At 40.7% G+C, this 144179-nt stretch overlaps 2 protein-coding genes and 2 long non-coding RNA genes across 4 annotated transcripts; 1 reads left to right on the top strand and 3 right to left on the bottom strand.

Annotated features, from left to right (window-relative positions):
* Positions 1–36426: 36426 nt before the first annotated feature.
* Positions 36427–72289, bottom strand: LOC124268714 (fucolectin-like). Its single transcript, XM_046703719.1, has 4 exons — positions 72119–72289; positions 71186–71401; positions 37843–38085; positions 36427–37012 (listed from the first exon to the last, which is right to left on the bottom strand). The coding sequence occupies exons 1-4, from the start codon at positions 72168–72170 to the stop codon at positions 36786–36788; spliced, it is 738 nt and encodes a 245-aa protein (XP_046559675.1). The 5' UTR covers positions 72171–72289; the 3' UTR covers positions 36427–36785.
* Positions 72290–72954: 665 nt separating this feature from the next.
* LOC124268712 lies at positions 72955–84977 on the bottom strand. The gene is made up of 3 exons (XR_006896335.1): positions 84546–84977; positions 83842–83847; positions 72955–72964 (listed from the first exon to the last, which is right to left on the bottom strand). It is a non-coding gene; the product is annotated as an uncharacterized LOC124268712 (long non-coding RNA).
* A 5150-nt stretch (positions 84978–90127) lies between these two features.
* Positions 90128–143778, bottom strand: LOC124268695 (NADPH--cytochrome P450 reductase-like). The gene is given in 16 exon segments (XM_046703690.1): positions 90128–90933; positions 92273–92501; positions 93079–93343; positions 94769–94918; positions 95458–95639; positions 97254–97372; positions 98629–98745; positions 99514–99612; positions 101848–101937; positions 102861–102877; positions 102879–102986; positions 104208–104357; positions 107417–107545; positions 113267–113321; positions 116691–116859; positions 143629–143778. Coding segments are annotated over 15 exon segments (1986 nt in total). The 5' UTR covers positions 116822–116859; positions 143629–143778; the 3' UTR covers positions 90128–90788.
* On the top strand, positions 92602–116243 carry LOC124268707. Its single transcript, XR_006896334.1, has 3 exons — positions 92602–92612; positions 105958–105963; positions 116160–116243. It is a non-coding gene; the product is annotated as an uncharacterized LOC124268707 (long non-coding RNA).
* Positions 143779–144179: the final 401 nt, after the last annotated feature.

Below are 144179 nucleotides of genomic sequence, written 5' to 3'. Positions count from 1 at the left end.
TTTTGAATGAGACAAATAACTGCATGCGTCACTATAGCTTTGTTATCATATTTTTATGTATACCTGTAAACTGTTTGTTTCTGTATGGTGCAATTTCCAACCCGTTGACAGAACCCGAATTGATATACTTGTGTATTGGAGTAACGATTGTGCTTGCCGTTGTTCATGGAAAGGTGTTCTTTGAAGCGTTGGTGAGTTCAAAGGTAACGTTAGACTAATCAATTATATCCAAAACAATAGTAACTGATCATATTCTTCTTTGTCACAAACAAATGCTTAAACTTTCACTTTTGCTTTGAAGATGTAGTGTACAGTGGCGTTCAGTTCGAAGAGGTACTTTCAAAGATTTGTTGTGCTTTTATAGAGTATACAATATATACCAATTATGAGCATCTATTACTTTTATTTTTTGTTGGTGTCACTGCAAAAGCATACAGTTCGATGGCAAAACATTATCGTGCATCACGTTTGTTTCAGTCACATGTGCCCATGAGTATATAGGAAATGATATGTGTACCGAAAATGATTGAATATGTCTGAAAACCGTTCCGATAGGGATTAGAATTTGTCCAACCATTCATGCTTGTCTCAAGAGGCGACGCTAACCTCAGGCCTGAGTATCCAGAGTACGTATATCGATGCTCAGGCTGAGAGTCCCATGAGTGTCCTGTACAGACTCTCTTGTTTAAAGACCTGCGCAATATTCCAGTTATACACATTTCCAATGCCATAATAGTTCGCCAAGAATTGGATTGCTGCTCCAAAACTTCAGTAATACATTTTTTTTATTTAGTATACTAGTATTCAGTCTGTTTATTTTTTAATAAATATGAAAAATAATTTATATTAAAAATATTAAAAACGTGAAATCATAATCTTTAAATTGATTGGGACCATGCTGAGGTTGTTTGTCTATCGATACACTGACACAGCAGCTGGTCCTGAAGTGAGGATGATGAAAACGACGTGATACTGTGTCCATGAGGACGATACCTTCAAAGGGGTGTGAAGTAGCATAAAATCATTGTCCCCCCCTGAGAGGGTATGTAAGTCCCATCTCTTTCAAGTTATTTTGCATGCTACATGTTCATTTATTGCTTGGCTAAATTGGAGCATAATCGCCATTGGCTGAAGGGATGGTGTAAATCCAGCCAGGGTCCATGCAGGTAGCAAAAGTAATGTAAGTCCCCATGGTCCCTAGCGTGGTGATCTTCCTTCAATTGCTGATGATCATTAGCCCGTTTTTATTTCGTATTGGTCTCCATAATGATATGTTTCATGATAGCACTCTAGGTTTATCTTTATATCTGTGATTCTCTAGTAGTTTTACTGTCAATCATTGACAGATTTTAAACTTGAAAATGTATTCATCTTTAATATGTTCTCGTCACAATATGGCTGAGATATTGCCGACGTGACGCCAAATATTAACTCACTCACTCACTCCATGAGGACGAAATTTGGGGTCATAATACCCCGTCGCTTCTGACACCCGTTCCTACAATCAGATTGACACACGCACTGATGTAACAAGATCTCCCTCAGTGATTCACTTTTACTTTTCCAGGCTCATGAACCCCTGAGATACATATGGAAAGTGAGGAAGGGGACTGTTTCTGACAGAGGACGGCAAACTGTAAGCATACAATTAAACATGCCATTGTTTATTGCGTTACACCCTTCTGTGTTATTCAGTATTGTATCAATAACTGGGCATACATGCGATCATTGGTGGGTTCCCTTTCCGTACCAGGAACCGCTGCGGTAAGATTCTTTCCGATGATGTTCATACGACTATCACAACATAGACATGCATATAAGGATCATCAAGCGCTACGGCCTGTGCATCTTGTCAAATGTATCATGTCTCATTTCCATAAAGATATATATACTACCCATTAAAAGTTTAGACTCACTTAAAACATTCACTATATGTTATGTATGTATATATGGTTGCAACGAAGGTGAATTTCTCCACTAACTTGGGGAAAACAACTACAAACCTTAAGCAGATTAATTGGACGAGGATCATGCATCAAACTGCTGAGGTGAGGTGAAATTGGGTTTTACGTCGTGCTCGAGAATATTTCGCTCATATGACGACGTGCATGCGTGTGTATGTGTATGTGCGGCTGCTTGTACTAGCCCAGACTGAAGCTGGTTTTATAGTGCTAGCCCACTGAGATACCATGCCGCAGTGAAGCATGAAACCCCACTCAGATACATTATACTGACTCCGAGCCGACCAGTCCTTGTTGTACCCATTAATGCCGAGCGCCAGGCAGGGACCAACAAGTACCATATTTTAACGTCTTTTGGTATGACGCGGTCGGGGATCGAACCTGCGACCTTCCGCTCTCCGGGCGGGCGCTCTAACCACTACACCACGGAGGCGGTCTTGCAAGTGCCTGAACATTGCTTGAACATCTTACATGTAATCAGCTAAACGTACATCCAGCACTCATAAAACTGTCATGATATATGCAAGTTATGTTATGTATTAAGTCTAGACGTCGTGGATTTCGATGCAGAAAACAACCGCTCATTTTATAGTCGTTTTATAGCCGTTGTGGAGCTTTAAAAGCAGATAAAATTGTTCACCTATGAAATCTAAAAGGAAATATGCGGGTTGAGTGGATATTTGGTTTCACGGAGGCGGTCATCAAACTGCTGAAAAGAATATGCAAAAGTCAAGGATGTGATCAGCTGCGTTGTGGTGTAAAGTTTTTATAAGAATTCGCCATTTTTAACCGAGTTTCATCATTTATTGAACGCATGACAATAATCTTTTCAACATTATGAATTTGTTTTACAATAAATCAGTTCATGTATAAACAGCACCTATAAACAGTATGGAATATTTTGCAAAATTTAGTTTAGAACAGTTGCCTGAAGTAAGTGGCTACATGTACACTAGTGAGTCTAAACTTTTGATGGGGAGTATACGTGTTCGATTCGCAGAGCCAATGAAAACACTCTCTTGAGCGAGAGAAAGTGTTATGTTAGAGATGGAGGCAGTGAAGGCACTTCAGGAAGGATGATGCATCTGACAACTACGGATTCCACCAGAGCGTATCCAGTTCTCTGGTTCAAAACTCCACAACGTCTTCACTTGATATTCAGTGTCCATTGCATGCGTTTCTGCACTCCACTATTTTACACCATATTAAACTATACATATTCTTGACGTGATTAATCAGTGAAAATATCTGTGTTTCAACATTAGATCATTACACAACACATCTCTGATACATCAGTGCTCAATAGTTCCATTTTCCCTCCGTTCTCTATGTACAGCTTGATCTGTTCGTGGCCAGACTTACTGGGGAAACTATCTGCTACGACGTCTATGGCCTTCTCACCATCACTATGCCAACACTTCTTGGGGTGAGCATATTTCAATCTTATAATATGATTCATGAAGCATATGGTCTTATCAATTGGTCATTTAATGTTTGTATGGGCACCATTTTTTCCTTTTTTAGTATTTGTTATATTCTTATTTATTGTAATTCTTATTACAATTTCTCGAGTTCTCTGGACTTCAAACATTTGGCAGCGACTGAGAAACAATTGTTTTTAATGATACACTCACCCTAAATATCTTAGATAACACCTGTTAATTAGAAAATACACAATGCCATTTAGGAAATGGTCAAATGTAACCTATGTTATATTTGGGATTACACTTTCTCAGTAAAGTACAGATTCTAGTACTTTTTGGGTTGAGTCCCATCCGGGATTCGAACCCACACACTCAGAGTCAGGCACCTAATCGCCAGCACACAAAGTCAGACGCCTAGACCGCTCAGCCACCGCAGCTTCAACCCAAAAAGTACTAGAATCTGTACTTTACTGAGAAAGTGTAATCCCAAATATAACATAGGTTACCTGTTAATAAGGTATTGAACAATGAAATCTGTGTAGATCAATCGATATCAATAGAGTTTTGCAATGAAATTCAAGATACATTGTTTTCAATTTCTTTCAATAAAGTGAGAGTTTGACAGTTAGACACCAACTGGACAGCTAGGGCTCACATACATAGGAAGCAGGCACAGTCTTAATGACTTCGTTTACTACAGGAAGGGGGGCACCGGTTCTTTATACAAGTACTACAACATTTAAGCAACACATATAAAGAGTGCCATGCATATTCTTCTTTACAATTGTAACTCATTATCTCGTTTTTCAGGCAAGAAATACATACTTTGCTAGACAATGAATAACATCTGGGATTTTGGATGATAATAGCTGATAAAATTTAGGTTATGTTTTGTCAAACCTGACAAAAAAGGACATATTTAATTAAGCAGAAATGGCACTTTGTTTCAATTCAGGAAACAATGTATAGAGGACAAAACCGTTGATCTTTATCAGTATGAAGTTTTCAACCTTCCTCTATCATTAATCTGTGATTTGAACACCTAAAGTTGGTAAGGTCTATTCCATGTGACGTAACATTCACAACTGACAAATATTCTTCACAACATTTTTCCTTTTTACAGATTGATATACATTAGGTTTGGGAAATTGACATATTAATTCAAACCATGTTCGTTGATCTATTGATATAAATCAAAAAAGAACTTATTTATACAACATACATCTTGATTGTGCCAAACATAACTAAAACCATATGTATTTAACAATTGTTTCGCATTATGGGCCCAGCATTGTCTACCAACTGTGCTAATTTATGTTGATAACGGTATGATTGGTATAATATTCCACAACCGTTTTGTATAATAACCGTGTCCAATATTTTACAATTCATATATATACATGGTACTAAATTAAGCACCCCTAACTGACTTACCTAATGATAAATCTTGAATTGTAACGATGACTATTATTTCAAGTGTATTCCCTTTCAATATTGTTTAAGGCTTTTGCTAAATCAATCGTCAAAACACATCCCAATATGCAGTTGAAGCACACTACCCACGATTGTCTCAAATAGCAGTATTAACTCAATGCGTCTAACTGTATAAAACGCGAAAACGTTTTAAGGATTTTACCAGTATCTGTTACAATGGCACGAAGGTGACTACCAGAAGCAAGAAGATGGCAAATTATTAGAATGCACGACATCGGGATGTCATGTTGGGCTATTGGGCGACAGATTGACATTAACCACATCGTCATAAATCGACTTGTTAAAAAATAGGTTAAGGGCTGACTAAGGCCGAAAGACGTCTCAAGTTGAGGATCGGGATTTAGCAAGCCTTGTGAGACGTGAGCCTTTCGCGACAAATGGCGTCCTGAAGCACCGATGGCTCCCCAACAGACATCTGTGCAATAGGACTGAAAGAAACCGCATAAAGGCACATGGGATGAGACTAGATGGGTGATCAAGCATACAGCCTTGATCAATCTTGACAAGAGAGCTCATTTAAAGTGGTTTTTACCCCGACGTCATTGGAATTTGACGTCATGGAGGAAGGTGCATTGGTCGGATGAGAGTCACTTTTTATTGCACGTCACAGACGGGCGCCAGCGAGTCTGGAGGACAAAGAACAGTGCCCATGAGCCTAAGATCATCAGAGCATCAGTTCCTTACAGTGGTGGATCTGTCAAGGTCTGGGGTTGTCTCTCCCATGATTGTAAACTGGACTTGGTCACTGTTCGTGGAAATCTCAAGGGCGACCACGACATCCGGAACATTCTGAAACCTGTTCTTGTGCTACATTTTGATAACCACCCATTAGCAACTCGCCCTGTATTTATGGATGACAACGCCCGACCACATCGCTCCCAACTTGTAAAAGGTTTTCTCCAACTACGCTGTAACCAAACTTACATGGCCACTTATGAGCTCGGATCTGAACCCATTGGAGCATTATTGGACGCCGAGCGCAAGCACTGGATCCGACTTACAAGATCTGACATGTTTGGAAACAGCTTTGCGCCGGGAGTGGCAGCAGCTGCCTCTTGAGCGAATCCGGAGACTTACGACTAGCATGAGGAGGAGGGTCAAAACAGTCATCCGTGCACAAGGTGGATATGCACGTTATTAACATTTGTCATGTGATTTGTTGTCTGAAGATGACAGAAAACATTTTCAGACTGAGAGACACTCGCTTTGGAACTCTGCAGCCCAATAGTTGTACAGGGCTACATTTAGTTGACAACCATCGTTGACGTTTTCATGTCATTTTGTAAATTAAAATATTGCAAATTTTAATGCTTTTGTTCTTTATGTTAAGTCCAAAATGTCAACTTTCAGGAAACAATGGAAACTTTCAGGAAACTTTCCAGTATAAATACGAATGGTAATGATTGCTCAGTTTCATGGCAATATGAAAAAATAGGGGGTGGCTTGATTAAGTTCCATGTGTATATATTGTCTAGTTTTGAAAGATACAAATCATAGTTCACCCCTATAGTTTGGCATGAAATGCATGTGGACCGGTTTTTTGTAAATATCCCTTCATCCAATGATCCAATCGATCTCAAACTGTGCAAGTGGATGTTTTGTCAGACAACCTAATCACATTGTAGATCACCGATTTTATGCATTTGTATTAAAGAATCTGTCTATGTAACTGTCAACAAAATAAACAGCAGAACGCAGACTGCTTGCAGAGGGGAGCCAATGACCTGTAACAGCGGCAGTGTTGGGTCAGAAAGGTAAATGCACGTGCAGTTCATGATAGTTACCTGTGCACTGCACAGTGATAGACCGTTTGGATCATTCACATTGACTACTGCTAGCTGTCATCATGAAAGCCTATTCAGATGATGCTAAACGTTTAATTAGAAATGTGTTTAATTTTTTTTTTAAAGAGAGCAAACGTAGCACACCGATTTATAAGGTGTCGGATTACATGAAACGTACAACTTTTGCTCTTGGCATGAAAAAGAACATCGTGCTAAAAATTGTGAAAAATAAACCAACAACCAAGAAACAAAACCTTGTACAAAAAGGTAGGCATCCAAAGTAAGATTATTTTGTCATCAGGGTCATCAGAGATGTCATTCGCCGGCTATTTGCTAGAAATGAACACCTGTCCACAAGAAAGTTAAAACACATCCTTGCAGAGGATCACGACATTAATGTTTCTAGGTTTATGCTAAGCAAACTACTGCTCAAATTTGGATACAAGTACAAGAAGGTCGCAAACCAGAAACTTGTGAGAGATCTGATATTGTGAAAATAAGGTGTAACTATCTGAGAGAAATTAAGCAGGCAAGAGAGGATGGGTTCGAACCTATATATCTGGATGAGACCTGGGTCAATGCAAACCATACTGCTGCCAGACAGTGGCTACCCACTGATCCTAGTGATGGTAGGAAAATACCAACAGGCAAAGGTGAACGTTTAATCGTTCTTCATGCTGGTTCCCACCGTGGATTCCTACCTGGGTGTGATCTGGTATTTCGGTCAAAGAGCACAGATGGTAGGGACTATCATACAGAAATGAACTCAACGGTTTTCACACAGTATGTTGAGGAACAAATGTTGCCAGCTCTGCCTTACAAAAGTCTTGTTGTCATGGATATTGCTCCCTCCCTATCACAGTGTCCGAGATCCAAACAATAGGTGCCCAACTTCCAATACAAAGAAGTCAGATATGCAGCAATGGCTAACAAATAACAATATACAATTTTCAATGAAGGCCACTAAACCACAGTTGTACTCTTTGATTAAACCTAACAAACCTCCACCCACATATAACATTGACAACATGCTACGCCAACACGGCCATAAGGTCTTGAGATTACCACCGTACCACTGTGATCTCAACCCAATCGAACTTATCTGGGGAGACCTTAAAAGTACAGTGGCCCGGAAAAATCAATCATTCAAGTTGAATGATGTCAAGCACATTGTCAACACTGCTATATGTGACATTGACATTGCACGCTGGCATGCATGTGTTGAACATGTCAAGAAGGTGGAGAAAGAGTACTGGCTCAAAGATGGCTTGAAGGAGCAAACAGTTAATCCAGTTGTCATTCGTCTGGACACTGATGACTCCTCTGTGGAAGAATGGAGTGAACTTGATGAAGTTTAATTCTGTTATTATATTTACAGATAATAATAGTATCCAGCCAGATATGCTCAAAGAAATATAACTGCTTTTAACAATGACAGCACTGACTAATTCCAACGACTTATAGTGTAACATGAAACACTCATTTCACATAAAATTATCATGAAAATATAAATTATAACTATCTATATGCTTAAAGCTATTAGAAATGCATTGCTTAATTTGGAATGTGAACGACATCAAAACATAACACTTTTGTCTTCATTCTATCTTTTCTTCAATGAGTGTGCATGATTGTGTGTGCTTGTGTCCGAGGGAACGGGGCTTTAACGGTTGCTGAGTTCTAACCATAGGTGGTCCGATTAATGATTTAGTGTAAATATACTTTCTGTGATCTTTAAATGCATTTCCACTTAGGTACTGCATAAACAAAATATGACATAACCATTACAAATTGAAAGATTTGAACCTACAGAATAATTCTCACTAATGGGTTTTGTGGTTAATGTTGAACAACTCAGAGAAACAAACTCCGTATGATGGTTAACAGTTGGCACCCACCTTACCCTATTCACGACATGTGACACCTCTTCATACTTGTCATGTGCATAGCTGACCTACATTGACGAACGTTGACCTTTATTACCCAACACTGCCGCTGTTACAGGTCATTGGCTCCCTCCCTCTGCAAGCAGTCTGCTTCTGCTGTTTATTTTGTTGACAGTTACATAGACAGATTCTTTAATAAAAATGCATAAAATCCATAAAATCGGTGATTTACAATGTGATTAGGTTGTCTGACAAAACATCCACTTGCACAGTTTGAGATCGATTGGATCATTGGATGAAGAGATATTTACAAAAAAACGGGCCCACATGCATTTCATGCCAAACTATAGGTACTAAGTTCGGTGCATTTCTACCAAGAAAAAGAATTTGCTTTAAGAAATTATTGTATACCCTGTCAGCATCCTATGAGAGAATAAAACCCATATTTCTGAGCCATAAGCTAAAGTTGGGAATAATTTGTAGTCAAAAGTGTTGAGAAGAACAGATAATGTTAATTTTCTTAAATTTGATAGCTAGGAACGTAAAATATTTATCACTATCTGGGCTTTTTTGTGTTATATGCCACGATCCACTGCCTGAGAAATAAACACCCAAAATGTTTGTATGAAGGCACAATTTCTATTTGGGTATCTTTAAAATAAAACTTTTTGTATTCCTGTTATCTACCACCTTTCCTGAAAACCTGGATTTAGTTTTACTCGTTTTGACGGTTATATTGATAGATTATTCTTTCTTGTAAACCTCGGACAGTACTATCAAACAGTAACATATCGTCAGCGAATAGTAACACGAAAAGTCGACGGACACCATTGTAAATTCAATTCATCTATTTTCATCAACATCAATAAAGTCAGCATTATCATTAACATACAATGAAGATAGCAGTGGTGGTAGTTGGCAACCCTGTTTTACGCCGCTCACACAGTCATGTTACAATGATATACATGATTCAACATATTTGTAATTAATCTAACCATTTTACCTTTGCAATTGCCAGTCCAAAGTCCAACTCGTTCTATTGATGGAATCAACTGCAGCTTTAAGATCAACAAAACAACAGTATAGTCTGCCCTTATATAAAAACAAATATTAGTGACCACTGTATCTAACACAAATATTTTGTGCTTGAATGAGTTAATTGAGTTCATACATTTTATAAGGTTATCAAATCAAGATGACACTACTCCCACTTTACAAGGGTTATGAAGGTGATACTTCGGACATCATGGTCTGTTGTCAAGGGACATAATTCTGATAACATTTTATATGACGAGTCGGTACGTTCTAGGTTCGAGTCGGCGGTGTTGGAATGGAAAAAAAGTGTTTTAATGTGTGTTTGTTTTTGGGGGTTTTTTGTGTGTTTTTTCTCTTGGTTTTTTTTTTAGCTTTTGTTTTGTTAGGGTCGGTCGGGCGATGAGAAACACAGAAAATAAAAAAGATGCCCAATATGGTGATTTAATGTACTGTTTGTACATGACGTTGCAGTCAACAATAATCAAGCTCTTTGATGGCTTCTGTAGATAGACGGGTCTTCGCAAATACTATGATGCTTGAAGAGCAACAATATACGTCATCGGGTAAAGTGCTATGTAATTAGTCAAACCGAGCCTGACCATTCGATCCATTAGGCCGCCTCAAATGAAAAACATACGATGCGTAGGGTCTTTTCTAACCCGGAATCCACCGTGTTCTGCCTCCTAACGACAGAGCAATTCACAGAGCCATAGGATGCGATGAGGCACAAATCACACATGTGACTGTGCCTGACCCCACTATCCATTTGATTGTTTTTAACTGCCAGCATGTTTCGCTGAGTATCGAGTCTAGCCTGGACAACAGATGACTTACATGTTGTCACATGTACTTTGGGTATTGCTGTGTTTGATTTGAACAAAACATGTGTTTTCCAGATCATAGGGACTCTGGCGACGTATATCATCGTGGTTGTTCAGTTCAAGCCGACAAATGCTCCTCTATGTAATCCAACCCTGGTGTGGAACGTCACTTGCGGTGGTACACCATGAGTTCCATCAAGTGGATGTGCAGTTAAGATCGACAGCTACTCATCTGTATACTCCCAGCCTGGTGGGGAACGTCACGAACTGTGGTACACATTTGTACCATGATTGAATAAAAAGTAGCCATTATGATTCAGTTGAACTGATTCATTTGACTTAAAGCTCTGCTGCTGACTTGACTTAATTATCTATTTAACAAAACAGTCAAAATATTGCCATGACTGATGTTTGGTAAAAATGAATAAAGGAAATGCATTTTGTGGTTATGTTGTTATAAGCAAGAAAATATTTTATTGACGTAAACATTGCTATGTGTACATATGTTTCCTACCTGTTTCCCAATGCAGTGAGTGAGTGTAGTTTTACGCCGCACTTAGCAATATTCCAGCTATATGGCGGCGGTCACAATCCAGTCACAATCCAGTGATCAACAGCATGAACATCGTTCTACTACGCAATTGGGAACCGATGACATGTGTCAGCAAACCTGACCACCCGATCCCGTTAGTCGCCTCTTACGACAAGCATGGGTTACTGAAAGTTCATTCTAACCAGGACCTTCACGGGTTGTTTCCCAATGCAACATATACAAAGCAGAGGTTAAGCAGATGTTGGGAGATTTTGTTTAACGTCACAGTCACAGACATATCTGCACAATCACCATACTCCTGAACAATATACGGATTGTTACAACTAATGCTAAATTGAATTTTAAGCACACATTAAGTTATGGAGAAGGTTTTAATCTGCACATCGCGCATGCCTTCCATACCCTTATACGTTGTGTCTTTTTGATGTTGAAAGAACGTCGATCCCTCAATTATCCAGAAAATCATAAGTTGTTTTTAACTGCATCTAATCATAGACGAAGCATAAGTATTGAACCATCTGAAAACAAATTTACACATTTGTTTCGAATTCAGAAATAGAGTTGATAACATCTGCCGAGGCAACGACCATATATAAATAACACCAGTGGTTTTTAGCTTATTGCAATTGTTTACCTTCAGTTCAGAAAGATATTATGCTTATTTTATGTTTATAAAATCCCAAATCATCACAAGGCACCATGTCACTAATCTGTACAAAAGTTCATGTCACTAATCTGTACAAAAGTTGTATAAAAGAATATTCTACAGTTTTTAGGCCTCCTCCTGAAATGGAAAATTGACGGAGGAGAAACAGGCGGTAAAACATATTGGTTGCTATATTTCTCAGTATTGTTTGTTTTGTTTGTTTATTGGCGGTCTGTAAATAATCGAGTCTGGATAAGACAATCCAGTGATCAACATCATGAGCATCGATGTTTGTAATTTGGATACCATGATATATGTCAGCCAAGTCAGCAAACCTGACCACCCAATCCCGTTAGTCTCCTGGGTTGCTGAATACCAATCCTAACCCTAATTCTGATTTCTAGATAAATTAGCTGAGTGTACCGGTAGGTAAGTTAAAATATTCAATGCAGTCATAGGTATTCCAGTTACTTTTTTTCGTGTAAAGAGAATCAGTCGAACAGTAGACTGATCCCTACGGTCAGATTCTTAACAAATATTATACTTTTACGCTTAAGAGTTGCAAAGTCGTTAGTTTAGGGTTATCTTTTAATTCACTTGCTAATACGGCCCCATTTGCATTCATGATTTATCGATTCTTGGATGTAGTAATCTACAAGACTCACTTTATCAGTCTCCATTTTTCTTTCAACAACAACAACAAAAATGTCAAATATATAAATATCGACAAGGAATACAGTACACGTTTTTATAACTTACCATTTCAATCTGCATACATACCAAGACATCACATTTAGTTAAATTACAGCCCTACCGCTCAGGTATTCCTGGTTATTTTTTTAGTTGCCATTGCCATAACTTTTCACCAACGCCATGTTGTCGTGTTACTATCACAAATCCATGCGTTAAAATTTAGTGGTTTGGTTTGGTTGTCAGCAATGTTTAAGCTATTTGGTGACGGTCTGTAAATAGTCGAGTCTGGACCAGACAATCCAGTGATCAACAGCAAGAGCATCGATCTGCGCAATTTGGATACGATGACATGTGGCAACCAAGTCAGCGAGCCTGACCACCTGATCCCGTTAGTCACCTCTTACAACAAACATTTGGTTGCTGAAGACCAAGCCCAACCCGGATATTCACGGGTCCTTCACAATAATGAAAGGTCCTCATTAAGTTAATGCCATTGTTGCATCTCTCATAAAGTACCTAATGCTATTAAAGGTTCACCATTATATTGTTTCTTTCAATATACTTTACTGGATTGACGCCAAGGATGCAAAAGCACGGCATACATCCATTTACTACACAAACTATCGTTCCTAACTGCCTCTGGTATGAACATATGTGTAATCAATGAGGATGTTAACGATCTGACGACAGTATTATAGGAATAACTGAAACTTATTCTGCTTTTTCAGAGGTTTCATAATACATTTTGAAAAGATGGAATTATGTTTTAGGACATTTTGTCCAATACAATGAATATTTCAGCAAATGCTTTTGATGTGACAAAAGGGGTTAAGTGAAAAATAAGCTGTTTAAGGTTCGTCATTCTATATTTTACTTCGTATAATAGAATGGAAATAAATATTTAAAACATACTATCGTTTTAACTGACTCAATTTGAATCTTATGTACAATCAATCACTGTTTGCTGAAGAGTGTTAGATGGCACCGTTTAGACCATCATGTTATAGGAACTACTTGAACTATATCGATGATACGCAGCTAGTGACGATGTTCTTCTTTTACTGATTCTTTTTATTGGCTGTTATAGCTAAAATGGATAGAATTATCATTAAAACACACGCCTGTAATCAGAAATGAGCGGGCCACTGTAACTTGATAATACCCCTAATTTGGTTGACGACGGGGCGATTATCATGCCTGTTGTTAGGTGACGTCATACGGAGCTCAGCTCTTGATGTTCCAGCACCTACGGCTCGTTTGAACTTGGGTTCAATATTGAAGAGCATTGAAAAAAATGGCGGCTGGTAGTATGGGCAAAGGTTAAGGTCGAATGTCGTCACACTCAATAGTGACGTCATCTGTTTTGTTCAATGACGTTTCCATATTTGTGAAAAGTGTGTCAGTGACCTCCGTCGTTTATTGTTAGCAGTAAATGTTTCAAAACCGATACCGTTGTGTGTTTTTATTTTATTAAAAATTCTATCGATGTTAGCTTTAACAACGGTAACGCTATTTTTCAGGGCATTATCATTTGCAGAAGCCCTCGGTCTTTTCGACGAAAGACCTCGGGCTTCTGCAAATGATAATGCCCTGAAAAATAGCGTTACCCTTATAATAATGACCAATGCCTGTTTCATGTGTTTCATCAAAAGATAGGTGGCTAGTACAGACCTGACACTATTGTTACATGAACTACTCAAATATATTTCGAAGATGAAGCTAGTGATGATGTTTTTCATGTACATATGCTCTTGTGGCCAAATGAGAAAATTGGGAAATACATATGTTTTTGTGGGAAACATTGAATGCTCAAGAGAATGCATTTGAAGTGACAAATCGATTCAGTGGTTCCACACATTCCATTATGTACTACCCATCAAAAGTTTAGACTCGCTTAAATCAATCACTATAAGTTATGTATGTACATATGGTTACAACGAAGACGAAGATGAATTTCTCCACTAACTTGAGTGAAACAACTGCAAATCTTATGCAGATTAATTGCACGAGGATCGTGTATCAAATTGCTGAAAAGCATGTGCAAATATCGTGCATGTGAACAGCTGCGTTTTGGTGTAAAGTTTTGTTAAAAAATTGCCATTTTTCACCGAGTTTCATCATTTATTGAACACATGACAATAAACTTTTCAACGTCACGAATTTGTGTACAATACATCAGCTCATGTATAAACAGTACCTTTAAACTGTATGGATTATTTTACAAAATCTAGTTCAGAACAGTTGACTGGAGTAAGTGGCTACATTTACACTAGTGAGTCTAAACTTTTGATGGGGAGTATAGAAGTTCTGTCATATTATCGCTAAAACAAGTACAGATTCCTAATATATAAAGTCACATTATAAAAACTTGTCTACAAAGGAAAATAAAAGCAAAATTAAAACACCCACTTCAGCACAAAAGAGTAGATAATAGGTGTATTAAACAATACTTCAATGACTATATGGCTGAAATGAAGCTGAAGGCTATTTGGCGACGATAGATTTTAACTCCCCCACTTTGGGGCAGTTACTTTCATTTACTGTGGACAGATCACAAACCAGATCCAGTTAATCAACGTTGATCGCGAAGAGAATCACAGATATTAAGATAAAACTAGAATCATAAAAACATATCACTGTAGAGAACAATACAATATAATAACGGGATAATGATCAACAGCAATTGAATGAAGATCAAAACGCTAGGGACCATGGGGACTTACAGTACTTTGGCTACCTGCATGGACCGTAGCTGGATTTAGATCACGCCTTCATAGATTTAGGATCCATAATCATACTGAAAATAATCAGACTGAAGGTATACAACGGCCGAAAGGTGGACTGACGTAGAAAACACATTTACCAAAGTGCACCAGGCCCACGGAGGCTCCGTGATCTGTTGACGTTTGCTTAAATATTGTAAAAGCAACGTGTTTTTGATTACAGATAATCAACACTTTCACCGGCTGCATAAATAAATCAAACAACGACAAAGCTTCCTCAAATGCACTCGCCGGTTACGAAATCGTTCTGGTTCTAATTCGTTGATAGCATTCATGATAAATTAAACAAGCAGTAACTCTGTCGGGAACAGTGTAAAAGGATGTCTATTGAAATGTTGATGAGGTTGCACCATACCATTTCAATGATGAATCACTACAAATCCCGAATCCACGAACATACGCAAATACAGTAAATGTTTAAAGCACCTACCTTTCTACTTGATTCCTGCTCATTGGCGCTACACAGTATCATCCCCGTCAATTGGTCGGTGTGATCACGGGTTTCATTCTCTTCACCATAAAAAGTACACAACCCATGGGGGACTAGAAGGTTAATAGTCACACTATTAACGCCCCGCACCATTTACAAATTCATCTCTGGGTGAACGGATGCATAAATCGAACAGAGCGGCTTGCTAATAAGGAGATACATGTAACCTGCTTACAGTGTGGGATAAGGCAGGTTAAAGGAGCTTTCAGGAGTCAATAAGGAAACAAACGACATACACGGATTTCGTCGACCTTGAAGCGCTGGACAAACAATTCTACACAGTAAACGCGTGGTATACTATATGGTTATTTTCACCTGGAACATGTTTATAAGAATTGAACCAAGTGATGCTTCTCAGGACAATACCAATCAGAACACCAAACTGACAACCTCTCTCTTCCAGTGTGTCCGAACAGTGCTCTGCTTTGGAGGAATGTACTGTGGAGAAGGTAACACCACAAAAAGATGGAAGAAGAAAGCTGCCCTTCTCGTTTTCCTTATATATCTAATACATCTTCCATTGTATTCCATGGTAATGTACAATCGCTTCAAAGAATCGGGTCGCACGGCAAGAGTCATTAGCTTCCTAGTGATATGCACTGCGAACGTCTTCCTCAGCTTTGTCTGTTTAGTCAAAATGCCAAAAGATCTGACGGAGCTGGAACAGGTGTTCAATATGTATGTGGAAAAGTACCAGTTGAATTTTGTTTCCTCTAACAGATTAAGATATCTGAGGATAATGATTTCATTCACGGTGGTAAACTGTGTGGTGTTAGGTCCAGTTCAGATGTTCCTTTACAGACACAGTCAGGTTATTTTATGTGACGCGTATCCTTCGTGTCTTCTCCCTGGCGATTGGAAATACTTTGGATTCGCATTAAATGCTCTTTTTAACTTAACGTCACACATACAGTGGCAAGGGCACTTTCTTGTTTGCATGATCTTTACCAACTTTATGCTGCAGGAATTCCAGACACTTGCTCAGAAATTCAAGGATCTATCCATGTCCAGTGCCTCGAATGTAGAAATGGAATGTTTAGCTCTGGTTGAGCATCACGAATGCTTGGTGGATGTGTTGAATGAAACGAATAACTGCATGCGTCACTACAACTTTGTTACTGTGTTTGTATCTATACCAGTGGACTGTTTGTTTCTGTATGCTGCCATTTCCAAACCGCAGACAAAACCAGAATTGATTTTCTTCTGTCTTGGACTAACGCTGGCACTTTCTTTTGTCCTTATAAAAGTGGTCATGGAAGGGTTAGTCAGTTCAAAGGTAATGTGAGACTATACACAAATATACTCAAAACAAAAGTACAATGTTCTTTCTTGTCATACATATATACTCAAAAGATAAATTTAACTTTGTTGATTGTATATGTAGACTGCACTGCTGTTTCATTTCAAGATGGCTGGAGGCATTCTTGTGCGCTTAAATAGCATAGTTTGTAGCTTGACTATCAGTTAGTATATATTTTAGTCACTGTCAATGAGAATTCAAAAAATTAACTTTTATAACTTTTGTGTCAGCTATCTTTGCCCTTGAATACATACTTAGAATACTTCTTCAGCAACCCATACTTTTCCTAAGACGCGACTGGCGGTTTCAGATGTTCTTCTGTGGTGTTTTGTAAAATGGCAGAAAGCTCCATAACTGGGGACTGAGTTTCATAACTAAGTCAGACATCGCAGAATTATACAGAGACTGATTAAGAAGATCCTCACTGGATTGCATAGATCGATGCTCATGACGACAGTCACTCAATTTTCTTGTCCAGTCTCTCTTGTTTTCAGACCCCCGTATACTATAAGTAATTATATTTAGAGTAATTATTGTTTGACTACATTCAAGGATGTGAAATCATTAACATTGAATTGATGAAATTATGCGGTATGTAATGATGTCATGGCATCGGGTGCCATGCTGCGGCTCCCTGTCACTCAATTCAGTGAAGAAGAACAACTCCTTCCAGTGGTTAATCCTGAAGTGAGGATGATGAAAATGTTGTAATACTTCTTCTGTATCATCTGAATATAGGTGTAAATCCAACTAGGGTCCATGCAGGTAGCAAAGGCACTGTAAGTCCCCATGGTCCCTAGTATGGTGATCTACCTTCAGTTGTTGGCGATCTATGGCCTATTTTTATACTGCCTTGTCCTAATTTGAAATCCAGTTTTAAAGAGAGATGCTAGTTTTAATTCTTGATACTGTGATATTTTAGTTGGTTTTACTGTCCTTCGTTGGCGGGTTTTTATAATTTACATGTATTTATGGTCAACTTGAAATTTGATTTAGTCACGATATATCTGAAATTTTGCAGATGTGACTGTAAATTTTAACTCATCACTCATCACTCATCTGAATATACTAAATTTGGGTAATTACTTGGGAACCACCTTTCTGGCATCATTTTCTAGAAATCAGAGTGACACAATCACAGTTCTAGCACGATATAAAAACATCTCTTAATGATCAACTTATTTCAGGCTCATGAACCCCTGAGATATATATGGAAGGTTAGGAAGAGGGTTATTTCTGAAAGAAGACAGCAAACTGTAAGTATTCTGTTGAAAACCTAAGCATACCACTACACACTAGTTTAAGGTATAGCAATACATGTACGTTTTCCATGTGCTACCAATAACTGGGTGTACGTGTCATCTAAGCCATTGTTGCATTCTATCATCACAATTGCCTCAATTGATATATCATCACAAACACGTGCCTGTAGAGTTCACCAAAACGGCCAGTGCCATGACATGTATCAGCTACTACCATGGTATATGTGCCGGATCTTCTCGTCACAATATATTTGTTTTCTGCCCGATTCGAACAGCCATCCAATCAAATAGCTCTCTAAGACGAGAGTAAGTAAGTGCGATGTTAGAGATGGTGGTGGTGAAGTCAGTTTGAAAAGGTTAGTTGCATAATGCATCTGAGAATAGAGGATACTACATGACCTTTTCCGGGTCTCTGATGCAAAACTGGTCAACGTCTTCACTTCACTAGCATGGTGATCTTCCTTCACTTGCTGGTGATCTCCAGCCCGTTTTTATATTGTAGTTTCCACGATAGTGGTTTCATTTCAAAGTTACATGATGGTTTTAATTCTCTCTCTGTGATAATCTAGTTATTTTACTGCCCCTTCGTCGACACGGTTTCTATATTTCAACTGTAACTACCATGAATGTATAACTTGTTTTAGTCACGATATGGCTAAAATACTGCCGATGTGACCATATCTCACTCACTAATTGTCTGGATCTTTACAATCCATCACTTTTCTGTTGCTCTTTGGTGAACCTCAGCACAACGTTGTTGTTTTATTTCTATGTTGCGATTTTACATCTGTTCTCTATGCACAGCTTGATCTGTTCCTGACGAGACTCACTGGGGAAACGATCGGCTTCAACATCTACGGCCTTCTTTCGATCACTATGCCAACACTACTTGGGGTGAGTATACTTCAGTCTTATAACAGCACTGTCATATGGAGCAGATGGTCATATAAAGAGACGATTGAGTGTATGTAGGCATTTGGTGTTTTCACTGTTTGTATATAACGCCACACTCAAGAATACTGTAGATAATCGATGCTCAAATGCTTGAAGAGGACTGATCTACGCCGTTGGGGGTGAGGTGAGGTGAAATTGGGTTTAACGTCGTGCTTGAGAATATTTCGCTCATATGACGACGTGCATGCATGTGTATGTGTATGTACGGCTGTTTGTACTAGCCCAGACTTAAGCTGGTTTTATAGTGCTAGCCCACTGAGATACCATGCCGCAGTGAAGCATGAATACCCCACTCAGACACATTATACTGACTCCGAGACGACCAGTCCTTGTTGTACTCATTAATGCCGAGCGCCAGACAGGGACCAACAAGTACCATATTTTAACGTCTTTTGGTATGACGCGTTCGGGGATCGAACCCGCGACCTTCCGCTTTCCGGGCGGACGCTCTAACCACTACACCACGGAGGCGGTCCGTTGGGTGAAATATGGCATGCAATCAGTCACGTCTGCAAGCCTGGCAATCCGATTCATTTGCTCACCCCTAACGACCAGCATACTATGATTGGGGTCATCTTTTACCCAGAACAACCATCAAGTTTACATTCCAACGATTTAAAAAGACTTATCAAGACCATAGGGTGACACGTGCCTCAATCCACGTCACTGAGTCTCACCCCGCTACCCCTTTGATGGCTTGGTTGCTAAGGAGCAGTTCAAGCGATTATTAACAGGCCGTCGTCATGCAAACGCAACTTGTGTTTCAGATTATTGGCTCTCTGGCAACGTATATCATCGTAGTTGTCCAGTTCAAACCGACAGACACTCCTCTGTGTGATCCAACCTTGATGGGAAACGTCTCTGGTACACTATGATGTGCAGTTCAGAAACTCTTCTGCGTAATCCAGTACTTGTCAGGAACGTCACTGACGGTGGTCCATCACCAGCCGAGTGTGGCACACCATCAGCCCCGTGACGATCCGGTAGATGCGATCGCTCCTAGTGATGTGTATTTATGCCTGTACTGTTAGTAGTTTGAAGATTCTTGCTAAGTAACTCTCTGCATCTTAGTGTCTTTTCTTAGTAAACTGTTCATTAGGACAGGTATATACACTAACGATGGCAATGTTTGCTCATCACATGTTATTGAGGCAAAAAAACTGGGTTTTTAAAAAATTAAATCCATTCAGTGGAAGAGTTGTTCGAAGGTTTTATTTATACATTATACAACAGGATTGATAGTTTGATGGTGTAAACATCGATATGTGTTCATAGAAGGTATCTACATGCAGTCGAGCACCGTTGTCTCGATATTCATGGGACCAAGAAAAAATATCGAGTTATTCAAACTTCGAGACATCCAACCAGGGTATATCATCACATATCCCTGTGAAAGAAAACAAAACGTTTTTCATTATGTTTTGATTCGAAACTATAATCCGTTATCAGTAGTGTTTAGTCACAACAGTGAGTACTTCCTAATTAATTCCTTCTAAATTAATCTTAATCAGATAACAAACAAGTGACATGCCGTATCGAGTTAAAAGGTGCTGAATAATGACAAATTATGAAGGATTTTGCCGGGACAGAGATGTTATATTGAGACAACCGAGATATCGAGTTATCAGAGTTAGACACAACGGTACTCGACTGTATTCCCAAATGCAACATATATCACGCAGTACTTTATTTAAGGTTGAGACATTATATATTGTTCAAATTGTATTGTAGACTTCACAGCCATAGACATACTTTTACAATCCCAGGCTTCAGAACCATGTATGTTAACACCAAATGCATCAAACAAATCACATAGACAGTTAATGGACAAATTGTTAATCCGCTCCAAATAGTGCAAAGCTTCCATGCCCTTTTCGTTGTGACTATCTTGTGTTCATGAGTGAGTGAATGGGTTCAGTTTTATGCCGCTTTTAGCAATATTCCAACATTATCACGGCGGGGACACCAGAAATGGGCTTCACGCACCCATGTAGGGAATCAAACACGGGTCATCTGCGTACCGAGCGAACGCTTTAACCACTACGCTACCCCACCACCCACACTTTAGTGGATTGTCTCCAGTGAATGCATCTTTTTATGACAGAAACTATCATTGTCCATTTCATCCTGGGCATGTGTATTATCAATGACTGTTTTAGCAAGAGCGTGTTAGCGTTCTGACTACCATGTTGTATAAACTACTGAAACATATAAAAATGTTTTTGGCTATTTCAGATGTTTCTTTGCCTATTGAGAAAAGATGGAAAAATATGTTCTGGGATATTTTTTTACCAATAAATTGAATACTTCAGCTGATGGAATTTTATGCGATATTAGGGATCCAGTGATAATAAACTTTTAAATGATCGTCATTCTATGCTTACTTTAAATACTGCAACACTGTACTGGATTGCTTTGAGGAACGAGGAAATATCAATGGGAATGTCTTTCTAATCCAAACTTACTCTGGTTTCCAATTGTGGTGAACGTATGTAAATCAATGACAAACAGCATGTCAGCGTGTAGTGTTCTTACTTTCATGTTTTATCAATTACATGTATTTGAATGTTTTTCGATGAAAAAGCTAATGATGATGTTTTTTGTACAGTATTTTTCGTTATAGCCTAGTGGGAAAATATGGAAACATATATGTTCTGTGCTATCTTTGGAATAAATATGTAACTATGGTGGTCATTCTTGACATTTCATTATGACGGTTTAATGTTTTCAGCAATAGGGTATAATATCCTGGAAGATATTGACAAAATGTTTTTCCTTATTGTGTTTGTTGTTTGACGCCACACTCAGCAATATTCCAGCTATATAGCGCCGACCTGTACATAATCGAGTCTGGACCAGACAATCCAGTGATCAACAGCATGCGCAGTTGGCATACGATGACATATGTCTGACCACCCGATCCCGTTAGTCGCCTCTTACGACAAGCATGGGTTCCTGAAGACCAATTATAACCCGGCTCTTTTCGGGTCTTGATTGTATGAGGCTGATATTAACACATGGCTGCCGATGAGCTGGGTAAGCTGACCAATAGAACAGAGGGCTTATCCTTCTCCGTCCCTAGTATGGTGACCTACCTTCAATTGCTGGTGATCTCTAGCCCGTATTTATTTATTGTATTCTTCATTAAATTTGTTTAATTTTATAGTAACATACTAGTATTAATTCTCTATCTCACGATATGGCTAAAATATTGCCCGTGTTACTATAAATCTTAACTCACTCACTCACTTATCCTTCTCCCTTGGACAATCAAATACAACACAAATGTTTGAGTAACTAACTAGCCACATAGACCAAAAATGTCATTTCGAAACGAATATAGACAGACAGACAGAAGATTTTATTTGTATGAATGGCCATGAGGCCAACAGTACATCGGAGCGCCTGGACATTGATTTACACATGACATTTATGTGAAAGCATTACTTTTGTACAATACACAACTAAACATAGTCATATATTAGCTGATTTTGAATTCAAAAGAATTAAAAGCGTATGCGTATTAGGGTTGGTGCAATTATACCATGGTATATATTTGTTTCGTACATCTTTATACAATGTATATACGAATATATAATAAAAGCGATGACGAAAATCACTAAACCTCAGTCCATTATCAAAACAATACTCAAAATGTGGCTCTAAACAAGAGGAAACCCAAATATCAACTGTAAATCAAACGTAGAAAATGTAAATCTATAAAGCATTGAGCACAAGCTATGTGACGATACCATTCGATAACAAGATTTACATTCAGATATGTACACATACATGTATTTTGAAGTAAAAATGACCATATATATATACGTGAAACATCTGCTAGTGCCAGAAAATTCTTCCAAGATAATTTTTTACGGAAAAATGAAACATTTTCAATCTATGAATAAGGTAGCGTATATCCATGTACATCAAGTACATACATGATAAACACACGCAATAGCTCGCTAGTGCATACGGTAAAAGACTTTAATTCTGATAAATCAAGTACGCCCCTGAGTTTCCTGAGTTACCATGACTGGTTCCTGGTAACGAATCAGCTATGCTTTCTGCATAAGAAGTTTGAAGATTTTTCCAGGACTGGTTCCTTGTAATGATTTATAAAAATTAGTTACGCTTTCTGCATAAGTAGTTTGAAGATGTTACCAGGACCGGTTCCTTTTGACGAATCAGTTAGGCTTTCTACAAAAGTAGTTTGAAGATGTTGCCATGACTGGTTCCTTGTAACGAATTAGTTACTCTCTCTGCATAAGTAGTTTGAAGGTGTTACCATGACCGGTTCCTTGTGATGAATCAGTAACAATATTCCAATAAGTAGTAAGACCATCCAGAGACAGTTGATGTCGTTGCTTCGTAGGGTGTCAGCTCACACAAGAGGCTGTCGTGGTTGAAGTTGAAGCCAGTGCAGGTGTTGTTGTAGGTGCAGGCTTTGGCACACTCTGCGGTAGATGTCACGTCAACTGGGTAGGCACCTCCAACAAACCTGGTATCCACAAGCCGACGGAGTGTAGACTTGAAGCCTGTGAAGATGCAAACGGATGCAGTATTGTGTTAGTCCTGACAAGAGTCAAGAGATGATGTTATAGTATAATTATATACTGAAATCATGGATGGCCAATATCTTCGATTTGTTTGTTTGTTGTTTTGAATGATATCTATACATTAAAGTAAAATATTAAATAACTCTATTCCATGTTTGATTGTATCAATAGCAACTTTTTTATACTGTTAAAGAAAAGCAAATTTATCTTCAACGTACTGAGCAGTCCAAACAAATCCAAATCTGTTTGTAAGTTGGTTGGTTGGTTTGTTGTTTAACGCCGCACTCATCAATATTCCAGCTATATGACGGCGGTCTGAAAATAATCGAGTCTGGACCAGGCAATCCGGTGATCAACAGCATGAGCATCTCTACGCCATTGGGATACAATGACATGTCTCAACCAAGTCACTGAGCCTGACTACCTGATCCCGTTAGTCACCTCTTACGACAATCGTGGGTTGCTGAAGACCAGTTCTAACCACGATCTTCACAGGTCTCAAAGCTAAATTAAACCAAACCCAAAAGTGGCAAGAATTCGTCCTTATGCTACTTACAGTGGCTGTAGGTCTCTACTTCACACAGGGTGAGGCGGTCGTCAACATTCTGTCGATTCAGGCCTTCTATCCTCAAATATCTTCCTCTGGTCTGACATGAACAAAATATGTTTTCGGTGGCTCCCAGAGGCATAGGTCCCTCATACAATGGACACAGAGAAGATGCAGTGTTTGGAAACACACTTGGGTCGTCCGCAAAAACACCAATCTGTAAGTCATGAAGATGCTCTCCTGAAAACAAATGAATGTGAATGGTGAATGAGTGAGTGAGTATAAGTGGCTAGACTGACTAGGAAACCAGGAACTGAATCTTTAAAAAATATACGAAGATTCATCGATCCATTCTGAAGGAATCAATAAGGTGTATGTTAAGTCATTATTAGGTAAACCGGTTACACAGGCTACATCTATCAGCAGTTTGCAATGGGTCGCTTACTTTAAAAATATTCTGAACATTAAAGCTGTTAACATAGACGAAGATTTTATAACCTTTGCCAAACAGTATATGTTGCAAAATGAATTAACATTGATTGATTATGACTCTAATAATATTTTAAATAAAGAGATAAAACCATAAATAAAATAACAAATGCATTATCAGCTGTAAAACTTTGCAAAGCGTGTGGTCCTGATGGACTGCCCCCTGAAATGTGGTAACACGGAGGTCATATTTTACTACCTTTTTTGCATGTACTTTTTAATTGTATTTTTAACTCGGGAGACTTTCCTTCTGCTTGGTCACAAAGTATTATCTTCCCACTTCACAAGAAGGGGAACAGAAATTATGTTAATAACTATAGAGGTATTTCCTTGATGGACATATGCGGAAAATTATTCACTTATATTTTAAATCTTTTGTTGATGTGTTTAATTTAAATCCAGAATGTTGATTTTCATAAAGCATTTGATTGAGTAAATAGAGATCTATTATGGTATGTTCTTTCTCAAAAACAATATTCGTGGTAAAATGCTTTCAATAGTGCGTGATATGTACATTAAATCAATTTCAGCTGTAAAACTATCAAATTCTAGCATTCCTTGAGTGGTGTACGACAAGGATGTATACTCAGTCCATTATTATTCAGTATGTTTGTAAAACAGCTTGAAGAGGATCTTACATCGTCTGACGAAAGAGGTATTTTTGTTGGAGCAGAATTTTTAGAGTTCATTTTATTATTCTATGCTGATGATTTATGTTTATTTTCTGACACAGTTATAGGTTTACAAGGAAAGATTAATATTTTATCCAAATTTTGCACAAAATGGGGCTTAAGGGTTAATTTTACAAAAACAGAGGTAACTGTCTTTCGTAACGGAGGTATATTGAAGAAGACCGAAAAGTGGATGTTTTACCATGTGAAGTTGAATACTACAAGCTATTACAGGTATTTGGGTATTTTATTTTCGAGCAGACTATCTTGGTCAAAAGCAGTCCAAACTCTCGTTCAGAAAGCCAATAAAGCCCTTTTCCCAATTAAACAGCTTCATCATAAAATGAAAAATCTTTCCCCTACTGTCCTTTTTCAAATGTTTGATACACAAATTAATCCTATTTTATTATATTGCTAAAAAATATGGGGTTTTCAAGAGTGGCTAATTCTAGAAACCTTTCATGTAAATTACTGTAATTATGTTCTTGGTGTTGGTATTACCACAACAAATGCAGCTGTTTTATCTCAATGCGGTCGTCATCATATATGTTGTATAATAAGTGTTAAGTACTGGTTTAAATTATTACTTATTGAAGAGACTAGATATCCAAAACAGACCTATATTATGTTAAAAAGAATGGACGATATTAGCCGCAAGTCATGGGTAACTGAAGTGAGGAAATTAATTTATTTTCATGGTTTCAGCTATGCCTGGGAATTTCAAAATATTGTTAACACTGACTTATTTGTTAAACAGTTTTCTCAACGAGTTAAAGATTGTAACATCCAGTGTATATTTTCTATGTTAAATGAACATTCCAATTTAGAGTTCTATTCAAAAATACGTTTAATATGGAATCATACTTGTCAACATTATATAACAAAGGTTTAAGAAGATTTTTATCACTTTTAAAATTCGATGAATTAAATATTATGAAGAATACAGGTAGAAGAAATAATATCCCAAGAGAATTAAGATTTTGTCTATTTTGTAAGAACATTTTAGATGATGAGGTTCATTTTATGTTTATTTGCCCACAATATAATGATTTAAGAACAGGATATATGTTAAATATTGACTGTAAAGATAGAAACTCTCTCATTCGCCTTCTTCAAGATGAAAATAGCAATTATTTATATATGTATGCAAAATATATTAAGGAAGCGTTTATGCGACGTAGCGCATTGTTATTGTGAATATATAAAAATATGTTCTAGTTATTGTGCACATCATTCCTTTGCTATTGCAATATATATTTTACATGGGCCTGTGGCCTTTCTACTGAATAAAGGTATATAATATGTGCCAATCCATCCGGTATGTTTACTTGAATGTTGGACTGAATGTTTCGTTTTCCATTGGAAAAGTAGTTTTTTAATGCCTGTTTCTGTCTTTATACAGATTTTAGCTCCATGTATGCAAACTTCAGCACTCAACTACGATATCTCCGCTAAAATCAATACATAGGATATTCTTTCACCGATAGTCATGTAAGTGAGTCAGAATATGTTCCATTCCGACAACTGAAAAGCCTGATACCCCGATAACACTGCGGGACTGTAGTGAGTGAGTGAATTTAGTTTTACGCCGCTTTTCGCAATATTCCAGCAGCCCCACCGCCCCCATAAAAGTGCAGAGTGCATGTTAATTGATATTTTATGCAAATGACTCCAATCGAACTAAATGGTCAAACAGTACTTTTACGAACACCACTCTAAATGTCTGTGATCAAATTATGCGATTTTAAGTTCCATGGTTATCTGCTGTTTCCATGTGCTCCATGGTTTACAAGACATTTGCTGGTCTTATCTGCGATAGTTTGCTGCAATTTCTATAACAATTTATCCTGCCTTCCTTTCGGTATGGACGCCGAACATGCTTTCTTTTTCTGTCATATTTTTTCAGTTTTGGAAATTCTAATTTCCTTTAAATTTAATGCCGCCATATAGCTAGAATATTACTGAGTGCGGCGTAAAACTAAACTCACTCACTTAAATTTATTGATGAGATGATTTAGAGATTTAACGTGCACTTTCTGACATAATGCGTATTTCGCACCAGGACCCGGTTGTATCAAACTTTAATGAAGCATTAACGTGACATTAAACGTTTATTAAGTAATGTGTCATTAAATTTTGTTGTACTAACGTTTTAATGATGTTGTTTTGTCATTAGCGCGTCATTAACTTAATGAAGGTCCAGGGGTATCATTAGAGCGTCATTAAACTTCCTGGAAAAGTGAACATTGCGCCAGAATTTCGTTTGCGCAGCACTGGATCTACCTACAGCTAAAAACTTCCACAGAAATGTAGAGTATTAAATGTCCTATCTCATGGTATAAACTCAGTTTGAATAGTAGACACTGTTAAATGTTACCCCTAATTTTGGTATGCGTTAAAAACAGTAAATTTCTATGCTTTTTATCCTGCACTGATAAAAGTGCTGTGCTACTATATTTTCAATTTGGCATCTTTACGGAAAGTGTGAGCGAACAAAATTCTGCCTGATGCCTGAACGACACAGGTATGTATTAAATTAGTTTGTGTGCTTATATGTATAACGTTTTACACTCAATCTTAAAAATGACTCGCAATATGTGTTGAAAATGGATTTCCCCCTAGATAAAGATACGCTAATAAGTGTTTGATACAACCGTTTTTAACGTTGCCATTAACTAATGATGCATTAAGGATTTAATGTATCATTAGGGTTTAATGTTGACATTGGTTAATGAAGCAATGATACAACCGGATCCTGGCCATTTAGTGTTTGATCGAATGATAAGGCAAACTGAAGGGGGCGTTATGGTTGGATAATGATATTTGTATGAAATTTAAATTTGAAGAAATGGGAGATTCTGTTACAACTGGCCGCAGTTAATTACAACTGGGCCCCAGTTTATAACAAAATCACTCGTTGTTCTGGTAGTGATTAGAATTGACCATAGTGGTGTCAAACTGACGTGTGAATTCAAAGTTCCTTTGAACTGAGAGAATGAGGGAAATTACTACAGTGTACCCGAGCGCTGTTATTACAATTTGCCGCACATGTCTCTCATTATGAATAATGAACACTGTCCTTAACTTGGTTCGGTTCGGTTCGGCTGTTGTTTAACGCCGCATTCAGCAATATTCCAGCTATATGCCGGCGGTCTGTAAATAAGTCTGGACCAGACAATCCAGTGATCAACAACATGAGCATCTGTCTCCGCATTTGGTACACTATGACATGTGTCAACCAAGTCAGCGAGCCTGACCACCCGATCCCGTTAGTCGCCTCTTACGACAAACATGGGTTCTTGAAGACAATTCACGGGCCCTTTTAACTTGGCGGTGATTGGAATTGACTATTGGGATGTCAAACAAACACGGGAGTTAAAATTTCCTTGAATTTGAAGGAGTGAGAGAAGTTGGGGTAATTTACCGCAGCTGTTATTACAATTTCCGCAGTTATTATTACAATTATAAGTATGATAATGATGGAATAGAAAGAATAAACATATTTCGTTTTTGCTTTATTTACATAATTGTGGTTTGAATTGACCTTGGTCAAAATGAACAAAGACGGAAGTTTCATTGGAAGTTAATGAAAGAAAGATGACATTACAATTTGTCGTAGCTTTCATTTCAATTTATCGCAGTTTATGACAGTTTACGTCGTTGGGCGGTGGGGTGGCCTAGTGGTTAAAGCGTTCGCTCGTCACGCCGCAAACCCGGGTTTGATTCACCACACGGGTACAATGTGTGAAGCCCATTTCCGGTGTCCCCCGTCGTGATATTGATGGAATATTGCTAAAAGCTACGGCTTAAAACTAAACTTACTCACAATTGACGTCGTAACAACGTCTGTGCCGAATATGAGCCTGTAATTTTCAGTTTCCTTATCGTAGCGGTCAAAGATTCTTTATCGGTTTAAAATATGTGATCATGTTCAATATAATGACCAGGATTTCCAACAACATCATTACGTTTTAGTGAACTAATAATTTCTCCTTTGACAGACAGGAGTGAGTGAGTGAGTGAGTGAGTGAGTGAGTGAGTGAGTGAGTGAGTGAGTGAGTGAGTGAGTGAGTGAGTGAGTGAGTGAGTGAGTGAGTGAGTGAGTGAGTGAGTGAGTGAGTGAGTGAGTGAGTGAGTGAGTGAGTTTATATTTATAGTCACCTTGACAATATTTTTCAGCCATAACATGACTAAAGAGGGTGATATATTTAAATAATTTATAATGTTATATCGTAAAATTTGTCTGCGAAGGAAAGTAAAAGAACTAGAATATCACAGTTAAAGATTTAAAACTTGCATGTGACTTAAAAGTGTATACTATTTTGGACATCACAACATAAAAATGGGCTATCGATCACCAGCAACTGAAGGTAGATCACCATATAGGGACCATGGTGACAGACAGGTAATGTGAATTTTCCTCACCGCAACAGTCACCTCTGTTGGTAAGCGTCACATGCCCAAGAAAGTAGTTTGCTTGAAGGTCTACGATCCAGTACGGATCTGCGTCGCCAACGTAACTCGCCCAGCAAGAGTTTCCGGCAAAGTCTGTGTTACTGTTACCGTCAACAGCCCTTCCAGTTTCTCCAGGGTTTGTTGAAGATGTCGTAGGTTTGCCAATAGCAAGATTCGAGTCTATGCCTGGACCCGAAAAAAGAAAAGTGAATGAATGATATTTGTGAGCATGAAAGAAGTGTTATGTTTTGTTTATTGATTAACGTATTTTCCTCAATACCGTAGATCGATACTCATGAGTGAGTGGGTGAGTTTAGTATTACGCCGCACTCAGCAATATTCCAGCTATATAGCGGCGGTCTGTAAATAATCGAGTCTGGACCAGAGAATCCAGTGATCAACATCATCAGCATCGATCTGGGCAATTGGGAACCGATGACATGTGTCAACCAAGTCAGCGAGCCTGACCACCCGATCCCATTTGTCGCCTCTTACGACAAGCATGGGTTACTGAAGATCAATTCTAACCCGGATCTTCACGGGTCCGACACTCATGATGTGGAGTAATGGATTGTCTTGTTAAGGCTATAATTGTCAGGCCGCCGCCACAACCAAACAGTAATTTTCAGATACATGACGGCGGTCTGTTAATAATCGAGTCTGGATCAGACAATCCAGTGATTGACATCATGAGCATCGATCTACGCAGTTACTATATAATGATATGTATCAACCAAGTTAGCGAGGGGAATGAGGAGACTATAAATAGAAATGATGTCGCCACATCTTGTTTCAAGGATATTCTGCCCTCAACTTTTCTTTTCGATCATCAATTTGATCCAAGCATAATTGGAGCATTCGTTCTCGCCCAACTGTTTGACAAACAGTCGGTTTTACGTTCAAATTAATTTTCAATTTGCGAAATTAGATAGATAAACTGAACGTATAGTATAATATTGGTGTACTCACTGTTTATAACCGTTGCAAGAAGTAAAACAATATGTAGAAGAAACATCCTTTTGCAGAGACTTCGTAATTCTTACCAGCGAAGTCAAAGGCGTATACACTAATGGTCACGTTGTTACTTTCACAACAGCAGAGCGGGAAATGTTAAAGGACAGTCTGGCTTTCAGAAAAATAACTCAAGCCATTAGCATTCTCCAGAAGCACACAGAATACACCGTCAACATCTAAGTGCTTCCCGAATTTCATGAGGCATTAAGTGCTCGAGTGAATGAATGAGGACAAATACTGACGCGCCCTGTGTCATTGCCCAAGTTTCATCTTTGGGATTCAGTGATCCGTTCATGTAATTGTCTCCTCTATTTTGTTGTTTACGTTGAACTGAATCTGTTTTGACGAATAATCGAGACGTTTCCTATTTGTTTCAGGAATCTGGCGTATGCATTATTGCCATCAAGAATTTTCCTGAAAGACACTGCTGTTTTGTTCACGGATGACACGTATCCTTTCATTGTGAAGACTATGTACACGATTATGTGTTTGGAATACATTAGGTACAGTATTTCCTAGAGAGAACGTTCAAGGGGTTGAGAGGCACTTACTCGTAAGGTCATTGTGGTTTTGTGTATTGTAAGATCATACGGTACATGTACCTTGTTTATCTTGACATTTGTCATTTAACCTGTAACTCTTCCTTCGAGATGAGTTTAAACATCAAATTCTTGGAATATCAAAGCAAATAAAGAAATAACAAAATTTATTGTTATTAGTGACATCAACACAAAAAGATATGCAAAGTCACTACATCCAAAACGCATCACATAAAGAGGACGAAACATAAATCATTTATTAAGGACTCGTTTAAGTTTTGGAAAGAAGTGAGAAGTTTGTTACGTTCCTGTGGTCAGAGTAAGGGGAATGACAAGTAGAGTTTGTTTGAGCATTTTAAGAACGTTTTAATAGGTTCTCTAGAGTTTATTGATAAATGCATTATGGAGTCGCCCAACACGGATCAAGAGATTGAAACAACAATTAATTGTTTACAGAATGGCAAGTGCCCTTGACTTGACGATATTATCATTGAAAAGCTAAAATGGTTTCAACATGTCATATTTCCGTTCTTAAGATCTCTATTAAACATGCTAATTGATTTAGGTGTGTTTCCTGAGTCCTGGATAAAGGGAACCATAGTCCCATTACATAAGAAAATCAAAATCCAGACAATTACAGAGGAATATTTTTGCTTGTAGTAAGTAAAATATATAACCACTTATTAATACAAGACTGTGCAAACGTTTTTAAGTGGCATATATAACTTGATATGGCGAAGAGAAACAAGTTTTATGGATTGACAACGTCTTTATTGAAATTTCAGTGCAGAGGCTAACACTGTTACCAAGCAAGTGATAGAAACATTATGCAAAAAGAGAATACATGCATGAAGGATATTTAAGTGCAAACGTTAACGATAAAGTGACAGAAATTCAACGCGTTCGGCAGGGAAATTCCACAATGGGTCACAGTTTCACATTTAATGCATTTGTACCAAAATGTCAAGCAGGAAGAGAATTCCTTTGTTGCTTTTGATGATTTTAGAAGGGCATTTCTACGCATCTGGTTAAAGCAGGGACATGTGAAGAGTCCTTATGACCACCTATACTTCGGTGAAAGTATACGTACGATGGAGCGATGGTGTGTTTAATGAACATTGTGCTGTCCTATAGGTTTAAAACAAGGCTGTACATTAAGCCCTCTTTTATTCTCATTCTGCCTTCTGTTATTCTCATTCTCTGAAAGATCTCTGGAAACAATGAGATAACTGTAAACACTGAATACAACTCTTTCCAGAAGTTGTGTGTCTTGTTGTGGAGGTTTTAGATGATATTATACTTGTACATAAAAATGTTTTTATAAAGGTGAAAAGGTCTTACAACTGATTCATACATATTTAGAAACTATTTCTCCTGTACAGGTAAACTAAATACATGTACTCAACATCTGCTAATGGACGCCATCCATCATTTGTTTAAACTTGGTTTGGTTTACCCCTCCGTGTGTTTTTCAAAGATATGCTACACCCAAATACAGTCCATTCTATTTTATGGCTATGAGTATAAACATATTTGACAAGCTTGAAATGTTGTTGTGGGTGATGGTGCTTGTTGAAAAATATAATCTACACTTTTGTATATTGATGATTATACTTGGTGCAGTTAGACTTAGCTTGAGGTGAGGAGCATTCACTTGAGGGAGTTGTTTTTGTAAGTTGATTAGGAGGTCTCTGGCTCATAGACCAAGCATTATATACTCGAATGACTGTCACAGAACTTTAGTGTTATTTAGGTCTTGTGGGGAAATAGTCCTGGCCTTTGTCAGTGTTTTTCATCCATGACGTTGCTGTTCCAAGACATACACAAATCTTGTACCCACGTCGGGGCTGAATGGCTGTGGCAATAAAGGAGAATCATAAACTATGTCTCAGGGTGAAATCATGATGTCCACAGACTTGGAAATGATGTGACTCTGTCTCAAAGCTACTAATGCCATATTGCTTTGTCTAGGGTTATTGTTGATAGGATGCCCTGTACATTGTGTCCACTTGTAGGTCAGTACTTTGGAACAAATTTTTATTAGGATAATATAAATACATTTACCTTAACTGTCAAATTGTTGTGTAATCCACATAATTGTGTGAGTTGATTTGTGGCGTACCCCTTTACTACACCTTCACTCGTAATCCTGTTCACTTAACTTTCACAAGAAAGTTCTCAGCGTCGGTCCTCAGATACCGAATGTAAATGTACACGGTGAATGTGGCTGATACCCTTTATACATACGTATGAGCACTAATTAAGCACCATCGGAATCCAAGGGCATTTTTAACAAATATTCTCATGTGCTTCACACAATATCTCCAAAGCTATAGGTTGCACGTTCTGAAAAGTGCTGAAAAGGCGCAAAGCACAGAGGGGTATAAATTTTATAATTGCAGTGTGTGCACTACAGTTTTCATTACTAGTTTAAAAAACATCACCAAACATTTAGCTTCCTTGACATGGTGGCAAAACGTAAATGTACACATTTTTAGTATGCATTACACAGGGGTATACTGTCTCAACAACGTTGTTTACATTGAACCCCGCTCACACGGTTATACGTCGACTTGTTAAGAAGCACGTGACCGCCGGTAAGGATCCTTGACGAGGTTTGGAAGACCGAGAAAGACCAATAACTGTGATGACGGACACAGGGGCTTGTAATGCTAAAAACTGCCATCAAGGCATGTACTGTCACTAACAGGGTCTTATCACTATATTAAAGGAAAGGGATGTAACGAGGTGAACACACCAAGTTCGTTTCAGGGCGAATTCAACAATGCTCACTGTATTTATCCCATTTAAATTATGCACACATTTCAAGCCAATACATTTTCCTATACAATAAGACACACAGCACAAAAGTCGAAGCAGTACTTTGGTAGCTAGGTTCTTCGGAAGCTCGAAAAATCGTGATTTCTCGATTCCGAGCCAAAATCCCTGCTCAGAATTTGCAGCGGTAACTCACCCATTTTCTTGTGTATTTCACAGTATACACAAAAAAGACATGCACCAAAACATGTTGAACTGATGGCACCTGTCATCGCGCTAGTCGCCATTCTTTGGGAGACACTAACATCTTACTGTCATAATGAGTTTGTGTCGTGCCGTTAGCCATTGACGACCTTGGCCTTATAGTGCTAAAACCCCGTTAGTGATGGTACATACCTTGATGGAAGGTTTTAGAGTTACAAGCCCCTGTGATGACGGAGTCCTAATTCGTCTGTCCACAGGCAATCACATGACACATACCAATGAATGGAAAGTGGGAGTCCGACTCACCACCAGAAAAATCAGAAGGAGGCTACTGGCTTGACACAACATCGTCCGACAAAGTGCAGGCTCTGCGAAAGATGCAACTTGAGTACATGGATTATTATCTTGCCTCACATATAAATGTCGTTTTCTGATTGGCTCAGCGCTCTTCTATTATTTTCAATGTTCCCCGCTTACAAGCGAGTAACATTTTCTATGTACCCCGCTGGGAATGCCGAGCTCATTTGGTACTTCGTAGTAGTAATCTTTATCTCGAATAACATTGAATCACGTATGATGTACGGAAATTGCCGGTGTTTTACGAATACAAATCGATGGAAGGGAGATAACTCTAAATTTGTTTTTCTTGTCGTCTGGTACTCCATACTCTGATCCGATATCCATGCTCTAACAGTTCATAATTACCATATGGCGAGAAAATAATCCATGCAGCTGAACCTTTTTTTTGGTGGCTCAGAGACAGTGTGGAGTAGTATAACTGCAAATGAGATCTGGGACACTCAATTGCCAACGGTATCGAAAGGAAGTACTGGATACAGGCCGCCATGCCAAAATTTAATAATCATGGATGACAGCGCTGGACTACAATGTTTCCGAGCAGTCATCCCCCATTTGCAGCACAGCACTATCAAAACATTACCATGACCCACAAGAAGCCCTGATATGAACCCGGACGATCTTGGACGTCAAGTGCAAGCTAGACACCCTCCTGTTGAAAATCTGCAGGAATTGACGCAGACATTCAATGAAGAATGGCAGAGGATTCCCATGCTGAGAATTCTGCGCTTGATTGCTAGTATGATGGGACAATTGGCTTGTGCTTGCATGCGTGGAGTCGCTTCACAAGATATTGATACGGTCTCCAATGGTGGTTCATAGTCACAAAAGTCATTCTTTGAGAACAGTGTGGCAATCAGATTGCTTGCCTACTTATGGTGACCGTGCATTCCAGCATTATTGACATTCATGTTTGTTCTGTATTCGTCTCACATTGCCAAGTTTTACCCAATTTCAATTTCAGTTGTTGTGTTATATTTTTTTTTTATCAGAGTGAATTATGTTAGTTATCATTTTGATACCCAGGTTTTGGTTTTCCGATGAGTGAGTTTAGTTCTACGCCGTTTTTACCAATATTCCAGCAATATCACGGCGGGGGACACCAGAAATGGGCTTCACATATTGTACCCATGTAGGGAATCAAACCCTGGTCTTCGGCGTGACGAGCGAACGCTTTAACCTCTTGGCTACCCCCACCGCCCCACCAGTTAATGAAATATAAGCAACATCAGATACCAAATATATGTTAATTACGATTGTTAATCATTATAACAGTTGCATCCCTAAAGATCCAACTGAGAATTAGGTAAGCAAAATGAACAGATTAATTTTTTTTAATGTCAGAATAGCCAAAAGTAAAAATAGGATCGTGGTACGCCTTCCCTTGACTTGACATCAAGCATATCTAGTTTAAAGGGCTATAAACATCCTATTTCCAAGTTCAATAGGTTTGGTGTGTTTGTGAGTACGGAAGTGTCTTCACAACAGAACATGAGCCATTTACCAAAGAAATAAGACCGAGAACGATCACTTGTCAATGTTCCATAATGGCTAGTACCGGATTTTTACAATGGAATGGTCGGGGTCTCAATGCTAATTTTGATGAATTGAAACTTTTATCACAGGAATATAATCATGTCGTTTTCAGCCTTCAGGAAACGTATCTCAGAGAACATCCATCAGTAAAAAATGTTTCATTCATATGAAGAATGTACGAATGGTAACAGTTGCATCCCTGAAGAGCCAACCTAGCGTTTGGTAAGCAAAATGAAAAGATTAATAGCCCAACGTTAAAAAAGGACCGTGGTACGCCTTCCCTTGACATCAAGCATATCCAATTACAGGCATATTGATTCAGTCTTTGAATCTATATCTGCTCACGGTGACATGAATATTCAAAGGAAAGTCAGCTGTTCACCCGAAATTGATTTGATACAAGTCACAGCATGGAATTGGATTGGACATCATCCTTGTCTCTGATGGGTTAAATATGGAAATGTCATGAACAGGTATACATATTTTTTTTTAAAAACCCGAACAAATCCAATGTCTGTGCATGATGCCACGGTCGGTTCTTTAGAGCAAATCAAATACATCTTTCCCACACAAAGTAAGACCAGCCTGATACAGCTAATGCTTGTGCACTGCCAACTCTTAGCTCACATAAAAGGCTGTCGTGGTTGAAGTTGAAACCAAAGCAGGTGCTGTTGTGGAAACAGACGTTGGCACACTCCACGGTAGATGTGACGTCGACTGGGTAAAGATCTCCATCAAACCTTGTACCCTCAATACGGCGCATCGTAGAGGTGAAGCCTGTGAACATAGTGAACTGATTTCGGGAAAAGAGTGAGTGAGTTGGGTTTTACGCCGCTTTAAACAATATTCCAGCAATATTACGGCGGGGGACACCATAAATGGGCTTCACACATTGTGCCAATATGGGGATTCGAACCCGGGTCTTCGGCGTGACGAGCCGACGCTTTAACCATTAGGCTACCCCACCGCCCCGATTTCTGGAAGAGCAGCCACTGGAGGACTTACTGGCAGCTACTTACACTACTCTTTTACGTAAATCAGCTCTTGTGTTACTGTTAGTCCTAACAAGAGTTTGATGCCATTCTATAAACTCATTTGTTCTACGATGTGTTGGACTAGAATCATACAAATGCCAAACATTTAAGGGAACGATGGGGTGATCTAGTGGTAATAGCGTTGGCTTTCTGGTCCAGGTTCATGTCCCCACTTGGGTAAAGTGTGTAAGGCTCTTGTCTTCGCTTTGATATTACTGGACTATTGGGCATTACATTTGGCTGTTAACATTTAAATGCACCCAATTTATTCGTAGGTTACTAGAAAATATATTCCGAATAATAAAGAGTAAAAGGAAAGCATGTCTTTCCTTGGACGTCTCATAACGGACGCTACGTTTAGGCCCTCAAAGTATACAAGTTAATATTTCAGCTAGCTGTATTTGGTGAGAAAATTCAACAAATCACATTTGTATTTCTATCATTTGGGAACTTCGTCCTTTTAGCCTTTGACGACCTGGTTCCCTATCTTACAAGCCGTAATAATCTTACCGAACTTACTTTTGAAAACAATTGCCCTCTAAATAAGCATGTGAGTGTCCTTAGCCTACTCACAGTGATTGGCGTTTGTTCCAAAGGTCTCCACTTCACACATGGTATGTCGATCCTGATCATTTACTCGATTCAGACCTTCTATCCTCAAATATCGCCCCCTGGTCAAACAGGAGCAGGAGATGTTTTCTGTGGCTCCTGTAGGCATAGGTCCTTCATACATTGCGCAGAGAAAGGAAAGGGTGGTCGGAAACTGTACTGGGTCCTCGACAAATACTTCAATCTTCAAGTCATGAAGTCGCTCAGCTGAAAAATGTAAATGTATACGAGCAAGTTGGGGGTAACTACTCTTGTAATGGTGTTTTAGTTGTGTCACAGCATGAAAGAAGAAAGCCAGAAGGGGTTCAAGACTTAGACGTGTAAGACGTTGATACAGGACCAAAGGTTTCAGAGGAACAATTCTGACAGCTCCTTGTCAACTGTGTCATCTGTGGACCAAAATGGAATGTCCCACAACGAAGCACATGAGACATGTGGTCTCACCTTAAGCAAGTCAGTTTGTTCAAAATTGCCTCTGTTCATCCAGCAGCAAATGGGTGCCCGGTTGGATAAGTCACGTAACCATTAGCCTTCTAGCGCCTCACAGGTAGCTTGGGTTATTCGGGGAAATAATCAGATTGTTTGGGCGCTTCGAGCATGCACTGTGCATGGAGATGCGCATGATACATTGATTATATTATATTATATTATATTATATTAGGCCTTCAGGCTTCACGAAACATATCTAAAGGAAGATGAGCATCTTAACTTCCGTCAGGATAACATGTTTTATTCATATGCAAAACATACCAATGGTAACAGCACAGGTGGTGTCAGCATACCTGTTCAGGAAGGGACAATACACAGTGTCACCATTCTAAAAAGCAATCCCAGTACATCTAACTCTACATCACATTGTGTTCTCTAATGGTCACAACTCGCTATAGGATTCAATTGATCACAGTCAGAAAGGTAAGGATCTGGGTGAGGTGCTACAGAGAAATGATCTGTGCCTATTTAATGATAATAATAATAATGACTTCGGAGTCTATTCCAATCAGAAGGGGAATTTTCCAGGGGGACTCCTTCAGTCCTTTACTTTTTTGTTTGTCTTTAAATCCTTTGAGCTTTCTGCTCAACAGAGAGGAGGGTTACCATCCCGGACCTCCTCAGTGCATATCCCCAACACCGCTTACTCATCTCCTTTACATGGATGACATAGAGCTCCTTGCCAAAGGAGATACCAATTTGAAAAAAACAGGTTCTCCTTGTCGAGTCCTTTTCTAATGATATTGGCATGACATTTGGGCTCGACAAATGTAATACTCTTCATTTGAAACGTGGCGCGGTAACTAATTATTGATCGGTCAAGTTACAAGGGGGAGGAATTATTGAGCATCTTGTGGAAGATCAGGCCTACACCTATCTTGGAATGCAAGTTCGAGACAAGCTCCAAAATGCCCAGATTCAAGAAATACTTCGGGCCGAGTATAAATCTCGCTTAAAGAAAGTCTGGAGCTTAGAGCTAAATGCTCGAAACAAGGTCAAGGCCACCAATACTTTTGCTGTGCCAGTCCTCTCCTATTCCTTTGGAGTAGTTGATTGGACAAAACAAGACATCCAGAGTCTTGACCATCTGACCAGAAGGATCATGTCTGATAACAGAGCCCACCATCCTCGTTCCTCTCTCAATCGTTTATACATGCCAATCAATTCTGGAGGTCGAGGTTTGATTAATGTGGAGGCTCTTCATTATAGAATTTTATTGTGTACTTTTGCACATATTTATTTATCGGGTGATCCTCTGGTGATGCATGTGAAGACTTATGATGAAAGTAAGGAATTCCACAGCTATTAAAAGCGTGCCAAGGTTGTTGGACAGAATCTGAAACTTGAGGTTGATTTTACTGATAGCGATGTACTGCTGGGCGGTACAGCGATGGGAGTCCCACCGACTCCTTCGCCTGGATGAAGTCTGCTGGTCTTAAATGTGAAACTGAGGGCTTTCCTTTTGCTGCTCAGGACCAGTCACTTCCCACTCGCAATCGTCAAAATATGATTCTTAAAGAAAATATTAACATGAAATGCCGACTGTGTAATGAATTTCCAGAGACTGTCCAACACCTTGTCAGTGGATGCCCTTCTTTGGCACAAACAGCATATCTTAAACGACATGATGGCATGGCTCGTTGCTTTTACTACCGTCTCCGCCATGTCTGTGGCTTTGACTCTGAGGTCCACCCATGGTACGACCCTGAGCATGTCCAGGGCATCATGGAAAATGATGCTTTCAAACCTCTGTGGAATAGGCCCATATACAGCCTCAGAAGAATTCCTGCCAACAAACCTGATCTTGTCTTTTTTGATAAAGCCAGTGAATTTAATTATATCATTGAATTTTCTGAACCTTTTGACAGTAACGTGATTGGCAAGACTCAGGAAAAGCATGATAAATATGTGGACCTCGCCTTTGAAATGTCTCGCTTGCATCCCAAGTACACTGTCGTCAGGCTCCCCATTGTTTTCGGTGCCCTTGGTGTGGTACCTCCTGATCTCTTTGCGCAGATCAGGAGAGTGCCCGGGTTCTCCACCGGGAGCACAGCCCTTCTGACACTCTGGGTAATGCAGAAGGCTGCAGTGTTGGGGAGCCTTCAAATTCTCCGGAAAGTTCTTGGTGGGTTCGACTAGGCAGTGTTTCCTGGGAGAAGTCCCATTCGCTGTCTGGGCTGCGTGTAGAGGGGCAAGGGCCCTGAGGTGATGATGAGCCTTACCAGCCTGACTGTGCCAGGATCACCCGAACCCTCTCTGCTGCATTTTCATCTTTAATCTGTAAAACATAATACCAGGATTGCCTCCTGGGCAATACTGACGGTCTTCAGACTTCCCCATACACTCCCAGTGGCTGCCTTCACTTGTACTTTTTCTGTGGACGCCAGCTGGAGCGTCCATTTTAACTCTCGGAGTTACGGGTGTTTGAAGTGTATTTAAGGGCTAGAAACCATCCAAAACGCAGGCAGAACACGTTTTTGACACGAGAGCGGATCTTTCAAACACGGCAACCGGGGTGAAATAGTTCCGGAGAAGAAATAGTTCTCTCTTTGACAGGCTGTAGCTCCGTTGTCCTTGGGCCTACAGTAAAAACGATTAGTATTCTTGAATTGCCTTGATCCTAGCTATCCGACGCATAGATTTATGTGTCTATAGTGCATTTGCGAAACACCAATTCAAAACTTTCTGTGGCGCAGTTAAGATGTTTTGAAAGTACGACTGCCATGGCCGCAGTTTTGTGGCCGATTAGTTTTCTTGACTGCGTGGACTTTTCGACTGCAAGAGACTCACATTATGGAGCGATAAATCTGAAAGTTCTGTTTTCCCTCGTGAGCGGGCATCTGATTGTTAACTACCTGGGGGAAGTTGACCTGTACCATAAATTATAACTGTGTAATGTGAGTCACAGATTGCTTGTTTTTGAGTTTGATGCTGTAATTTTTCACGTGTAAATAGTAATGTAATGAATATATATGCAACTCTTTTTGGGACTTTGTATTTAAAATGTGTAAAACTCATTATGGCTCACTATATGGCTTGAATTACGCCGATGTGACGTAAAACCGATCTCAACAACAACTTGGGCAGTGGAAAACCAGGAAGTGGAGTTTTTGCTAGACTTTACCAAACAGGAACGCACAGTCGAACAAAGCAAAGGAATTGAGCAATATATACAGGCATATACAAAAACAGAGATAACTGGTTAATGTTGGAGACTTTGTTGTGCTAAAAAAGCCAAGCGCATTGCCCTTTGGGCATTGGAAAACCAGGAAGTGGGGATTGTTGCTAGATTTTACTGACGCTTCTTTCAGCTATTTCGCTCATCAGCTATCTGAACAGCAAGCAAATGTTTGTGTTAGTGTCGTAATTGTGACGTAATTATTGATTATTACATAATAATCCCTAAACCTCGACAAATTGACATGTAAAAACTCGATGGTAAAATGACGATTGTAGAAAAACTAGGAAATAAAGGAAAACGTCTGAAAGAGTGTTTAAGGAACACCCCACACCAGACAACATAACCTATTTACGAATGTCAAAAGCAAAAGCTTGAAGAACATTTAACCAGAAAAAACGTACAAGTTGGAAAAAAGTGAGGTTTGTTCTAAATAAAAATACGCATACCCTCCTTAATAAAGTGAGTGAGTGACTGTGGTTTTACGCCGCTTTTAGCAATATTCCAGCAATACCACGGCGGGGGACACCAGAAATGGGCTTCACACATTGTACCCATGTCGGGAATCGAACCCGGGTCTTTGGCACGACAAGGCAAACGCTTTAACTACTAGGCTACCCTGGAAAATAGGTTTGTGTTCTGCAAAAAAAGTAAAAGGGAATTACATAAGAATCCAGACTTAACTCTAAATAATAAACCAATAATAAGACCTAGTCTTTAAGGCATTACTCTGGACAAACGTATCTTTTATACCACATATCAAAAGTCTTCCAGTTCGATGTTTATATAGTATAGAAAACGGGTGCTAGAGACCACTGCCCATAGGTAAGGCCTTTCACCCCAACCCTGCCCCCAACCACACACACGCACGTGCACACGCGCACGCACGTATGCACGCACGCACACACCAAGGAGATGAGAACATGGTGACCTGTGTCTTGGATGCGGGAGGAGGGTACACAAGATATTGAATGACCGAGTGCTTCGTCTTTGTCATTTTCATTTTGAAAGGTTGGTCTATACAACTGATGTTTGCTTGTGCTGTTTGCAATTTTGTCTGTATGTCGCGATGTGTCACGTTTGTCAACACATTAAACATTATGATGGCACCTTTAGTTCTATTTTTTTCTTTGCATGTGCTATATATCATTTGGCCCTTTATTAATGACGAGTAGTATATTTAACACGTTTGTTACGCTCCCAGGGATAACAAAAGGGCAGTCTATTCAACTACTTTTCATAACACAAATGGGCAACTCGAAGTTAAAGTGAATGCACGCTTAATGATGGAATGGAATACTTATATTAAGCACTGGATCACATTATATAAACCTTAGTAAGGTCCTAGCCTCATGTCATCCAAAAATCAAATAGTCACAAAGTAGCAATGTATGTATACCATGCAATGAATATCAGATCCTCTGCATTACAGACGTGATATTATTTGTGATATTTGTTTCTATTGAACCCTTTGCTACTTGGGGCGGTGGCGTAGCCTAATGGTTAAAGCGTTGGCTCGTCACGCCGAAGACCCGGGTTCGAATCCCCACACGGGTACAATGTGTGAAGCCCGTTTCTGGTGTCCCCCGCCGTGATGTTGCTGGAATATTGCTAAAAGCGGCGTAAAACCAAACTCAGTCAGTCAGTCAGTCCTAGCGAGCACACTGGTGTTTTCAGGAAGAGAATAATCGGGTTTAGTTAATGAGACGATCCCTTTCCTTATTACAACATCACTAATCCTAATCCTCTACAGGCTGCCTGCACAGTGAGTATAAACCGAATAATCATCCAACAAAAAAATGTCGATATCGATATCTTATATTAGGTACAGAGCAAAACCGACCAAGGAAGGATTGCTTTATCTGCGAACACGGGCCGATGACAATTGCTGCGCCAGGACCAAGGGGCCGAAGTGATGTAGACCTTCCACGTCTGTAACCGATAGGTCCCTCAGGTAGTGTGAAGCAAACACCGTATCGGATCTCCAAAAACAGCCCTCCATGATGGACTGCAGGGAATAATTTCTGTGAAAAGCCATGGTGGAGGCAAGAGCTCGAGTCTCATGAGGCTTCGCCATCGACGGTGGAGGTAGGTCAGCAATGGCATAAGCACACAGGATCGTAGTTCGCTTCCAAAACGCCAAGGTAGTACGGGGAGACTTCCGAGCTGGAGACAGTAGACAATGGAATGAACAATCTCTTATGCAGTCTGCGGCGATCCCGTGAGGCAGCTAGGTAAATCCTTAATACATGCACTGGGCATAAGGACAGATCCTCAGTGTCATCTGGGCCCAAGATAGTGGACAACGGTGGAATCGTGAATGTGCGATCCAGCTGTCCTGGTAACTGATTCTTGGCGAGAAAATCCCACCGCAAACCAAGGAAAACTCTCGCATGTCTAGACCTTTCAAGCCGCACCCGAGAAACATCAAGAGCATGCAACTCGGAAAAACGGGCAGCTGTAGCCAAGGCCAAGAGAAGGAAGGTCTTAAAGGAGACATGTTCGAAATATTTCTCCTCCAAAGGAAAGATCCCAAGCTGGAGGCTGGAACTTCCAAGATTGGTCAGCCAGTTTGTAAGACCGCAGGAGAGACTGGAGTTCAAGGACAGTGGACACCTTCACACCCGAGGCTGCTGCAATAACGGTGTTAAGAGCAGCCAGCTAGGTAGACAGTGTAGAGCCTTTAAGTTTTCTGGAGGTTCGTAGATGCTGATGGTACTCTGCCACCATCTGCGGGGAGGCCGTAGTGGGGGATGACACGCCCTTCTTCCTGCAATACGCTTCAACATTCTTCCATTTGTCATTGTAGAGTGACCTCGTAGAAGTACGATGCGCTGTAGTAATGGCAGTAGCCACAAGCTTAGAATAGCCCTTAGCCGTTAACGACCTATGTAGATGCGCCAAACGTGCAGATGGAGCGTCATCGGGGACCAATGTAGCTGGTCGGAGTGCGGATGTACCAGTAGATCAGGCCGAACGGGAAGTGGCACGGGATCTGTTTCGGCTAGGTTTGAAGGTTTACGAACCGGCTTCCGGCCGGCCAATAGGGCGCGACCAAAAGCAGAGTCATCCTCTGAGTTGCGCGCAGCTTCACTAATACGCGAGGAAGAAGGGCCACTGGTGGAAACGCGTAAACGTTCAGGTCCTCCCACAGAATGGCTAGAGCATCGAGGTACCAAGCCAGAGGATCCGGAATCGGTGACACAAACCGAGGCAGCTGATGGTTTAAACGAGTGGCGAAGAGATCCACTGTCGGAGTCGTCAATGGAAGGCAAAAGGTCTGGAACACCTGAGGATGCAATTTCTGCTCCGTTGGAGAGGGACGACTCGGTCGGGACAGAGAATCTGCGATGACATTCTGCGCCCCCGGAATGTGGCTGGCTCGTACCAAGATGTGGCGAGAGTCCACCAGATCGAAGAACCGTTGGGTACACTGCAGCAGTTGAGTAGACCCCGTGGACCCCATCCTGTTGATATGCCAAACCACCGCTGTGTTGTCCGACCGGATCATGAGGGAAGTTGCTCGTAGGACATCCTGCTAGTGACTGATTGCAAGCATCACCGCCCTGAACTCCAGAACGTTGATGTGACAGGCGCGATCGATGGGAGACCACCGCCCTGCCACTAGTTGATTGAGAAGATGAGCTCCCCACCCATGTAGAGATGCGTCCACATACAGGGGGTGAGGTGGAACAAACGGCCCTAAACAAACTCTGTCGCAAACATTCAATGCTTCCATCCACCACAGGAGATTGATCAAGGCAACGGATCTCCCACTCTGATGTAAGGTGCTAGAAAGAACTGCAAGGGACGAAGTTGTAGTTGACCCCAGAGGGTCAACACCTGAACCGACGTCAAGAGGCCCAGAAGCTCCTGCCACTGATGAAGCGTCCTGGATTGCACCAGTGCCAGAGAAACCAATTGCTGAATCTTGCAGAAACGATCTCTCGGGACAAAGAGTTTGTTGGCCTCTGTGTCGAACACTGCTCCAATGAATTGAAGACGGCACGTAGGGGCTAGTTCCGATTTCTGCAGATTGATTAACCAGCCTAATTGGCGAAGAAGCTGTATGGCAAACTGAATGTGACGAAGAAGAAGGGCATGATCGGTCTGAGCCTGAATGCAGTCGTCAATGTAAGCTTCGAACACTATCCCCTTACGGTGAAGGAAACAGGTGATAGGCTTCGATACCCGTGTGAACAGCCATGGGGCCGAAGAAATTCCAAACGGGAGGACACGCCACTGATAGTGGGTGCCCCCGAAGACAAACTGAAGGAACTTGCTAAGAGCCGGAAAAATCGGGATGTCTAGGTACTCATCCTGGAGATCGAGACTGACATGTAGTCTCCCGGCTTGTTGATTGTTGAGAAGAGCCACCGACACCATACGTTTTATGAAAAACCTTCATATTGAAAATTAGTCTCAACTTGTCCGAATCTTTCTTTGGCACCAGAAAGATTGGCAAATAGAACCCCGGGTCGGTCAGAGCCAGGCCCAGGGCTTGATCGCAAGTTTCTGAAGGAGAGTGTCGATTGTGGAGCGTAGAACAGCCGTCTGAGATAGGATACATTCGAGTAGCCAAGCTACCATGACAGCACTGAAGAAGTACTGAATGTAGGAGGTTCGTGGCATGCAGATGTCAGGAACGTACACGTTGTACACAGAGTGATGAAGGCCATATAAACAGTGATTGTAGGAACGTATAGTTCGCAAAATGAAGTGTTGGTCTGCCAGATGGAGTGAGAAAGTTATTAGATACGATGCATGAGATCGTCAGTCTACCGGAACATTGGTAAAGTTGATGGAATGGCAGAGGTAAAAAAGACCAATGACTCCAGACACGTTCGATAAAGAGGCGAAGGTAGTAACATCGATGCCTACGGACAGTCTGGACATAGCTGCAGTGACCTCTGAACTGAGGCCTTCAGCTAAAAAAACGAGTAAACCCAGCCAAAGTGAAAGCGTCTCAGCGATTCCGTCTGGCACCCTCAGTAGACTGTATCTCCCGACTGACTGACAAACTCGACATAATCACTCCTACTGGGAATGGCACCCTTCATCATCACTGGCAATTAAAGGCTGGGATAGGTATCCGCTTCGTGGGACCAAGACAAGTCTATCAGGTACTTCCTAAGCGATGTATCATCAAAAGTCTCCGGTAAACAAACAGTAGTCCGCCATTGCAAATGCTACCGACAATGCAATAACGACAAAAACCCGGACAACACGGATGTCAATCAACCAGGCGAGTCCCAACCCATAAAATCTAGGTAAAGTGACGCTAGCTAATTGACCAAACATCACTGCTGGTACTACACGCAGAAACTGTGCATAAATAGACCAGCTTGATATGCAGGAATATACAGACTACTCGTAGCAGCTGTGTGGTGTATCACTGGGTGTAATCATGGTCTGTTCCGCAAGCCTCAGCACCCTTCCTTTCACATCATCGTCAAGTTACTGGACAAATATGTCAAACCGGGTGGTTGTAGAGCTGATATCTACGTCGAAGGGTAGATAGATTCGGTGAATCGAATCATTCATGAAAGGTGAAGATCGGATGGTAGATGACGGAGGAATCTTAAGAATCCGAGATCATCAATCACCGCCGTAATGCAGAGGCCTGCGCTACTGACAATAACTACTACCTCTGTGCAACCAACTGAAACGATGCACTAACTGGAAGCGCCGTACTGGATGAAAGCGTTGATACAGAAAAGAGCGGCGATTGGAGAGAAGCGGCGCTCTGGATGGAAGCGTTGATACCTAAGAAAGTGTCGCATTGCAGAAGCGTTGATACATAGGAGAGAGTGATTTTGGTTTTACAGCGCTTTTAGCAACATCCCAGCAACACCACGGCGGGCGACACCAGAAATGGGCCAACGAGCCAACGCCTCAACCACTAGGCTACCCCACCGCCCCTTGATACATAAGAAAGTGTCGCAATGGATGGAAGCGCTGACACATAAGAGAGCGGCTTACTGGTGTGAACGCTCCGTCTGTTCACAAACACTGTAGAAGCAGGAAGCGCAACCCCAAAGCCAAGCCGAGCACCGGCAAAAAACTGTAGAAATGAGGTATCAACGCCAAAGTCGGAAAAAAAGTGCTGAAGCAGAACCGCAGTAGACAAAGTCACTGAAGGCACCGTAGTGTGTGAACTAGTAAACAAACCACGATGACAGTATGCGCATAGAGGGAACCAGATGATTCGGCGAAAGCTGACAGTCCAGCGAACACTGCCGGATTGGCGAATACTGTTGGAGCGGCGATCTGGTATGGTGCAGCGATCAGGATCGATTAAGTGATCTGGTTCGGTACTGTGATCCAGTTGTGTCAAGTGATCAGGTTCTAGAGGGCTGAGTCAATCAGGACCGGTGCATTCGTCTTAAACGTCGTACCATACAGTAAAGGTGTACTGGACTGAAAGGTGTTCCAACCAAACAACAGTTCACTAAGTTGAATCGTTGTTCTAATCGAAAACGAAACACTGGTCTGAAGTGTTGATCCAATCAAACTCGCCTGCAAGGTACGGGAAAGGTGTTGAGAGCGCTGCACTGGATGCTACCGTCATGGCTGATGTCACCACAGAAAGATATGAGAGCGCCGAACTGGAACAAAACGCCGCATTGGAAGCAAGCGGCGCATAGGTTGAAGCGCCGAACTGATCCCTGTGGTTGAAAGCGCCGAACTGACTGCACTCGCCACATGAGAGTGAACGCTTTCACCAATCGAACCCACCATAGTGGAGCACTCAACCAAAGCGGCGCACTGGAAACAATGACCTGCAAAGGTAAAGGCCGAGACTGTGCTACAGAGGTTGTTAGCACTAGGTACCACTCTCGGAGCAGATAAAACTTGTCTGGAGACGGAACTAGACGTTTGATGACGAAAGAGACGACGGAGATACTCGCTCAAGTAGGAGTCTTGAGGCCACCTCTAAAAAATCTACGTCTAGATGCAACCCGTCGATATTCAGAAAAAACATCATCATTGAAGCGTGAACAAACAGAACACCGATGTGACCAACTACAACAGCCTATACAATCCACACACAAAGCGTGTGGATCAGCAGCGGAAATGTTGCTGTTGCACTGATCACAGTGTCTGCGTTTCTTAGAAGAACTTTGATTCCATTTATTTCCCATCTTGACAATCAAATAATGTCTAACTGAGAGAACAACACACGTCCACTCGGTGTAGCGACAAGAAAGAGAATGACAGGCACAGGTAGTCACATGATCATCTGAGCGAGCTCCACGCTTACAGAGATGATTGACAGGTGCTGATGTCGGAGTGGGGGCAGAGGTCAGGGCGGGTCAGAGGCCAGTAGAAAGATTTGATTCAACTTAGCCTACAGCACGTTTCCACTCATGGTCGTAGAAGAAGAGGAGAGGTCGTGCGCTATGTCACGCTGGCCTCGATGAAACAGTTTAATGTGAATCGCCTATGATCTCTTTGGTGTTCAAGTTATAAAGCTTTGCCGGCTTTTGTATCCCCTGTTCTATATACTTTTTTTTTTTTCTCGTCCTCGCTGATAGCAGACTTAATGAGACTTGGATCGAATCTCTTGTTTCATTTTGTCATATTTTGTGAGTTCAGAGAGGATTGAACGAAACTCCTCCTCTGAGATCTTACTGTCAGTGAGTGCGCGGAAATACGCTCACTCACCGTGTTCAGCTTTGCTTCGCCAGAACCCTGATCTCGCCATGTTTCAATGCTTTACGATGCAGTCTGCATTGATACAAATTTAAGAACCAAGCCTAACACCCCTGTCACCCCAGCTGTTATTTCAATACCTAGCACTATAGGTGCAGCCACGATGGTGGCTAACAACCCAACACCGGCCGCTCCTAGTCCCATGCTGGTTGCCATAAGGGTAGTATCAGTCCCGTCTACGGCATTGAAAGCTCTATGGTACTTCTTATATAGTGCTTTCCGCGTGTCGCGGTCTTGTTCTAGTTGAAGTTTTACATCACATAACTGTCTCAAGCGGAACCCGTCTACGGTTTCCAGGGTCTTCGCTACTTCCTCTACGACTGGGTACAGTCCCATCCTATAATATATATTACAAAAGATATTTTAATTGGGTTTCAGTTAACAGTCGATCAACGTACTTGAGGCTTATAAGGTGTAGATTCGGGTGTATAAAGATACGGGAAACGCTAATAGGCCAATGTGAGGTTATACTAATGCCAGGCAGGTCCGTAGAGGGGGGCAGTGATACCCCTTGGTTCCCACGTTGTAGGACTATACGGCAACGTATGGGGGATAATTCACCAGCCCAATGTACTATCAGCCCAGGTAAAAGACGCAGGCCTGACTCATTAACAGTGCCACTTAACATGACTTCTATGATGATTGTGTAGGCTATTTCTATAAGTAAATCGGTATCAGACCTCAACTCTATCTCCTTGGGTGAAAGTAACAGGTTGCCTGAGTATGTGTGATGTTGAGGTAATTAGCATATCTCCATGTGGAATGAAAGATGTGAGGGTGAAGTCGGCGTTCCTAATCTCGGCGATGCACGCTTAAATTTATTTAATGAGATATAAGGTCGCGTGAGGGTTAAGTTGAGTAAACCATTCAGGCTCTTTAAAATCTGATAACCACACCCCGCCTATACACGTTGTCTTTGAAGGTGTAGGATGTATAAGGTGTCTTCCTCACCAGTCTGATCAAATCCCTCCGTGTCCCCTAGGTCGTTAAGAGTAGTGTTGGGGTGAAGCCAAGACATTGCTATAATACTATTACGATATAATTTCCAACTGGTTTTCTGATAATAGTTCAGGGGTGCACTTCACCCCCATGAAGTGTATGTTGTCGGGTAGGAAGATCTTGGTTAGTGATATAGTGTCTTCCACGACCACGGTGACACCCTGCAGACTGGTTTTGGAGTCGACACCCACCTGCACGTAAACGGTGCAAACGTTATACTGGTGTTGTTTCCCCCACCGCAGTTTGACCCCTTCACGATCTCGACATCATCCCGCCGATGGTTCCCCTAGGTAGACTTGGATGACCAGTGTTGAGTTCGCCGGTAGACTCTCCAGGATCCTGACCACGCCTTCGAATTCAGACACCAACTGCAATACCACGTTTTGCATGCCCGCTTTACTCCGATAGCATGTGGGCTGCCATACTGGCGAGTGGGCTGATGACCACGCTACGCCTCTGAGTCGGAACGTAAAGCCACGAGCAGGATTCCGTTGTTCACGATTTTGTTTAGGTGGTTGTCTTTGTTATCCGTGAACACGAGGGGAGCCGAGTTTAATATTAAGAAACCAGTCGGCTTTTATCGGGTAATAACACCCACTATCATCATCATCGGTGAAGAAAGAAAGTGTCGCATTGCAGAAGCGTTGATACATAGGAGAGAGTGATTTTGGTTTTACAGCGCTTTTAGCAACATCCCAGCAACACCACGGCGGGCGACACCAGAAATGGGCCAACGAGCCAACGCCTCAACCACTAGGCTACCCCACCGCCCCTTGATACATAAGAAAGTGTCGCAATGGATGGAAGCGCTGACACATAAGAGAGCGGCTTACTGGTGTGAACGCTCCGTCTGTTCACAAACACTGTAGAAGCAGGAAGCGCAACCCCAAAGCCAAGCCGAGCACCGGCAAAAAACTGTAGAAATGAGGTATCAACGCCAAAGTCGGAAAAAAGTGCTGAAGCAGAACCGCAGTAGACAAAGTCACTGAAGGCACCGTAGTGTGTGAACTAGTAAACAAACCACGATGACAGTATGCGCATAGAGGGAACCAGATGATTCGGTAAAGCTGACAGTCCAGCGAACACTGCGGATTGGCGAATACTGTTGGAGCGGCGATCTGGTATGGTGCAGCGATCAGGATCGATTAAGTGATCTGGTTCGGTACTGTGATCCAGTTGTGTCAAGTGATCAGGTTCTAGAGGGCTGAGTCAATCAGGACCGGTGCATTCGTCTTAAACGTCGTACCATACAGTAAAGGTGTACTGGACTGAAAGGTGTTCCAACCAAACATCAGTTCACTAAGTTGAATCGTTGTTCTAATCGAAAACGAAACACTGGTCTGAAGTGTTGATCCAATCAAACTCGCCTGCAAGGTACGGGAAAGGTGTTGAGAGCGCTGCACTGGATGCTACCGTCATGGCTGATGTCACCACAGAAAGATATGAGAGTGCCGGACTAGAACAAAACGCCGCATTGGAAGCAAGCGGCGCATAGGTTGAAGTGCCGAACTGATCCCAGTGGTTGAAAGCGCCGAACTGACTGCACTCGCCACATGAGAGTGAACGCTTTCACCAATCGAACCCACCATAGTGGAGCACTCAACCAAAGCGGCGCACTGGAAACAATGACCTGCCAAGGTAAAGGGCCGAGACTGTGCTACAGAGGTTGTTAACACTAGGTACCACTCTCGGAGCAGAGAACACTTGTCTGGAGACGGAACTAGACGTTTGATGACGAAAGAGACGACGGAGATACTCGCTCAAGTAAGAGTCTTGAGGCCACCTCTAAAAACTCTACGTCTAGATGCAACCCGTCGATATTCAGAAAAAAACATCATCATTGAAGCGGGAACAAACACCGATGTGACCAACTACAACAGCCTATACAATGCACACACAAAGCGTGTGGATCAGCAGCGGAAATGTTGCTGTTGCACTGATCACAGTGTCTGCGTTTCTTAGAAGAACTTTGATTCCATTTATTTCCCATCTTGACAATCAAATAATGTCTAACTGAGAGAACAACACACGTCCACACGACGTAGCGACAAGAAAGAGAATGACAGGCACAGGTAGTCACATGATCATCTGAGCGAGCTCCACGCTTACAGAGATGATTGACAGGTGCTGATGTCGGAGTGGGGGCAGAGGTCAGGGCGGGTCAGAGGCCAGCAAGATTTGATTCAACTTAGCCTACAGCACGTTTCCACACATGGTCGTAGAAGAAGAGGAGAGGTAGTAGTATAGGGAATGGGGGTTTTGGACCAGTTCCAACAAAAGCCTCTGCAAAGCCTTATTCCCCAAATAAGGCTTTGGTCGGACCCTTAGCTCTTGCTACCATTACCCCTACTGCTTTCCCAACCTATAAAAATTTCAAGCGAAAAAGTAGTAAAATGTCCCCGGCAGCCACAATTCCCAAAGGGAGAAATAGAAATGTATTGCGCTTCCTCCCTTGGGAATTGTGCCGGCTGCCTTTCTCTCACATCACACAAAGTTGCAGAGACAACGGCGGGATACGAACCCACATACACAGCTTGCGCAGACTATACATAATGGGCCGCACCACTTAACCGACTGAGCTACCGCGGACTTAGCTGAAGTAGGTCAGTTTAACGGGTAGATCATGCGCACCCACACATCACGTGACACGTCTGGAATCAATAATTCCTGTCTGCCTGGCCCATCCCTCAAGTAGTACAAGGTAGGTTCGTCTGATTTCATTTTATCTATGTCCACGTGCCGCTATGTCACGTTGGCCTCGATGAAACAGTTTAATGTGAATCGCCTATGATCTCTTTGGTGTTCGTTATAAAAGCTTGCCGGGCTTTTTGTATCCCCTGTTCTATATACTTTTTTTTCTCGTCCTCGCTGATAGCAGACTTACGAGACTTGGATCGAATCTCTTGTTTCATTTTGTCATATTTTGTGAGTTCAGAGAGGATTGAACGAAACTCCTCCTCTGAGATCTTACTGTCAGTGAGTGCCGTGGAAATACGCTCGCTCACCGTGTTCAGCTTTGCTTCGGCCAGAACCCTGATCTCGTCATGTTTCAATGCTTTACGATGCAGTCTGCGTGATACAAATTTAAGAACCAAGCCTAACACCCCTGTCACCCCAGCTGTTATTTCAATACCTAGCACTATAGGTGCAGCCACGATGGTGGCTAACAACCCAACACCGGCCGCTCCTAGTCCCATGCTGGTTGCCATAAGGGTAGTATCAGTCCCGTCTACGGCATTGAAAGCTCTATGGTACTTCTTATATAGTGCTTTCCGCGTGTCGCGGTCTTGTTCTAGTTGAAGTTTTACATCACATAACTGTCTCAAGCGGAACCCGTCTACGGTTTCCAGGGTCTTCGCTACTTCCTCTACGACTGGGTACAGTCCCATCCTATAATATATATTACAAAGATATTTTAATTGGGTTTCAGTTAACAGTCGATCAACGTACTTGAGGCTTATAAGGTGTAGATTCGGGTGTATAAAGATACGGGAAACGCTAATAGGCCAATGTGAGGTTATACTAATGCCAGGCAGGTCCGTAGAGGGGGGCAGTGATACCCCTTGGTTCCCACGTTGTAGGACTATACGGCAACGTATGGGGGATAATTCACCAGCCCAATGTACTATCAGCCCAGGTAAAAGACGCAGGCCTGACTCATTAACAGTGCCACTTAACATGACTTCTATGATGATTGTGTAGGCTATTTCTATAAGTAAATCGGTATCAGACCTCAACTCTATCTCCTTGGGTGAAAGTAACAGGTTGCCTGAGTATTGTGATGTTGAGGTAATTAGCATATCTCCATGTGGAATGAAAGATGTGAGGGTGAAGCCGGCGTTCCTAATCTCGGCGATACGCTTAAATTTATTTAATGAGATATAAGGTGCGGTGAGGGTTAAGTTGAGTAACCATTCAGGCTCTTTAAAATCTGATAACGACACCCGCCTATACACGTTGTCTTTGAAGTGTAGGATGTATAAGGTGTCTTCCTCACCAGTCTGATCAAATCCCTCCGTGTCCCCTAGGTCGTTAAGAGTAGTGTTGGGGTGAAGCCAAGACATTGCTATAATACTATTACGATATAATTTCCAACTGGTTTTCTGATAATAGTTCAGGGGTGCACTTCACCCCCATGAAGTGTATGTTGTCGGGTAGGAAGATCTTGGTTAGTGATATAGTGTCTTCCACGACCACGGTGACACCCTGCAGACTGGTTTTGGAGTCGACACCCACCTGCACGTAAACGGTGCAAACGTTATACTGGTGTTGTTTCCCCCACCGCAGTTTGACCCCCTTCACGATCTCGACATCATCCCGCGATGGTTCCCCTAGGTAGACTTGGATGACCAGTGTTGAGTTCGCCGGTAGACTCTCCAGGATCCTGACCACGCCTTCGAATTCAGACACCAACTGCAATACCACGTTTTGCATGCCCGCTTTACTCGATAGCATGTGGGCTGCCATACTGGCGAGTGGGCTGATGACTACGCTACGTCTCTGAGTCGGAACGTAAGCCACGAGCAGGATTCCGTTGTTCACGATTTTGTTTAGGTGGTTGTCTTTGTTATCCGTGAACACGTAGGGGGAGCCGAGTTTAATATTAAGAAACCAGTCGGCTTTATCGGGTAATAACACCCACTTATCATCATCGGTGAAGACTAGCGTATATGGTTTGTTTCGGGCGACGGTAGTGCTCTCAACATCGGTTTAGTCGAACAGTTTGCCCCCGAACGATGGGTATATTATCCAGTTATCATCACCGGTGTTGACAAGGGTGTACTTAGTGTTGACTGCCGCTCTTGAGGTATCTACTATATCACTTAGGTTGCTAGTACCATTGGAGAGGACTTCAACGCGTTTGTAAATGCTGTTTTCAGTTGCAAAGGCGTACAATTTACCATCCACTCCGGGTCGTCCGAATCCGCGTGTGTCCCCGAGGTCGGAGATCCCCACATTGATGCATTTTTTCAACTTCATTCCGGGACCTTGTGCGCTGGTCATTTTATGTGCAGCGTTACGCTGAGGTATCCTATATTCACGAGATTATGATTTATATCTAACACCCGATATTATCAGCTCAGGGATGTTGCCCTGGGTTAACCTCTTATACTGCCGCGGTGAAAACGACTCGGTTCTGCCGTCGTTGTATTTCTCTGTTTTCACCGATGCGGCTCTCAGTATAGTGGAAGGGTGACCCCCTTGAATGTTGTCCGTTGTGCTAACCTGGCTGAGATGAATGCACAGCTCTCGATGCGGTACTAGGTCGGGTAACCGTGCCTGTGGCGGTAGTCGTTGGTTTTATCTCGTCAGGCTGTATACCGAGTGTCCTCGCCAATGGTCGACCGAGCCTCAAGGAGTTTCTTCCGTTGTTGATTAACACCACTGTACCGTTTGAGTCGTTCATCTTGAGTTCGGCTCCAAGGGGTTTGAAGACCTAAATTAAGCAGAGAGCAGCCTGCACGCTGTAGTAACCATCAATTATCTTGTTGCTAAGCGCCACCTACGAACAGTTTATTGTTGCTAGCGTTGATGTTAGTCCATCGTGGTAGGTAGGTGATATCGCACAGTGCGACGACCGAGTTGACCCGACGTGTTATCGATCAGCGTCGTCAGCTGAGCGGCCTCGCCGCTTCGTTATTCCTGGAAGTGTTATGTACATGTTAGAGTATATATGCTCATTATATAATAGTTTTAAAATGTACTCCCCGGAGTGTTTTACCCTAAACTGGGCGTAGATTTCCCCACATTAAGATCGTGGTCGCTGATGGTTGTATTTCGACTACCAGTTCATAGATGTGTTCCACAAGTATAAATTTTCGGTGACTAAGCGGCCAAGGCAGTTCACGCTTGGTTCAACAGACCGATGCAGTTCTGGCAGAATCAACTCAACTTCGCCCGTGTGGTGCTACAGCGGGGTGTGGTGTGACATTGACCGACACTCGGCGTGGCCCACTGAGTCAGTCTGTGTTCACGTTCCACGATACTACCAGGTCAGGCGTATCCTCAAAGAGATCAGCGCCCCGCTCCCACAGGAAAAGGCGTGGAATGCAGTAAACAACCAGTACGATAGAGCGGGCCTACTAACGTATTTGCAGCAATCGAACTAAACACGAAGACGGATTGGCGTTTGCGGGACCGAACCGCGGGTTGGGTATCCCCATCGTTCACAACATGCACCTCGTGGATGCCAGCGAGAAGTTGAAAGAATGGGGATACAAGTCATATCATATCACAACCAACGAGTGGGATGACCGTTACATGGCTTTCGACGACAGTAAGGATTACAGAGTCTGGAGGTTTGAGCAGGGGGCAGCGGATGACTGGAAAAAGTTCATGCTGGACACATCGAAAGGGTTCACTTTCGTGCGGGGTAATCAGGTTAAACGACTCAATTCGAACGTACGTGTGGGCGCTGTTGGGTGCGCAGACGCAAAACGTTCCAATATCCTAGGGCAAGGGGACTGCTTACGACGCTCAGAAACAGTTCGTTGTCAACGTTGAGGATGCTATCAATGCTCCAGTTGATCTCCCGAGTGCAATCAAACGCTACCAAGACGTGTTGGAATATGCCAGGTCGAAAGTCGACTACGTGTTCGACGTGGGACTGTACATGGCTCCGGCGATATGCAACTGAGAGTAAAAGTGGTGGGCTACAACAACGAAATAGTCATAGCCACGGCGGGTCAAAAGTTGGGCGTCAACCTCGATGTCAACGTCCCCCACGTCCCCCACCCACGACCGGTGAAACGGGTATAGTGGCGCCACCCCCGGAGCCTAGGGCTCAACCAACACCCCCTGTGGGGTCACCCCCACAATCCAATCAACAGCACATCGATGGTAAAACAGCTATGGTGGTTGGTGGGGTAGCTTTGGGACTTATTTGGTTAAAATTCCTTAGCATTCATTACACCAAACCCACCACGGCTACGATGGCTGCCCACAGGTTTTGACTAAGCCACGTGGCAGTTTTAGCCAGAGCGCTCAGCAACCACGAGACGATGCTACCCAGGATGCCAGGCAGGGCTTCGGCGGCCTTACCAGCCAGTTTAGCCAGGGCTTCCCCGAGTTTTTTTATCCAGGATTTAACACCCCCACTTGGTTTGTCACCACTTGGAGGTGTGGGGGTACCGCCGGCAGGCGTTAATGACACCACCAGGGTTGATATGATGAAGCCCAATGCAGTCAGAATGCTGGCGATGGTGATCCCTTGCTCCCGGAACAGGATTCGGATCCTGTCAGCTAACGTGGTGTCTTGGTGGAGGACTCGATCAACGGTTTCCTGCACACGGCTGACCTGGGATCGAAGCTGGTCTCGGAAGGAGGATGCCGTTTCCAGCCAGGTCTTCCTTTCCTCTTCCAAATTACGTATTCGTTCCTCGATGGTGGCTTTCAGAGACTCGTCCTCCGTTTCACCGAGTTTGGCCTTTTCATGGGCGATATGGTCGTCTATCGCGTCCAGTTTGGCCGTGTTGTTCACGAGATGGCGCGAATGGTTTGCATGGCCATGTCCAGCCCCGCAGTTCAGCGGTAAATTCGAATCGGGTAAGGGTTTGTCATGGTAGGTGGCCAACAGCTTTTCAATGTTATCAGTCATGTCTTGATCCGATGTGGCGCCCTGATGTCTTGCAGATCTTGAAGGGGAAGGGCTTTAGGCCGTGCGCCCGTAATCTATGAAACCTAGTTCATCGCGGATAAAGTCACCCCATGGCGACTGCCCGAGTGTTGATAAAGCAAGCGGTTCTCTAGTGCGCTTATTCATGAGATCGATCTCTGGGTGAGCCCTCAATCGCATGCGCGTGCCCTTGCCATCGACAAAAACTTGGAATATTCTCGCCCACGGCTCTCGTAATTTCTATCCTCTTTTAAACCATCGTAAAACCCGTTGACGGCCTGCTTCACGAGTTTGTTGCCTTGCGAGAATGAGGTTTCATCATCCTCGAATGTTAGGGCACTATCATCCCACATATCATCCATAGGTATTTCTTCATGACCGCCTTCAGCCATTATTTAGTATTAAAACTTATATATTTCATTTATATAACAATGTATGGTAGAAAACTAGATCCTTTCAGAAGATCGAGAGAGCCACTAGGTGTCAAAGCCGTGCGTCAGTCGGTGACCATCACCAACAACCCCAGCAAGATAGACCAGAATCAAACGCTGCTGGTTAGATTTCCAAACCTTGGCGCGAATGACCTCATTGTACCAGGCACTGTTCGACTGGCGTTCAACCTCACGTTGACCTCCGACAACGACAAACGTGAGCTAGTGCGGAACGTAGGTCGAGCTATCATCAAGAAAACCACCATCAAGATCACCGGTAACGAGGTGCTGAGTATCGACGACAGCGATGTGTTTCACTGCTACAGGGACCTCTGGAAGCGAGAGGAGAACTGGCGTCAATGGCGTGTACCAGGGCATCAGCAAATCGACCAGGTCGCGCATTGGGTATGCCTTCACGGCAGACCAGTTATCTAAGATCACGGACGGTGAAAAGGCCATCGCTCAAGCGTGTCGGGAACAGGTTCTGCGTGCGCTCGACTTCGACTTCGAGTTGCTCTCACGGAACAGCGCCGTTTTACCAGGCAGCGCTGGGTGATAGGCTTGAATACGAGCTCACGTTTAACGACTACAGCAAAGTAGTGCGTACACCCGAACGGCGATGAGGCTAGTTATACCATAGACAACATCTCTCTGGAGTTCGACATGGTCACTAACCGGAGCTGGCCAGGCAGGTTCGAAATCAGTACTCGGGGAACGTGGCCATCCAATACGATCGCATACTGAGGCATAGATCCATCGTCGGGATAAGGCGGCACTGTGTGGAATATCAACCTGAGCGTGCGGTAGCGATCGATGAAAGGCATCCTGATCGTCCCGTGGAGGATTACGAGCCGTTCTGGAGGGACAGCGAAGTTTTCAACCCGAGATTGAAAAGGTGGAAGTGACCATCGAGGGCGTGCCCAACCAGCTGTTCAGTCATGGTATGAGGGGTACCAGCAGTGGGATGAGATAAAAAGCTGCCGAGCAAACATCCATACATAGCCAAAGACCTGGACCTATCATCCGTGCAAATCGGTGAATACTTAACCAACAAGTACGCAGCTGTGGTTGGACATGCGATCCACGGATGACGATAAACTACACGGTAGCGGACGCCATATAGACAACGGTAGTGAGGGGATTACTATCCAGATTACCAAGAAGGCTCAACCCGCTGGCAAGTTGAAATTATATCTGTACGTAATTATGGACGCGCAACTTAATATAGACAATGGGAGATTCGTGCCAGCCATCTACTGATTTGCCTGCCGGCGGCATTGGTTTACCACGCGACCCACACTGCGCCATAGTGTGCGGGCAGACTGGCTGTGGGAAGACCGTTTTCGTGTTGGATATGTTGGAGGGTACTACAGGGATGTGTTCGACCACATCGTTATCATGTGCCCTACTCTGGGTATGAATAAAACGTACACGGAAAGACCTTGGGTGATGACGGACCCGGACGTACACAGAGTCGATCCGGGACCACGTCTACAGGACTGGTTGAAAGCTTACCATATGAAATTTAAAGGGGAGTCGACGCTGTTCATACTGGACGACTGCAGCGCTAATCGCGAGATAACAAAAAAGACAGACATGCTATCGTACCTGGCCTTCTCCGGCCGACACGCAAATCACAGCGTCTGGGTGCTAACGCAGAAGTTCAACTCGGTGTTGAAAGACCTCAGGGAGCAGACGCGATGGGTGGCCTTATTTCACTGCAAGGACAGGGATTCGTTCGAGGAGTGTTTGAGAGAGAACGATGTGATGAGCAAATTAGAACGGGAACGGGTGAAGAAACAGCTCGCTGAAACTAAACACGCTAAGCTCGTGCTCAAGACCGATCAACCAGTAGCCTATAGGGTGTTTTAGCTAAGCAATGCTAAGCAAATGCTAAGCAAAGCTAAGCAAATGCTAAGCATTTAGTTATAGCTATGGTATTTGAAGTGTTCGTCGTGTGCGACTTAACCTTCATTTCTCTGTGTTTTGCCTGCATAGGGTATTATATTATTAAAACTAAAACTTACTTATCACATTATAAGATGGAGTGTGAGGAATTGCTCGAACAATTGTTGGTACCCCAATCACCACAGGTGGACGATGATAAGCGAGAGAAACTGGTGGCGTTGGCTGTTGGTGGCAAAGCCAAACATTACTTTGGGGAGTACACTCCGGATAAAATTCACAAAATGTCAGCCAAAGAAATAGATAAACTGTACGCTAAATACGAGGCTAGACTAGGTTCAGAAATGACAAAGACAATAGGATCGGCTATGACTCAGATATACACTGGTATTGCGTCGTACTTCCTTCCCATCCCCCCGGAGCGCCGACTTTACTTGTGGGAAGACCTCGAGAAAGACCCTTTTATCGAACAGGCCTTGAGCTCTATTAGCTGCGATCTGTACCACAAATACGGTATGTTGTTAGCCCCGGTGACGGCGGCGATTATCACGGCAAAGCATTGTCAATTTGAGAGGAAAAATAATAATAATAGTATAGATGGATGCTGCACAGACCCAGACCCCTTCAGAGGAGACGGTGAACCCTCCCGAGCAGACCCCACCCCAACAACTGGAGGAAACCCCAACCCCCTACAGTCACCAGGCAGAAGAATCCTAAGAGAGTAGCTGCCGGTAAAAAACGGTGGTGTAACCAACATAAAATTATTAAGGTGACCCACCCGTCTCGATTATTGTTGGTTGTATGCGCAACTGCTGCCGTGACTATCTCGTGGTTATATACACGGCACAGGAATCCCAGGGAGGATTCCCCGGAATTAAAGGTCAACCCGCATATCATGCAATAAAATATATATTTTTATATCATATACATAATGTCTGAGGGGAAAACGTTCGTCAACGACGCATACCACGCCACAGTGGTCGCCAGTCTAGCCGTAGGATACGCTCGGTTGACCAAAATGGTGCTTAAACAACCAACTATCAAGCTAGATTTCAACCTGCAGGATATGGGTATGCTCATAATGAACCTTGGTATGGCGATGGCCACAAAAGACATCCTAGTAAAACAAGGGATAATACCTGAAGATATTATGAAATAAATATAGGATGGCCACGATAGCTATGATGGTCGGTGGTGCGTTAGTGAATGCCCTGGCATTTTCCGGGAGTAATTTCCTCTTTTCGAAACTACGAGAGTCACACGCGGCTGAAATACAGGCAGAGAGAAAGCGGCACAACCTCGCTATTGAAAAATTACAGGCTGCACAATCCGAGTACGCTAAAAAACGCCTCCAGAGGATCGATTACATTAACGAACAACTCAGGCGTGAAAACCATGCCGTTCAAACATTCCACGATGTCGACGACGCAGCGAGAGAATACTTCTTATTAACTGGTAAACGATTGGAGCCACTCAATAAACCCACACTCACTCAGTACTACACACCATCCAAGGGACAAATGGACCGTGAACTGACCTTCATAGCGCTGGGTATAGCGGCGACTGCGTTGGTTGCGAAACAATTAGACTAAGTACTCATATAAGTATGCTAAACATGAGACCTGCTCCATACCGATGTGAATACATACTTATGGGGAAGAACGAACCCTGTGGTAAGAAATGTAGGACAGAGGGGTACTGTTGGTTCCACATGGGAAGCCCTAACTACTCGTGTTCTGTGTGTGGCATAGGTGTGAAAGGACACTACTGCTTATGTAAAGCTCACGGAGCGAACGTAGTCAGACATCACCTCATCTACGAGAACAAAAAGGCCTACATAAAAGAACGTAGGCGGCTTCTCAAGATAGAGCCCAATTAGAGATTATACACACCTACGTATAGCTATGTTTGTGGAAATTGAGCCCAGGGAAGGTTGCCTGAGAAGCTGGCAGATGGATGTGGGGGAAAGTATAGATATCAGTGTCCTCAAACCCATGATTGTTAGTGAACTATATAAGGGGTGCTCGTTTACAATCATGGTAAAAGTAGGGTTTGATGTGCCATGGGCTGGGCACACTTGGAATTACTTTGATGGGGGGCGAGTAGATGTGCATGGGGATATAGATATACTTGTTGACGACTCGTTGCAAGTAATACAAAACACCCTACTATGCTGCGCATGTTCCGGTGGGTGGGTCGAGGGAATAATCGATAAAGTGTATCTAGATTTTTTACCTTTACGGCTGGCCCAATTAGACATTGATCTTCATAGGTGTGTACGCAACTATGACTACTGTTGGTGAACTTAAGCGGTCGCCAGGCAGAGGGTGTAATTGGGTATTCTCGAATGCCCAAACCAGCATTGTTGAAATTACTAGGTTTAGAAGCCCCTCTCACGGTAAAACAATTAAAAGCTCAAGCAAAACAGCTTGGGCTCAAGGGTTATTCAAACCTGGGAGAGCGGGTTAAACGCATTGTTATCACATGCCCCCGTACCTACTGTAAAACAATTGAAAGCTGAAGTTCGTGATTTGGGGTTAGGTGGGTATTCCCGTATGAATAAACCACAGCTTGTAGAACTGTTACGGCAGAATAGAGCTATCGACCTACAGTTCGTGCGCACTGAGCGCTGCTGTAGGTAACTATTTGAGAGGTTGGCGCATGCATGTTAATAGGAACATAGACATTACAGATATTAAGCCACTGATAGCTGATAAAATAAATCAGGAACTAGACAGTCTGGGAAGTATCAAGTTTCAGATCACATTTAAAATGTCGCCGATAAGCAGGTAGGGAATGGGGCCACTGAATACGTTCAGCCTTACTTCAGAGGTAGGCAAGAGGTTGTCATGCATACAGAGACCATTAACGCATCGATCGATACCAGTTTTCAGCAGATACGAGAATACCTAGAACGCTACACACTTGGGGTCCGGGTGGGCTGTAGATAAAATCGATAATGTCTATCTAGACATAGCTAACTACGATGCCGTTCAGAGGCGGGTCATACCTAGACTTGCCTCCCTACTATAGGAAAAACATGCCATGGTCAACGTCAAGAATAGAGGAGACGATTGCCTGAGGGTAGCTATCAGGTCAGCCTTGTTTCCAGCTGACACTCATTCAGACAGGCTTTCTAGCTATCCCCAAGATGATGGGCTCAACTGGGATGGTATAGATGAACCCACCCCCATATCCCAGATAACTAAAATAGAAAAACAGAATAATCTAGCTATAAATGTCTTTGGGCACGAAGGTAACACAACAATAGTGCACAGAGTCAGCCCGTTGGGGGAGCCCCAAGGGGGAAACCCCCCTCGTGTTATCAATATATTCATGATCCAGCGAGGTGACAAGTACCACTACACATGGATAAAACACTTTAGCAGGCTGTTGTATGACCAATCGGCACACAGAGAAAAGACCCACTTCTGCGAACGGTGCCTACATGGCTTCACACGAGCTGATTTATTAGAATCCCACCGGGAGGATTGCCAAGGTGTGGGGCAGACGGCTATACGGGTCGACATGCCTAAGGAAGGTGACAATATCCTAAAATTCGGTAACCACAAGAACCAAATGCCTGTGCCTTATATCATATACGCCGACTTTGAAGCCTTGGTCAAACCAGTTGAGGCTGTTGGGGGTATCCCCACAGGTGAGAGCATCACACTCAAAACACAAGAGCATGAAGCCTGTGGGTTTGGATACATTGTCGTCCGTTGTGACGGGGAAACGAAAGATCCGGTAGTGTACAGGGGTCCCGACGCTGTTGAAAGATTTCTTAAGTGTTTGCAGGAGGAAGAAAAAATTATTAGGAATGCGTTGTATAGAGTCGCTCCCATGCGTATGACCCAAGACGACAGGCTAGCTCACACCTGCAGCACTAACTGTCACGTGTGTGACTTACCACTTAACGGTGATTCGGTGAGAGATCACTGCCACATAACCGGTAAGTATAGAGGCGCCGCTCACAGCGCGTGTAACCTTAAGCTTAGAATCAACCCTAAGACAATAAACATTCCCGTTGTCTTTCACAACTTGAGAGGGTACGACTCACACTTGATCATGCAGGCCATCGCGAAAATCGATGGTAATATAACGTGCATCCCCAACAACATGGAGAGATACATCTCCTTCAGCTTAAACGGCCTTAGGTTCATAGACTCGTTTCAATTTCTCCAGTCGTCACTAGACAGTCTGGTCAAGGCCAACGATACCTTCCCTATTACCGATCTATACACAGACCCCGAGACTAGACCCCTGCTTATGAGGAAGGGTGTGTATCCCTATGAGTACATGGATAGTTGGGCCAAGTTCGCCGAGACCAGATTACCCCCCATCAAAGAATTTTACAGCAATCTGACAGACTCGGCAATATCCCAAGACAATTACTCGCACGCTATTAACGTATGGAATAAACTGGGTTGTAAGAACCTGGGTGACTATCACGATCTGTACTTGAGGACAGATGTACTGCTGTTAGCCGGCGTGTTTGAGGCGTTTAGGCAGACATGTTTCAAGCAGTATAAACTCGACCCGCGATGGTATTACACCAGCCCAGGTCTGTCGTGGGATGCCTTGCTTAAAAAGACCGGAGTTAAGTTGGAATTGCTTACAGATTACGACATGCACCTATTCATTGAGAAAGGCTTGCGAGGCGGGATCTGCATGGCAACCAAACAATACGGGAAAGCAAATAATCAATACGTGAAGGGCTACGACCCTAGCAAGCCAACCAATCATATTCTCTACCTCGACGCCAACAACCTGTACGGCTGGGCCATGAGCCAGTATCTACCCACAGGGGGATTCGAATGGGCGTCACATGTTGATGTTATGAGCATCGCGCCAGATTCGAACAAAGGTTATATCCTTGAGGTTGACTTGGAATACCCCAAGGCATTACACACATCACACAACAGCTACCCCCTGGCCCCCGAACGTATGAGAGTTAACCCAGACTGGATGTCTGAGTACCAACATAACTTGTTAGGTGGGCGAGTGGTAGACGTTGAAAAACTCGTGCCTAACTTGATGAATAAGACCAAGTACATCGTTCACTATCGCAACCTACAGCTGTACCTGTCGTTGGGTATGAGGCTTACCAAAATCCACAGGGTGCTCGTGTTCGACCAGAGCCCATGGATGGAGCCCTACATCAGAATGAACACAGACCTCCGAAAGCTTGCCACCAGTGACTTTGAGAAAAATCTCTACAAGCTCATGAACAACTCGGTGTTTGGTAAGACTATGGAGAACCTGAGGAAACGCGTGACCGTGAAGCTGGTTCGGTCGAATGAGGAAGACAAGCTCAGGAGACTGATAGCCAGTCCGGCATTCAACCGTAGCAAAATATTCACCAATGACCTAGTTGCCCTACACATGAAGAAAAGCCACATAAAATTCAACCGGCCTGTTTACGTGGGGATGAGCATCCTCGACTTATCCAAACACCTGATGTACGACTTTTACTACAACGAGCTTAAGAAACAGTACGACGCCAGGTGTGAAGTGCTGTACACTGACACGGATTCCCTGCTGATGGAGATTCGAACCGAGGACGTGTACAAGGACATGAAAAAACACCTCGATTTGTACGACACCAGCGACTACCCCAAGGACCATGCCATACACAGCACGGTAAATAAAAAGGTCCTAGGTAAGATGAAGGACGAGTGTGCCGGCACGCCCATAGCCGAAAGTACATAGGGTTGAGACCTAAGATGTACTCCATCCTGAAGGCCGACAATAGTGAGATCCGGAAGGCTAAGGGTGTTAAAGAATGCGTGGTGAAACAACACATCAAACACGCCAGATTCAAGGAAGCCCTGTTCAAGACCCGTACCTTTAGACATAAAATGAACACACTTAGAAGTGATGGCCATAAGATATACGGACTGACAATAAACAAGACGTCCCTGTCGCCTATGGACACTAAACGTTGGATAGCTATTGATGGGATAAACACGCACGCGCGCACGGGCATGAGAAAATTGAACCAAGAACATAGGTATAAATATCGGGCTTACATGTCACGGAGCCAGAGAAAGTTTGAGGCTATTTACTATAGCCCGCGTGGGTACCGGAAAGGAGGTAGCGCTGTAGATAAGCTGGCTAAAATGGCGCAAGTACCGCCGGAGGAGGCCAAAGCGTGGCTTGAAAAACAAGCACTTTGGCAGATCTATTTGCCGCCACCACGCTACGTGCCTAGAAGGAAGTTTGGTATTAACATACCTAATAGCGTTCACCAGGCAGACCTACTGTTCCTACCCCACGATAAGAGGTATAAGTATGCCTTAATCGTAGTGGACGTAGCCAGTCGCTACAAGGAAGCCGAGCCCTTGACCACGAAAGATTCGGTCCAGGTAGCCAGAGGATTCGAACGCATATACAAACGCAGTCCGCTGGCGTGGCCAACAGAGCTGCAAGTTGACCCAGGGCGGAGTTCATGGGTGCCGTGGTCACAACTGCTAGCCAAACACGCGATACAAAGGTCAGGCGTGGCACGGCTGGAGCCCATCACAGCCAAGCCATAGTTGAGAGATTTAATAGGACTTTGGCTGAGCTTATTCGGACATCAGTATGCTAGGAGTTGGCCACCCCGGGAAAACGATCGACTGAATGGGTCACGAGGTTACCTAAGGTGGTGTCGGCAATCAACCATGAAGTCACCCGTCTCACCGGCAAGAAACCGGCAGACGCTATAAAATTAAAATCAATAGTGTCAGAGTCGGCCCGAGGTATTGGCTCCATTGCGTGGGAAGGAGAAGCAGATACCAGATAGGGCCCTAGTGAGGTATCTATACCAGCCTGGGGAACACGAGGGTGATAGCCGTAAGCGAGCCACTGATCCTATATGGTCAGTCAAAACTTACAACATAGATAAAGTGGACATGAAAGTAGACGAGCCGAACTTGTACTACTTGAGGGATGGGCCAGGCAGAGGATTTGTAAGAGAAGAATTATTGATCGTACCGTACGGCACAGTGTTACCTCCTGTCAACACGGCATAGCCATGTCTCCGGCGCGTACATGTGGAGTTCGTATCCCGCTGTCGCTTGAAATTTTTATAGGTTGGGAAAGCAGTAGGGGTAATGGTAGCAAGAGCTAAGGGTCCGCCCAAAGCCTTATTTGGGAAATAAGGCTTTGCAGAGGCTTTTGTTGGACTTGGTCCAGAACCCCCATTCCCTATACTACTGAGGTGCATACCGTGAGATAGGATAAGTTTAAAAATATGGGCTATAGATCGCCAACAATTGAAGGTAGATCACCATACTAGGAACCATGGGGACTTACATTACTTTTGCTACCTGCATGGATCCTAGCTGGATTTACACCATCCCTTCAGCCACTGGCGATTGTAGGAAAATTTAGCCAACAGTTAAAATAACAAAAATACTACGTTTAAAATGTGATAATTTATATTTTACTTTGAAAGTTGTGGGGCTTACGCACCCTCTCAGGAGGACAATATTTTTACGCTACTTCAACCACCTTTGCACGTATAAAGAGCTTTGATCGGATCAAAACTTGATTGTGTTTGCTTCATTTACGGTTCAGCTCGAAAATCGCATCTTCAAGAACGTGACACCATTCACCATCAAGGGGTTCGACTTTTTCTTGGTGCATTCAGGACCTCGCCCATTGACAGTCTGTTTGTTGAGGTAAATAAACCATGTCTTCATTAAAGACAAATAATACTGGCATTACTATATATCACTTAACTTCGCTCAATCCTTCTAATTCATCAATTAACAATGTATTCTATCCTTTGTATCAGAGTTTATATGACAGGAAACCAAACACAATCCCACCACTGGGCACATGAAATCCCATATAAAACTGCCCATTTAAATCTTTCTGCTACAGCCGAATATAGAACAATAACAATGGCACTATTACAACCTATACAACCAGACGTCAATTAAGGCTTAGCGAAACTAAAGAAGTCTGAAACTAATTACTTGTTTTTCCAGCAAGCGTGTCATTAACTAAAGAACCAATTTCCTTCTTGTACCAGTATTTATACAGATGGGTAAAAAGATGATAAGGATGTATCAGCTGCAGCCGTTATTGACAATGGTACTATGTCGTTGCGACTAACTGATGGCAGCTCGATTTTCACGACAGAAGCTCAGACCATGTTACTGATTTACAATACATTGAAAGGTCTTCCAGATGCAGCTTCATCATATTCTGAAAGTTTGTGAAGCTCACAAACAATCAAAGATCAAAAGCAGGATTATCCATTCTCAGTTGAAATCTGGTTGAAAAATAGATCATATTTTGTTGGTTGCCAAGCCATGTTGGCATCAGTGGAAACTGTAAAGCCGATGTCTCGGCATATTCTGCTCTTTTTGAGTCTGCTACAAGCAGACGTTGGAACTTACATCTCGTTCAGGAAGCCATGTCAACATTTGAATGAGGGTGTACTTGTCCAATCCACTCCAATGCTAAACATATCAGAAGTTTGGCCAGGAGAGTAGTATATACAATTCCGACTTTACCATGAGCATGTGTTGATTGATCACTATGAAATAGTGATGACACCAGGTGTGTTGCAAAAAGGTGAGCGTATCCTGTCAAAATAGGGAAATTCTTCCAGGGTTCCAAGTCCTGTCATGACTGTGTCCAGGGTTTTGTCAGCATTGTTTGTGGCAAACATGAACTCATGATTGCCGGGCTGATGCCAACAGGATGCCTCTAAAATATCTTATCCTGTATGAAAACCTTAATCCCCCACATATTGAAACTGAAATCAAAACAACAGTTCGCATCTGGTGTCTGGAAGGTCAGACATAGTTGACGTTAGTGTTCTCTGTTCAGCGAGTTCAGACCTCCTCTGACGGGCATGTCACTCAGGAGCCATGAAGATCAGAACTGGTCTTTAGCAATCCATGTTTGTCGTAAAAGGCGACTTACGGGATCGGGTAGTCAAGCAAGCTGATTTGGTTGACACATGTCATCGTATGCCAGTTGCATAGATCGATGCTGTCTGGTCCAGACTGCCGCCATATAGCTGGAATACTCCCGCGTTAAACAACAACCAACCAACCAACCAGTCGTGTCAGTCAGTCTAACATATCAGATGGTACATCATCCTCAAAATGTGTTCGTTATAACGGTAGTGTACTGTAATTAACTGCTTAGTTGTTTTACTGCCGCAGTTGCAACACAGATACCCAACTCTGGCACATAATATTGAATCAGAGTGGGAAAATATACACTAATCACAAGGCAGGGAAACAACAAGTGACATCTTCTAACTAACTGAGAAGACTAAGGCTGGCTAAAAAGATCAATAATATGTACTATTATTGAATTATTAATTGATTATCGATTATACAAAAATGTGTTACAATAATATCCAACAAAACTATTGCGATAAATGAGTGAGTGTGTGAGTTTAGTTTTATCGCCGCTTTTAGCAATATTCCAGCAATATCACGGTGGGGGACACACAAAAATCAGCTTCACACATTGTACCCATGTGCTCGACCTTGGACAGCGGCAAGTTTCGTAAAAGGTTATCTTATTCCACGTAATCCCATGTGGGGAATCGAACCCGGGTGTTCGGCGTTACGAGCGGATGCTTTAACCATTAGGCTACCCCACCGCTCCATTTCTAACGTGAAGCTAACGGAGCATGTTCATAAGAAACAACCGTGTACACTGGTGGAATATTTACTGGTTTTAATGTACTACAAACAGGCAAACAGGCTAAACACCGTCACAAACTGGCATGTACTTGCGTGCAAGAAATCAAACACTTGTATCACGTAATACATTTGTAAACCAATGACTGGTTGATGGCTGGTTACAAAGACTGTCAATCCATATATAAATATCAGCGACAAAACCATTTGCATTGGAAAATTCCAGCTGAAAGCAGAGTCGATTAACGCTTCCGACTGTATTATGTGCATGTGTTTACGAATCACTATTAAATAGTGATGAGTGAGTGAGTTGGGTCATACGCCGCTTTTAGCAATGTTCCGACAATATCACGGCGGGGGACACCAGAAATGGTCTTCACACATTGTACCCATCTGGGGAATCAAACCCGGGCCTTCGGCGTGACGAGCGAACGCCTCAACCACTTGGCTTCAAATAGTGATGATACCAGGCGTTAAAGAAAAAGGTAGCCAAACATGCCCTGTCACAAACACATGCAAAGGCAAGTCATCTGTCATCTGAATAAAAACATGATCCAATAAAACAACAAATTCATTGCCACATCCGTAAGAAGTCTCTGCTAAAGGCAGAGTCAGTTGTACAATTATTAATGAGTGAGTGAGTTTAGTTTTACGCCGCTTTTTGCAATATTCCAGCAATATCACGGCGGGGGGCATTAGAAATGGACTTCATACATTGTACCCATGTGGGGAATCGAACCCGGGTCTTCGGCGTGACGAGCGAACACTTTAACCACAAGGCTACCCCACCGCCCCTGTACATTTATCATGAGCACGTGTTCTTTAATCACTATGAAATAGTGATGACACCAGGGCGAAATGTGAGCGGCATGCTGTTCCGAAGGTCAAAATAGGGAACTTATTTGGATATCATTTTGTTACTGATGCGTTAAATTCTGGAATGTCCTCCACATGTCTTCAACAAATCTTCCCGAAAGCTTTCCGAGTCATTGAATGGTGCTGCCTTGATCAAACAATTTCTGATCAAGAGTTGTGTAACGTTTTGATAACTTTGAAACCAGCATGCTCGAGTGTACGTCGAACGTTGTGACATGTGAACACCAAAGGCTTGAGCTGCAGGAGTGAGTGAGTGCAGTTTTACACCGCTTTAATATGAACCAGAACAGGTGGTCTCATTGTTCAATTTATTTAAGATTCAGTGGAAAAGAATTGTCTATTTGATGGTTAATGAAAGATAACTAATATGTCATACATGAAATTAACAATAGAATTGCTTTGACACAGAGGTATGTAAAGAATTTCGAATTCTCCTTACCGCAACAATCGCCTCGGTTGGTAATCGTTACATGGCTCAGGAAGTAGTTTGCTTCAAGATCTACCATCCAGAAGGGTTGCATGTCTCCCCCGGAACTCTCCCAGCACGAGCCGCTGAACAGATTCGTATCTCTGTTCCCATCAACGCACCTACCACTGCCTCCAGTGTTTGATGAAGATGTGGTAGGTTTACCAAGTGCAAAATTAGTGTTGATGCCTAGATGCAGGAACACAAGAGAGGGATATGGTAAATGAGGCGTAAGTGAGTGAGTTTAGGTTTATGCCGCTTTTAGCAATATTCCAGCTTGGGGACACCAGAAATGGGCTCCACACGTTTTACCCATGTGTTGACTCGAACCCTGGTCTTCGGCATGACGAGCGATAGCTTTAACCAATTACTACCCCACCACCCCTGGCAATGAGGAAAATGAGACTAAAGACTCTAAGTAATCTATCATAAAATGTCAACACTTGTGGCTAACAACTTAAGCTTTTAATATTCAATTAATTTTGTATCTCCAAATCTGGAGGAATTAAATAAACCTACCTACCTTCTTGAAATAGAGCTGAGTCAACCACATGACGCCTGAAGGATGTTGTTTGTTTGTTTGTTTCTTTCTTTCTTTCTTTAACGCCGAACTCAGCAATATTCCAGCTATATGACGGCGGTATGTAAATAATCCAGTCTGGACCAGACAATCCTGTTATCAGCATTAGTAGCATTGATCTACGCAAATTAATTTTCGGATTAATCAGAAAGATTAACTAACTGTACAGTCAAACATCGTTGTGTCGAAGTTAAAAGGACCTGCGCTAATACTAGTAATTCGGGTAATGCGAGGTTCGACACAACCGATTATGCAGAACCTATTTTTTACTTCGAGACAACAGATGTTCGACACAACAGTGTATATAATGGTATTGCAGTACTCACCGTTTACAAACGTCGAATTTACAAGAAATAGAGCAATAGTCAGAAGAAACATCCTTGTGCGTAGCAGCTACCAAGACTGTGTGTCCTAACGACGCCGCCGTGCCACTGACGGCAGTGAATGTGACCGGGCGTTCTGAATTATAATCAATACCCATTAGTTTATTTCCAGTTAGAGCACAATGGCATACCTTAAGTGTCCTTTTGGAGTATATCTGGCATTAGGTACTCTTGTATGAGGCAAATCTGAGACAAGCACACTTGTTGACCGATGTACCGCCCACGTTCACCTTCGTTTACGCCATACTTGACCTAAGATACCCGTGAACATCCAGGTTAGAATTGGTCTTCAGTAACCCATACCTGTCGTAAAGAGGATACTAACGGGATCGGTTTGTCAGGCTCGCTGACTTGGTTGACACGTCATCGTATCCCAATTGCGTAGAACAATGCTCATGCTGTTGATCACTAGATTCTCTGGTCCAGACTCGATTATTTATAGACGGCCGCCATATAAATTCATTAGGGTACCCCCACTCACGATACTCTGGTCAGAAAGGTTATTTCTTGACTCAATCAAGAAAAAAACACTTTAATCAAAAAGATCTACAATGTATTGATAGTACGTGCATATTCTTACGTGCATCGGAGGCATCCTCATAGAAATACTTTCGAGTTAATGCTTTGATGATGAGTGTGCATCTCTGTTTGATGTTCTACACGTTGGACTTTTCTTTGTCTCTGTATATGCGTTAAATGTACAATGTCGGTTTTGTCAAGCATTAAGCACTTGTAACCTCTCTGAGTTGTATGTAATACATACCACTGTTGTGTTTATCCTGGAATCCACTTTGCACAATATCTAAGGTTGCATTTTATGCGTTCTATCTGGAGTAGAGCATTAGGTTAACTCAAGCTGAATCTACTTACGCCTGATTGCCAGAAATGTTCTAATTTCGGTTGATTCAGTTCGTACTTTTAAAACAAGAACTTTAACAATACAATTAACCACTTGAAGCTGAAGTTTTATCATCAAATATACTTCAACACTTAAAACATGAATGAATCTTGCATACATGTTTCTGGAACCTTTATGATCTCCAGAATCGTCATAGATGGCCCGCCGTATTCTTGATATGGATACATGGAGCTGAGTGCTCAAGAGGCAGTTACATATAAAAAGTAATGAGCCTGCCTGCCTAAACATATTCCAGTGCCAATGGTGAGTGAGTGAGTATGGTTTTACGCCGCTTTTAGCGGCCCAGGACACAAAAAAATGGGCTTCATGCATTGCTCCCATGTTTGGAATCTAACCCGGGTCTTCGGCACGAAAGTTAAACAGACAAAATAGAAATTGCTTGGGAGAAGACAATGAAACTGCTTCACACTATGCTGCACACAGCACTTCTACAATGTGTGAAACCCATTACTGATGTCCCCCGCCGTGATATTGCTAAGAGCGGCGTAAAACTAAACTCACTCACTCTTTCGGAACACCGTGTACTTGTACAAATGTTCTACATGTTTGGTTGGTTGGTTGTTGTTTAACGCCAGACTCGGTAGTACTCCAGTTTTATGGTGGCGGCCTGTAAATAATCGAGTATGGATCAGCCAATAGAGTGACCAACAGCATGAGCATCGATCTACGCAACTGAGATACGATGACATGTGTCAACCAAGTCAGCGAGCCTGACCATCCGATCCCGTTAGTCGCCTCTCACAAGTATGAGTTACTGAAGATCAATTCTAACCCGGATCTTCACGTATGTCTACATGAAGACAACTTATATTTCCAGAACACAGTTTCATTTATTAACATCACTAACAAATGTCTAGGCGGAGGACATTTTTTCTTCCGAACCCATCATAATGTAGTGTTTCTTCAAATGTAAAACGTGTTTTGGTATCGTAAGGAAAAAGTATTAATGATTATCGATATGAAATAGTATCATCGATAATCTCGTACATAAACGTTTGCGATAGAATAAAGCTTTGATTTACTCACACAATTCACAAAGTTTATTTTTATGCACGGTCTGCTTCTAAATTATGTTCAGGGTGATGTTTTGTAAGCGCATAGTATCCTCTTTGATAACATAGTATTAAACATAGCTGAATACAAAGTGATCCATAAACACCCGTTCCCATGGAGACGTTGGAACGTACAATGGACTTTTAATAGATGTTTTGATGATGATTTTCTTTTAAGTTGGCAAAAATGTTGTGCAATTCAAAATGCACGCGTAAAGGCTTGGGATTTTATCGTCATTTAATAGCAAAACAAACTTCCCAAGTTATAAAGTAAGAAAACTCATTAAAAAATCAGAGTTTCATATGATTTGCTTCATTGTTAAGTTCAACCCACCCACGCGTATGTCCCAGACTAGTTTTACAGTCTGGAAAACAGTGCGAAACGTTATACATCTAAACCCACGACAATTGTGCGAATTTTGTTTTGAAAAAAAACATCAAAAAGATTAATGTTGAGCCCTGTAGGCAACAACATGAAATAAACATTGTAAAATTTTTCTGTTTTGTTTAACAAAAATCGTATAATTATTTGCTTGTTTTGTGTTTGTTACATGAGAATATAAACTATGTATGGCGTCTCAGGTCATGAAGTTAATATGAAAGTTTCTCTCAGTACACACCCATTGGTGTGGGTAAAAGCCGGCTGTAAGGAGCAGCTATGAGGACTGACTGAGTTTGGCTTTACGCCGCTTTTAGCAATATTCCAGCAACATCACGGCGGGGGACACCACAAATGGGCTTCACACGTTGTACCCATGTGGGGATTCGAACCCGGGTCTTCGGCGTGACGAGCCAACGCTTTAACCACTAGACTACCCCACCGCCCCGCAGCTATGAGGAAGATATTGTCCTATGACTAAACAGTTTCTATTTGGAAACCTAACCACACAAGCAGAGGTGCAAACATTGGGTGGGTGGGTAGGTAAGTACGTAGGTAAATGGGTGGGTGGGAAGGTAGGTAGCTATAGGTTGTTGGGTTTAGGTAGGTAGGTATTATTATTATTGAAAATTTATATAGCGCACATATCCACGCACTAATGCATGTTCAAGGCGCTGGTATTTGTTCCGTCGATCATTGGATGTCAGTCTCAACGACACATCTTATTATCAATGCTCCTGAGGAACATACAACTCTTACTGGCACAAGGCGCACCGAGTTATTGTGGCTTTCCCATCCTTACGAGGTACCCATTCACAGTTGGGTGAACTGGGACACATAGTCACAGTACTTTGTCCAAGTTTACTGCACGTTGTTGTACCCGCAACTAGGTGTTTGCACGTATTCATGTGGCCACCATCTGGTCATATACCAACGGATTCGTGGGCTCTTTTAAGTGCACAGGGTCGTGTACTGTACACTAGGGGTTGTGAAAACACTGAAAGAGTCTGCATGCACACAAAGTTGACTCCAAGGTTTTAACACCCGGTCACAGGTGGGCTCGATCCTGGCACCTCATGCCTGCTGATCACTAGCCAGGCGCCTTAGGGCTCGCCCACCATGCTCCCATGGCGTAGGTAGGTAGGTAGGTTAGGTTAGGTAGGTAGGTAGGGGGTTCGACGAGGGCATATTTCCCGTAATCACTCGTACCGAGTTGGTTATTCTAGTTATTACCAATAATGTAATTTAAAAAGAAGAACCACGAAATAAAAACCACCACGAGACAGGACTTGTGACCCCAAACAGCTGATTCGTATTCATGCGCGTATAAACCTAACTTCTCCAGCGGTAATAACATAACTACGCTATGGAAATTAGTACCTCGTAAAATCGCTTTAAAATACAACAAAAATATTTTGTCTGGAATAATTAATTAACATTTGTTAATATGTTTAAATGATCTTTTAAATATATCATTGAACTTAATAACAGCTAAACCGTTATTTGATCAAGTCAGTGGGACGGAACATCGTTCATTCACGACTGACGTGTGTCTAGTGACGGGTGACGGTTTAGTGTTTAAACTTTGTCAAAAACCTGTCAATTTTGGGGAAAGTCAACGGTTAAAAGTTTGGAAATCTAAAAGACAACCATCCACCGAATACATCTAGAAAAAGTTTTCTGTCAAGAAACTCAACAAGTTTGAAGATTAAACAACATTTTGTTCTGTGGAAGGCGTGTTACAGTCACGTCATATGGTCCCAGTAGAGTACATGTACAGCAGTTCCAAGAAGGATAACTCTAGTAGGAATCCGAGTCAATGGGAAGAATACGCCTCTTAGGAGCAGATAATCGACTGACAGAGGAGTCATTCGAAGATGGTGAAGTGGAATACACTACCATAAATTGGACCTCAGAATAGTGTATGTACAGAATGAAGAATTACGGCATGCGACAACGACTGTGACGTCAAGATGGCAGCCTCAGGCTGAGGATGAGTGGGCAGAGTGGAGGATTTACAAGGGTTTGACAACAATTTATTGATGGACTGATGTTGTTTCTCATTAATTGAATAGTAACTGTTTATTGATTGTACATGTTTGTGCCCGAAAATTTGCCTGATTTGATGTACTGGTACACCCTTGTCAGAGAGGGTCTGGATGAGAAGTTTTCGGGCCTTGATCGGGGTTAGCCTAATGGCGGCCATGTTTGGTTACAAACAATGCAAACGCCGAAGACCCGGGTTCGAATCCCCCCATGGGTACAATGTGTGAGGCCCATTTCTGGTGTTCCCCGCCGTGATGTTGCTGGCATATTGCTAAAAGCGGCGTAAAACCAAACTCAGTCGGTTAGTCAGTCAATATGTTTACACAATATGTTAAATCATTACTCCTATTTTAAATCATTCATTCTTACTGGAAAATATCTTTTAGACATTGTTAAGATATTCCGAACAGCACTATCCCTTTTCAGATGTAGTTCTCATGATCTTCTAATAGAAAAATGTAGAGATTTCGGGATAGCATGGGAAACCGATTGTGTAAACATTGTCATTATCAGGAGGTAGAAGATGAATACTATTTCTTGCTTGTTTGTCCATTGTATACAAATATAAGAAAAGAATACATATAAAAATATTTCTAGTCACAAAGTAGCAATGTATGTATACCATGCAATGAATATCAGATCCTCTGCATTACAGACGTGATATTATTTGTGATATTTGTTTCTATTGAACCCTTTGCTACTTGGGGCGGTGGCGTAGCCTAGTGGTTAGGCGGTCGCTGGTCACGCCGAAGACCCGGGTGCTATTCCCCACATGGGCACAATGTGTGAAGCCCATTTCTGGTGTCCCCCGCAGTAATATTGCTAAAACTATACTCACTCACTCACTGTATGTAAAAATGTACTATATGGCCTTTTGAGTACTGTAAATAAAGATTGATTGATTAAAAGCTAGGTAGCAGATAGCTGTATATGTAGACGTGAAACAACAACAGTGTTGAGATAACAAAGTTGGACACTAAACAAGGGAAGTAAGTAGTTAATTGGCGCTGATTGCTAATGGAGAAAATCCACTAATGGGTAATTAAGCACTGACATCGCCAAGCAGGTATGTTCCCTGGTCACGGTTGAAGGCTGGTTCGGGTCTCTTGATGACTGTGGCCTCTTGTAGTTTCCGTTGACGCCAGTTGTTGTTTTTGTTGTTGTTGTTTCTTCAGTGGCTTTAAACATGGTTGTATGGTCTTGGTTCTTGGTTCTTGCTGTTGTGTTCGGAAATGGCGGATGACTTTGTTGACGGAAGTCTGGTGTTCTTTCAGTCTGATGTTGATGGGTCTGAGGGTTTCGCCAATATATTGGTTGCCACTTGATCTGATATATACAGCCTCTAGAGATAGGGCTTGTTAGTGAATTGGCTTAACAGCAAACAAATAAACAAACAAAAACCTTTTGAGGACGTTGTAAATAGCATTCCACAGCTACTTATTCCAACTGAACGACGTCGAATCAGATCTGGACAAGATAATCCGGTGACTGGTATTGCGAGCAGATTCACGCCATCGGGTACAACTACACAGCTACAGACCCGTTAATTTAGTGTAGCATAAATAATTTTCATGAATTTAATTTTTGTATGATCCAAGTCAAATTTTGCACATTTGTGAGGAATCATCTTACCTACAATCACATAATTTCTGTTTAATTTTCCGTTGCTTATTTTTCGAATGGCAATAATTTAATCAACATATGTAAAGTGCCGTTAACTCCTTTAACATGGCGGCCTATGGGATTGTGCCATGTGGAACTATATACGTAAGTTGATAGTGATGTCATTAGTTAAATAGTGGTCTGAAAATTGAACTGAAATTATGTGCGCAGAGCAGAGATGATTTCAAATTTGCCTGTCAGATTTTACAAAGATCTATTCTAAACTCACCTCATGAAAACTATTTATGCTACACTGAAATAACATGTAAGTCTATGGAAATGACGTCAAGTGTCCGATTACAACTGACACGGGTCTGTATGTCGTTAAGTTGATTCTGTTTGTTGTGTTGTTGTACTAAGCAATCTTTGCGCTGAGGTGGTTGAAATTCCCAAACCTTTAACATAGTCGTAGAGTTACAGTCGTAGAGCTAATGTTTTGTTCAACTGTACCCTGGTCCATTTGGTGGCCTCATACGCAATGCAGCTCGCTGGATAACTGTTCAACTATTGAACATCAGTACAAAAGAATACCCAGTCTTGGCTATCCACAAAAACAAATTCCGTTTGGTGTAAAGAATGAGTGAGTGGGTTTAGTTTTACGCCACACTCAGCAATATTCCAGCTATATGGCGGCGGTCTGTAAATAATCGAGTCTGAACCAGACAATCCAGGGGTCAACAGCATGAACATCGATCTACGCAACTGGGATACGATGACATGTGTCAACCCAGTCAGCGAGCCTGACCACAGATCCCGTTAGTCGCCTCTAACGACAAGCATGGGTTCCTGAAGATCAATTCTAACCCGAACCTTCACTGGGTTGGTGTAAAGAAAAAGTAGCTGTGTAATTTATATGAATGGATCACTGAAAATAAGCCATGACACCAGGTGTTCGCAAAAAGGGTAAGCATGTCCTACCCTACAGGGTAGCACAACCATTCACAAAATGTGCCTAAAATTGAAGCATGCTTTTCCTGATGCTATACAGCAGTACTGCCATGCCTGTGAATGGCTGTGTTACCGGTAGGGCTGGAGGGGTGTCCTCACTGTGCCCCCTGCCTTTGTTTCAAGGTGTGAAGCAGTCACTCGTGGTTAACTAGCTAACAATGGGGGGATTAACTAGTGTTGGGAATTGGTTAAAATATCACAATCGATGATTGCTTCCTTACCAACGAACAATCATCGAAAAACATTGGTTAGCGTCTTTTTTCAGATTTTCCTATCCAGGTTGTTATTGCAGATATGTATAACAAGATGCAACTTGCTACTTTAAATTGATGACTAATATATCATGAACATAAACTTCTTCAAGATATATTCAGTCATGGCTTTTCAGTTAGTGAAGTGAGTTTTCTATGAATTAAACACGTTTTCAGGCACTGACAACTTCAACGATATGTTCCATTGTCAAGTATTTCAAAGAGTAAAAAAGTAGTTCAAAAATCGTTTATGTTCGATTATGAGAAAATGTGACCGATTGCTTGGTCGTTTGGTCACTGCGACCAATCTTCGATTATTTCAATTAATCGGAACACCACTAGGATTAACAAGGGATTAAGTAGAGCCAGTTCTGAAATTTATTGTACCTCAGCATAAAACATTCACACATGATACTCGCATTTATATCACCATTTCATTTATACACGAACAATGCAGTTAACATTCACACATGATACATGATACCTTGAAATTATAATACATGAAACATTATCCTCCATTTCACTTATACATCAACAATGCGCGATATTGCATTTGCATATTCAATCGGAGTGATTCTACCTTGCAGTAGATTGTCCTTTTCAACATTCAGGATACTGTCCAGGTGACAATATTTCTGTCTTTTTGGTCTCAGTTTTCCACCACCACCCAACTGCAGCATCATGATCTCGGTGTAGCACTGTTCATTCTTCATCATGTCAGTGAACTTGAAGATACAAACCTGACATCATGTGATCGATGAACCGGAAAATCTAGTTAGATTATTTGTAATTACTACTGCTGTGAAGAAGAACAGAAATTCCGATGCTTTTAAGTAAATAAATTGTTTGAGAAATACTTTTTGTACAACATGTAGAGGGTCAGTTTTACTCTCGGACTAAACATGTCCTCTTTTGTTACCTCAACATTCTTAAATATGCTACTGTGCTCATGATGAACCTTGGGGACTTCAGTCCACTATGGGGAGATAACTCCATGAAACAATTGACAAACAACAGGATCCTATGACATCTAAACTTTATTTCATTTAGTCTATCAATTATAATATGGCCTATGACATGGGATAACAAACGAATCACTCATGACGACATCCATTCATGACTGTGTCTATAAAATATTTTAGTCGATATATGGAAGTATTTCGCCTCGCATCTTACTCACTTCCCAAATAAAATGTTTTTGTAAATTGTCGAATAGAACCAAACAAACAGATCAAATATAAAAATCATGAAACAAGCTGAGTTAAGATATTTTGGAGAAAACTTAAGAGTAAGTGCATTTGTTGATGCATTTCAAATGGATATTTGATGCAATACCTGATGCACCTAATTGTGCATCGATTTGTATGGATTTTCAAAATGTACAATTTTGCATTGGAAATTCCTATACCTTTTTAAGATACAGAGTAAATACATGAATGTCCGAATGCTTTATTCACTAGTATGTATAACTACTCTGTGTTACTGCTGAACAACAAAACAATACTATCCTTCAAGCAAATTTGCCAAATATTAGAAAGTTGTAAGAAAGATATTAGAAAGTTCATCTGATGCAACCTCCAAGGGAAATAATATCATATTTTCACACTGAAAGGTATTCTAAAGCAATAAAAGATCCGATAGTATTATGGTTGCCTGAACACTGTCTATTTAGCTTTCACAATTTTGCTTAAAGGTCACATGCAACGTAAAACATAACTTTGCAGATTCTGATACCTTTCGGTATGGACTTACCGAAACAAATCGTCAAAAATGCAAATTCAACTTATAAAGTTGAAAAATAACGCGATGAAAAAAAACGCGCGAAATCGGAGTTCAAACGTTTCACTAATTTTCCCCAGACTTTTCTGGGGAAAACGGGTTTCAACAGCTGGGCTGCGCTCATAGCACGTGCGCAGTGAAATAGGTTCGCGCAACTTGGAAGCAGGTTGTCCGGTGAATACTCGGTGAAGGCTTTGGTGTGAGCTATTTTTCTAATGTTTTGTTGATATCTCACAGGCGCGAGCTTTTTATATGTTATGACAGTAAATTAACTGTTTATATAATTTCACCACACGTTCTTCTTACCGAGTCACTTTCTCAGTTCGATACTTAAAAGCAACGTCATTATTTAGCGTTGACAGAATTTCTAACTGTGATATAGATATGTCGTTGTCACAGACAAAACTCAATGTCTTGTTTTATTGACATCTGTGTGTCTGCCTGCCTGTCTGCTAATGACAATATTCAATACACAGCTGCTATCACTGACCACATGCAATTTGAACTTAACACCAATCGGGCTATACACCATAAACAAAATGCATTGATTTATGGCCCGAGTTCGGTCTCTGTCACATTATGTAATTACACAGACAGGCAGGTGTGATAGTTGAACACATGACATGTTATGATGTCTGTTGATTGCAAAATGTTATACACAAAAAATGAGCATGTATTTACAAAACCCAACATCTCTACATATACACACACACAATAAGCCGTGAGGACATCTGCAAATGAACCAGCCGTTACACTTGAGTGCACACCCACCCGCTCTGACTGGGTTCGGTATCCCGGCTGCTTCGTTTCTTGGGAAGTAAACCGAAGTACACAATATTGCACTTTTGATTTGCGATTGTACGCTTATAATTTTGTTTATATGTTTTTTCATAACCAGCAATGTATATTATATGTCACGAATAAGTGATAATTGTGTTTTAATAATGTTTGATTTTTTGGTTGCATGTGACCTTTAAAGGAAAGTATTATTTGTTCATCAGCAGCAATATAGACTAGCCAAAGAAATGAATGATATTATGAGCAGTGTTCCCTCTAATCCAATAGAATTCTGCCATTTAATGTTACAGTACACTCACAGGGGTCCATTTTGAGCTGCACTCAGAAAATTTCTTTTGTACATACAAAAAACACCAGACCAATTTAATAACTTGTTTTACTTTATTAAGTTAAGTCAAACACCTGCAATAACGAGACTGAAACATTATAAAGAATAACTTCATACAACTCAAGAATAGTTTGATTCCCCACGTGGGCATGTGTGAAGGCCATTTCTGGTGTTCCCCACTACGATCTTGCTGGAATATTGCTAAAGGTGGTGTAAAACTAAAACTCACTCCTTTTTGGACAGCAAAATGTTATCCTGTTGCATCAAATGAAAGTGTGAATAACGGTTTTGCTTTTACCAATGGGGTGGGAAACACCAGAAAAGTTCTCAACACATTCTACCCATGTGGGGAATCCAACCCAGGCTTTCCATGGCAGAAGCAAAGGCTTTAACCACCAGATTACCCCACCAACAAGAAATGAATTATTAGGGAGTTTAGGTTCATGCCGCTTTTAGCAATATTCCAGCAATATCATGACGGGGACACCAGAAATGGATTTCGCACATTGTACCCATGTATGGAATTCAACCCGGGTCTTGGACTTGACGAGTGACCGCTTTAACCACTACGCTACCACACCGCCCAGTTAAAGTTAGAAAGTGATATCCCAAACAATTTATCACTTTTTAGCAGTGAAACAAGTAATTAAATTGATCTGGTCTAAACATAGAACTCTACTAAACAAAGACATATGAATAACATAAACATCTACAATATGATTGGACAGTCTTGACTATGTAATCTTTGGAATCCAATTCAATATTTTCAATAAACACACAAAGTCTACTTCTGGAATGACCATTAACATGGAGGCTGCTGTAGTCCACTATCAATATCTGACATGTCGGTCACCTTACAAAGTAGTTTCAGTACAAATATAACATGCCTAATTAATGAAATAGCTCAGTATAAAACACTCTTCCATACAGTACAAATGAGCATACAAGATGCCATGGGTAACCATAGCAACCAGAGAAAAGGTAACTTCAGCAATCAGAGAAAAATCAAATAGCACATTCACAACAGTGTGTACAAAATATACCAGTCTTGTGAAAATGTAATTGAATGGAGAAATTGTATTTGTAAACTCCACGACTTGATGCAGTGTTAAAACATAATGAAAGATCTTAATGTAATTAAAATTTATCCTAAACAAAATAAATTCACAATACAGTATCCATGCTGCCTTTGACTAAAAATTCTTCAGAATTGTAGAGATGGGTCGCATTTTGATGTTGAAAGGGATCATATTATAAAATGCAAAATAAAAAGATGTGTGAATAGTATGTTTGACATAAACCTGTTTTATCTTTCATTGAAAATATCAAAATGGTCATTAAACATATTCTTTTATCCAAGAGCTCTCAATTCAGTTCAAATACACACACTGACTAATGGATTACTTACTAAAGGCATCAAGCCATATCACATTAAAGAGGAAAAAGAACATGAAAGGGTAGTGAATTAACTGTTACCATGGCTACAGAACATGGCAGTGGTTACTTGTTTCTGTTTTGGTATTGCAATATGAATGCCTAATCACTGTACTAGGCACCCTTTTAATTCAGCTTTTTCAGAGAAAACATGCTCAAAACATGTCAAATATTTTTGTCATTATTTCACTAAACATATTGAATAATACATCAACAGCTGATTTGATTTGTATTTGTTACCAATATTCATATGTACATGTATCAAATTCACCTCATAGTGGATTAGTTGCCGCCCTAATATTAACTGATATCAAAAAGGTCAAGGTACCCGTTTCAGTTTGTTAACTACATATGTCAGACAACAAACATATATCATACGAAGACATTGAAAAAGCATTCATGGTGCATATTACAATGCACACATTACTGGTATATCACTTTGCTATTAAATATATTTACTACTACAATTTATACAGTTTATGATTTTCTAAAACTTACCTATTTCACATAAAAATATATAATAATCAAAACCTGAAAATTACTTTCTCAATGTCTGTCAGTTCATAAAATACACATAATTTTACATGAACATCAATTGGTAAACATGTGCCTGAAATTTTACTTACATGAGCAATTAGTCCTGAACTTAAAACTAGGGCACTACAAGATGGTATATGTCATGTACTAAAATGTTCATGTGAATGTCCACAAGAAATGGAATCATGGTGTCATTCGTTCTTGACAATGAATATAGTGGTTCAATCTCTAGGACACAGAAGGCCAGGGTCCCGTTCCCCAAAATGATCTCAGCGCTAAGGTGATAGTAACTCCCATACTTCAACATAGACTTACGCCAGTCATAGCGCTACAATCAGTATGTGGAACGGGCTCCTGGGCCCCATTTCACAATGTGATCTTAGTGCTAAGGTGATTGTAACTCACATACTTCAACAAAGACTTACGCCAGTCGTAGAGCTATGATCAGTATGTGGAACGGGCTCCTGGGCCCCATTTCACAAAGTGATCTTAGCGCTAAGGTGATCGTAACTTCCATACTTCAACATAGACTTACGCCAGTCGTAGAGCTATGATCAGTATGTGGAACGGGCTCCTGGGCCCCATTTCACAAAGTGATCTTAGCGCTAAGGTGATCGTAACTTCCATACTTCAACATAGACTTACGCCAGTCGTAGAGCTATGATCAGTATGTGGAAGCGGGCTCCTGGGCCCCATTTCACAAAGTGATCTTAAGCTAAGGTGATCGTAACTTCCATACTTCAACATAGACTTACGCCAGTCGTAGAGCTATGATCAGTATGTGGAACGGGCTCCTGGGCCCCATTTCACAAAGTGATCTTAGCGCTAAGGTGATCGTAACTTCCATACTTCAACATAGACTTACGCCAGTCGTAGAGCTATGATCAGTATGTGGAACGGGCTCCTGGGTCCCATTTCACAAAGTGATCTTAGTGCTAAGGTGATCGTAACTTTCATACTTCAACATAGACTTACGCCAGTCGTAGAGCTATGATCAGTATGTGGAACGGGCTCCTGGGTCCCATTTCACAAAGTGATCTTAGTGCTAAGGTGATTGTAACTCACATACTTCAACAAAGACTTACGCCAGTCGTAGAGCTATGATCAGTATGTGGAACGGGCTCCTGGGCCCCATTTCACAAAGTGATCTTAGCGTTAAGGTGATCGTAACTATCATACTTCAACATAGACTTACGCCAGTCGTAGAGCTATGATCAGTATGTGGAACGGGCTCCTGGGCCCCATTTCACAAAGTGATCTTAGCGCTAAGGTGATCGTAACTTCCATACTTCAACATAGACTTACGCCAGTCGTAGAGCTATGATCAGTATGTGGAGCGGGCTCCTGGGTCCCATTTCACAAAGTGATCTTAGTGCTAAGGTGATCGTAACTTTCATACTTCAACATAGACTTACGCCAGTCAGTAGAGCTATGATCAGTATGTGGAGCGGGCTCCTGGGTCCCATTTCACAAAGTGATCTTAGTGCTAAGGTGATTGTAACTCACATACTTCAACAAAGACTTACGCCAGTCGTGTAGAGCTATGATCAGTATGTGGGCGGGCCCTGGGCCCCATTTCACAAAGTGATCTTAGCTTAAGGTGATCGTAACTATCATGCTTCAACATAGACTTCACGCCAGTCGTAGAGCTATGATCAGTATGTGGAACGGGCTCCTGGGCCCCATTTCACAAAGTGATCTTAGCTAAGGTGATCGTAACTTCCATACTTCAACATAGACTTACGCCAGTCGTGAGAGCTATGATCAGTATGTGGAACGGGCTCCTGGGCCCCATTTCACAAAGTGATCTTAGCTAAGGTGATCGTAACTTCCATACTTCAACATAGACTTACGCCAGTCGTAGAGCTATGATCAGTATGTGGAGCGGGCTCCTGGGCCCCATTTCACAAAGTGATCTTAGCTAAGGTGATCGTAACTTCCATACTTCAACATAGACTTCGCCAGTCGTAGAGCTATGATCAGTATGTGGAACGGGCTCCTGGGCCCCATTTCACAAAGTGATCTTAGCTAAGGTGATCGTAACTTCCATACTTCAACATAGACTTACGCCAGTCGTAGAGCTATGATCAGTATGTGGAACGGGCTCCTGGGCCCCATTTCACAAAGTGATCTTAGCTTAAGGTGATCGTAACTTCCATACTTCAACATAGACTTCACGCCAGTTGTAGAGCTATGATCAGTATGTGGAACGGGCTCCTGGGCCCCATTTCACAAAGTGATCTTAGCGCTAAGGTGATCGTAACTTCCATACTTCAACATTGACTTACGCCAGTCGTAGAGCTATGATCAGTATGTGGAACGGGCTCCTGGGCCCCATTTCACAAAGTGATCTTAGCGCTAAGGTGATCTTAACTATCATACTTCAACATAGACTTACGCCAGTCGTAGAGCTATGATCAGTATGTGGAACGGGCTCCTGGGCCCCATTTCACAAAGTGATCTTAAGCTAAGGTGATCGTAGAACTTCCATACTTCAACATAGACTTACGCCAGTCGTAGAGCTATGATCAGTATGTGGAACGGGCTCCTGGGCCCCATTTCACAAAGTGATCTTAGCTAAGGTGATCGTAACTTCCATACTTCAACATAGACTTACGCCAGTCAGAGCTATGATCAGTATGTGGAACGGGCTCCTGGGCCCCATTTCACAAAGTGATCTTAGCGCTAAGGTGATCGTAACTTCCATACTTCAACATAGACTTACGCCAGTCGTAGAGCTATGATCAGTATGTGGAACGGGCTCCTGGGTCCCATTTCACAAAGTGATCTTAGTGCTAAGGTGATCGTAACTTCCATACTTCAACATAGACTTACGCCAGTCGTAGAGCTATGATCAGTATGTGGAACGGGCTCCTGGGTCCCATTTCACAAAGTGATCTTAGTGCTAAGGTGGTCGTAACTTCCATACTTCAACATAGACTTACGCCAGTCGTAGAGCTATGATCACTTTGTTATAAGACTGCCATACTTTAACATGGATATTTGACCATCATTGCTCGGAGTTCACTTTGGGAAGTGGGTTAATTTCCCAAATTCCAATTTGGGAGCAAAATTACAAACCCATTTTAGGGGTCTACAGCCAGGATATGGATGGGGTATTGTACAAACAGCATTAACATAAAACTCACTCACTCATTCAACACTGTGTTGTTTTACTGTTAGAGATGCAATGGTATACCATTGTGCCTGGTGTACTGCAATATCTACCAGTTGTTTTCGATTCTGTTGTTATTTCGGTCCAGTCCGGTATATTAGCATTATGAATTGCATTATATTACAACGTACCTCTTGATTGGTCAGTTCATTAAGCTCAGCCAAACATTATTTTATTTACTATTAAGGCCAGACCAATTTTATTTCTTGTTATCGGATCCGCCAGTTATATTTTTTCAAGAATAACAAAAAAAATAAAATGAATTTTCCCCGCTCAAAAAATAAATCCTGTTTTAATTGGCCAAAAATGTAAACTTTCAAAAGAATTTTTTTAGATTGTTTTTTGCCCCATATACACTTCATAACTTGCAAAAAAGTAAAATACTTTGAGTAGTTAGAAGGAACATTACTTTGGTGATTTATTTTGGATTTTTTTCCCCCTCCTGCCTTTAGGTTTTCTGAAGACAAAAATCCGTAAAACAAGAAATAAAATTGGTCTGGCCTAATGCTATTTTAGTCAGGGATTTAATATATCATTTGATTAGTTTTGTTACAAAAAGTACATATGTGTTGGCCAAATTATTGTTTCTCTTGTTTCGAATGCACTTAGTGTAATGAATCGAAACATAGCAAACAGAGAGGTCTATACCATGATGCGTATCGTATCAAAACAATAGAGTATCGTTGCAGACCTATGTATTGTATATTTATTTGTTTATCGGCTATAACATCAGGATGTTAAAACATAATTACATTTACATTTAAAGCGTAATATATTACCACATGGACAAATAATCACAATTTCACAAAAATAGTAAGAAAACTTTGTGTCCCTCTCTGAAATAGACTGAAACTGCATGAAGCAAATCTACGACTCATAGCCTCATTAGTACTCATCATTACTTACCAGTACTCACAAGTATTCATTGATCAGTACTCATAGGTTGGTTGGTGTGTTGTTTAAGGCCACATTCAGCAATATTCCAGCTATATGGCAGCGGTCTGTAAATAATCGAGTCTGGACCAGACAATCCAGTGATCAACATCATGAGCATCAGTACTCAAGGCAGTAAATGGATGAGCGAGTGAGTGAGTGAGTTTAGTTTTACGCCACACTGTCAGTGAGAGTGTCCACCCGATCATGTTAGTTGCCTTTTACAAGCATGGGTTACTGAAGATCAATTCTAACCTGGACCTTCACTGGTAAGTAAATGGACGAGTTTAATCCCAAATATAAATATGTTTGTAGTGTGTGGATGGTATTGTGCTACTGGAAACATCATAAACCATGTTCAATCTCCTTGTAACATGTCCCCAAAAGGATAAATGACAAAAAAGAGAACTTGAAAGAATTTATTTTGCATCCAGTGACTATACCTTTTTTAACCATGTTTACAATAAAAAAAATTCAGAACGCAGATGGTTCTCTTTTTTAGTTCACTTCGACTACTTACAAAAGTTTTAAGAATAAAAATATCTATAAAACAATATATACATTAGTTACCTCTCGGCCCCTTTGGACAAAGCTATCGTAGCACTACAATAGTCGTACCTCCTATACTGTAACATAGACTTACGTCAGTCGCAGCACTACGATAGCTTGGTGAAACAGGGCCCAGGACATAACTAAATCTGTCTATATTTTTAGATGCCAACAGTTATTTCAAAGAATGAGTGAGCTCAATTTGAATGATATTTGTCCAGAATTCCAGATATATCGAGGCGTATCACCTTGTGTGAGAATTGTCATGAACAACAAAGCTAATGTCAAGTTTACCCCATTGGTGAAACCATTGAGCATTAGAATGTTACTTTTGCTGAGGCCATGGATCATAATCAAGTCAGATCAGCATATCCTTGCACTACTAGGGGAGGCAACTCTCCATAATGAACATTTGGTGTCATCGGCCACTGGAGGATATGGAGCTAATAACCATAGCAACATAAATGATACTAAATAACCAGCAGGTTTCTACCTATTGTCTACAACATCTAGTCTTTGTCAAGAACAGTAAAAAAGTATCTTGGTTCAAATAGTCTCAAATAAGAAATAAAATTTGTCTGTTTTTCATTAATATCATATCTTCATCAACATCATGAGTAAACATTGCACTTCATTGCTTTTGATGAGCAATACCTCTTACAAAATAGAAAGTACATCAGTTCATATAATAGTTCCACCAAAATCTGGGGTTTGTTTATACACCAGGGATTTACCTTGAGTCCTGTATTTGAGGGTCCCTGGGACTCATGCTTATAAGTTTCAGGGGTCCTGGACAACAAAATGGGGTTCCCAGACACTTAATTATTATTATTAATACTGTTATTGTATTGTGTATCATGATCATCACATTATTCGTTACAGTAATTGAATTGGAAATTGTACCATAATCCAGCTAGTAGCAAACTCTTTGACAACTTATTGTTTCTTGATTGGAATTTTTACAAAAGTATTTGGACTTTTCTGCGTCCCTGTGGATGCGCTAATAAATTTTGTTGCGCCCATCGTCAATTTTGTTGCGTATAGGACGCAGGAATTCACGTCCTGTAAATCCCTGATACACCTTTAGGACAGTTGAAAGAATATTCCAGCTTCTAATGACGTTTTCAAAACTGACTGGGTAGGTAAAGAATTAATAAGGAACTTTTTATTTTATCTTCTTTTATTAATTCTTTTTTTACAGATTCCAGTTTCACGTTTGGTCAATAGGTCAGTAATTTAAATACAAACATTTAATGCATTGCAAAGGATATTAAATCATTTTACAGTCTGATTTGGACCAGCAGAAGATAAAAATGTTTAAAATCTTTTTATAAATACAACAACTCTAATATCTGAGAGAAGCATTTCATTGTTCAAAAACAATTTGCAAGGCATTATATTACAAATCAATAAAAGGAATCCTCATTCTAATATACAATGCAGGATCTTGAGTCAAGCCCTTTACTGCCTGCAGTGAATAAAGGGAAGGTCCCTGAGGTCATGGTGACCTTAGTTACATGTACAAAAAGATGGAATTTGGTACAAAAATGAAATGCAAAGTGAAATAAATTCTCTCTTAACAAGGTATAGAAATAAAATATGACTGGGACAGTGGACATGTTATGGACAGGTCAGGAGAAAAAACTTTTATTGATAAAAGCCTGAATTATGTTTTTTAAATTTGGTCAACAACAATGGAAATGCCATGCTCTCCTATTCTGTGGTCCCTCCAGGTATAAGACACCATGATTCCACTCAAGATGATGGTTCTTTGGATTCGAACTTGCATTGATCAAACTGAAGTAGGTGTGTCTTCTAACAGTTCAACTCCATACATCACAGGAGTAGCGGCCTTTGGATTGTAATTTCTTGATGTAGTCGAGAGCACCCTCTTTGTCTTTCTTGCCCATCTCCGTGACGATCTTTTCCAGTAAACCATGGACCTCTCTCGCCATGTTCCTTGCATCTCTGACAGGAGAAAATAAAGTCAGGTGAGAGGAATTAACACAAACAATAATTTTAGGGGAAACAAAACAGAACTACAGTCCGTTTGAGTCAGAAACGGACTGATGAATTGCAAATTTTATCATTGTACAAAATTTCCACATAAATATAAATAGTACACATGTTTATCATTTACTAATACCCAACAGCTTTCTTATATTTGAAAATTTTCCCGACTCCACCAAAAAAGTTCTTTAAGAAACTATCATTAAAATTTTGACACAGTTCACTATTTGTTACGAGGGAGGAGTGCAGAAAAAGGGACAACTAGCCAGGTGTGCGTGAAAGGATGGAGAATCAATAACTTGGTGGGCACTTGTGCACGTGCTTCTCTAAACCTGGCTGTCCCTTTCTCTGCACTCCTCCCTCGTAACAAATAGTGAACTGTGTCAAAATTTTAATGATAGTTTCTTAAAGAACTTTTTTGGTGGAGTCCGGAAAATTTTCAAATATAAGAAAGCTGGGTATTAGTAAATGATAACCATGTGTACTATTTATATTTATGTGGCAATTTTGTACAATGATAAAATTTGCAATTCATCAGTCCGTTTCTGACTCAAACGGACTATACAAAGCTCTGCAGCTAATGTGAATTTTCCTGGATATTTTGCAGCAACGGATCATAAAAAGACAGCATATTTGAATAGCTAGAGTTATCAAGTGATGTGTACTGACAGGAGGGAGAAATGGATGCTGTGTTGAGTGTAGATATATGGGTTCACTTCTATATAAACGTTCCAGTCTGGCTAAAAGCTCAAACAACCAAATAAACAGGTTTTATTTGTGAATTAATCATTTAAATGTGAGGTCTCTGAGAGGGCAAAATACTTTTTTTAAAAACAGAAAATAGGTGAAAAGTTGGTAGCTGAAACTCCAAAGCCTTCACTGTATACACGTCACTTAGGCTGTGTACTTATACCCACACATACATGTAATGACCACGCAGATATGTGATTATCAAACACACATGCCCAAATCGATGCTCATGCTGTTGATCACTGGATTGTCTGGTCCAGACTCGATTATTTACAGACCGCCGCCATATAGCTGAAATATTGCTGAGTGTGGCATAAAACTAAACTCACTCACTCACTCACCAAACACACATGTGTCTGCACACATAAGCATGCCTATCGGACCTACACGTGACAGCCAAACATGGACGTGACTATCACACATACACGTGACTCAAACACACACATGTGACTACCACACCCACATCTGACTATAACACACATGTGACTCCAACACACACAAGCGTGATACACACAAGACTCCCAGACATACACAACTTCGAACTCACCCGCACACATACACGTGACCTCCATTCTCTAAGAGCTCCCAGAACTCTGCCATGTTCTGCTCTATAAGGTTCTGGACGTAGACTTTCTTCTCCTGGTCCCGGGAGAATGCCGTGTAGATCTTGGTCAGGCTTCCCTTGACCTTGTAGTCCATCATCTCCTCCTCATAGATGAAGTCTTGGGCCTGATGGCGGCAACCGAAATACAAGATGGTCTGCCCAACAGGCTTGCCTGCAACACCAGAAAACATCCAATGTTCAAAATATATTCATAACATCCATAGAAAAAAACATGCCCACTGTATTGGGCACATATGACATTTTCATCCAGTGCAAACATTCAGTCAAAGTGCTTCTCACTACTATCACCAGTTCAGAGTTACTTGCCCTTGATCTTCATCCCGTGTGCCTCAACAATTTAAACCAGAAGAGAGATCAGGGGCAAGTAACTCCAAAATGGTGAGCATAGCCTGAGGTGTGTTCCAGTTAGGGTTTTCACTCTGCATTAAGAGTATCAGAGATAATGAATAAAATCCACACTGTCTCATACAATATAGTACTTTTCCCAAGATGGCTGGCATGGCTGCCATGTTTAAAGTTCGATCAGAATTCTGCAGGCACATTTTAGTGACAGTCCATGAGCTTCAGAAACCCTGATGTTTCAAGACAGATGTAAATATTTTCAACAGAACCACAAACAGATGGATGAAAAGAAACCTGAAAATTCATGAGACATAGAAGTCAGTGATGCTCCACAATTCCTGAGAACTAAGATTCTTCATGCACACAGCCATCCAATGACAACTCACCCTCGTCCTTCAAGAAGTTCCTCTCCTGTACAAATCCTCGGAATGGAGCGACTCCAGTTCCTGGTCCGATCATGATGACAGGCGTGCTGGGCTTGAAGGGGAGTCGGAATTGGGACTTCCGGACATAGACGGGGACAGTGGGTTTGAGGGACTCAGTGGGGTGCTTCTGAGCCAGCCAGCTTGTTGCCACGCCCTTTGTCAAGCGCCCTGCCCTGGTGGTGTAGTCTACTAGTACAGCAGTGATGTGTATACTCTGTGGGTGAACCTGGGACAGACAGATGATAGGTATATACTTGGCCATGGTAAAATAGTAAAGGAAGCCATCAAGCACTACCTGAAGACTGGAAGACTGCATGTAACACATGATCAAAATATGTGACTACTAAATTCTGTCTTCTCACTTTAGGAGGTAACAACTGAATTTGCTTCTCTCGTTGAGCAAGATGAAGGTGATTCAAAGCCTTCCTGCCTTACCTTCAATGACCTGACTCCCCTCCATTAAATTTTCATTTTAAAAGGATAAAACAGACTTTTCAATTTTAATTTTCCATCATACTGGTTCCTGGATAAATGTCAGACTTCTTGCCTAATCAAAGATTTTCAAGAGTGGCAATTACTGGACATGATCTGATGTACAATTGTCTCTGTTCACCCAGCAGTGAATGGGTACCCGGTGGGATAAGATGGCCATATGACTGTTAACCTTCCAGTGCCTCATAGGGTTAACCAGGGTAATAATATCTGTGCTATGCGCATAATTTGTCTGTAGTGAAAGCATCTTTGAGGTGGATGTTAGACGCTCTACATGTATTATATTGTATGTATGTTGGTCTGTTCAGCTTCCTGTACTCGGAAAAGAGGCAGCTGAGATGGTCATTTGTATATTTTGATTGCTTCTTTAAGGCCACACTATCCAAATATATCACACTTCAAGACTGCCGACTTCGTTTATGTTAGGGCGCGCAAGGACACTCTGTAAAATGTGTGTGTAAACATGCTGACAGGTGCTCAGCCATCCGTATATATGAGAATAAAATCCATATAATTTAGCGTTTTGTACATGAAAATGACCCTCCGGTTACGGAAACTGGATTTCCGGATAAGTGAGTAATTTTACAACATTGTGAATTCGTTTTGAGGAATTTTCGTTCGGAAGGCGAGTTTTCCGGATATCTGAGGTTCGGATAAACGGGGCACAGCTGTACATGTAATAGCTGTTGATGACTTAGTCAATTTTGAATATAGATAACGTTACTGATAGGACAATGGGGAAATATTTGGTCAGAGTAACCTCAAGTTTGTGTGTACAGATTTCTGGATTTAGTTGCAGTCATGAAAGAAATCACAAGACTGGCCTGTACAGAATCCATGTGAGTGAGTGAGTTTCAGCAATATTCCAGCAATATCACGACAAGGGGCAACAGAAATGGGCTCCACACATTGTAACCGTCTGGGGAATCAAACCCGGGTCTTCAGCGTGACAAGCAAACACTTTACCAATGAGGCTACCCCACCATCCCTGACATTCTAAGTGTGACATTTAGTGTGACGTCACTTCCTTGTCAAAGACTGATCATGGTCACGCTTGAAGTTACCATAGTGAAAGTCCAGTCATGTGACAATAACAGTTCCTAAATCACATCCACCCACAGCTACGTTTTCTTCCTCACAGACTGCACGTGCTTTTTACCTTTGGTGAAGATGAGATGGAGTAGAAACGGGATTGTAACCGTGGCAACAGTTCACATATGTGGTCTATGGGAGGCTTGAGGGACGGTAGATCTTCCAAGATGGCCAATATAGACCGATGGTCCTTCTGGACCCAGTCGCTGTAGAGTGCCTGGAACAAGAACAAGGAAATGTAGAATCCACTTGTTGACCTTGGTCGTCACATTGGTGCCTACTGGGGTTCTTGGTAGTATTTCAGGGATAAATTGTATCAAAATGAGGGACCACAGTTTAAACAGTGCCAACAGCAAGTAAAAAATATTCCTTTTGAATTGAAACTTAGTGATTGAAGTAAGTAAATTTGACACAGAATGTCTGAATATACTTTACATCAGAACATAAGCATCAGATAGATCTCAATACATGCTTTATTTAACAGACTTCAGGGATGGCAATTTTCCGCATATCTGCGGATTTCCACCAATTTTCCTCAAATTGATCAATTGAAACCCCTCATTTGATGACACAATATTAAATTTTCAAAACTTTATGTAAAAACTTTCATGTGAAAACATAGTCATGAAAAACAAGGCAGTCATTTTCCAAAATTTTCTAAGCAGACAACTCTTACCTATCCTTTGAAAAAGGGCATTATTTAACCATACAAATCAGTACAACACGATACAAGCACATCCACTGCTTCATTATTACCTTGCCTTCTGATGTAGGTGCTAACATCTTCTGCAAGAATTCCTTATCTTTCTCATCTTCTGCGTATTCGGAGAGCTCACGAAGGACGTGAGTGCGAGGGGGGCTGATGATATCCAGGTAGTGGGACAAGGCAGTACGGTACGTGCAGGGGCAGGGGAAGGGGTGCTTCTTACTCGCCTCCTCTGAAACACACAAGTAAGTTGGGGTAATGCACTCTCCTACCCATTCGTCACATCTTGCAATGTCCATTCAATATAATGTACAGATTTCTTTACTCTTTTATTTTTGATTAGTCTACACACCTAACTAAACATCTTTAATAGAATGGTTTAGTTTCACTGAGAAAATATCCAAAAAACATGTAACACTATTTCGATTTGCGTAGCGATCCTTTGTTTACATAGGTTGTACGGCTCCACGTGCAGTCATCGAAGCTGACGGAGAGCAAACGATGCAGCCAGTTTGATATTTAAATATGTACTGTCATAGACCTAACTGTCGCAGTTGTGGAAGAATATATATGTAACAATGTAAAACATTATGAAGAGAGCGCAGAAAAGCTTTCGTGAGTCCAGTCTCTTCTTATTATGAATATGCGCGTTTGATTACAAACAAGAGAAAAGTCCAGTCACATGATATGCAAATTAGCCTGTGGCAGTGATGTTATATTAAGTCATCGTTGTGCCGGAGTGTGGGGGTAATGGTCATAGAAGGAGACGTACAGAAAGCGTACACTCAGCAGTACTGCAATGAAATGATAGGGTTCTGTATGTATTTAAATCTGGACCATATTGTCTAATGATTGACATCACGAACATCAGTCTACACTATTGGGTTGCTATGGTAATATATACCATGTTGCTGAACCTGACAATCTGATCCCATCAGCAACATCTTACAACAAGTATGGCTTCTGAAGATGAATCTCCACCATGTAGTGAGAGAGAGATAGCTTGACCAGCCTTGAACTGTATCTCAGTCATACATGGGCTGGATATGGGAAGACAGACTGCAGTACTTCACCACCATAGCAAAACCCAACCAACAGCATAAGCATCGATCTATACAACTGGGATACGATGACAGAGCTCCAGATAAGATTTAGCTCATGTGGGTACTGTACCCACTGTATTTTTTTGGTGTGGTTATTATGAATGTTGAGTGGGTATTTCATTTTCCGTTACCCACTGCTTTCAAATATGTGCGTAATTCAGTCATTTTACTAAGCAGGTATGTTCTGCCTTATGTCATACCTAATCAAAACCAAGTTAAATATAATGGAACTGATTTCATAAAAAATCACTCATCCTATACTGACAGTACAACACTAGTCCTATACTAACAGACAACACTTGTCCTATACTAACAGTACAACTTGATAGCAATCGATGTCTTTGTCATTACGCAAGCGATGTTTATAAATATATTCCATAGGCATTTGTTTTAAACTTTTTGCGTATCTAACATTTTAAATGCGTAATTGGTACGCAACAATTATTTTTCAATGCGTAATTGGAAATTTTCTATGCATATTTTACCCGGATACGCAGCTTATCTGGGCCTCTGCAATGACATATGTCAACCAAGTCTGATCACCCGATCCCGTTAGTCGCCTCTTAATACAAGCATGGGTTACTGAAGACCAATTCTAACCCAGATCTTCACTGGTCCAATGCAAGGAAACCCGACCAGGATGTGTACTGAAGCACGATGGCGTGAGACATCAGAGATTGGTCTCTCTTACAAATACCACAACCATGCTATATCGTTGCAGTCTGATACAAGCGTTACCTTACCATCAACATTTGTGAGAGTGAAGACTTGATCCAAATCAACATTCAACCTCTTGCCGATAGCTTCCACCAGTTGAGGGTCATTGATTGGATACACGGCAACGTGGTCTCCAGCCTCGTACCTACAAGGAAGATGGTGGACATTGCACACTGCTCTACTGAACAAGGGAGACTACTCTCAATCATTTTGGGGAAAGGGAGAATTTGTTTGCTTGACATTCACACAGCATAGTTTAAGTTAGGTTCTGCTTACACAGAATCTGGTCGAACAAATATTTTTAAACAAGTGAGTAGGCATTAAACAATATTTTGGTTTACTTCAATTGTCTTTTGTATTTACAAAGGTTGCCCCTTTAAGATGTATATTAGCCTTTAACAAACCTTCATGTGACCTCTCCCTGTCATGTCAAAACTTCCACATGTATAATTTCCAGTAAATGAAGTGAGTGAGGCTTAACACCACTTTTAGCAATATTCCAGCAATATCACATCGGGAAATACCAGAAATGGGTTTCACACATTATGCCCATGTGGGGAATCGAACACGGGTCTTCGGCATGACGAACGACGCCTTAACCACTAGGCTACCCCACGCCCCTCTAGTAAATAGAATATTAACTGCATGTGATATCTCCGTATTAAGATTAGCCAAGTATACAAGCCTTACAGCAGACAAAATATATGATAAGAAAAGTATCAAATTGATGTGATCATTACACAGGAATCACACCAGTTTTTGCCACAATGTCTGATTTGAATTTGTACATTACAGTCAGTTAGACTATGTGGGTACTAAAGCTGAAAAGGCCACACTGGTTGTGATACTACTGCTTCAATTTCAACTTAACTTTGATTTTTGCTGTTATTTTCAAATGAAGGATGGTGCAAAAGAAGTGGTTGTGGTCATTAAGTTTGCATGTTGTGGTGGTGTGTGGTCTTGTGCATAGAGCACTGGTCACAAATCAGGGGAAGTTAAGCAATGCTGGTCACGGGGAGTCCTTAGATGGGTGACCGTGTTTGGCAGCTTGACTCCTGAGAGTTTTTAGGACATCATTCCTGCCCCTCAACAAAGCACAAATGTGGTCTCACCTTAGGCAAGTGAGTCAAACTTGCCTCTGTTCACCCAGCAGAAAATGGGTACCCGGTGGGATAAGTAATATGATTATTAACCTTCTAGCGCGCCTCACAGGCCGCTTGGGTTATCCAGGGTAATAATGTCGACATGTTGTATGCACTTAGAGCATATTCAGCGCTATACAAGTGGCCAATTATTATTATTATTGTGGAGGTCCAGATATATCCCTCTATGGGTGTGTGTTCAGTGCTATATAAGTGGCCAAATTATTACTTTGTTGTCTAAACTAAAATTAAGCCTGACCTGATCCTGGATCCAGTGATGTCAATTTCAATGTGCATACAAGACCGTCCTCCGCCCTTGTGGAGCTCCCGGTTGACTGTGATTGGGGCTAGGAATGGATTCTTGGCATCAAAAGGCCTGGAACAAACACAATCTCAAACTTAAACTGTATCATGGAAGGGGAATAACTCTTGCATCTTGAAGATAGTCAATGCAGACAGACATCTGCCAGTGTTCAAATTAGTCTAGATATAGAACAGTTAAGTTGCAGTGGAAATAGGAACAGTATGATTTTACAATTGAGTGAGCGAGTGAGTTTGGTTTTTTACGTCGCTTTTAGCAATATTTCAGCAATATCACGGCGGGGGACACCAGAAATGAGCTTCACACAATGTACCCATGTGGGGATTCGAAGCCGGGTCTTCGGCGTGACGAGCAAACGCTTTAACCACTAGGCTACCCCACCGCCCCGATTTTACAATTGACTGACTGATGGTGCTATTACTGATCTTAATGGTTGGTTGGTGGATTGTTTTGTTATTTAACACCTGCACCCAGCAATATTCCAGCTGTATGGAGGAGGTCTGTAAATAATCGAGTCTGGACTAGATAATCCGGTGATCAAAAGCATGAGCATCGATATAGGCAATTGGGATACGTTGACATGTGTCAACCAAGTCGGCAAGCCTGACCACCCATGGTTACTGAACAACAAGCATAGGTTACTGAAGATCAATTCTAACCCGGACCTTGTCGGGTCTCTTGTATCTGGAAGATAGACAGAGCAAAACAGCCATCTGCCAGAGTGTTCACTATTCTACAATTCGATTGGCTGATGGTGCTAATACTGATTTTAACAATAATTCTGAATTAAATGAGGGAAGAAAACCCAAGATTGACACTTACGGTTTCTGCAGATTAAAGGAATTCAGTCTGGTAATTTCTCCCGTGAAGATCTTCTCTTTAGGCAGATCTTCATGTTCCTTCAATGCGTACTGACGAATACTGTGAAACACAACAAATATCATCATATTAACATGAATTATCGGTGGTTTTGATTATACAGTATAATGAAGTTAACACAACACATATGAAGATTTAGCAAGGTAAAGACAGTGAATCAGGTGAATGAGGACTTTATTGCTTATTTTTGTTTAACACCGCACTCAGCAGTATTCCAGCTATATGGCGGCGGTCTGTAAATAATCAAGCCTGGACTAGACAATCCAGTGATCAACATCATCAGCATCGATCTACACAATTGGGACCAAAAGACATGTGTCAACCAAGTCAGCAAGCATGACCACCCAATCCTGTTAGTCACCTCTTACAACAAGTATGGGTTACTGAAGACCGATTCTAACCAGGACATTAGGCTCCAGAGTGTTGTGAGTGTTTAGGGGTGCTTTCCTACTAAGTCTAAATGACATCAGACCTTCTTCAGCAGGAATAATTGCCATGCAATCCTCATTCTCACTCTCATCGGAGCTATACATGTGTCACTCAATCCTCATTCTCACTCACCTCGGAGCTATACATGTGTCACTCAATCCTCATTCTCACTCACCTCGGAGCTATACATGTCACTCAATCCTCATTCTCACTCACCTCGGAGCTAAACATGTGTCACACAATCCTCATTCTCACTCATCTCGGAGCTATACATGTGTCACTCAATCCTCATTCTCACTCACCTCGGAGCTATACATGTCACTCAATCCTCATTCTCACTCACCTCGGAGCTATACATGTGTCACTCAATCCTCATTCTCACTCACCTCGGAGCTATACATGTCACTCAATCCTCATTCTCACTCACCTCGGAGCTAAACATGTGTCACTCAATCCTCATTCTCACTCACCTCGGAGCTATACATGTGTCACACAATCCTCATTCTCACCTCGGAGCTATACATGTGTCACTCAATCCTCATTCTCACTCACCTCGGAGCTATACATGTGTCACTCAATCCTCATTCTCACTCACCTCGGAGCTATACATGTGTCACTCAATCCTCATTCTCACTCACCTCGGAGCTATACATGTGTCACACAATCCTCATTCTCACTCACCTCGGAGCTATACATGTGTCACTCAATCCTCATTCTCACTCACCTCGGAGCTATACATGTGTCACTCAATCCTCATTCTCACTCACCTCGGAGCTATACATGTGTCACTCAATCCTCATTCTCACTCACCTCGGAGCTATACATGTGTCACTCAATCCTCATTCTCACTCACCTCGGAGCTATACATGTGTCACTCAATCCTCATTCTCACTCACCTCGGAGCTATACATGTGTCACTCAATCCTCATTCTCACTCACCTCGGAGCTATACATGTGTCACACAATCCTCATTCTCACCTCGGAGCTATACATGTGTCACTCAATCCTCATTCTCACTCACCTCGGAGCTATACATGTGTCACACAATCCTCATTCTCACTCACCTCGGAGCTATACATGTGTCACTCAATCCTCATTCTCTTTTATTCACCTCGGAGCTATACATGTGTCACACAATCCTCATTCTCACTCACCTAGGAGCTATACATGTGTCACTCAATCCTCATTCTCACTCACCTCGGAGCTATACATGTGTCACTCAATCCTCATTCTCACTCACCTCGGAGCTATACATGTGTCACTCAATCCTCATTCTCACTCACCTAGGAGCTATACATGTGTCACACAATCCTCATTCTCACTCACCTCGGAGCTATACATGTGTCACACAATCCTCATTCTCACTCACCTAGGAGCTATACATGTGTCACTCAATCCTCATTCTCACTCACCTCGGAGCTATACATGTGTCAGTCAATCCTCATTCTCACTCACCTAGGAGCTATATATGTGTCATCCAATCATCATTCTCACTCACCTAGGAGCTATACATGTGTCACTCAATCCTCATTCTCACTCACCTCGGAGCTATACATGTGTCACTCAATCCTCATTCTCACTCACCTCGGAGCTATACATGTGTCACTCAATCCTCATTCTCACCACAGCTCAAAGCTGACCAAGGTTCACATATTCAAAGTCTGGTCCATATTCAACCACCATTGAGTCCACACAATTCCCATTTCACATTCAATGACAAATCAAGCAACTACCTTATGTTCTCTTTAAGAAAACCGTCAAACTGCAGAAATGGGCTTGTCAAACTGCAACAATGAGTTTAGAATCAAGTTATACCACCAGTTTTATAAATGTTTACTTCCAACGAACCTGACATCGTCTCCTGTAGGCTGCACACCGAAGTGTTCACACACAGCTGGCCAAAACTTCTCCCGCCATGTTACAAAGTCTTCCTCAATGCTGTCAACAAGAAGTCAACTGTATAAAGCTTTTGACCAGACACATACAATAATATACACAAATAATTAAGATTGGTAATTTGGGGGACAAAGAGACTTTTTGTCTGAATAATTTAAAGAAAACATATCTATTGTTCAGTTGTGTTGTTGGTTTGTTGTTAAACACCGCACTCGGCAATATTCCAGCTATATGGCAAAGGTTTGTATATAATCGAGTCTGGACCAGACAATCCAGTGATTAACAGCATGAGCATCGATCTACACAACCGGGATATCATAACATGTGTCAACCAAGTCAGCGAGCCTGACCACCTGATCCCATTAGTTGCCTCTTACAACAAGCATGGGATGCTGAAGACCAATTCTAACCCGGATCTTCAGTGTCAATGGTTGATTTCACTTTTATGAAGATTAATGTATCAGCAAAATTAGGCCTATCAAATGAATCACTGTGTGTCTGCGTGTCTGTATATGAGTCTATGTGTCTGTGAGTACCCACACAGTAACATTCCTGCAAACTCACAGCAGCAAGTACATTATCAAGTCTTGTTAAGGTTGGTTTTTTTTGTCGCTTTTACACCACACTCAGCAATATTCCAGCTATATGGCGGCGGTCTGTAAATTAACCAGACAATCCAGTGATCAACATTATGAGCATTGTTCCACAAGATATACATGTGATTGATACTGTTGGCGGCATTACATGCCATCAGTGTGATGACGTACAATCAACCAAGCCACTGAGTCTAGCCACCCAATCCACTAAGTCACTTTTCGCCAGTATAGGTTGTGGGACCAGAGACCCCATGTGGTCTGAACTCCCTCCATGAGCACCTTACTTGTTACTATAGAAGTTGTTATCCATAAAGTTTGTCTATATTGTACTTCCCAGCATCTAAAACACCACTCAAAGAAGCAACTTACTTGGCATCATCATCCCCCCTCTCCATGTTCGAAGATCCGGATCCCCCCGAGTTCCTCCAGTCGGGTGTCCACATAGCGCCCCATGGCATTGTAGTGCTCATACGTCTTGTTCCCCAGAGCAAACACCTGAAACATAGAAAGTAACATCACTGACTGGGACAGTTTACTGTGGACATAATTATTGCAACACTATCATTCATTAGAAGTGCTAACACTGACTGACTGACTTTTTTTACGCCGCTTTTAGCAATATTCCAGTAACATCACGGCGGGGGACACCAGCAATGGGCTTCACACATTGTACCTATGTGGGGATTCGAACCCGGGGTCTTTGGCGTAACGAGCCAACACTTTAACCACAAGGCTACCCCACCGACCCAGAACTGCTAATAAAATGGCCGCATAAACCGCATCCCTGTGCTGCTCTGTATATGTAGGGATGAAATAGTACACTCTTACCTCGGTACGGTACATATTGCAGTACAAGGCCTTTGATTCAGTATATGAGATATAAGAAATTAATCAATTCTGTTGAGCAGTTTTTGTGGAGAAGTGGATAGACTTAATCCCCTATTTCACTATCATCAGAGAGAAATTTAACAACATTTATCTAAGTTCAAATGTCTCTAAACATACAAAAAACTATAAAATACAAAAACAAAATATGAGATGCACACCTTTAGAGTCTCTATAAAAGACCTATGTAAGCTAAATGAGTTTTGTGCAGTGTTTTTTGAGGAGAAGTGGATAAAGTACACCCTCTGTTGTATGGGACGAACAGGCTGAATAGAACCAAATTCAACTAAGTTCAAACATCTGTAAAAGTGACAAAATTAAGAAATTGCATAAAAAAATTATGAAATGCACACCTTTAGAGTCCCTACGAAAGACATGTAGAAGTTCATTCAATTCTGTTGAGCAGTTTTTGTGGAGAAGTGGATAGACTTCATCCCCTATTACACTATCATCATAGAGAAATTCAGCAAAATGTACCTAAGTTCAAATGTCTCTAAACTTACAAAAACACAATAACATACAAAAAACAAAACATGAGATGCACACCATTAGAGTCCCAAGAAAGCCCATGTATAAGTTCATTGAATTCCACCGAGCGTTTTTTGTGGAGAAGTGGATAGAGTACATTCCCTGTTTCATACGGACAGACAGATGGGCAGACGGACGGACGGACACGGAGGGTAACCCTATATGCCCCCTGCCATATATAGCGGGGGCAAAAAAGAAAGAAAACTAACAACTAAACATTCATATGGATCAGAAGTATAGCTAAAAGCGATCGTACATTTCCTTGAGAATCTGACCTTGGTGCAGTTGACCTTGTATACTCACAGCGTATTTGATGCCCTGGAGCTCTGCATCACCACTCTGCAGCCAGTCATAGAACTCCTGTGCGTTGTCTGTGGGATCACCTTCGCCATAAGTTGCCATGCAGAATATGGCCATTGAGTTGTCGATCTCACCCAGTCTGGTCAAGTCTTCCTGAAAGTGTTTGGGTGCAAAACTGAATTCAACATTGCATATGTTTCTAATTATCTGTTTCACAATATGTTAGTTTAAAGTGTCTGAACTACTGAATACACCTGAATACTCAGTACAGATAACTTCTTTGAGTGGCATTGTTTAGAAGTTGGAGAGTACTATACAGACAAACTTTATGGATAAACATGAGCTCATCGTACGCAACAACCCCAATCATCAAATCAACAGGACAGAGTACACAATACTGGCAACCAACCAACCTGACTTCACCAAACGAAAATTAACCGAAGCCATCAGTAGACAGATGCTCAGTAGACAGTGGCAATGTTGGATCACTTGTATTGCTAGACTTGAGTGCAGCATTCGACACGATTGATCACAGCATCCTCCTCAAGCTTCTTGAACACCAAATGGGCATCACCGGTTTGGCATTGGGATGGTTTTCATCATATCTGACAGGACGCACTCAAAGAGTCTTGATAAAGCAGTCTTCATCCACAACAGCAGATCTCACATGTGGAGTTCCGCAGGGATCTGTTCTGGGGCCCATCCTCTTCCTCCTTTACATGACATCCTTGACCGACATTTCCGACAAGTATGACACTCCTCATCATTCGTTTGCTGACGATACTCAGCTGGTAGACTTTTTTGCTCTGGATCAGATTCAACATTCCCTAGAGAAGACAGCTATCTGCACGAAGTCCATCAAATCTTGGATGTCATCTATGATGCTCAAAATGAACGATGATAAGACTGAAGCTATGCTTGTCGGCAATAAACATCGTCTGAACAAAATCACGACTGAGAAAAGTCGATGCAGAAATTACTCTAGCTTCATCCGTGAAAGATCTTGGAGTGTTCATAGACCAGGACCTATCACTTGATGCTCAGATCAACCATCTTTCAAGAATCTGCTTCTTCCACCTGAGAGCTATCAGTAAAATTCTCATAATTTAACAACAGATGCAGCCCATACTCTCGTCAGGTCCCTCGTTCTATCTAGACTAGACTATTCAAACAGCATTCTGTTTGGACTCAGCTCTGCACACTTGACAAAACTCCAGAAAGTCCAAAACGTTGCAGCCCGCATTGTATCCCTAACATCTAAAAGATCTCACATAACCCCTGTCCTAAAGTCTCTTCACTGGTTGCCCATCCAAGCCAGAATCGAATTCAAGATCTTGACCATTGTGTTCCAATGTCTACATGACCTAGCGCCTCAGTACCTCTCTGAACTCATCTCAGTGTACACACCGCCGCGACAGCTGAGATCACACCAACAGTTCCTCCTAACAACACCCCCCTGTCAATCTCAAGAACTATGGTCACAGATCATTCAGCTATGCTGCTCCTTCACTGTGGAACAGTCTTCCCATGACCATCAAAACAGCAAAATCTCTTGACTTATTCAAATCTTCATTGAAGACCCATCTTTTCAGGAAATATTACGAATGACTTGTACAATTGCTGCAGTTTTTTAGCTGTACACACGGGGCGCCATGAGCATACACTAGTGTGTGGAAACAGCGCCATACAAATGGACATTATTATTATTATTATATTATCCACATCAAACGACACCGACCCCTGATCAATAGAGACCAAGGTTACTTCATCCCCTCTGTGTACGATGAGCTCATCAACCAACCTTAACTGGTTGTATTACTTGTACAAACACCCGTAAACCCCATTGGCTTCTACATGTATCATTTGTCACTGGCTTCTACATATAATCCCTTGTCATCACATTGTTACTGTACATCCCATTTCACGTCCTTGGTTGTTTTAGTTAATCATTTACTCTATATATAGTCCCCTGTTATCTACCTTACTCATACTTGCTTGACAATGATACAAGAATCTGTATCGAAACGTTGCATCTACCGAATAAAGGAATTGTTTATCCATAAAGTTTGTCTATATACTAAGTGCAGCTGTTGGGGAAAATATTGTCAGCACAGGTATATCTGTATACAGATAAACTGCAGGTACCTGAACAGCACATTACCCAATTTATTACCCATATGGTGAAGCATAAACAGTGTCGTATATATCACTGTGCACATATTACTTTTGCTTAGCAGCCCTTGTGTCTGTATTTCTTCGTCTGTGACATCATTAAACAATTGAACGTGACGTCAATGAACTGGGCAGTCAGTCACACTTGCTTACCGTGTTTTACTACACAAATGTACATGAATAAAATAGATAATAAAGAAACTATTACACAGGGTAGGTGAGGTGAGGTGAAATTGGGTTTTACGTCGTGCTTGAGAATATTTCGCTCATATGACGACGTGCATGCGTGTGTATGTGTATGTGCGGCTGCTTGTACTAGCCCAGACTGAAGCTGGTTTTATAGTGCTAGCCCACTGAGATACCCTGCCACAGTGAAGCATGAATACCCCACTCAGACACATTATACTGACTCCGAGCCGACCAGTCCTTGTTGTACCAATTAATGCCGAGCGCCAGGCAGGGACCAACAAGTACCATATTTTAACGTCTTTTGGTATGACGTGGTCAGGGATGGAACCCGCGACCTTATGCTCTCCGGGCGGACGCTCTAACCACTACACCACGGAGGCGGTCACACGGGGTAGGGATCAAATGTGTCTTTACAATCTTTATTTATTGACCAAATGCCGGCATCATGTACGCATGAACTCTACTACAGTGAATAATGAAAACAGTGCTATATTTGGCTATTATAACTAAGATATGTATCAAAGTCACATAATTATGAGCATTTAATATACGACATGCTCTTGTCATTTCAAGTACAGATGTACACTGGAAGTGTTCAGAAATAAGACTTTTAGGAGGTTGCTGCTATCAACCAGTTTGTGTTAAACCCACATCAACTGTCTGGTCGTACACTCAGAGTATTATGCAATAAGAGTTTCTTGTGACCATATTATGAAAATGCCATCTTGAATTGCCTTCAGGCTCGGTTATAGCATAAATTTGAATCTGAATATTGTATTAATGTTATACAATACATATTTCATAAATACACTGAAAAAGAAAGAAGAAACAGTCTAAGAGAGGTTACGTACCATCTCGCACTCCTCTGGGTCTGCTACCATGCCCTTCATCCCGTACCGACTAGCATCCTTGGCCAGGCGGTTGGCAAACTCCTCACCCGTGCCAGTTTGAGAGCCGTAAAATACCACCACATTTCGGTTCTGAAACATGATAACGAATCTAAGACCAAGTCTCATTTCTAACATAAGACCAGACCAATCTTATTTCTTGTTTTACGGATCCGCCTGTCATATTTTTTCAAGAATAAGAAAAAAAATAAAAAATTATTTTCCCCGCTCAAAAAATAAAATACTCATGTTTTTTAGATTGTTTTTTGCCCCATATACACTTCATAAATTGCCCAAAGTAAAATACTTTGACTATTTAGAAGGAACAATACTTTGACTGGTGATTAGGTTTTCTAAGGACAAAAATCCATAAAACAAGAAATAAAATTGGTCTGGTCTAAGTTAAAAGTTTCTTCACGGGTAGAACATTTAGTTTTGAATGAGTGAGTTTTAGTATTTAGTTACTTTTAGCAATATACCAGCAACATCACAGCAGGGAACACCAGAAATGGGCTTTACACATTGTACCCATGTGGGGAATCGAACCTAGGTGTTCAACGCAAACAATTTAACTGTTAGGCTACCCCATCACCCCTTGAAGAATCTAGTTTCTATTCTCAATAGCATTATCTATGGTTTTAATGTTTTTAAGCCCATTTCTCATCACCGCTGAATACATTGATCTGCAATGCAGGGTATAAATAATCCACATAGTAAACTATGGTTATAATTAACTCAAAGGGACCACTAATTGAAATTTGTTACAACGGTAGTACATTATCATGGTTTAACACATTTTGACAGAAATGTGTCATTATATTCATCAGTTTGTTTAAGCACGTTTGTTATTGACATAGCATACTGTAATATGTTTAAGTTATACAAATAGGTGGTGTATAACTCAAGAAAGTCAAATGAGCTTAACACTATTCAAATGTCACAGGGGCGGTGGGGTAGCCTAATGGTTAAAGCGTTGGCTCATCACGCCGAAGACCCGGGTTTGAATCCCCACATGGGTACAATGTGTGAAGCCCATTTCTGGTTCCCCCTGCTGTGATGTTGCTGGAATATTGCTAAAAGTGGCGTAAAACCAAACTCAGTCAGTCAGTCAAATGTCACAACACGATGAGGTCACAATACAATTGTAATGCATCCCGAAAATATCCCGTGATACAATTTGTATCCTGATACAGTAGTGTTTATTCTCTAGCTTTTTGTGGGTGAACCAGGATTAAATTTGACATCACAAAGGTGGCTACTGTAGGTGGCAACACATACCTAAGTTCAGTACACCACAATATGCCATGCAGTATTGTTTGGTGACCGTACAATGGCCTGACACCTAGGGGAAACAGTGCACGAGTAATAATAGAGTATTCCTCTCCAAAATGAGGTCATGATTTCATTCCGGTTCAGGGACAATCTACAACCATAATGTGATCTGATCCGATACCTTCTTCATGGTCTGATATGTATCATGACACTGCATATGTCTTCTTTTTCATAGACAAATGACCAAATACCTACACTGACAATTTATAGTTGGCAGGCTCTTTCAGTGAGTGAGTTTTGTGTTACAATGCTTTCAGAAATATTCCCGCAATATCATGGCAGGATAGGGCTGCGCAATATAACCGGTTTACCGGTATTTACCGGTTCAGACATGAAAACGATACGTATTACGATATGCTGAACGAAAACCGGTATTTTGACTTGCATTCGGAAAACTTCGTAATACTCGGAAATCTTTGGATATGTCCTTGTTTCATTTGTGCCAAATATTATTCATATTTATATTTTATCATGATTAAAAGTTGTTATTAAATTTTAATCAAGCATTGTGAATTTGTTGTGTTTTTGCTCTATAAATCAAGAATTAACTCAATTATAAGTAGTTTTTTGTTTAAAAATACTTCATGCAATATATTGCAATACATATCGCAATACATGCTTTCGCATCGCAATATATCGCAATATGAAAATTCTCTGCAATACCCACCCCTATGGCAGGGGACATCAGAAATGAGCTTCTCACATTGTACTAAAGTGGAGAATAGAACCTGTGTCTTCAGCGTGACAAGCGAACGCTTTAACCACTAGGCTACCTCACTATCCGCACAGGTCTTTTAAGCATGACATCTTGCCATTGTCTTCCATACAGTAAGACAAACTAAATCATATCATAATTAGATACAGCCTTGTCATTTAGCCAATGAAACTGTTTGACTTAGCTGAGGCACTGAAAAGGAGGTAACTTATACAAACAAAGTTGGTTTGAAAATGATTAAAGACCACATGAAACTAATGTTTTGCACTGGCGGAGCCCCTGAATAAAGATATTTGTATCAAGCCTGTTGCACAACAAACAGGCTATTGTCCTCCATAAACTGATACTTAATCACAGAGATTACACTACAAACAGGCTATTGTTCCTCCACAAACTGATACCTAATCATAGAGATAACACAACAAAAAGGCTATTGTTCCTCCACAAACTGATACTTAATCATAGAGATAACACAACAAACAGGCTATTGTTCCTCCATAAACTGATACTTAATCACAGAGATTACACTACAAACAGGCTATTGTTCCTCCACAAACTGATACCTAATCATAGAGATAACACAACAAAAAGGCTATTGTTCCTCCACAAACTGATACTTAATCATAGAGATAACACAACAAACAGGCTATTGTTCCTCCACAAACTGATACCTAATCATAGAGATAACACACAAAAAAGGCTATTGTTCCTCAACAAATTGATACTTAATCATAGATATAACACAACAAACAGGCTATTGTTCCTCCACAAACTGATACCTAATCATAGAGATAACACAACAAACAGGCTATTGTTCCTCCACAAACTGATACTTAATCATAGAGATAACACAACAAACAGGCTATTGTTCCTCCACAAACTGATACTTAATCATAGAGATAACACAACAAAAAGGCTATTGTTCCTCCACAAACTGATACTTAATCATAGAGATAACACAACAAACAGGCTATTGTTCCTCCACAAACTGATACTTACTCATAGAGATAACACAACAAACAGGCTATTGTTCCTCGAAAACTGATACTTAATCATAGAGATAACACAAAAAAAAGGCTATTGTTCCTCAACAAACTGATACTTAATCATGGATATAACACAACAAACAGGCTATTGTTCCTCCACAAACTGATACTTAATCATAGAGATAACACAACAAACAGACTATTGTTCCTCCACAAATTGATACTTAATCATAGAGATTACACAACAAACAGGCTATATTTATTCACTGGTGATGGTGGAGCACAGCAAACAAAAGTAGGAAGTATTGATGTCAGGCCAGTAGACGAAGAGTTCCATGTAAATATAGTCTTACATTTTACAAGAGCTTCTTTGTACAGTACAGTCAAACACTGTTGAGTCAAGGCTGAAGGGACCTATGTAAATACATGCTATTCGAGGTTTGAAACAACCCCAAAACGATGAAATACAAAAGTATGCTCTGTGACTAAGCTTTTGCTTCAGACAACTATGAATTTGACAAAAAGGTGTTTCGATAATTCTTTCTTGTGTTGATCTAAATACTTGGATGTTTGTATTAGCTTGACATCTCTAACTGAGCTTCCTTTCTGTCAAATCAGTCATTTTCCCAATGTCAATGAATCCATACATCATATTTGCTATCACAGCGATACATTATTAACACAGCTGGCAGCTTAGTGAACAATAATACCAGCTAACCTAGTGAACAATAATACCAGCTAACCTAGTGAACAATAATGCCAGCTAACCATCTGCTGTACTGGCCGGTTCTAGCATGATATACACAATGCATGGTCTTGACAATGCATTTACATCACTATACAATGGTAAACTGTGATATATAGATTGCATGTTACATGAGACATTCTACAAATTCAGGGGGCGGTGGGGTAGCCTAGTGGTTAAAGTGTTTGCTCATCAAGCCCATTTCTGATGTCCCCCCGACATGATATTGCTGGAACCAGAAGTAAAACCATACTTACTCACTCACTACAAATTCACACTTCAGATGATCTCCCTCAAAAGGTTTTCAAACACAAAAGAAAGGCATCCGGATGGATATTGTTAGTGAAGGGGGTCTACACACCAGGTTCATTCCAGAACAAATTCAACTATGCTCTGTGTAAATGGGTCAATAAAACTATACACACATGTCAAGCTATATGTAAATAATCGAGTCTGGATCAGACAATCCAGTGATCAACAGCAAGAATGTCGATCTGCACAATTGGGAACCGATGACATGTGTCAACCAATTCAGCGAGTCTGACCACCCAATCCCGTTAATTGCCTCTTACGAGAAGCATGGGTTACTGACGATCAATATTCTAACCTGACCTTCATGGTTTATTATATCCCCAACAATATACAACAGAAATGTTGTTACTTGAAGGTGATCCTTCTTTTACAACATGTCTGAACTTCTGTGTGTGGCATTTAGAAGTTGGTGTGATGAACAACGAGGAGAGGTCTATGGATATACAACTTCTTTATTATCAATATGAGCGACGTTTCTGTGTAGCTACTAACACTTGCTTGATAACGGTGTTAGAAGCTACACCAAAACTTTGCTCATATTGATAATAAATAAAGTGTATATCCACAGAACTCTCCCTGTTGAACATGTCTGACATCTAGCAGTTTGGAAGTGATCCTTATTTTATTCCCAACAACATACAACCTGAGTCTGTACACACTGTATAACAAAAACTGACCTATTTTTTAACCCCATGCTTAAGTAGGACAGGACAACCACAGCTATCCAAGGCGAGATACCTAAACAAACAAGCTACAATCTCGCTTACATTACGTGGGTGTTCTCCAGCAAGTGCAAACCAAGGTTTATCATATGATTAGGACTTGTGTGATTTTATCATGTTGTATTTGCATTTTTTGAACCTTGTATTGGGAATTAAAGGCCAAAAACCTGAAACACTTTTTTATACGGCATATGGGAACTCAACCAAGTTAATTATTTGGTGATATGTCATGCTGACTTCAAAGTACAATCCTAATTTTAGTATTTGATGCACCTGAAACAAGTCACGTCATGAACAATGTCATAGTGTATTAACACTTCTGCCCATCCAAAGACCTATGAAGGTCCGGGTTAGAATTGATCTTCAGTAACCCATGCTTGTCGTAAGAGGCGGCTAACGGGATCGGGTCGTCAGACTCACTGCCATGGTTGATACATGTCACAATTGCGGAGATCGATGCTCATGATGTTGATCTCTGGATTGTCTTGTTCTGACTCGATCATTTATGCACCACCGCCATATAGCTGGAATATTGCTGAGAGCAATGTAAAACTAACCTCACTCACTCACTTCACATCCAAATGCATGTGACACGTTTTTTTTCCTACAGAATGAAACAATACCTCAGTTCAGATGACATAAGTTATTCAAGAGCTCATGAAACCAAGTCAAAAAATTGTGTCAATGGTGAAGCAAAATGTCATGCATTTGCATCAGTTGACCAAGCCATGTAAATGTTTACAATGAACAGAATGTCAAGCCACTTAATGACATGAAACAACTCAATGCGGCATTCATGTGTCTTCGGAAGCCTGAAGCAACACATTTTCTGTTTCAGGATTTACATGTGCATGTGTATCACAACCAAGTAGAATATCAGATTGATACCATGATCAGCGGATCCTGGTACTACTAAGGGAGACAAGTCTGCATTGTGATTTTTTGTGCTCTTGCTCACCAATTTTCAAACTATAAAAACAGCACATAGAAATCATTACTTACTGTATTTTTCATCTTGCTGATAAAGCTGGGATCTGGAGCATTTTTTGCTTGAGGCCTGAAAGAACAATATAGCATTGTCATAATCACATACCAAGTTATATAAACACAATGAGGCATTTTACACAATAACCTACACCCACCTGTCAATCATCTGACATGACTGACCAATCTGAAAATCCCCTATGGCATAGAAACCACCATTTTTTCAACAACTTCACACTTGTCGGGACTCTTTATGGATTCAGTATAGTCACTATGGTTTCATATATATTTTTCTTGCAATTGTGACAGTGACTCAAATTTTCAAGCAACCACAAAATAAGTGCTTCAGCCAGGATTTTTTTGAGTGTTGCCAATTGCCACCTTAACTACTAAAATGTGTGCCAATGCAGTTGAGACTTTTGCCATTCATGGTAACCATGGTATAGAAGACCTGTGGATTATATTAAGTGTTGCGCCAATGCAGTTGAGACTTTTGCCATTCATGGTAACCATGGTATAGAAGACCTGTGGATTATATTAAATGTTGCACCAATGCAGTTGAGACTTTTGCCATTCATGGTAACCATGGTATAGAAGACCTGTGGATTATATTAAGTGTTGTGCCAATGCAGTTGAGACTTTTGCCATTCATGGTAACCATGGTATAGAAGACCTGTGGATTATATTAAATGTTGCACCAATGCAGTTGAGACTTTTGCCATTCATGGTAACCATGGTATAGAAGACCTGTGGATTATATTAAATGTTGCACCAATGCAGTTGAGACTTTTGCCATTCATGGTAACCATGGTATAGAAGACCTGTGGATTATATTAAGTGTTGCGCCAATGCAGTTGAGACTTTTGCCATTCATGGTAACCATGGTATAGAAGACCTGTGGATTATATTAAATGTTGCACCAATGCAGTTGAGACTTTTGCCATTCATGGTAACCATGGTATAGAAGACCTGTGGATTATATTAAATGTTGCACCAATGCAGTTGAGACTTTTGCCATTCATGGTAACCATGGTATAGAAGACCTGTGGATTATATTAAATGTTGCGCCAATGCAGTTGAGACTTTTGCCATTCATGGTAACCATGGTATAGAAGACCTGTGGATTATATTAAATGTTGCACCAATGCAGTTGAGACTTTTGCCATTCATGGTAACCATGGTATAGAAGACCTGTGGATTATATTAAGTGTTGCGCCAATGCAGTTGAGACTTTTGCCATTCATGGTAACCATGGTATAGAAGACCTGTGGATTATATTAAATGTTGAGCCAATGGGTACACTCTAGCATTGGAAAAAAGTGACACTGCATATTTTTTACTGTCAATGGCACAATTGAGCTTGCCTGGCTGAAGCACTGCAAAATGAATGCGAGGGAAGAAAAAAATAAAAACATACAGCACCTCCTTCACCCCATTTCCTCAGAGCTGTTAAACTCAGAACCTTCATAATAACTATTATAATAACCATAACAATAACAGTGATAACCTGCCAGTTGGAACATATTACTTCCTGACTAATGGACCATGGTGACCATTCAAGACAACTTCTTAAGATCCCTCAGTCAGCAATCTACCCCACTCAGCCACCAAGGGTAGTCTAGATTACACACTTTGTGTACCCCTCCGGCACGTGTAATTTGGCACAGTTCCCATGCCCGAAAGTGTAATCCAAATATAACGGTTACATTTCACCACTTTCTAAAAGTCACTGTGTGTTCATAATCTTAATCTGCTCATGCTGTTGATCACTGGATTGTCTGGTCCAGACTCGATTATTTACAGACTGCTGCCATATAGCTGGAATATTGCTGAGTGTGGTCTAAAACTAAACTCACTCACTCACTCACTCACTCACTCATAATCTTAACCATGTTTCATATACATTGTACACCTGTGGTACATATTGCACGTCATAACAAAGTGGATGAAAATAACAATGTTATACCTTTTCAAATGAACACTGATTAGGATATCATTCAATATTAAGCCTAATGCTATATCTAGGATTAAGATTACAACCAAAAATATCAAAGACACCCCCGACAGTTGTCAACACTATTTTTGTCTTAAAAACAAGGAATTAGGATTATTCTGTAACCATAGTAACATCTCGTGTGATCGGAGAAATTAATATCAGTAACTAGAAACATGGGAAATGGAGACCGGGAAAAAGAATTTCATCCGAACTGGATCATATTCAAGTTTCGGACTCAGCATTACCTACACACATTTACACACACAACACTGTATACATGGTAAACTGTATATTATTAATATTGGACTGATAAAGAAATAAGGTGTGATTTGTGAGTTTCACATGCTCTGCACTGAATGGTGTATAAATGTAAATAGAACCACTAAAGAAATAAAGTAGGTCATTTAACCAGTGTTTGCCCAATGCATACAAATTTAGGAGTCATCATGACTCCTTGGTGTCATGGGCATGTTTTGGGGAGCCAACTTCAGTTGATGAACTTTCATCAAAACATCAACTGTGATTGTTTAATAAGGCCAGACCAATTTTAGTTCTTGTTTTACAGATTTTTTTCCCTCAGAAAACCTAAAGGCAGGAGGGGAAAAATATATAAAAATCACCAGTCAAAGTAATATTCCTTCTAAATACTAAATACTTTTGAGGTGTATATGGGGTAAAAAAACAATCTAAAAATTGTTTTGTGTAAGTTTACATTTTTGGCCAATAAAAACATTAGAATTTTATTTTTTCAGAGTAGAAATTTTTTAATTTGTTTTTCTTATTCTTGAAAAAAACCGACAGGCGGATCCGTAAAACAAGAAATAAAATTGGTCTGGCCTAGCGATGAAAAGCAAGGAAAGGCAGGTCAGGTCTTTAATCAGCACTGAGCACTTAACTGGCATAATTTAGTTTTAGAAGTTTAAATTATCTGAACTAAGGGCCCAGTAGCATTGTGTCAACAATAATGCAAGCTTCTAAATTAACTGCATATTGGAGATAATTTGTGCGTCAAATACGCATGTGTCATGGAACATACATGAAATAATCTGTTCGAGCTCCTCTTAAGCAAAAAATGCAGTGATCATGACGGTGGAAACGAGTGAGTGAGTGAGTGAGTGAGTGAGTGAGTGAGTGAGTGAGTGAGTGAGTGAGTGAGTGAGTGAGTGAGTGAGTGAGTGAGTGAGTTTAGTTTAGTTTTACACCGCTTTTAGCAATATCCCAGCAGGGGGACGCCAGAAATGGCCTTCACACATTGCACACATGTAGGGAATCGAACCCAGGTCTTCGATCAAACACTTTAAGCACTAGTCTACCCCATCGCTCCAGGTTTGTCCACAGTGCTGTCAGGAAAGCATAGAAATACACTTGTGCCCGGAAGCGATATTTGCAAGTGCAAGTTTTCTGAACTCAGTTAATGCAAATTGTACAGTAAACAAAACTACTTACACAACTGTTAGACGTTTAAATGTTGGCTGCTCCTCTTTCTTTTTACGGAAAAAGAACCAGTAGATTGCAATTCCCCCTGCAGCCGACAGGATGAAGAGGTCCACAGTGGAGAACATAGCACCATCGCCCATGTTTGTCTGTGTCCCTGGGGCTCACTCTTGGATATTACCTGCAAACAAGAAGTGATTACAGTGAAGCCTCGTTAATCCGGACGGTTGCGTTTCTCAGTAAATTCGTCCGGATTGCGAATAGTCCGGACTACTGAATCAAGACCCAAGTTGCTTCCCTAACTATTACAAAAACGACATGAATCTGGATAAAACAAATAAGCATTTAATGTAAAGCTTCATCCATCACATCAATAATTTTACCGAGTGACATCCGCATGTTGATCCGACGTGTCTGATCACGTCCTTCCTCAGCACAGGTGAGGTAATGTCTAACAAGCGATCTATTGTAGTATGCCTTGAATGTCCGAATTATTCCTGCATCCATCGGGTTGAATATGAGGCGTGGTATTTAGTCACATTTCGCAAAAGTTAGCGAAGCATACTTGTGACTTGCAGCATTGTTAAGTAAAAGCAAAAATCACTTTAAGTCCACGTGACCGCATCTATCTGTCAAAGTACATTAACCAATCACAAAACAGCTCACTTGTCATCCACGCTTTGTATTGTGGTGTCAATCAAAGTGTAAATGTACAGTATCTTCAGTCGGGAGCTTTTAATGTCTAATTAAAACAACTACCCAGTTGGCCAGTTAATTAAGTAAACATCGCCGGGAGGTGTTGTTACGGTTCGTGAACACGACTTACAGCGTCCGGACTGTGAAGCAATTTACTGTTTATTTTACTGATTGGTGACAGCTACTTACCGTCCGGTTCCGGAAACCGAATTTCCGGATTATCGAGGCAAATTATATAGGCATAGATTGGTAACAAGCTGAAATCGCCCGGGAGGCGAGACATCCGGGTTATCGGAGTCCGGACTAACGGGGCTTCACTGTATATATTATTGGGATCTAATCTGGAATTTTAACGGTTTCACCTTGCCAGACTTGTGAGACACAAAGCTATGGTTTAAACTGGATACACCCACAGTAAATCAATGGAGATGAAATCCAAACAACAGTGAGTGAGTGAGTTTAGTTTTACGCCGTACTCAGCAATATTCCAGCCATATGGCAGTCTATAAATAGTTGAGTCTGGACCAGACAATCCAGTGATCAACAGCATGAGCATCGATCTTAGGAACCGATGACATGTGTCAACCAAGTCAGCGAGCCTGACAACCTGATCCTGTTAGTCACCTCTTATGACAAGCATGGGTTACTGAAGACCTATGCTACCCCGGATATCCACTTAATTCCAAACAGCAGGCAGGGTAACAACATGTACCATCTTTTAACGTCTGCAATGAAACTCTACTGAGGCAGAGAGTCTACCAACTAGACCACCAGGGTTGTTGTGATGCAGTGGAAGAGTGAGTGAGTGAGTTTAGTTTTACACCGCTTTTAGCAATATTCCAGGAATATCACGGTGGTGAACACCAAAAATGGGCTTCACACATTGTGCCCATGCGAGGAATCGAATCTGGGTCTTCCGCGTGATGAGCGAATGCCTTAACCACCAGACTTCCCCTACTCCCCTGCAGTGGAAGAGTGAGTGAGTGAGTTTAGTTTTACACCACTTTTAGCAATATTCCAGGAATATCACGGTGGTGGACACCAGAAATTGGCTTCACACATTGTACCCATGCGGGGAAGTGAACCCAGGTCTTCAGTGTGACGAGTGACCATTTAAACCACCAGGCTTCTCCTACCTACATCCCTGCAGTGGAAGAGAATAATGTGAGTGTCCTCTATAATAACTGAAGTAATTATCATATACACATGGTGCATCATTACCATATCTACATACAATGGATATTTATACACGGTCCTAAAAATATGTATCAGTCTTCTCACATTTATCATTTTCCTGAAGCTGAGGAAATCTAGACTTGCCACATTTTCTAGACTTGCATGGGCTTTCTTGGATATATTTGCTTTAAGCTCACGTGTGCTTTACAGTTCAATGGGTGAGTGAGTGAGTGGATTTTGTCTTACGCCGCTAGACACCAGAAATGGGCTGGTTGATTTTCAGCTCCCTGAGGAATGTCATTTTCAGACAAAGATGTAAGAGAAAGTAACTTTAGACAGAATGGAAGACTTTTCATGTCAAAAAAACTGTTTATCTTATGTCATAACCTTCATCTCATTATAGTTGGGCCTTCCCAAATTATTTGTTTCACAGAATCACTGTTTTGGCAACTTGGTCAAGAAAAATTGCAAACCCACTTAAAAAACCAAAAATGCTTTTATGCATTTAACTAAAAGGCGCAACTTAAAATACATAGCTGTTGAAAACAAAGACATGGGCTGACTGTTATTATCCTATGTTTCAACTCTCACAAGCATGGCAGCTCAAGATCTTGGTTACGAGAGTCATATCAGATTATATGACACCCTTGAACAGCATTAACAGATGCACCTTAGAAGTCACCAAAATTGCATTTTAAGTGGAATAGATTAGAAAAGAAATAATATTAGTAATATTAGTCCACTTTTATAGCACCATTCCTAAATGAATATCTTGCTCAGAGCACTACCATTATTACCCCTGATAACCCAAGCTGCCTGTGAGGTGCTAGAAGGTTAATAGTCACATGACTTATCCCACCAGGTACCCATTTTCTGCTGGGTGAACAGTCAATTTTTTAACAAACTCACTTGCCTGAGGTGAAACCACATGTATCACATGCACTCTGTTCGATCTACAGATTAAAATATGTGAAACACTATATCAAAGAGAGTAAAAATATACTAAATGCTCAAAGAGAACATAAATTACAAATGAGTACCATTCAGTCTCAAAAGCTTCTCCGGAGCCTCACTGAAATGTCCCTTACCTGGTGTCTCAATGAATCATGAATGATGGAAAACCTAGTCAACCTCACAGGTAACAGATACTGACGTTCATCAATTTCATCCACAGCCACCATCTGGTGACTGCCAATATGGACCAGTAATGATGGTGTATGTTAATGTCAAGCTGAGTTTGTGAACACATACAGGCACTCATCTATTAAACCTGCAGGGGTCGTGTTACAGGAGCATCCAGCATACGAAATAGCTTATAACTGGCCCGCTAGCTAAATGCAAGCTGATTGTGACTGACTGACCGACTGAGTTTGGTTTTACTCTGCTTTAAGCAATACTCCAGCAACATCAAAGCGGGGGACACCAGAAATGGGCTTCACACATTGTACCCATGTGGGGATTCGAACCCGGGTCTTCGGCGTGACGAGCCAACGTTTTAACCACTAGGCTACCCCACCACCCCTAGCTGATTGTGAATCGGGCAGAGCTACAGATAACTTTTAGGGTCATTGAGTTTCGTACTCGCTTGTGTTCATCTAAATTTGGTATCCTAATTTTCCTTTGAGTAACCAAATAAATTGTACTCACCTCACTCAAACTCAATTGGATATTTTGCCATTTTTCCATTACTTGTGAAAATCTGATAAAGTTTAAATGTTGGTTGACATGTTTGTTCAGAGACCCAGATAAGATTTAGCTCATGTGGGTACTGTACCCACCGTATTTTGTTGGAGTGGGTATTACGAATGTTGAGTGGGTATTTCAGTTTCTGTTACCCACTGCTTTCAAATATTTCAGTCATTTTACTCACCTAAGTATTATGTCATTGAGTAAGTTTACTAAGCAGGTATGTTCTGCCTTATGTCATACCTAATCAAAACCAACTTAAATATAATGGAAATGATTTCATAAAAAATCACTCATCCTGTACTGACAGTACAACACTAGTCCTATACTAACAGTACAACTTGATAGCAATCCATGTCTTTTTCATTACACAAGCGATATTTATCAATATATTCCGTACGCATTTGTTTTAAACTTTTTGCGTATCTAACATTTTATATGCATAATTGGTACGCAACAATTATTTTTTCAATGCGTAATTGGAAATTTTCTATGCGTATTTTACCCGGATATGCAGCTTATCTGGGCCTCTGTTTGTTATTCATATTTAACCTGTAATATGAAAAATGACAAAGAAAGACTATAAGTTGCCAAGTTCATGTGTTAAAATAGAACCTCTTTAATATACCTCAGTTATTTTATCTACCCACCGGTATGCAAGCTAAGATTTGACATTTTTGGGTGTACGCATGTAAGATCAAATGTATTGAGTATTACAAAACTTCAAGCATACGTGTACGCAATAGACTTTATAGGAATTGAGTTTTCACATAAAAATTTGCAGAATTTATGCAGATACGCAGCTTATTTGTACCTCTGATCGGGCCAGTAATATATTGTCAAGGCTATCAAGACTGGCTAGCTGAAGATCTCAGATAATTTGTTCATTATTTAATGCACATGAATATAATGAAGTCAATTCTTAAGGTGTTAAAAGTCTGTCCGCTAAAGTTTCGTGATATTCATTATCTCTTGTCACATGTTCAAGATCACTATATAATTATTTTTATAGTGTTGCGTAAAAGAGGTTAAGAACCAATACAGTAGTTGTGTTCCGATTAATTGAAATAATCGAAGATTGATCGCAGTGACCAAATGACTATGCAATCGATCACATTTTCTCATAATCGAACATAAACGATTTTGGAACTACTGTTTTAGTCTTTGAAATACTTGACAATGGAACATACCGTTGAAGTTGTCAGGGCATGAAAACGTGTTTAATTCTTAGAAAACTCACTTCACTAACTGAAAAGCCATGACTGAATATTTCTTGAAGACTCCAGGGTTTATGTTCATGATATATTAGTCATCACTTTAAAGTAGCAAGTAGCATCATGTTATAAATATCTGCAATAACAACATGGATAGGAAAATGTGAAAAATTACGCTAACCAATTTTTTTCGATGATTTCAACCAATTCCCAACACTACAATACAGTTGTAACGTTGAACTTGATTGGCTAAGGCTTACTAGTATTTGTATTTAAGAAATAATGAAAGAAATCTTAGGTTTTTTGTGTTTGTTAGATTTATATTGTTTCCAAGGGGCGACAATAATTTACCATCTTCAATTACCAAACATCACACCAATTCTGACCGATGTGCATTATGATATTGATATTTTGCAGGGCCAGTGAAATATGAATTGGGCTAGCAACATGTTTACTCAAGTAGCCTCCTGGCCAGCAACTTTTCAATTAATTAATTCATACATTGGGGGCAAAGTGCTGACAGTCATCCCACAGCCAACAACAGCAGGTGATGAACAATATAATCAACACATGGTCATATTTTTCTTCCGACTAACATTAACATGATAACTCAAAACAGTTTTGACTAAAGTTTTGAAAAAGTTTTTTTGTCAATGGCAGTTGAGATTTAGCTCAGTCACTGCTTTGTGTCAAAAACCTGTCCTTTAAAGCTGTGCAATATGTATTGTAAGGTACTACTATGAAATTGTTGTGCAGAGATGTCCATTCAAGGGAGACCGCCTCCTTGGTGTAGGGGTTAGAGCGTCCGCCTGGAGAGCGGAAGGTCGTGGGTTCGATCCCCGACCGCGTCATACCAAAAGACGTTAAAATATGGTACTTGTTGGTCCCTGCCTGGTGCTCGGCATTAATGGGTACAACAAGGACTGGTCGGCTCGAAGTCAGTATAATGTGTCTGAGTGGGGTATTCATGCTTCACTGCGGCATGGTATCTCAGTGGGCTAGCACTATAAAACCAGCTTCAGTCTGGGCTAGTAAAAGCAGCCGTACATACACATACACACACATGCACACGCATGCACGTCACCTCACCTCCATTCAAGGAACTTTATTGTTGCCATTACATATATTACATCATGTATAAAGTAAACTATTTAATTTCATGTATATCACTTCATGGTACAATTTCTTTATCTTCCATTTGTGAACTTAGTGTTACCCGAATGCTTATCATCACAGATTATGTTCATTGTTATCCAAATGCAGACAACCAGCAATCCCTGTGTGCAGCCCATATTTGGTGTTACAAACATCATAAATGTATACATAAAAGTAGTAAACCAAATGGACAGGACATCGACCTTTTTTTCTTAACTGAACCGTGACATTTCACTAAAGGGTTGACATCCTGGTGTGTTCTCTGTTTGCCTGCAGGCATTGATTAGGGATTAAAATCACTGGACCACACTAATCTTTAGAACAATGGAGATTAAGGCTTTAGTCTGTATTAGAAATGCATGTATGCCAGCAAATAAAGAGAAACGGTTACATTTATCACATCGTCTAATATAACACCTGCAAATACAATAAATAAACGAATATGAATTATTTGACAAAAAATGGTGACATTTATAATTTTACCAATATTGCATGTAAAATCAACAAACACGCAACCTTTCTTACAGCATCTCCAGTGGAAACTTTGGTTTCTTCTTGATTTCGCTCTAAACTTATAACCATTGAATAATAAACTCTGGCCACCCCAAGAATTGGAAACAAATTGAACACGTGCCTCTGCCGTTGTAGAATGACTGGTCGTAAACTAAATTGTTGATTAAAACCCCCATGCCTCATGTCATATTGGATTACTATTAATGATGAGTTCACAAGTCATTATGACCTATGTTCAGTGTGGTCAGTGAGTGAACTTGGTGGTGAGTGAACTCCACTTTCTCGAAGAGACTATAATTCTGCAAGCACTGGACTGTTAATCCTAATCCGCTTACTGCCGGTTAAAGTGCAGTCAAAAAAGAGAATACACACTGTTACAGACATCCTGTGCAAACACTGTAGCTCATGAATACTTCCTAGTTAGATTCCCAGAACACCTGTCCATAGACAGCCGTTGTTTAATCGTCTCTTGGACCCGTGAAGATCCGGGGTAGAATAGGTCTTCAGCAACCCATGCTTGCCACAAAAGGCGACTAACGGGATAGGGTGGTCAGGCTCGCTGACTTGGTTGACACATGTCATCGGTTCCCAATTGAGCAGATCGATGCTCATGCTGTTGATCACTGGATTGTCTGGTCCTGATTCGATTATTTACAGACCGCCGCCATATAGTTGGAATATTGCTGAGTCTGGCGTAAAACTAAACTCACTCCCTCACTCACTAATTGTCTCTTGTATTGTTGTTGTTTGTTTGTTGTTTAATGCCGCATATAGCAAATTTCCAGTCTGTAAATAATCAAGTCTGGAACAGACATCCAGTCTGTACTCTGTCGCCTTTGTTATATCACCATTATATCATGGAATGCTGTTGTGTACTTGGGACACTGTAGTGTAACTTGTATCCTGTCAATACTAGGGCCGTGTACCGGCAAATAATTGTGTTTAAGGCACCTGTATTCCGATATGTATAGCGATATATTGGGAACTTCTGTGTTTGACAGTGAGTGGCACTAATCCTATATTCTACATTATAAGTCCCTGATAATACATGATGTGGTTCTGATAACAGAAGTCTCAAAAATTAGATTGCATAGTCAGGGATAACTGATGACCTCTCGATTAGGTCCTGTTGTGATGGAACTACTTTTTGCTTCATAACAACACGTGAATTCATTCATTATACAAATTTTTCTATGTCAGTTAAGTTCCACGAGACATCTCACATGAACGTGATTACTTGAAAATATTACAAAAAACACAAAAAGTTAAATGGTAACACTACAAGAGCATGATTATACGTATCAATAACAAATTCTAATTTGCAGTTTTTGAAAACCTATAAAAGTTTGTCAGCTGAGCTTTGAAGTTGACGATGTCCTGGCAAAACAATTTGCGACTCCCATTTGTGTTAATGACTCCGTCAAAATCGATGGAACAGTTCAAGGAAGAGTCACTTCAGACATAAGACTTACCATGACTGAGCCGACTCAAATGCTAAACATCAAGTTACAGCTGATGGTTATATGTCGTGCGGGGTGATTTGACATGAGTTGATGATTCATTATGATGCTATAATGAGAAATATCTGCCTCTTTTGAAGCTTGTGTTTGCTGTTATTAAAAATTTTAAGGTTTTACGCATATTAAGGAAGGTTAGTTCTCTACAAAATTCTTCTCCAACCTCCGTATGAAATCAGTTTTGGTTTGAAACTATCAAAATAACCAAAATACGCTATTGTGTCAATTTGATACAGGTAAGACGTGTATAAGACATAATATATCGCCAAAAAGCGATGCAATAATTATCATTTTTTTGCCAAAATTTGTATTAACCTTTCCAAAGAATTTTCATATTTAATAAAGAATATATAGATATTCTAAGAACTTGTAATTAACATTGTACTCACCTAAATCAGTAGTAAGTATCCGCATATTTCTTGATACTGAATAAAGTGTGGTTGCAATTGATTGTGTATGGTACATATGCTATTGAAAAATTTAATGTATTTTGTTTTAAATCGTATATTTTTTCTGCTATCGTAGTCGCTATTTTGTGTTATAAAATCATATGAGTTGGCATCTCTGCACACTTGGTCTCATTACATACTCGTGACCTTCCTAATTGTCATAATTGTCACTCTTATGTCGCAAAAATCACTGTTACTTATATATCAGCATCAGCTGTGGTATAATTGTCATTCTTTTATCATCAAATCACTCTTCCTTGTCATGATAGGATTGTCGCTGTTCTGGAAGCAACAAAGGAAGTGCTACATCTTGACCTGTTTAATTACACTTTAACAGTATCGTTCACAGTATGAACTATCACTTGTAGTGAATGTATTTTGGTTTTTTTATGCCTGACGTGTCCTTCCGTACACATAGGGTCACAAATCAGGCTAATTTCCAGAGTGTCAGACGAGGAGAGGAGACGGCTACGTGACATTGTTCCCCCTTCTGGGACATTCTACAGCTTTGTCCCAAACCCACTTCAGAACGTGTTACTCGCAACGCGGTGTCTTCTTTGACATAAGACTTTGTCCAAAATGTATGCCTCTGTTGGGTACCCGGTAGTATAATGATGGTAGACCCGACAGTCTCATTCAGTATACTCCCGAGGGAGAGGAGAATGGAATTTGAGTGCACACTCATTCAAAGCCCAGGGTAATAAAATCAAACCATAAATTATCTGTTCAATGGGAAGACAAGACAATATACCATTTCCCATAGGAAATGCACAATCCTTAACATGAATGATGAATACAAGTATTTGTATATTTACTCATTTTCTCAACATTTTTTTCCCTTAGACCAGCAATAAAAACCCAAATACAAGCAATCAAGCCTGCGCAAATAGTTTCACTACCCCAGCATGCATATAGCAGATCATATCTACTTTTAATATATACATTATAATCATCATGATCATAAAAGCATTTCCTTTTCTGCACTGGGAAACACTGCCTCTCGTCCAAGACTAAGGCTGGCTAATAAAGATCAATTATCAGAACTATCGTCCCAGAAGGGCCTAGTGTTTGGAATTGGTTAAAATCTCTGGTTCATTACAACCGATCAATCATCGAAAAAAATTGGTTAGCATCATTTATGAAATTTTCCTGGTTATTTTTGTTAATGAAAAAAAGAAAAGAAAAAACATGCAGTTCTTTCGGGTTTTTTGCAAATTGCACAAAATGCATTTGTAAATTTCACATCTTTAAAGGATGACTAGTATGTTAGGAACATGAATTCCTTGAAGTCTTTAAGAAAAATTCACTCATGACATGGAACAAGCTTGTAGTGATTATGAAATGTAATTTTAATGACATACAAAACTAGCCTTGAGAAAATTATTATTAATGCAAACAAATGTTCCAGAATTGTTTGTGTTCGATTATGAGAAAACATGATTGATTGCTTGGTTGTTTAATCACTGCGACCAATCTTCGATTACTGTAAACCAATAAAATAATTCGAGCTACTCATTAATGCGAAAAATGCGACTATATCTGAAGCGCATTAATAAATCACGCATTATTATATTGTCTTTTGCACTCGATATCATTATTACTAGTATTTGGGTCACAATAACCCAGTGAATAAAGACGAACGATTGATTCACAAAAATTCCTTTATTGACACAATAACATCGACATTATATTATATCAACAAGTAAAATACATTCTGGGGAAGAAAGATTGAGCACTAATCATTTAAGTTGTATTACAGTCTTTTAATAAACAGTCTAGTTTACATGGTTTCAACTCACTGGACCATGTCCAGCAGACATGCCAACTGCCATCCACGTAAGATTACCTCACGATTTCTGCCTACCTTTTCAATTGCTCTCTGCATCCAGCGAGCATGAACAGGTTTCATGACGCTAATCCTCAGATCAACACGTTTGTCATCGTCTTTTGTCTTGAGATTAGCTGCCACTTTGTCGGCATACCACTCGGTGAATTGTTCCATCATTATCCCTTTCAATTCTCCGTTCACTGATAGGTCCATCGGCTGTAACTCACCAGTGCACCGGGCCGGAACAAAGCAAACTTCAAAATGTTTCTTTTTCACAGTTTAAACAAACGATTTGCAACGATGTGCGGCAAAAACATCGAAAATCAAGAGCGATTTCTGTTTCAATGGCAACTTCAATTCCTTTTTCAACTTTTCGACTTTGACGAAACTACTTCCCCTATTTCTGTAATGAACTCTTCCCGTTTTGTGTCATAATCAGATGGTAGTTTCCTGGCAACTTTAGTTGCTGGATCCGGAAGACCGACAGGTCGACGCTTAGTGACAGTTACGTACTTCAGCATAATTGTTATGTGCAGTATGATGCATGATACATCTTCCAAATGCTTTTGTATGCTACTACTATTGACTATTTGAGTTTGAAATGTCACAAACTGAGATCATCCTGTCTACTGTCAAATACTAGTACTAACAGTTGAAAGGAAAGCCGTCTTTGATCCAAATGCCCATGTGTTCGGGGGAATTAAGATGTTTACACTAGAGTCGGATTAAATACTAGTATAGTATTTCCCAAAGTTGTGTGTAGTCATTAGTGAGTATAGTCATTCTGGTCAACCATTTCCTGATTTGCCTCCTCGCATTAATAAATGCACGCATTTTCGTTTTGAGGTTTGCACTCGCATTATTTAATATACGCATTAGTTTGTTGATTTACAGTATTTCAATTAATCGGACCACCACTAGAAGGGACTCAACCCCGCTTAAAAAGTAGAGGATTCTGTACTTTACTGAGAAAGTGTAATCCCAAATATATCATGCTGAAGTTATTTCTCCCCCCCCAAATCTAGCTATTTTGAAAAGGCACTAGTTTGAAATCATCTGCTTCCATCCCTGGCAGGCAAATATTACATTACATGTACCTGTGATGCAGTTAATTGTTGGATCAGCATTCTAGAAGTTGAAAGTCAATAATGAAGCATACGACTTTATGGATAATAACTTGTACATTACATAGAGCGATGGATCAGTGTAGATCTGTTGTTTTTACTCCCCGCCCGGTCTCATTATGTGCCACTTGTTATTCAAGTACATGCTGTTGTTAATGTTAATCTGATGTTTGTCACCACATACTATATATACATACTTCTCATCACTTGGTTGCAGTCACTTTTAGCTTGATAACACTGTAAGAATCTAATCTCAAAATGTTACTGTATGCAATAAACAAGAATTTATCATCCACAAAGTCATATGCTTCAATATTGCTGATACAACTGTTTGCAGCCTGAAAGAATTTAATTTCGGGATCATTTCCATTCCTGACTCATAAAAATATTAACCTACATAAAACATCACCAAATGTTGACCTTTCGTCTGTGTGCCTCTCCCGCAGAAAAATAGCTAATCGCCTCTCATTCAGAAACTGGTACATCCTAATGTCACCTAGCTGTCCTTAAACTGGATTGGTCAGCTGCTGTCTTTATAAATTTGCTTGGCAGCACTACGGAAACATTGTACACCTTCATTCCTCATACCCGACCCGCAGAGCTGTCAACCGCTAAAGATGGTTTGGAGTGAGACTGCAAAAAATAAGCCGGGGTCCAGCCAGGATCATGTCGAGGGCGACGCCCTGGTGGGGGGTCCCGAAAATGAAGTTTAGTGATTTTCAGGAGCATTTGGAGCCTTCTGGTGGCATTATTTTGACACTCAAAGATGCATGCTAATAAATAATAATAAGCCGAATCATTCGCATAAACATCGTTTTAGTACTTCGTTCATTCAGGCGTTCTTTCAATGTTCAACTTTACGCAAAAAACGAACGAAAATGCGTATTAATTATGAAATTATTTTTGGCTACCAGATATGCGTGAGATTATTATTTGGAGGCGTGAGAGCGTGACATTTGTCAATAAAGCGTGAGACTAACGCCAAATGCATGAGAGTTGACAGGTATGGACCCGTGAAGATCTAGGGTGGGACTTCAGCAACCCATGCTTGTTGTAAGAGGCGACTAACGGGATCAGGTGGTCAGGCTCGCTGACTTGGTTGACATGTCACCGTATCCCAGTTGTGTAGACTGATGTTCATGCTGTTAATCACTGGATTGTCTGGTCCAGACTCAACTATTTATAGACTGCCATATAGCTTGAATATGTAAGTCCGAAGACTTGTTTATCAACCCAGTCCGTGTACAAGTTACAGAAATAAGTATGTTTAAGACGACATTGTACCTGCATTTATGAGACACAACATTTTTAATAATGCCTGTCAGCTGTTATTGTTTTAGAATATTTACATAAACTACATCATTTGTTCAATAGTTATTACAAGATCAGACTAACATCTAGTTTCTGAAATAAACATATTTTACAGAAAATATGGTTCATAAATAATAATCAGAACATATTACGAAAAGGGGCCTACCAACTTTCTTCATTTTCAGAGACTGTTTTAATCTAGACTTGCCATATATTCTTGACTTGCAAGTGCTTTCTTTGATATATTTGTTTCGAGGTCTAAATGACAGACTATCACATTGTGTACACTAGTGGTTATCAAAGGCTCTGACTTTATCTGATGAAGGAATACGCATTTTCTCTGAGTGAGTGAGTATGGTTTTACATCGCTTCTACCAGTATTTCATCAATATCACGGCGGGGGATACCCGAAATGGGCTTCACACATTGTACCCATGTTGGGAATTGAACCGAATCTTCAGCGGGACGAGCGAATGCTTTATCCACTAGGCTACCCCACCTCCCTCATATTCTCAAAAAAGACATGCTCCATATATTATGCATACATTTCCCTCTTCACAGACAACTTTCATGATTCCGTTGACGAGCTGTTTGTGATTCAGCAGAACTCATCTACATCGGTGCTAAAATGTTACAGTTGCACAGTGTACAATAAATGGTCTTTGATCTCACTGAATATGCTTAATCATCAACTCACCTTTTCAGGATGCAATAAATTTGCTTTCGCTCGAATACATGACATGTTTGTTGGATAAGTTTTTAGTCTTCAGGTGAATGAAGGAGCAAGACTTAGCTCTGAAACTTTGTGATAAAGAATAAATGCTAACCATAAAACATGTCACATCGGTGTATAAAATAGTTTTGAAATGTGGCCTGTTCAAGGACTGGTTGTCCATAAAAGTGACCAGTCCTCAAACACAGACAGTCCCCAAAACTAAAACAATAAAAAAATCAACAAATGTTGTTTTGATGACAAGTTCAAACCAAGTTAAGTGTATTTTTTTCAAATATTTCGCCTTACTTATTTAATAGACCGTCACTCACAAAAATAGGACGGAGGGATGGGCTATATTTTATACAATGGTCACATATTCATGTTCGTCCAGTTTCCAAATACCTTTCAACAACTTGCTTTTGCTCATTTGATACATTCTAAAACAACTTGCGAAACAAACAGTATCCAGTGGACCCTCCTGTAGAAAACTATTTATGTCTATAAAAGTTATCCCACTCTTCTCAGTCTGACTTACCTATTGCTAATTGTCATCAACTGGGCTGTTGGACACATGTAAATATATAGGCAGACATGTCCAACTCTGTCAAGCACTCCTTGTCATTGTATAGATTCCCAGCATCCACTACTGGTCATAAGACGTGATAATGGACCATGGTCACCCACTGTGTGCTCAGAGAATTGTTGTACACGATGCTATTGTACACCTTGCACAAAGGAAACAGCAGTATACCTGCCTTGGCAGTACCCTAAACAAGGGACAAGGAAGGCCTGTGTCAGTCACGTGATGGAGAGTCTAGACACTGTTGGACACAGCGGTTATGACTACAGCCAACAGTGTCCCATGGTGTTGTTACAGTTTTTGACTTCACAACTAAACAGTATACTTTTAGAAACAGATGATGTCTTTAAGTCAAGAACCCCCAACATTTATAGGATTATTTATTTTTTTTCTAATGTGTACTTCTGTACACCAAGTTCATGCCTCGAAGTGCATACAAACAGACCGTTCATTATAACCCCGGATAACCCAGGCTGCCGAGGCGCTAGCAGGTTATAGTCACATGACTTATCCCACCGGGGTACCCATTTTCTGCTGGTGAACAGAGGCATGTTTGAACAAACTCACTTGCCTAAGGTGAGACCACATGTATCATATGTGCTTTGTTGTGGGGCAGGACAGAAGTCCTAGAAACTCTCAGGAGACAAGCTGCCGAACACAGTCACCCATCCAAGGACTCTTCGCACCAACGTTGCTTACTTCAACTGATTTGCGAAATGAGAACTATGCACAGGACCACATGATTATTCATCATGTTTCAAGTGAAGAACCTGCACAAACATTCATCCTGTTGTATTCATATGTTTTTTTCTGTACTGTTATGTTTAAGACAAGTTGTTCATTGCTATTTTCACTGGTACCAAGTATCATCATATTTGTTACCCTTGTAGATCCGGGTTCCAACGACGTACTCAGGAACATACCAGCTATTTGGCGGCAGTCTGTAAAGAACCGAGCCTGGACCAGACAATCCAGTTATCAAAAGCATGAGCATCGATCTATGCAATAAGTCAGTAAATATCATGCAAACCTGTAAACTCATCTGTCTCACAGTCACAGTCCCTAAATCACATTATTTCCCCTTCTACTCAGCCCTTTCTGCAATGTTAAAGCCTTCATGAAAAAAGTCTAGATTTCCTCAGGTTCTGATTCTCCCATCTTACTGGTGCAGCTTTTCAATGTAAATGGGATTCTTTGTTACCATCAAAATTATATATATTCAGTAACTAAGCATTAGTCTAACCTGTTAACTTGAGTGCTAGATATCCTGGCCCCGATTTCTCGAAACAAACTTAAGTCAGAGTTTTTTAGAGTTTTTACTCAAATTTGAGAAAATGCATTTCCCAGAATGAACTAAAATCGATAATAAACTCAAACATAGTAGACAATTTGAGTTTCGTGGATAGATTACTTAAGATGTTTGGGCTCTTTTATTTCAATCAATCAACACTTTATTTCTGTACAAAGGCCATCGAACCCATATACATACAGTTTCATACATTATAATACGATTTGCATATATGTATACACGCTCATCTGCATACATGTATACAGGTAATCTGAACATACAATACAGGTTAATATGGATAAAGTAGATAAAGATATGATATGATAATACAAAAGTATAATATGGTATTTAATATTATCATTCTTGTAATAGCTTACATCTTCGTTCATTAAAGAATGCATTATATATAGGCTGAGCATTTTCAAACTATGTACGTTATTTATCATAAGTAGTTTCTTAAAGTTATGCATATTCGTTTTGAAATCACTTGGTAAATATTTACTATGTAAGTCATCATATCTAGGACAAGTGAAAGTAAAATGGTATTCGTCTTCTACACCTCCATAACACTAAGATAGGACACGTTCTCAAATTTGCGTTAAATTTTACACCATCGTCCTTCATTAAATTTTAACCTTAGTAATCCTGCTCTAAATCTAACTCAATATTTACGTAATTTATAATCTGCAATTTCAAAAAGATATTTTTCAGGGTTTAATATACTTTTGAATTCTCTATACAAAACATAACGTGTGCTATTGTCAAGATCGGATCTCCAGTTTTGTTTAAAAACATCCACTAAACGCGTTTTGAAGATTCCGATAAAACTTACACGATTTCGAACAGTTTGTGATAACCAAACAAATCCAAATCCATAAGAAAAGAGCAAATAGCGAATTTTTGAAGCCCATGTCATAGCCAAGGTTATCGAGATTAAGTAACATTTCATAAGCTTTCTTTGGTATGGGATCTTTGTGCATTGTTATTATTTTCATCCAGTAGTTAAGACAACGAACAGCTGCATTTACAAAAAATAGGGAAACAGACACATTCACCATACACAATAGCGTTAGGTGTCTGAGGTCCAACATTTAGGTATAATTTGCAAGCCAAAAGATGTATTTTCTCAATGCATTCATATTTTATATATCCCCACATTTCTGAAGCATATAATAGGATAGATTGTATTTGACTATCAAATATTTTGAAAAACATATCCGGTGATAACGAACCGATTTTTCTAAGGTTGCCATTTAATTCCATTAATGTTGTTTTACCACGCAAGGAGAGATCGGATAACGAAATGCCCAGGCTAACATTTCACGTCAATAGAAAACTGAGATACTTATAGCTATTGACTATCTTTAAGTTATTACCTTGAAAGTACCATGCATCAGTACTTTTAAGTCTACCTCCCCCTCCTGAATACAACAATATTAGATTTATCAAGGTTAACGTTTAAACCCCACTTTTCTGAATACAATGCTAAAAGATGTAATTGATTTTGAAGACCACAATTATTATCTGAAGCTAAAATTTAAAAAATGCAGTTGAGTTTAAAATTCAGCTGTTTCAAATTGTCAAACTCAGTTTGAAATTTGAGTAAAAACTTAAGTTTGTTTCGAGAAATCAGGGCCTGAACACTGTCATGACTGCAAGAACAGTTTCGCTTCATTTGTCCCAGACCCCAACAAATTAACCCACAAACTAGGTTTTCATCCATTTCCGGTTATGCTCACTGGCATTAAAAGTGGCCACGGACGTGTTAAGCTGTAAGATTAAGAGTGCAACAGATAAGCAGTGTGATGAGGTGTAAAAATAACTTTTAAATAATTTAAGTTGGTCAAATTTTCCATTAAATGAATCATGGTGTGTATTATTTTTCTAATTTTAGTGGTGCCAACAGGGCACATAGAAAATATTTCATCTGTGAAATATGAATATTTCATGTGCCATGGCAGGCAAATTCATCACTATTTTGATCCCTGAAATTGTATTATCAATAAAGTCACAGATGTATAATAATCATAAATGGCGATAAACGCCTGTAAGAGGATGTCCGTTGGCTGCAGATGTAGATGTTACTCCGATTGTATTACATTGCGGTCAGTTAGACAGTGGTAGGATGAGAACTATTTGTCAGATTTGAAGACAGCAATAGCAATAGTTGAGGAAATGTCGCTGGAAATAACAAGGGCTGATGTATCCAGTGAGTTTTCATTATTTTATTGATGCTATATCACCCGAGGCTTACACTGCCGCGTGTTCCGACGTTGGAGACACAGTGACAATATAACAAGCTTTCATAGCGGTTTTTTCCATTATATCCCATCATGTCAATTCGTATTGCACTTGGAGATTATGCTGCTCTAAATTAACAATCACAGTAAAATATGTGTCAGTTAAAGGTATTTCGTTGTAAACAACCGTTTGTCAATGAAAGTATAAAAGGTCTTTACATTCGAAAGTTGTCGCAGTGCACATTGAGTCAGGAATCAGACAGGAAGTGAGCAGTTGGTTCGTCATTTACATCATTTGAAGGAGAGTTATCGCCCCTCGGAAATAAAATATCACCTATTCTAACCAAGATCTTCACAGGGTTTAGAATGTAGAACTGAGATTTATCGTATCCTGGACATGTAAAGTTATGTCATGCATACACGATATAAATACCAACAAACTGGCATACATACCATGATGCTTTACACAACTTCATCACTGTCATAGCACTTGTTCATCTTGTTCATCATGCTGATATAGCAAGTCAGAGCCAAACCATTCTACAGATCACAAGGCAGACAAGGAAGGAGGGATGCTTCACAGGAAGGATGTGCGCAAATGTGTGTCAAGTACGCACAAATGTAGAGAATGGACTGCGCCCACAACACATCTATGACTTTGCTAAGGCCACCCTTTTTTAATAACTTGGATTACGGACCCGCCGACCCTAAATTTCTGAAACTTAGAAAAAAATATATTGGAAATTCCATTTTCTTTTCGTCGACTTGGCAAATATTTGCTTATTATTCTGCAAAGACTACTTGGGAGAAAAAATGAAATAAACAACGGCATATTTGTTTGCAATTTTCCCCCTTGGCTATGACCTGTGACAATAATGCTTCATGCGAATATTTTAGCATTAACATATTCAGCGTGTAGTCTGATGTTCCAAAAGCCTGTTGCCGAAGGATGTGTCCCAATAATCTTTTTTATGTAAAAAAAACTTTGCGAAAAATAGTTTATAATTCTAATTCTGTCAACAATATATGGTCATTTGAAATGTAATAAGTATTTTCAGTCATTGTGAAAAGTGACAGATTTAATAAATGAGTCATTAGTCGCAATTTTGAGGCCTGACATGTCAGAAACATTTTGCTTATTAGTGTTTTTTTCCCTGCCTACAATATATTTTGATATGTCAAGTCGAAGCACCTCCCCCCGAACTGAAGTAATTTTTTTTCCCCGCCTCCGACTCTGCTTTTAAGTTGAAAAAATCTGTAATCCAAGTTATTTAAAAAGGATGTCCTAAGTGTTTGGTTGTTTCCTTCCAAGCTGTTACATCATCATTTCACCCATCAGTCCACATGATTAATGATTCATGCAGGCTCTAAAGAAATTATCAAAATGTACAGTTCTCTACATTGTTAGCACTGTTACTTTATAGGACTCCCATATTGCCTGCTAGGACCCCTAACACTAATAATTTGGGGTCCCCCAAAGTTTGTGAGTTGGGGTAAAACCCTGATGCTTTAATGTTATTTGTGGCTGAACGTAACTGAAGAAATACTACACGCTACTCCACAACTTAACTAAAAGAAACAAGGGTATCACAAGTACACGACAGTGGAGCCCTACTTCTGGATTAGAATTGGCCTTCAGAAACCAATGCTTGTCATAATAGGCGACTAACGCTATCGGGTGGTATCGACTTTGTTGATACATGTCATTGTATCCCAATTACGTAGATCGATGCTCATAATGTTGATCACTGGATTAGTCACCTCTTCATTGGTCTTTCAATCAAGTTGTGACCATGGTTACTGGTCATGGATTTGCCCAGTGGCCCATAGCTGGACTAATGCTTAGTTTCTGAAAATATTTATATCTGAGTGAAACAAATAATATTAAAATTGAAAAGCAGCGACAGTGAAACAGGAGATTCTGGACCAAAAATTTAGATTTGCTTCATTCAGAACGTCTGCATTACTGGCATGGGAAAATAATATGGTTCAGGGACTGTGAGATAGAGGATCTCATGGCCTGCAAATCTCATCACGAACAAGTACCGGTAACATGAACAGCCAAATCAATCTGCCATGGCTGCAGTTCTCTCCAGAAAACTAATGACTGTTTGTTCTGGTTTAAACTGATAATAATAATAATAGGGCATTTCTAACGTGCATATTTCCATACTGAAGTATGCTCGAAGCACTACACTATACAAAGAGTTCAACACAGTTAGAAAGACATCAGGAAGAGGTGAGTTTTCAGTTTTGATCGGAAGCTAGAGAAGTCACTGGTGTCCTGCAGAGAGAGAGAAGGATCATTCCAGGCTGTTGAAGCTGCATAGGCGAATGATCTGCTGCCTTTATAATAAGCGAACACTGTTTACTCTAGGAACAAGCAGACGTTTTTGTCCTGAGAACGAAGGTTTACATTAATTGTATTCTGTCCAGCTATTATTGTTCATTGAAATTTGTAAGTCATCTTTGCTAATTGTTTTTCTCAGTATGCTTGCTAATTGTATGTTTGTCAAGAGACAATCAGTCCACAAAATTGCAATATCACCTGGTTATGCATCAAACAAAACACACACCATCAATCTGTGTCAACAGGCTGATTACTGGCACACGGATACCGAGGACTAAGTAAAACATTCATGCTTTATTCGTTTTACTACATCTCGTGTTATCTGATGGCATTCAATAAGTCAAAATAAAACCGAGAGTGATCTGTATATATGGACAATTTGTATATCACGTTTATCTGTCCACAACAGCATAGAGCTTTGAGTAATTGACACAGTTCCTGGAATAATTGCTTTTGTGAAGCTACAAGCTACACAGAGTTAATGGCATCGGAACCAAACTGATTAAAACATTTATGTTGAGCAGATAAAATAGTCAGAGCGACAATGATCAATGAGAAACTGACTAGAAACATACCACATCGTTCATTCCGTAGAAGTGATTGAGGCCCAACATGGGTGGTACGTTCTTATGTCAGAGACTCTCCTACTACCTGATGTATATGATAGAGGAAGTAAAGTCCCTGTTACATTGAGGGCGATAGTCATTTATTCACGTGACTTCTTGTCCATGGTCAACTTCTGAATGAAGAACCAAAACGTGTTGACAAGTGTTATTTTTTAGAATATAAAAAAATATTACATACAGATTCAGATTCTCAACTACTTCCTGCATGGCTGTATCTAAATAGCAGAATCTGCACTGCCCCTTAGCCTGTCTCACAGTCCCTGAACCGCATTATTTTGCCTTCTGCCGACCCCTATCTGCAATGCTAAAGTCCTAAATAAAGCAAGTCTAGATTTCCTCAGGTTCAGGTTCTGAATTTCCCATCTCACTGGGTCTCCTTTTCAATTTAAAAGGAATTGTTTGTTTCTATCAAATTATATGTATTCAGAGACTAGGCGTCAGTCTAAGTGCCCCCAAGCCTATATGTTCCCCGCCTTCAATATTAGATATTTGCTGTCTGAGACTTAAAAACAGATGATTCAGGGTTGTGATTTACCAGCAGAAAGGGAGATGATATGAAGTTATGAACAAAAAATAATGTATCAGGATACAAACCGTATTGCACCCATATCATCGGGATACGTATCATACATCACACTCTGTACTAGAATGAGTGAGTGAGTATGGTGTTACGCCACTTTTAGCAATACTCCAGCAATATCACAGTGGGGGACACCAGAAATGGGCTTCACACATTTTACCCACGTGGGGAATCAAACCCGGGTCTTTGGCATGACGAGTGAATGCTTTAACCACTGGGCTACCCAACCACCCCTCTTGTAGTGACAGGGCGGTGGGGTAGCCTAATGGTTAAAGCGTTGGTTCGTCACGCCAAAGACCCGGGTTCGAATCCCCACAATGTGTGAAGCCCATTTCTGGTGTCCCCTGCCGTGATGTTGCTGGAATATTGCTAAAAGCGGCGTTAAACCAAACTCAGTCAGTCAGTCAGTCTTGTAGTGACACCATTCCTTTAATGTCCAGAAGTTACTATGTACTGTAATGTGGACAAGGGAGACAGTTATATGTGGACTACACAGTCTTCAGAACATAAATATTTATGTGTAATCCCAAATATAACATACGTTACATTTGACCACTTTCTAAAATGGCATTGTTTATTTCATAGCTTTCGCTCGTGGGAGCCGTGCCAATGAACACTTATCAGAGGGGTACACAAGGTCCGCAGTCTAGACTACCAGTTGTCCGACTTCCATTTTTTGTGGAAGCCGCGGTGGCTGAGCGGTCTAGGCGTCTGACTTTGTGTGCTGGCGATTAGGTGCCTGACTCTGAGGGTGTGGGTTCGAATCCTTTATAGAACTCAACCAAAAAAGTGCTGGTGTGTACAGCTAGAGTAGTTCTCAGAGATAATCAGGAGCAGCACCTGTTATACACTTTTAGGTGCTGCACAGAACTTTAAAAGCAATTCTCTGACAGACAGGTAGCCAATGCAAGTTCTGAAGCACAGGTGTGATATGGCTAGACTTTGGACATAGAGTAACTACTCTTGCACAGTTATTCTGGATGCGTTGAAGTTTTGAAACTAGCACTTGCGGAGCCCCGGCAAGTAAACTGTTACAATGGTCTAATTTAGACATTACAAGAGACAAAACAAGGATTAGCATTGATTCAATGGTCAGATAATTTCTTAGTGCTCCGGGGCGGTGGGGTAGCCTAATGGTTAAAGCGTTGGCTCGTCACGCCGAAGACCCGGGTTCGAATCCCCACATGGGTACAATGTGTGAAGCCCATTTATGGTGTCCCCCGCCGTGATGTTACTGGAATATGCTGAAAGCGGCGTAAAACCAAACTCAGTCAATCAGTCTTTTTTGCTCCTATATTTCTCAGTTGAAGGGAACACTAAACACACAAAAGCAACCTACCATTCCGTGTATGTCACACTCAGTAATATTCAAGTTATATAACCACAACCCATGAAGATCCGGGTTAGAATTGATCTTCAGTAACGCATGCTGGTCCCAAGAGGTGACTAACGGGATCGGGTGGTCAGGCTCGCTGACTTGGTTGACACATGTCATTGTATCCCAGTTGCGTAGATTGATGCTCATGCTGTTGATGACTGGATTCTATGGTCCAGACGCGATTATTTACAGACCACCACCATATAGCTGGAATATTGCTGAGTATGGCGTAAAACTAAACTCACTCACTATACAACCACATCAGCAACAGCAGTAAATAATCTCAGGACCAGACAAACATGATGGCAATGATTCTGAACCTCAGGAAACTATGACGCAACCATGTCATTGAGTTTATGGTTGTCAACCATTTTATGGTGAAGGAGTAAGGACATACTCCAAAACAGTTTGGTTATTATAATGAAGCTGACATCCACAAATCCTCCCTTTCATGTATAGTTTATCACTTTTAAGTGATATTCAGACACTTCAAAGAGTTAATATTACCAAGCTCATGGCTCACTGGCTGCTGGGGCTTGGAATCCGCAAACAATATTTCAGCTGTATTATTGTTGCATGTAGATATTGACTTGGCTAGAATTGGTCTTCAGCAACCCATGCTTAACTATTTGGATTGGGTGGTCAGGATTGCTGACTTGGTTGAAGCATGTTATCTATCCAAATTGCTCTGGTCAATGTTCATGATGTCAATCACTGGATTGTCTGGTAATGCTCATGATTTAAGTCATTGGATTGACTGGTCCAGCCCCAACTATTTACAGACGAGCACTGGTTACACTTGACATATTGTGACTTGAAGTTGGACAATATTCACAATAATCAATCTGATAAACTCGGATTGAGGAAGTATGGTTTTACACTGCTTTTAGCAATATTCCAGCAATATCACAGCAGGGGACACTAAAAATGGGCTTCACACATTGTACCCATGAGGGGAATCAATCCAGGCAGAGGTGGAAATAACCCATTGCCCGACGTCCGAGTCCAGTGCTTTTTTCTGTCGGGCAAGCAAATTTGTATATCACGCTGTACAGTTGACTTTCCAATGTTAATAATGTTGTTTATTTTTAAAAAATCAACAAGAAAACGGACGGTATAGTGGAAAAATGATCAGGGCAAGTGATTTTACATGTGCTACTGTACAGAGTACACTAGCAATTATAAAGTTATTTCCACCCCTGTCCAGGTCTTCAGCATGTCGAGCAAATGCTTTAACTACTAGGCTACCCGGGCGCCCCTGGGTGGAAGACAAACATTATGGTTCAGGTTGGTTAATGAAGATGCACTCAGGAATATTCCAGCTATATGGCGGCGGTAAGTAGTCAAGTTGTTTATTTGTATGAAGGCCATAGTATGTTTACATCGAGCATTAATTACATACAATGTACAATATACAAGGATGTTTTATATATGTTACAGATTTCAAACATTTTGTTCTCTTAAGATTAAGCTTTGACAAACATATCGACATAAATTATTAATACATCACTACACTTTGAATTCATTAGCTGTCTAAATTTGTGAATATTTACATTGTGGTGGTACATATATGGTAGATAACGTTGCTTAAATTCCTATAGTGTTTACATACAAGGATAAAATGATACTCATCCTCAATTCCATATTTACACAATTGACATAATCGCTGACTTAATTCAATTTCCAACCACCTTCACTTTTTAACTTTTAATTTTAAAATTCCACACCTAAGTCTTATCATTATATTTCGTTGTTTTTTACTTGTTAATAGATAGAGGTACTTTTCTGGTTCTAGTAGGCTTTTATATTGTCTATATACACTATATCGAGAACTTTCTTGTATAGTACCATTGCATGACTGTAAATACATATTAACTGCAACATTCTTAAACATTTCAAGGAAAAATGAAAATAATTGAGTCTGGGCCAGAAAATCCAGTGATCAGCATCATGAGCATCAATCTACGCAAATGGGAACCGATGGCATGTGTCAACCAAGTCGGCGAGTCTGACCACCCGATCATGGTAGTCGCCTCTTACGACAAGCATGGGTTACTGAAGACCAAATTAACCCTGATCACAGGTCTATGGTTCAGGGAATGGGACGGACGGACGAAGATGACATTCACTGATAATGGAACCTGTTAAGAGGATCAAAAAGTTGTTTGTTCTTCACTTTTCTTACACTATAGAGAATATTCTGACATGACCTAATTCTGATTTGGATAACAGTATTGAATGCAATGTACCTAGATAAATAAACCTAGACACAAATCTTTGAAGAAACAGACGAGTCATTCAGTTTGACTACGAATGGCACTTCATTTGGAATATTAGATAAATCACTTGTTTATAAATACAGATCATTACAGTATTGAGTATCCTTTGTATGATTTGGGGGTTATTAAGAGAAAACTAGCAGTGAAAACTTTTGGAATGGATCACTTCAATCAACAGTGGCTTGTAAACAAACCAGATATCAAGAGATACTGGAAATGTGACAATTTGCACATTAGAATATGGAGCATGTGAATGTGGCACAGATCATATACAGTAACCAAGAAAACATGTCACGTCACAAATATCCCAGTTTGTTCTTAAATTAAAGCATGTGAACGTGAGATTGAAAACATCATAGTAACCATGGTAACATATCATGTTACAATTGTTCCAGTTTTCACATAAGAACATATGAAACATGTGAATGTGAGAATGAAAAGATCTAAGTAGCCATGGTAACAGGTCATGTCATAATTATCCCGGTTTTCACATATATGAACTTGAAGCTTGTGAATATGAGAATGAAAAGATCTAAGTAACCATGGTAACATGGCATGTCACTTTTGTCGCATGTTGTTCTTAAGAATATGAAGCATGTGAATGTGAGATTGGAAACGTCCAAGTAACCATGGTAACATATCATGTTACAATTGTCCCAGTTTACACATACGAACATGAAGCAGCTGAATGTGACACAGCCTATATATAACCTGAGCATCAGATAAGCGTAGTCTGTTATCACTGACAGAGCTAGTGCTACATGCAAAGTTTGAGGAGCATTTGATATATTAACCAGTATATATGATATTTTTCCTGTGAAAACGAGTGTCAGAAAAATCAGGCCAAAGAAGACAAGTTAAGATACACAGTGAAGCTGCTGGAGTCTGTATAACAATTGTCATGGGTCAGTGACCTCAGACGTCTGTAGTAAAGCATGTTTGGGAATTTGTGAACTTACACTTACCTATCATGTCTATTGTTGGACTTAACCGAGAGCCACGATGCGGTCCTATACAGTCAAGACACGACCCTGCATCGCTGCCGAGAACACCACCTTCATAAATCCTATTCAGATTCTAGTGGCCGATTACCCCTCGTATTTTCTTGTATATCAATAAATATGCTTGATCCCATGGACACATCTTTTTATAGAGATATGACTGGAATCCTCTCTGCAAGGAAAATCTGTAAATTATGACATAAAAGCAGATAAATTCAATATACATTAAGTGTGATTCACCCAAAGTACGAGTTCTCGAAACAGGAGGCGAGAGTGAGTATTGCGTACCGCTAATGAAGAATGTCCTCCGATACGGACTATAGAAATTTGGTGCATGCACACAACATGTCAGCTCGCTATCGTTGAAACAAGAACTCAACGGGTTTCAGGCCCATTAATATCTAAATGTATGATCACAAAAATATGTCAGTTACGTGTATGTATATAGGGAAATTATCTGGGAGTACATCGATATCGACTTTTCAGTCAAAACCCACAGGAAATATATTTTAAAAATCTCAAGAAAATACGAGGGGTAATCGGCCACTAGAATCTGAATAAGATTTATGAAGGTGGTGTTCTCGGCCGCGATGCAGGGTCATGTCTTGACTGTATAGGACCGCATCGCGGCTCTCGGCTAGGAACAGTTCTTCTTGTCACCTGTTCCTGTTGTCCAGTGGTGATCAAGAATATGTCAAACAGTAAACTGTAAAGCAATTACTTGTACTCGTCATGGTTTTTATAAAAGTGATCATGCTAGCTTTTAGTTGGGGGTGACGATACCGTTGAAATATTGATGATGTGACAATAAATTTTATTTTTAACTTACTGACTTTTAGTAGTGGTTGAAATTACAAAACCTTCTGATTTGACTGATAAATTAACTAAATGTAGGATTTACTAGTCATAAAACTGCTTCTAGATTCGGCTGCGGTTGTCATTTGGATCAAGTTTCATAACAATTAGGATAAGCGTACCCAGAGCTGATCAGCTGTTCTGAATGTCGACAATGATCACCCCAGCGTTATTTCATGTCATTTTAGAAGTTAAACTGTTACAATTACAGAGAAACAAATTGTCACACGTGATACAGAGAAGCCACTACTCCGTCAGTCACGTAGGCAAACGATTCACAGAGTATTACACAAGCACAAAATAGTCCAGGTCACCAGAAATTTGCGATGGCGAAACTGGAGATCCATTGCAACGAAAACGTAATCAACACTGCATACATGCATACATACCTGCTTGATTAAACCGTAGTGAATGAATGATGATTGAAGTCTTGATCAGGGTGGTCTATATACATCGATGACGCATGTCTGATGAAAACTTTAACCGAGTTGCTCGTACTGGAGCACCTGCTAAAATGACCCTGTGACGTCACATGACAGAGGTTTGTTGACAGGGACCATTCATTGTACATTCGAAGGTGCGGGTGATTTTTATCAGCTGGGTGACCATAAATGCCAAAATAGATCAGAGTCACACAGACATGGTGTTTGTCAGATTTTCTAACTGCTTTTCATTGTGCATTGTAAAATAAATATTTACAAATCGTTCATATAAAAAATTTAAGCCGATTGAGTGACAAATCAACTGCTGCACAAAGTACAAAGCGTATCGGACTAGTAGGAGGTAGAATGTAAATTATCAAATGCCGTGTAATACGGATTCATATCTATATTTTATGCCGGATTAAGTTTTATCGTATTATATAACCGTCGGACTCTCTTTACATTTATTTTTTCATATCGTATTTTAGACACGGCTAACACGACTTTTTCCCAAAATT

This window comes from Haliotis rubra, unplaced genomic scaffold (assembly GCF_003918875.1).
Source record: "Haliotis rubra isolate DU_JTF1 unplaced genomic scaffold, ASM391887v1 Scf101, whole genome shotgun sequence".
Taxonomy (NCBI): domain Eukaryota; kingdom Metazoa; phylum Mollusca; class Gastropoda; order Lepetellida; family Haliotidae; genus Haliotis; species Haliotis rubra.
This window is presented reverse-complemented; position numbering and strand designations above follow the sequence as displayed.

What these genes read in the sequence shown, in the direction of transcription:
- LOC124268714 (XM_046703719.1), bottom strand. Translation starts at nt 72,170, where the DNA reads ATGTTTCTTCTGACTATTGCTCTATTTCTTGTAAATTCGACGTTTGTA. An exon ending in CAACCGAGGCGATTGTTGCG is followed by an intron (nt 38,086 to 71,185) that starts GTAAGGAGAATT and finishes TACATTTTTCAG; the next exon opens with CTGAGCGACTTCATGACTTG. An exon ending in TGGAACAAACGCCAATCACT is followed by an intron (nt 37,013 to 37,842) that starts GTGAGTAGGCTA and finishes CTATGTTCACAG; the next exon opens with GCTTCACCTCTACGATGCGC.